This window comes from Apodemus sylvaticus, chromosome 7 (genome assembly GCF_947179515.1).
Source record: "Apodemus sylvaticus chromosome 7, mApoSyl1.1, whole genome shotgun sequence".
NCBI lineage: Eukaryota > Metazoa > Chordata > Mammalia > Rodentia > Muridae > Apodemus > Apodemus sylvaticus.
This window is the reverse complement of record NC_067478.1, coordinates 71919626-72046632: the sequence shown is the minus strand read 5'-3', so window position 1 is coordinate 72046632 and position 127007 is coordinate 71919626. Positions and strand designations below refer to the sequence as shown.

At 44.9% G+C, this 127007-nt stretch overlaps 4 protein-coding genes, 4 long non-coding RNA genes and 1 other non-coding gene across 17 annotated transcripts; 3 read left to right on the top strand and 6 right to left on the bottom strand.

Moving 5' to 3' along the window:
- The first annotated feature begins 7273 nt into the window (after positions 1 to 7273).
- Positions 7274 to 70462, top strand: Sin3a (SIN3 transcription regulator family member A). 4 transcript variants are annotated; one of them, XM_052188260.1, is made up of 22 exons: positions 7274 to 7334; positions 16435 to 16535; positions 22258 to 22478; positions 24491 to 24667; positions 30447 to 30553; positions 31503 to 31785; positions 32960 to 33211; positions 33892 to 34044; positions 34160 to 34318; positions 36542 to 36631; positions 39456 to 39574; positions 40269 to 40479; positions 41472 to 41588; positions 43327 to 43565; positions 45080 to 45263; positions 46947 to 47520; positions 50138 to 50307; positions 54791 to 54964; positions 60427 to 60519; positions 61752 to 61846; positions 67490 to 67697; positions 69589 to 70462. In XM_052188260.1, the coding sequence occupies exons 3-22, from the start codon at positions 22290 to 22292 to the stop codon at positions 69817 to 69819; spliced, it is 3825 nt and encodes a 1274-aa protein (XP_052044220.1). In that variant the 5' UTR covers positions 7274 to 7334; positions 16435 to 16535; positions 22258 to 22289; the 3' UTR covers positions 69820 to 70462. The 4 variants fall into 4 exon arrangements, with proteins under 4 accessions (XP_052044220.1, XP_052044221.1, XP_052044222.1 ...); XM_052188261.1 differs by lacking the exon at positions 7274 to 7334 and adding an exon at positions 7399 to 7487; XM_052188259.1 differs by lacking the exon at positions 7274 to 7334 and adding an exon at positions 11588 to 11681.
- LOC127689023 (uncharacterized) lies at positions 10220 to 11623 on the bottom strand. The gene is made up of 3 exons (XR_007978820.1): positions 11537 to 11623; positions 11009 to 11173; positions 10220 to 10894 (listed from the first exon to the last, which is right to left on the bottom strand). It is a non-coding gene; the product is annotated as an uncharacterized LOC127689023 (long non-coding RNA).
- LOC127690249 (U6 spliceosomal RNA) lies at positions 23570 to 23671 on the bottom strand. The gene has a single exon (XR_007978988.1). It is a non-coding gene; the product is annotated as a U6 spliceosomal RNA (small nuclear RNA).
- On the bottom strand, positions 57359 to 73033 carry LOC127689024 (uncharacterized). The gene is made up of 2 exons (XR_007978821.1): positions 72953 to 73033; positions 57359 to 57731 (listed from the first exon to the last, which is right to left on the bottom strand). It is a non-coding gene; the product is annotated as an uncharacterized LOC127689024 (long non-coding RNA).
- Man2c1 (mannosidase alpha class 2C member 1) lies at positions 73004 to 84681 on the top strand. Of its 5 annotated transcripts, none has more exons than XM_052188264.1 (26): positions 73004 to 73282; positions 73552 to 73651; positions 73968 to 74102; positions 75866 to 75936; positions 77526 to 77703; positions 77956 to 78145; positions 79189 to 79295; positions 79453 to 79563; positions 79759 to 79851; positions 79959 to 80075; positions 80285 to 80380; positions 80458 to 80603; positions 80922 to 81045; positions 81382 to 81503; positions 81599 to 81684; positions 81772 to 81927; positions 82132 to 82229; positions 82346 to 82440; positions 82662 to 82766; positions 82844 to 83000; positions 83090 to 83233; positions 83559 to 83668; positions 83768 to 83847; positions 84026 to 84174; positions 84265 to 84374; positions 84454 to 84681. In XM_052188264.1, the coding sequence occupies exons 1-26, from the start codon at positions 73101 to 73103 to the stop codon at positions 84578 to 84580; spliced, it is 3189 nt and encodes a 1062-aa protein (XP_052044224.1). In that variant the 5' UTR covers positions 73004 to 73100; the 3' UTR covers positions 84581 to 84681. The 5 variants fall into 5 exon arrangements, with proteins under 5 accessions (XP_052044224.1, XP_052044223.1, XP_052044227.1 ...); XM_052188263.1 differs by having other exon boundaries at positions 73552 to 73674; positions 73979 to 74102; XM_052188267.1 differs by having other exon boundaries at positions 73552 to 73674; positions 73979 to 74102; positions 82119 to 82233; positions 82324 to 82440.
- Positions 84682 to 85231: 550 nt separating this feature from the next.
- Neil1 (nei like DNA glycosylase 1) lies at positions 85232 to 91553 on the bottom strand. 2 transcript variants are annotated; one of them, XM_052188257.1, is made up of 10 exons: positions 91258 to 91553; positions 89681 to 90137; positions 87638 to 87757; positions 87485 to 87548; positions 87165 to 87264; positions 86696 to 86823; positions 86489 to 86516; positions 86253 to 86314; positions 85902 to 86064; positions 85232 to 85761 (listed from the first exon to the last, which is right to left on the bottom strand). In XM_052188257.1, the coding sequence occupies exons 2-10, from the start codon at positions 90112 to 90114 to the stop codon at positions 85685 to 85687; spliced, it is 1176 nt and encodes a 391-aa protein (XP_052044217.1). In that variant the 5' UTR covers positions 90115 to 90137; positions 91258 to 91553; the 3' UTR covers positions 85232 to 85684. The 2 variants fall into 2 exon arrangements, with proteins under 2 accessions (XP_052044217.1, XP_052044218.1); XM_052188258.1 differs by lacking the exon at positions 91258 to 91553 and adding an exon at positions 91152 to 91233.
- A 7341-nt stretch (positions 91554 to 98894) lies between these two features.
- LOC127689016 (uncharacterized) lies at positions 98895 to 99254 on the bottom strand. The gene is made up of 3 exons (XR_007978819.1): positions 99161 to 99254; positions 99006 to 99109; positions 98895 to 98954 (listed from the first exon to the last, which is right to left on the bottom strand). It is a non-coding gene; the product is annotated as an uncharacterized LOC127689016 (long non-coding RNA).
- Positions 99255 to 99418: 164 nt separating this feature from the next.
- LOC127689015 (uncharacterized) lies at positions 99419 to 100982 on the top strand. The gene is made up of 3 exons (XR_007978818.1): positions 99419 to 99835; positions 100038 to 100190; positions 100723 to 100982. It is a non-coding gene; the product is annotated as an uncharacterized LOC127689015 (long non-coding RNA).
- Positions 100983 to 101061: 79 nt separating this feature from the next.
- Positions 101062 to 104312, bottom strand: Commd4 (COMM domain containing 4). The gene is made up of 8 exons (XM_052188255.1): positions 104222 to 104312; positions 103030 to 103101; positions 102739 to 102804; positions 102505 to 102544; positions 102154 to 102273; positions 101889 to 101969; positions 101401 to 101577; positions 101062 to 101304 (listed from the first exon to the last, which is right to left on the bottom strand). The coding sequence occupies exons 1-8, from the start codon at positions 104222 to 104224 to the stop codon at positions 101264 to 101266; spliced, it is 600 nt and encodes a 199-aa protein (XP_052044215.1). The 5' UTR covers positions 104225 to 104312; the 3' UTR covers positions 101062 to 101263.
- Positions 104313 to 127007: the final 22695 nt, after the last annotated feature.

Sequence of the window (127007 nt, the reverse complement as noted above, 5' to 3'; positions counted from 1 at the left end):
GTTATTTAACTCCTACAGTTCCGGGTGCAGCCAATGATATTTACTGAACATTCAGTAAAACCCTGAGAAAAAAGGCTTCCAGAGTTTACCATCAACTTCTGTGCTATATTTTATTAGTTTAAAAATGTTTTTACATTTTGGTGGCTTTTAAGTTTTTTATTAAGTTTTTTATTCATTAGGTTTTCTACAGTTTCTCTCCATAGGCCTAGCTGTCTTGGAACTTGCTCTGTGTGCCAGGCTGGCTTTGAACTCATAGAAATCTGCCTGCCTCTGTCTCATAAGTGAATTAAAAGCTGGAATTAAAGGCATGCACTACCACTGCCTGGCTAATTTCTTTAATTTTTAAAAAGCTATTTAGTACATGTACGTACATGGGTACTTGTCTGCTGTTGTGCACATGTGGTGGTCAGAGGATAACTTTTGGGAGTCCATTCTTGCCTTCCACCTTGTTGAGGAAGGGTCGGCCATGCTGCATATTCTAGGCAAATGGACTGGTTGACTTCTAGGCAGTTCTCCTTTTTCTACCTCCCACATCGCCCATAGGAGTGCTGGGGTTTCAGATGCAGCCTGGCATTTTAGGTAGGTTCAGGGGATCAAACTGAGGTGGTCAGATTTGCTAGGCTAGTGTCTTCACACACTGAGCCATTCTCCTTGCCCTAATTTTTTTTTAATTTTATTTTCTATGAAATTATGAAAATCCTCCTGGCTCAGCCTTCTGATTGCTGAGATCACAGATGTGTGCAACTGTGCCCATTACTTTTAGATTGAGTCTCAACGAAGTTACCTACATTGGCCCAAATTTCTGGGCTCAAGTAATCCCATTGTCGGAATTTCCTATGTAGCTGGGACTACAACAGAGACTTGTCAGCACACCTGGCTATTTGTAGCTTTTGCCAGTGTGAGCCTATCTGTGGTAGGGTTTTTGATTTTGAGGTTGTTTGTTTGAGACAGGATTTCTCTATGTAGACCATGCTGGCCTGGAACTCAAATCCATTTTCCTGCCTCCCAAGTGCTGAGATTAAAGGAGCGTGCAACCCTCCTGGCTTGGTAATAGGCATTAAAGAGGTCTAAGGAAGAGAAGCTCAGAAGGTTCCAGATGTGAGGTTGATCAAATGAGAGACAGAGTAACGCTGAGGAAGGAGTGTTCAGTGAGTGAAGAACATTGTGGTGCGATGCGGACTTCTGCTTCAGATTGGGCCCCTCCCTTCTCACCCCCCCATGGTTTCTAATTCTTCAGGAACAAAGGATAATCTTTCTGTTCTCTGTTCCTTCCTGCAGCTAGGACATCCTGTGAAGAGATCCCCCCAGCATCTTCCGTCTAGGAGATCTGCTGTTGCCAGTGTCTGTTATAATGTACTAGTCAGTGGCAAGAATGAGATTGTGGAGATGGAAGAGGCTGGGTGCTTGTGGGCTACGTGGTATCAGGATCCCAGGGAGAGCTGGCTCTTGCTCATGAGAGGATGAGTCTCTGGGGCAGCCCCAGATGCAGGAACCTGCACTTTATTTTGTGACCGAGGGAGGTGAGCTGTGAGGCTAAGGTGGAGACGCTGGCTAGAAAGAAAGATTTTTTTCTAGAATGACTGAGGTCTTTAATGGTTGTGAGGTTTTAACCTAGCCAACCCAACCAAGTTCTAGTTTCCTTCAGTTAAAAGGGCTCCTTTTAAGCAATCATATATTATGGGTCCACTGACTCTAAAGGTCTAGTTTGTTGGAATTATCAGGCCCTTTCTTAGGCTGGATTAGCTTCCACTTTAGCTCCCCAATTTCCTATTTTCAAAGGCTTCCCCCTTTCTTCCAGACTGTTACTATTTCCTTAACCTTCCCTCATTTCTTTCCTACTTGGCCCCCAAATTGGATAGAAAGTAGGTTAAGAGTCAAGTATGGTAGTATAGATCTTTAATCCTAGTACCAGGAAAGCAGAGGCAGGTGGATCTCTGTGAGTTTGAGGTCAGTTTGGTTTACATAGCAAGTTCCAGGACAGGTAGGGTTACACAGAGAGACACTGTCTCAAAAACCCAAATGTAACAAAAGGAAGTGAGGAAGAAAAGGGAAGAGAGCACCTCAGATGTACCCTCCATCGTCTTTTTGTCTTCCCCGTTGCTCCCTATGGCACAAGAGATGTCTGAGAACTAAAGAATTAACTTAGCAAGCATCCCAGGACTCCTAATTTATGTCTTAGATTTGTCTTAGGCCTGGGTATCAATCCACTGGCCACAGGTAGGCAGAAGTAGAAGGTCCACCAGGCAGGAGGTCAGGCTTAACCCTTAAACAGGGTTTTGCATTGTGTTTACCTGATCAGCGGAGACTGGGGTCTTCTCTACAGATAGGAATCTAGCACTTGGGATGTTGTTTAATCTCCCTTTACTTTTACCCACAGCCTTCATAGTGCCTTCCTCCTAGTTCACTTCAACTTGGCATTAGGCTAAGGCCTTGGAGGTCCTAGCTAACTTCAGTAGAATCTCACTAGAGAAGATAGGTACAGGGTACAGCTATAGAGCCTTCCTAACCATTTAAGGTAGTTAAGATGTTTCTGATGGCTTCTGGGACTTGATGACACTAGAGTCACTAAAGGCCCCTCACTTAGACTGACTTCCCTGTACCTGTATACCATACTGAACTCTAGTGGTTTTCTAAGCCACTGCAGAGTTTTGTTTTCAAACCTTCAGGTCCAGCCAGATGCAGCGCAGAGCAAAGGTCAGCAGTTTCACCTCATGGAGTCTCTTCATTGCTTTCCTGACTTAAGTACATACCCTACAGGGGCTGCTGGGAAGAGGCTTGAATGAATGTGGAAGGAGCATGGGCAGTGCTCAGGCCCTGTCACCTCTATCCAAACTATCCCTCTGTCTCTTCCATAGTGGGCTTCTCATTCAGATTTTATTTGAACAGGGGAACCTGTTATTACAATTACCACTGGTCTGTAAAGCAATGCCAGAGACACTGGGGGAATATACTGTTTTTTCATCTGTTTTCCTGACTTAGAATAGTAGGGACCCTGAGGGGTCAACTAGTGCTCAGGGAGGAGAAGACATTTCCAGGTACTGTACCCTCAGTCTTCAAATACACTAAAAAACCCTCCAACTTTCCAGTAAGAGATAATGCAGTATATGCCACTGAGGATAGGCAGTTGCTAGAGATTTGAGTTTTTTCTTTGAGGTCTGCAATACCAGGGACTTTGCGTTTAAGTGGTGAGGAGATGAGTATGGTAGCTCTGTTGAAGAAAAAGTGAAAGTGGAGGATTCTTTTTGTTTGTTTATTTGTTTGTTTGTTTTTTCTGAGACAGGGTTTCTCTGTGTAGCCCTGGCTGTCCTAGAACTCACTCTGTAGACTAGGCTGGCTTGAACTCAGAAATCCACCTGCCTCTGTGTGCACTACCGCTGCCCAGCTGTGAAGGATTCTTAACTATATGCTAGGCATATTTATTTTAAAATTTCCAGCAGTCCAGTGTAGTACAGAGTCTTACTAATCAACAGATAAACAATTTGCTTAAATAATCTAGCTAGAAAGTGGTTAACAGATTCTGATCAATAGTTTTGAGGGTCCCCCTCTTCCTAGCTTGAATCTAGGAGATAGTCAGAAGGATCAAAAGTTCAAGATCATCTTTGTCTAGTTCCAGGCCAGCATGAGGTTTGAGAGAGCATTGACCCTCAAAGCCTAGGAGTGAGGGTGGGAGCTCAGTCTCCTCCTGGAGATGCTGGGCTGGGATGGTAACAGGTCTGTCAGCAGTCGCTGAGTAAAGGCCTAACTGGATCTTGTGCAGGAAGATCACAAGAAGGGGCTCAAAGTCCATAAGGTAACTAGCAAGATCCTGCTTCAAAGTTTTTTAAAAGTTAAAAAGAGCTAAGCATAGTTTCACATTTCCATTACTACTATTGGGGACTCACAAGACTGGGCAAGATCATCATGAACTCCAGGCCAGCCTGGTATATATGAAACCCTGTCTCAAAACAAACCAGTCTTTGCCACACAAAATGAAGACGTGAGTTTGATTTCCAGCACCCAATATGGGTGGCAGATGCTTACCTCCAGCAGTGGGAAAGAGAAGATGGGCCAGAGACACTGATCTGTGAGTTCCTTTTTGTGAATGAGGGTGCGCATATCTCATGTCCATGCAATAGACAGAAGGTTCTGGGGTGACCATTTCAAGTATATACATTGTGAATTAAAGACCGGTGTTTCTGTGTGGCTGGTAGACAAATTGTGTTTCTTTGAGTATACTTTTTTTAGAACTATCTGATGACAAACTGCTGTTAGTATTAGGTAGGTAACGTTTGTGCTTCAGGAGGGAAGGAAGGCACGGTGTTTTCTCCAAAGTCTTCGACTTGGGTCATAGCCCAAGTGTATGCACAAACAGCATCTGGGACAAGGACCAGTTTCAGGATTTGGACTTAGATAAACGTAGCTTGGCTACTTCATGTAGGGAAGCCCCTCTACTGTCTGAGGCCTCAGACTGGCAGGGTATTTCATACACAGCCATGTGGTTTTTCCAAGGAGGACACTCATCCAGACCCATTCAGTTGTACCTTCACTAGTGGGCGAGTAAGAAATGTTCAGTCTCCACATAACATAGAGTCAGAAACAGTTACTGGGCCCTTCCTGGGGCCCCTTGACTGCACTGAATACAGAGACCCCAAAGTTGAATTAGATACAGTGGTTGTCCTTGAGCTCTCAATCTAAAGAGTGTTCAGACAGGTAAGTATCAGTCATATCCTTCTCCATAATGACATAGCTCAGTGGGTGAGAACTCTTGTTGCTCAAGCATGAGGACCCAAATGAAGCTTCCCAGCTCCCATATACAAAGCCCAGTACGGCTTTTTCCATTCATGCCTGTAACCTGTGAGCTGGGGAGGAGCAGGTGGGGAGGCAGGAGAATCATGGGAACTTGCTGACCAACAGCCTCGCTCCAGATTCAGGAAAGACCTTGTCTCAAGGGAACAAGAAAGGGGTTGGGAGCAGGACACTTGACATTCTTCAACTATGCATTGGTGCAAACAATACTCTATGGGTTCGTACACTGGTACACATATGCATGTGTGTGCATTCATGCACATATGTGTACACACAAGTAACTTTATCTACAGCACGCCACTTGTTGTTCAGGATACTAGTCAAACACCTAGGCTTCTGGCCTCCACTAAGATTCAGAGACTTTACTAGGTAATAATTGTACTGGCCTCATAACAGGGAAAGAATTATTATCCTTAGAGAAGGCTGAGCCACAGATGAGCACTAAATGGGAGCCAACCTAACTGGGACTCAGCATCTCTGACTAGTGCTCTCTCTGTAGGACTGCTGTGCTCAACATTAACACAGTATTGATGCCTTCAGCTAAAAGTTGATCCTCATCCTAGGGAGGATGAACGCTGTCAGACCTCATACTGAACCCACTGTCCTCATCTCTTGGCCTTTCCCCACACTACGAAGTTCTTTCCAGCTACAATGGACATGCTAGTTCCTGTTTCCCAGATGGAATGACCATTGCCCTTCCCAAATCTGCATTTCTCCCTCAGTGATAGCTTCCCACATGGACTCCAGTTAGGGAAGGATCCTTACACTATCTTTAAGGACCCCTTTTCTGTATACCCATGCTCTCCCTCATTTTTCTGGGAACTGAATCCCTGAATTAGGAAGAGGTTTACCTCAGCACAACCCTGGCTTTGCCAACCTCTTTCCTCTAGTAACCACAGAAGGCCACTGGTTACCACTTCTGTTACCTACACTGCACCAGCTACCTCCTCTTCCTTGGGACTTTTCTCAAATATAACTCTGTAAACGAGATGAGATCCACTACTTAGCCTAGGCTGACTTTAGACTCAAGGTCCTATTCCCTTTGCCTCCCAGATGAGATGACAGGCATTTATCACCATTAAGCATTGTAAAGTTTTTATAAATGACTAGGTTGTTGGAACAGTTGTGCAACTGCCAGGGGATCCTTTCCTGTTTGTATCCTACCTGATATCCAAACTAACTCCCTTTCTTCAATGACCTCCAAAACAAGTGGTTCTTGGGGGCTGGGCTGTAACTCAATTGGAAGGGTGTTTGCCTAGCATGTACGAAGTACTTGGTTTGATTTCCAGAACCACGTAATACTGATGTGGTCATACTCAGCTATAATCCAAGTACTTGGGGAGGTTAAAGCAGGAAAATATGTAATGTCATCTGCTATGAGTTTGAGATCAGTCTGGGCTACATGACATCCTGTCTCCAAAACAAAACAAGCAAAAGGAGGTGACAACAAAACAGTTTCTTGCTTACACCATGTGCTCTCTGCTTAACTCTTATGAACAAATATGTGATTGATAAATAGCAAATGAGGCAGGTAGGAGCTTCATCTGAGGGCTGCAGAAAGTGAGGAGACTTTTCTGGATTAGGTGATGGGGGGTGGGGGGAATTTGCCATTGCTTTCCCCAATCTATCTCCCAACCCAAAACACAACTTTTGTTGACGGTAAACTCACCAGTACAACAGCCTCTGTGCCTCCCATGTGTGGCATCCTTTGTTCAGACTGCTAGCTAAATGGAATTACCCACGTTGGAATGACTGTGGATCTACGTGTACACACAACCGTGTACACACACACACACACACACACACACACACACGGGGGCGCGCGCGCGCCTGCGCGCGGGGGAGGGGGTAAACTTTACCTTACCTCTAGCAGCAGCAACTATCTGAAGGGTTTGGAGGGTAGCCTGAATAGTCCAGGCAGTTTAAAATTGCACTAGGTAGCAGACAAAGTGAAATATCTGGTTCACACCCGATAGCGGCTCAGACAAGTGCTAGTTTTCCAGGCTTTTGAATTTCATAGCTGAAAGGCACCTAACAATGTAGACACACATTCAAGTCTAACAGCCAGGAAAGTCTAGACGTTGCAGCCAATCGCTACTTACCTCTAATCCAACCAAATGTTAACCAGGCTGGACCGTGTTTAGCTTCTGAGATCTGATGTATCCAAGTGGTAAGGGCCACAGACTGTTACAGGTTTCTCCTGACCTAGCTCCAAATGGGTTGTGTTTGTGTGAAGGAAACGGGCTGGGTAGTTAAGATGCACCTCCTTTAGCTTCCACTCTGCAGAACTCCGAATCCCAAAAGGCCTCGTTCAAAGTCCTCGAAAAACTCCAAGTGGCGGTGTGGGAGATTTAAGAGCCTCTGCTTTGGAGGCGACTCTTACTTGTGGATAGTTTAATTATTTTTGTGGAGGCAAGGGACGATCAATGAAGGGGAAGGGGCGGGGAGAAGAGAGGAGGCGGACCCAGTGGGACTGACGTTGAGCAGGAAAGCCAATGGATAGTGGGGGGCGTTCCCTCTCATTCAGGACTACTCGCCTGGTTCCGGAGGTATGTTAAACAGCTGCTTTTAATTTGGTCTCCCCAATTTCGGTATTTTGGAGGGCTAGTTCTTTGGCCGTTTGCTTTGGCTGCACGAAGTCTGTGTGGGTGCTGCGGTCCCCAAGACAGAGCTACGGGGAGGCTTGGAGTCCCGCGGCCGAGGTAGGCTAGGGGCAGGCCAGGAAGGAGAGCGCTTGGCGCCGCCCGCTCGTAGTGTGTTTCCAAGCCGGGCTGGAGCGGTGGGGAGGGGGCTGGCCCGGCCTGGGTCCCCCTAGCTCCGGCCGCGCCGCCCAATTTATTTTACCAAGCAGTCGGTTTCGGTAGGTCTCGGCAGCTCGTTGGGTACTGGGCCGACAGAAGACCAACTGCTCTTGTAATGCTTTAAAAATATTTTTTAAAAATATAAAGAAAAAGAGGGAAGAGAGCCCTAGTTGGGGCGGGCGGCCTCGGCAGGGGGCGGCGGCCGCAGCCTGGTCAGTCGGGCCCACCGAGCTCACGGTGTCCGGAGTTGGTCGACCTCTGGAGTTTAAGAGCAAGCCGGGCCCCGCGGTCTTTCTCCGCTAACCACGCTGGGCGAGTGCAGCAGCCGCCCTGAGCGTTTGTTTCTGCCAGCAAACTTGGAGGGGTCGTGGGCGCGCTCTTCGGAGGCGCGGGCACGATGGGCCCGCGGTTGTTAAGGACTCTGGGGGCGGGGGCAATGGCTGTATTTGCTGAAGGAGACTGGGGGCGGGAGAGGTTCCAGCCACTAGCCTGGGAACCGCCGGTGTGTCCAAACGCGGCAATTTAGCAAGTATTCGGCACCAGAACCGGCTAGGCTGCGATCCGGCGTGGAGCGCTTGCTGAGTGTAGAAAAGCTCTAGGAACTCGGCGGATTCAATTCGCGGCCCCAGCTGATCCCCTCGCAAACATGGAGATGCCTCCTTCCCCGCCCACCTCGCGGCGGCGGCGACTGCTCCCCCTCCCTGAGTAGTGTGCTGCCGGGGCTCCCTCTTCCGCGAGGTGCCGCTGCGTGCCACAGGGCCGCGTACGAGGTGGGGACAGCCTTGTGCGCGCGCGCGCTCACGAGGGGGTGGCCTGAAAGGGGCAGTGAAGGTCGGAAACTGGGAAAACAGACTCCACGCTTGGAATAGGGAAAAGGAAATGCATCAGCGGGCGGGGAGGGGCGCGCCTGTCAGCCGGATGGCGGCTGCGGGCCGAGAGGCGGGGCGCCGGAGCAAACTGCGGGCAGTGGTGGTGCGGGCGGGGAGGGGAGGCGCAGGGCCTGTCCTCGAAATGCGCGGCCATCTCTGTCTCCATAGTCTGGCCAAGACTGTTTACTATCTCCTGCAGGGAGCTTGTGCAACCGGCCTGGAGGGGACCCCGAGAGGGGCGGGGACATAGTCTCTTCCACCCACTTCGAGCTCTCCAGAGACTCCGCCTTCTCTTGTCTTTCACTGGTTAGATTCGAGTCCCTCTTTCCTTTCTCGTGTATACATTGGATGATATTCTCTAGAGCTCCGCCTATCTGGAGGTTGGACTGGAGTTTAAGTTGCTAAATTTTTTTCTTCGAAGGGCGGAGGGAGGATTCCTGGGGCTTACGTGAGTACAAGCCCCCGCCCCTGCTTCTGATTGGTGAATTGGATAGGCCTTCCCCTTCTGGGACTAGCTAGGAGGGGACGTTCTCCTGCTCCCTGCCCCCCTTTCTCGTGAGCGCGCTCGGCACATGGTTGAGGCCCTTCTAGCTCCCTGCAACTTCCCTCCCGCCCGGAAGTCTCAGGCTCCGCGCCCTTAGTTAGGGGGGCGGGGAAAGCCTTGGAGGCACACAAAGATTCTTCCGAGTTGGGGAACTGCTAGCCCTCGAGGTGAAGCCCAACAATTGCTGTTACTCCAGAAAACATAGCTCAAGGGCTGCTGCACGGAGGGGAGGGAATTAATTCTACCCTCCGGCCGGGTGAACTTGCTGTTTTTCTCTGTGCCCTTTGACTTCCTTAAATTTTAGTTTGAGAAAGCTTGGACATTGGCCGCATCCTTAATTCCTTGTGCAAGGCAATCGTGATCCTTAGTCGGCGGAATGTAAGATTATGACAACCTAGTGATGGAACCTTAGGCAAGGTCTACGATACCTCAGTCTCTGCAGTCAAGGGAAGTCCGGGAGGCCTATTTCTAGCAAGGATTCAGGGGTGTTCGTTGATACCGTGGTGGGAGTGCTGTACATTGTATGGTAGGTACTCATGCTGGTGCGTAAGGCGGTTCAGTTAAGGATAGGCACCTGTCAGTTTTGGAGTGCTGCTTCAGCCTGGGACGGTTTGGCTGCTTTTATTTTAGAGTCTTGTCTTGGAACAGGGCTTGGCTTGGTTACCGGTGTGTCTGCTCCCACCTGTCGGCTACTCTTGGAGTTCACAACTCTTCATTATGGCCTCACGGCGTGAAGCCATCCTAGGAGTTAGACCCACCTGTTGCCAACACTTGTTTCGGGCAGTCTCCGCAGGATTACAGGGGGGCAGCATTGGGTTTACGAAACGGTTCCCGGTGTATCTCTTGGGGACACTCGACTCTAGGGAGTTCCCCCTCCCCTTTGCTCTATAATGCGGTAAGACTAATCCCACCTAACCTTTCATGGCACATTGAAAGCCTCCCCAAAGCAAGGTCTGCATCGGGCCTACGCCTTATTAAATGTAAATAAATAAAAGGAACAAGGTATCTCAAAGCACTTTTTATGTTTATGCAGTTACTTACCCAGAAGGCTTAGAGACCGCCATTATTAACTCACTCTGCCAAGGAGGCTATGGATGCCCCTCTTTTTTTTTTTTGAAGAGGCTGGCCTAGGGATCCTAAATTTAGACAGTATTCCTGTCCCATTCTGAATAGTTGCGATTGCAGGCTCTTCCCTTTGAACAGTCATTCTTAAGACCATATACTTCACACAATCTGGAATTTTTACTCATTTTCTGAATGTAAATGCACATTCAAGGTTTACTTATACAAAGGTCTGTGTGAGCTTTCCTGCATATCTTCCTCCAGTTTAAAATGTCTCTGGATCTACCCGGCCAATAGGGAATACATTTTCCCCTCATGCTCCGCCTTCCGGAGGCTTGCCCAGGCGGTGACATTTAAAGGCCTCCACTGGGTTATCTCCGCCCCCTGAGGGCTGCAAATTCTGGTCGTCCCAGCGTCACAGCATGCAGCCAGCAGTAGTGACTGGCTAGTAATATCTGGGCTTTTGTATCAGATTAGAACTCCAGACCTTAATTTTGGAGTCGGCTTGCTGAAAGTAGCTGCTGAGTTCTCCAGATGGCTGTGTTTAGAAAAAGACCGTGAAAGTGTAAAAATAAGTGGGTAGGCAGGACAAGGCTTTCTGTCATTGTTTTGGTTAATCCTCCACAGTGGTAATACTACTCCCTTTTCCTTTTCAAATCTCAAAACCTCGAGTTTCGACCGCTGAGCTGCACACCATCTCCGGTCCCGGCCTTGGAACGCTGAGCTTTAGTCTCCAGTGTAAACATTCCACAAAAGGACTGCTAAGGTTCAGCATCCTCGCGCAGGGCGGAATGGTCTCCTTCCTGGACCGGCGCCGTGTCCAATGGCGGCTCCTACCGGCGCCAAGATAATCCAATCAGATCACTGGGGGCGGGGCCTGGCCCAGCCGTGTAGTGGGTGGAGTCGGCCTCACTTAAGGACATTTTTACCCCACATTGGTTACTTACCTTCCTGGGGCTATGAGAGAAGCAAAGGTAGTCTTCCAATGCGGGGACCGGCGGAGGCGGGAGCCGATTTGTTAGGCCTGTGGCTGGGGCGGTATGGGGAGGGATATATGAGACTCTCCAATGAGACGTGACGAGGTACTCTTCTTCCTCCAATAGTATTGGAGCCTGGAGGAGGGATTCGGCAATCAGTCTCCAATAGGCGGGGTTGAGTTAGGGACTCTCCCCGCCAATAGGGGCGTGGAGAAGGTGAGCGGCTCGCTCTCCCCTCCCAGCGAGGGAAGAGGGCGGGAGTAGGTTTTTGCGGCACAGTGATTGGCTAAACCATTGACGGATGGGTAATATATCCCGTGGCGGAGCGAGGTTAAGCCTACCCTCGGCGGGGCGGGCCGGGAGAGTGGGCGGGATTTCCCGGGTAACAGAGAAGCGGCCGCGGCGGTAGAGGCGGCAGAGACGGTTTCTCCATCTTCCCCCCTCCCCTTCCCCCCTTAGAGTTTCCCTCCCTCCCTCCCTCCTTCCCAGTCTGGGCACCCAGGCCTGTGACCGCTTCGTGGGCGCAAAGGAGGTTGCCAGTCCGCTCTTGCGGGCCTGTGCCCGCGCCGTTCCGGGGCCTCTGTGCTGGGTGCGAGGCTCACGCCGGGAGCGACGCGCAGGCTGAGTGGCTGGAGCTTTTGCGGTGAGAGCACGCCGCGTCGCGGTCCGCCCAGCAGCTGGGTGGCGGGTAACCCGGGACTGGAGGGCGTGTGTTTTTCAGGGGGGGGCTGACCTCGGCTTCCCGTGCGTGGCTGTGGGGGGCGGAGCAGAGCCGCACTCCGTGCGGGAGGGGGAGGAGAGCGTAGTCCCGGTGCGCACGGAGGGGCGGGTCCTAGTCCCGCCGATCAGAGGCGGGGCCGGCGCGCGTGCGGTGGTGGAGAAAGGGGCGGGGCGGGCTCGCGCTAAAGGCCCTCGGCTGTGGCCCTGCCCCTTCTCCCTGTGGGCGGGGCCACTGGATGTACTGCTTCGGGTCCGCCGGGCGTGCGGGACTACAAGAGGGTCCAGGCTTGTGGCTTTCAGGGCGCGGTGGCGAGGGGGCGTGAAGCCTGTGTTCCCCCGCCTTAGCGGGATCCGGTTGGCCAGAAGGCGCGTCCGGGACTGTGATGCCACGCCTCTCCGGCCCCGCCCCCGCCGGGATTTCCGCCTCCCTAGCAGCGAAGAGGAGCTGGGGAAAGCCCGCTGTGGCTTCTGGCGGGGGGTCAGGACTCCGAGTCTGCCCCGCCCTGCATCCCTGTGGGTGGGAGGGCCCCTTGTAGAATGAGAGCGGCGGAGGTGTCCCGACTTTATGCTGATGCTTCTCTGTCCATTCTGCTTGGGGCATCGTAGCCCGGAACTGTAGTCTCTACTTTGCTTCACGCTTCTTGGATGGCGCCTTAACAGCTAGGGAGAGTAGACGCGTGGTCAGCTGCACCTCTTAGTTGTAATTATTGGGACGAGATACTCAGCGTCCTCTCTGGAGTGTCTGCGGTAGGGTGCGGCTGGTGCTGTGCCCATGCTTCCCCGACTGTGGCCGGTGGGGGAGGGGCAGAGTGATCAGGGACTGGAATTGTGGAGGGCGCCAACCTTCCCTGGAGTTCTCTTGATGTTCAGCTACTGTGCCTTCACAGGGCTGAGCTTCGCACCCATGGAGTAGTGGATAGATAGCTAAAATTTGCTACCATTTTTGGTACCTTAGGATTTTAAACTCAGTTTACCGTTCGAGCTCCTTACAAAGCTGAGATTTTATTTCTAGAGAAAGTATTGAATTTCTTAATCTTAAAACTGGTCTTTGACAAAGATGATATTTAAAGATGATTGTGTGTGATGGAGTTTACTTAAGGCACATAAGCGTTGCTTCACCACTAGGCTATACCTCAGAGCTGATTTTTTTGTTGTTGTTTTTAAAGTCAGGATTTAACTCTGTTTAAGTAAAATATTCTGATTTCTTGACTGATTTCACCTACAGAAGGTTTTGTTATGTAAACTTAGCTTCACAAAGGTAACTTAGAATTTTGTGTTCTCTTTTGGTTTTATGTAATTGTTAGTCCTTAAAGCTTAATGTTGCTCTTTTTAGATACTAAGTAGGTTGAACTGTATGAAACTTAAGTGTAGCTTAGCTTACCAACCTACTTTAGAGAGTTATTTTGGCCATTGCTGACTTACTACACATGTAACCATATTAGATGGGCTGTTGTTAGATGATCTTATGATCTTAAAAGAGAACTTTTCATGAAAAGTAAACATTGAATCCTTAATTTAGGTATTGATGTCTGAATGAGTATGTATAAACCACTTTTTAAAAAGATATTAAAGGGTGTGTGTGTGTGTATAAGGCCAGAATAGTATGTTAGATTCCTTGTAGGTGGACTTAACAGGTGGTTATCAGCCACCTGACATGGGTTCTGGGACCCCAGCTTACTTAGCTCCAGTAGTCTGCAGTCTGCACTGAGCCGTTTCTCTAACCCGTAGTCATGTGTAATTTCTGAAGCTAAATTCTGGATTTGTCCTTTGTTCAGTAGAGGCTGAAAACTGCCCTGTGCTATACTTCATGAAGAGGTTAAATATTCACTTTTCAGCTAAAGAAGTAACAACCGTAATGGTAACAGAATGGAGGTGAAGCCCAAAAGATAAGAATTTTGAGGTATTACAGATGTAGTAGAGAATGCTGTGGCTTTGAGGAAAGTTTGGCCAACCTATAGTTCATTCTACCATTGAAGTACAGTCTGGGAAATACAGATGACCTAATTCATACCTTTTTTTTCTTGTTTTGTTTTTAGAAACGAGTTTAGCCATAACTCTGGGTGTCCTGGAGCTCACCCTATAGACTAGGCTGGACTTAAGAGATCTACCTGCCTCTGTCCCCCAAACACTGGGATTAAAGGCATGTTCCACCACTGTCGGGCATAATTCTTACTCTTGTAGAATGTGTATAATAGATTGTGTGCTGGAGTCGCAAGTCCTAGGCTTGAAAAATTCAAGAACCTAGTTATGTTTGTTCTTTTGATTTGGGTTGATTTTTTTTTTTTCTCCATACATCATGTTTTATTTTTGCTTACTAGCATTTAGGGGGCTAAACAGATTAGCTAAGTGGTGAAGAGTGGGTATTACTCAGAGAACCTGAGTTCGGTTTTCAGTACCTTTGTCGGCCTGTATCTCAAGCTCCAAGTTCTGACACCTCTGGCCTCCAGGCACCCAGATAGAAAGCCGCACTCAGAATAAAAACAGAAATACAGTTTTGAAAAATAAACCGTTAATACTTTTAAATTCAGGCCTTAAAGTAGTTTGCATGAAGTTTTTTTCTTTTTTTAAGACTTGAGATGGGTATTTGACGAGATTCCTGGCAAAGCACAGGCATCTTGACAGTGCAGCCAATATCCTTAAAAGCTGTCCCGGTCAGCTGTGGTCGGGGAACTTTGCTTAGAATCCCGAGGTGGTGTTCAGGATCTTTAGTAATCTAGTATAGTGTTTCCCCCAACTAAAAGTATGTCAAACTCTATCTTTTTAATGTTCTTTTAAAAAGGTAGTGCTTGCTTTTTCAAACAATAGTTCCGTTTTCATAATAAGGACTTATATTTATTGAACTCTAAGTCTGCACCAGGTGCTTGCCAGGCACTGGTCATTTGCTAATGTGTTTAATTGTATGTGCATGATGTGTGGATGTCTGTTGAATGGCATACATACATGGATGGAACTTTTCAGTTTTGTGGCAGCTTTGAGTTGTGGATTGGTGAAATGGGCCACTCATTTATCTGAACTCGCTCTGGAGCCCATCCTGCCTAGAACTCAGTGATTTTTTTCTTGCCTTTGCCTCAGCTAGGGTTAAATCTCTGTTTTGAAATGCATGTTTTACAAGTGAAGGTGGCTCATGAGGTAGCTTCAATGGGTTAAGACACTTCCCATGCAAACTCTTAAGACTAAGTTAGATTCCAGGAACCTACTGTGGAAGGAGACAGCTAACTCCTAAGTGTTGTCCTTTGACTATTATATTTGTGCAACCTTCCTAACAATGTTAACTAAATATTTCAAGGACAACAAGGTGAGGGGCTGGGGAAATATCTGTCAGTAAAAATGCCACTGAAGCAAGACTTGTCCTGTTCCTGGGATATACTTGAAAAACTGACCATGGAGAGCTTAAGTGTGTGGTAGCCTGGGTCTGAGTTCCTAACATTGGGAGCAGTAGAATGTAGGGGGAATCCCTGGTACTAGCCTCCTTGGGCCAGCCCCCAGGCAGTAAAGGGGCTTGTTTGAAAAATGGACTTTAGGAGTGGTGGTTGAGGTTGAGCTGACTTGCATATGCACAAATACAGATTAAGCAGGTACTTCAGAGTGGCTCAGTGAGCACAGCACTTGCTCCTAGAGCTCAAAGAGCTGAGTTTGATCCTTGGTGGGGATCAGAGGTGGACTTTTGTATGAGTGCCCACATAGATATATCATACGCATATACAGTAATATACTATAATCCCAGCGCTTGGGAGCTAGATACAGGAAGATAAATAAATGTTCAGGCAGTCCTTGGCTGCTTAGGGAGTTCGACTCAGTCTGGACTACACAAGATCCTGCCTCAAAAACATGGAGTGAGTGACTAAGGAAAGTAGCACACAGGTTTAGCCTACACAGGTGATCAGATGAGGATCTGAACCCAGTAGTCAGCCTCCAGTCTCCTCTCTGTGAAAAGCTATCTGTGGGTTATGAAGTGGGGGAGGGGGTTGTATGCGCGCGCATATATAATATATATTATGTGTTTATTGTAATCAAAACTAAAGTTTGTACTTATAAAAGTGAGCGAGGGGTGTGAGCTCATGTTGTAGAGTACTTGTCTAGTGTGCTTCCATCCCTGGGCACTTAGCCTCCACAACCTTGTAAGAAAGACCAGGTATGGGGAACAAGCCTGTTGGGAGGTAAGCTGAAGGTCATTTTTAACTACATAGTTTGAGGCCAGCCTAGGCAACATGAGAGAAATCCTAACTTATAAAGAGAAAATTTGTGGGGGCTGGAAAGATAGATCAGCGGTTAAGAGCACCAACTGCTTTTCCAGAGGTTATGAATTCAGTTCCTAGCAACCACATGGTGGCTCAGAGCCATCTGTAATGGGCATCTGATGCTGTCTCCTGCTGTGTCTGAAGACAGTGACTGTGTAGCCACATATATGAAATAAATATGGACGGAGCTAGTGGGGCCGGGGGCAGCGGGGAAGAAACAAACTGTGGACTAGAAAGTTAGCTCAGCAGGTAAAAAACACATGTTGCCAAGCCTTGAGTTTGATCCCTAAGACTCATATGGTAGAAGGAGAAAACTGCTCTAAGTATGCCTCTGTCACATATGCATGGCTCCCCCAATATAAATAGTAAAAACTAAAATAAAATATAAAAAAAAAATAAAGTTTACCATTGTGATTTAAAGTTTTTCATCTTTTTTAGTTGAGTTCAGTGGCATTAAGTCCACCCACGTCCTTGTGTGGCCTTCACCATCCTCCAGAACTCATTTATCTCCCACTGTTGACCTTTACACACATGAAACAGTAAGTCTCTTTTTTAAGATAAATTTCTATTTTGATTATAGATGTGGATGCAGGTACCCTTGGAGACCAGAGACATTGGATTGAACCCTTGGAGTTGTGGTTAAGGTGGTTATGAACACTTGATGTGGTGTAGTCCTGGCTGCCCTGTAACTCGCTCTGTGGACCAGGCTGGCCTGAGCTGTGATGTCTTTATCCTCCTTTTGTCCTCCCAGTTCACTGATAATGAAGTATATTCAGAATCTATCCCTTGTATACATATATACCACAATTATTTATCTTTCAGTTGGCATTTTTTCCTACCTTGTGGATTTGTCTGTTTCCATTTTCTGTGTATGTTTTACCTGTGTGTATGTATTTGTATTTTGTGCATACTCTGTGCCCTAAGAGGCTAGAAGAGGACATCAGGTTCTTTGGGACTAGAGACTGCTGTGAGCCTCCACACGGAGGAGAACTGAGCCTGTTCTTCTGAAAGATGAGTGAGTGTGCTTAGCCACTGAGACATCTCTTCAGCCCTACCTTGTGCTTTTTATGAATAATTCACTGGGAACATGGTATATAAATTTGTTCTCATCCTTGTTTTTAGTTCTTAGATCAGTATGCAGAGGTGGAATTGTAGTAATTGTATTTGTTTATTTTGAGGCGCTATCTATGTCAAAGCTTTTGACTTTGAGAAAAAAGATTGGAGGATAGGGAGATGGCTGGAGAGATGGTTCAGTGGTTAAGAGCATTGGCTGCTCTTCCAGAAGACTTAGGTTCAATTTTTAGCATTAATTTTTAGCATCTGTAATTCCAGTTCCAGATGATCCAGAATCCTGTGCTGGTCTAGAGGCATCCAGGCACAGAAGTGATTCATAGGTAGACATGCACCCAAAATAAATACATCTTTTTTGTTTTGTTTGTTTTTGAGACAGGGTTTCTCGGTGTAGCCTGGCATATCCTGGAACGAAATCTCTCTAAAATAGGCTGGCCTTGAACTCAAGAGATGCATCTGCTTCTGATTTCAGAGTGCTGGGATTAAAGACATGTACCCCTGTCCTGCTAAAATAAATACATCTTTAAAAGGAGAAAAAAGATTCAGACTTGAATTCTGAGAGTGAATTGAGACGACACCCATTTAATTGACCACCTGCTTAAATGAATCTGGGCTGATGCACAACAATCTTTGTCCCTAAGAATTTCACATTCAGGTCAGAAAAGGCAAGGAGATTTTACCACACGCCATCAAGTGTCGAGTGCCTTAAAAATCAACTTTATGTTGTAGGAAGTGGGGGAGGAATATTGCATTTGGAAGGCATTGCTCTAGGAGAGACACTAGAACCCTGCGGACTCTGTGTAAGCTGCTGAATATCTTTAGGTATCTTGCAGTATTTCCAATGGGAGGGTAGTATCATCTGGAATTTTTCTTGTGCTGAGCCCTGCTTGAAATAGCAAATCCTCTGACCTGCTGAACCCTCTTCCAGCTCTTGTGAGACTTTTTTGTTTTATTTTTATTTTTTAAATGTGTGTCTGTGTCCGTGTGTGTGCTTGTGCATACTGTCACATGAGTATAGGTGCTCAAGGGGGCCTGAAGAGTTTGGATTCCCTGGAATTGGAGTTACAGTGGCTTGTGAGTTGCCTGAATGGTTGATAGGAACTGAACTTGGGTCCCTCTGCAAGAACAGTATGCACTTTTAATTACCAAGCCATCTCCAGCCCTGAAAGTCTAATTACTTGATTTATTTCTCAGTAATATTACAGTATACTTAACACAAGTACTTGATACAGATTGCACAAGTACTGAGTAAATGGTATGTGTGTATCATACATGAGGTTACAGTGTACATATTGCATAGCCTATTTTCACTTAGCATGGTTTTCAGTTGACAAAGAGCACTGATTTTTGTAATAGTTGTTCAGTTTCCCACAATATGAATGTAGCTCAGTTAGCCAGTGCCTAGCACTCAGTTTTTCATACTCTGCTGCAGGAGTTAGACTTAGCAGTACAGGTCAGAGACCTAGAAGTGGATTGGGTAAGTTAAAGAATGTGCCCATCTTAAATTTTCATAGAATACTTGACAACAAAATAGACTATACTTTTATTTTGTTTTTGTTCTTTTGAGACAGGGTTTTTTTTTGTATAGCTCAGGCTGGCCTCAAATTTAGAGAGCTCTGCCTCCCAAGTTCTGGGATTAAAGGCCTGAGCCTTCACCAGCAGACTTAAACTATATCTTCTAAGAGCTTCTAAGCCAATGAGGTGGCTCAGCAAGTAAAGCTCTTTGTCACACAGACCTGACAACCTGCATTCAATCTGGAACCCAAGTGAATAGCAAGGTATAGTCGTGTGCGTTTGTGTGTCAGAACTCCTGTAAGACAGGACGTGGAGACAGGATAGTCCCTGGAAGCTCGAACCAACTGTCCTAGAATAAGCTTTGACACAGCAAAACCCTGTCTCAGTCAGGTAGAAGGCAGGAACTTAGTCCCAAAGTTCTTCTGACCCTCATCCTTGAGCCATGATGCCCTTAGGAGCAGAGTGACAGACTGATCGTGAGCTACCATGATGTGTGCATGCTGAGAATTGAGCCCTGATTCTTTAGAAGAGCAGCCAGTGTTCTTCGCCACCAAGCCAAGACATCTCTCCAGGTCCATGGGTTGGATTTAAACTTGAGATGCTTGTGGTAGATGAGGTTCACATTTGAGGTATATTAGAGAATCGAGGAGGAGAAATGCTTGGAAGGTATTGTCAGCTGTCTGAAGAGGAGTACTAAAGTCTGAAAGGACAGGAATGGCTGGATTACTAAAAGGAAACTGACTAGTTGGGGAGAACTTTAATACTTAACCAGTGAAAAACTCACTACAATTGTTAAGAAATTGGCAAAGGAGCATAATTAAGGGAAAAACGTAGGCTCTGGATACTATCTTTCCAGTTTTATATTAATGGTCTGGGAAGGAAATTCTAGAAATGAGTGTAATGTCATAAAATTAATTACTGACTGGGGATGTAACTTAGTTATATACAAGGCCCTGTGTTTGATCCAGCACTGCATCCCATAAATTGTAATTTTACTTTTTTGTTTGTTTGTTTGTTTGTTTGAATCAAGATTTTTCTGTGTAGCCCTGGCTGTCCTGGAACTTGCTTTGTAGACCAGGCAGGCTGGCCTTGAACTCAAATCTGCCTCTGCCATCTGAATACTGGGATTAAAGGAGTAAGTCTCTACTGCCTGTCTTGACCCTTGTCTGTACTACTCAGAAACCAGGCACACATGTGATACACAGACATACAGGCAGATAAATCACCCATACACATAAATTTTAAATGTGAAAATAGAGCAAAACAAATGATAAGAACAAAGTCTCACAGCAATGAATTAAAGAACTTTAATACTTAACCAGTGAAAAACTCGCTATAATTTTTAAGATTTATTTATTTTTATGTATATGAGTTCACTTTCGCTGTCGTCAGACACACCAGAAGAGGGCATCAGATCCCATTATAGATGGTTGTGAAGCCCCCATGGTGTTGCTGGGAATTGAACTCAGAATCTCTGGAAGAGCAGTCAGTGCTCTTAACCACTGAGCCATCTCTCTAAGTCCTTTATCTTTTAAACATTTTCCTATAAACTGGCTCATGGAGTAGCATTTGAGCATCACAAAAATGACATAAAATGGGACCAAAGCTATAAAATTTCAAGTGAGATTTTTGGTTAGAATGCAGTACCTAATGAATATTACAGTCTTTTCATAGTCTTGAGCTGTGTTCTTCATGTATATTTGGTTTGTTTATCATTTATAAAAAACTGGTTTATTAGAAACTATAGAAGATTAACATATGGGTTTCATTTGTTTGGTTGGTTTGTGTTTTTGAGACAGGGTTTCTTTCTCTGTGTGGCCCTGGCTGTCCTGGAACTCTTCTGTAGACCAGGCTGACCTCTCTCAGAACTCTGAGATCTGCCTGCTTCTGCCTCTTGAGTTCTGGGATTAAAGGTGTTGGCTACCATTGACAACATCTAGGTTTTAAACCAATAAAAACTAAAACTGAGAAGTAGCAGCCAAAAGTTCTTAAGGACATTGTAGGCCATTCATTTTATAATACCTGGTTTCTCGTTTCAAAATAGAGATAATATATGTGTATGATGTGTTTGTGTGTGTTGGAGGTATTTGCACATAAGTGTGGTTTCTGTGGAGGCTAGATCTCTTGAGAGGTTTCAGGGAGTTGGGACCTAAGAAGTGTGGATGTTGGGATTGGAACTTTAGTCTTCACGATTGAGCAGTAAGCACTTGTAATAACTGAAGCATCTCTCCAGCCCCTTTGCTATTTATATATTTCTTATGTATACAAGCAAAAGTAATGTATGTGTGCCAGGGCATGTGTGTGAATGTCAGGACAGTTACAGCTGCCTCTTCTTTTTCATGATGTTAATTCTAGGGATTGAACTCAGGCTGTCAGTCTTAGCAGCAAGCACCTTTCCTCACTAAGCCATCTTGTTTCCAAGTATTCTTCTTCACTATAGTGTATTATGTTTGTGCTTACAAAAAATCTCAAGTGGGTTTCTGGATGAAGTGGCTCTAGACTTTGTATATTCTTTGTTTGTTTGTTTGTTTGTTTGTTTGTTGGATTTGGTTTTTTTCGAGACAGGGTTTCTCTGTGTAGCCCTGTTGGCTGTCCTGGAGCTCACTCTAAACCAGGCTGGCCTCAAACTCAGAAATCTGCCTGCCTCTGCCTCACAAGTGCTGGAATTACAGGCGTGCTCCACCACCGCCAGGCTTGTGTATTCTTTCAAGAGAATGTCTTCTATTGTTAAGCTGAAGAGACTTCAGTTTATGTAAAGGATGTGAGACAGGGCCAGGAGGACTCTTGGAAGTCATCTGTTCTCTCATTCTCATTTCTATTTCAAGGTGCTAAAAAGTACACAAAATACGAAACTTTTTAAAATGTATATTATTCTTTGTCTCATGCTCCTGGTATATCATCCCTTTCTATGACAGCTTCAGTTGTAATGACAGTTGGTATTTATGAACTTAAACCTACCTAATAATTAGGCCCACTTTCATCACCTTAGCAAGCATCCTCTGACCCCGTCCTAAGTTTTCAGAGTGTGCTTTTACAGCATGTGAGTATGTAACTATTATTAACTCTAATAGTGTCTCAGGAGCTCCCTTAACTTACTGTTGTGCTGCTGTGAAGAAACACTATAAGCAGGACAAGGTAGAGAGGAAAGACATTTTTTGAGCTGGAGGCTTGCTTTACGGTATGGCAGCAGGCAGACAGTGCTCAATAGGAGCTGATTCCTCAAATGTTGAGACACAACCAAGAGGCTGAGAGAGAAGGGGTTGGGGGAGGTAACTGGGAACGGTGTGGGCTTTTGAAATCCCCAGTGACACATCTCCAACAAGGTCACACCTAATTCTTCCTTAAGTCAACTCAAATATATAATCCAGGGAGCCATTGTCATTGAAACCATCACAGGAGCATAATTAGAAAAGAGTTTAAAGTTCTCTGCAATTTTGTAGGATTTTTTTTCTAGCTTAGTGTTACCAAAATGATTAAAACTCTGTTCCTTAGTCTTCTGCCTTCCAGTTCTAACTTGCTCACTGTAAGGTGTGGGTCATTCATTCAGAGATTGACTCTAAGATGAGGTTGATTAGTTATGAAAATCAGACTTACATTAAATTTGGGTAACTGGTTCTAAGTTATGTGCATCATACTGGAGTGAGATTTTGTGTTGTCACTTTGTGGTCTGTGCAGGTTTGTAGTGCATCCCTGAGCATGAGTGCAGAATGAAGCGACGTTTGGATGACCAGGAATCACCAGTGTATGCAGCCCAGCAGCGAAGGATTCCTGGAAGCACAGAGGCTTTTTCTCACCAGCACCGGGTACTTGCCCCGGCCCCTCCTGTGTATGAAGCAGTGTCTGAGACCATGCAGTCAGCTACAGGCATTCAGTACTCAGTGGCACCCAACTACCAGGTAAGCAGGGGCGGCAGAGAACAGGAGTGACGATGAGGGGGGTTCACTGAAGGTGATTTTTTTTTATTAAGCATTGAGCTACCTAAGAAAGCCGTCATGAAGAGTGTATGGGATATTTTAAAATATATGCAGATAAGCTTGAGAACCATCAGATAAGTTAAAAAAAACGGTAACAGCAAAAGTCATGTCATGACCTGGGAGGTTCTTTTCCTCCCCTTCATAGGTACCACTATTTTCCCTCTGTTTTCTTACTCACTCCTCACAGCCTCTTCTCTCTCTCTCTTCAGTGAAATAGTATTTCATTATATAGCCCAGATTAGCCTTGAACTTTGCTGTCCTGCTTTATCATCCCAGTGGTGTGATATAGGTTATACCATTTGCCTCACTTGTGTGTTAGTCGAGATATACTGCAGGGTCTTGTGTCAGGCAAGAATTCTACCACTGATCCACACTTTATAGCCCTTCTTTGTTACCATTTCTATTTATGTCTCAGATTAACATAATTGTTTAATTTAGGAAGTTTTGTATTTTATGTAAGTAGAAGAACTTTTTTCATTGTTTTATTTTTAGTTTTTGGTTTCCTGAGTGAGGCAGGGTTCTCTGTGTAGTCCTGGCTGTCCTGGAACTAACTCTGTAGACCAGACTGGCCTCGAACTCAGAAATCTGCCTGCCTCTGCCTCCTAAGTGCTGGGATTAAAGGCAAGTGCCATCACACCCAGCTAAAACAGGTATTTTCAAATAGAAAAGCAGAGTGATTGATAGCGTTATATGAAAGATGTATGTATTTGAAAGATGTAGGTACTTGAGTTTGAAGAATTTAATTTTTTTTCTCATTTTTGAGATAAGGTTTTTTTATAGCCCAGATTATCTTTTGAATTTGCTATGTAGCTGAGGTTGACTTTTAAATGTCTGGTCTTCTGCCTCTATCTTCCAGTTGTTGGGGCTATAGGCAAGCACCAACACATCAAATTTGAGTACTGGAAATTGAACCCAAGGTTTCCTGAGTATTAGACAAGTATCCTATCAGCTGAGCCACATTTTCAGCCCTGTAAATATTTTCTTGTCCATTCTCTTAAGTTTTTTTTTTTTTTTTAAATATGTAATGCTTCACGAAGTTGAGTATCATCCTTACACAGGGGCCATGCTAATCTTCTCTGTATTGTTCCAAATTTGTATGTGTGTTGCTCAAGCAAGGGCTCTCAAGTTTTATATCTATAATTTTATCTACGGTCGTTTTATTTCTTTCTCTCCTGCTCAGAGTAACTTATACATTTGTGAAATTTTTTATTGTACTAAGTTGAAGTATTTATACTGCTTAGAGAAAGTAAATTTTTTATTGTACTAAGTTGAAGTATTTATACTGCTTAGAGAAAGTAAATTTTACATTGCTCAATGTAATGATCCAAGTAAGGATACTTGGGGATGAAGCAGTCAGCTATACTGATTTTAAGGCAGCTTCCACCCCTTCCCCTATTGACTTGTTTTGGCTTTAGAAACAGGCTCTTCCTCTGGAGTTGACCTAGAATTCACTGTCTAGTCTGAATAGTCATCAAACTCAGGCCAGTAATGTAGCTCTTAGTCTCTAGCTCTGTAAATGCTGAGAATGCAGCCATGATCTTCCCACTCTTGGCTTTGATTGACAGTTCTGAAATAGAACAGAAGTCCTCTGAGAATTTATTATTAATGTTATCACATTTTGAGACATAGCTCTGGCAGTCATGGAACTTACTTCATAGATCAGACTGGCCCAAAACTCTGAGAGCTGCCTGCCTCTGCCTCCTTAGTGCTGGGATAAAAGACATGTGCCACCATGCTCAGCTTAAATTGAATGATTTTTAATATTTATAAGATATTAAATATAGGTGGGTTATAACATCAGTAATTCCCTTTTTCTTGATATTTTTATGCATGCAGAAACACACCTGCATGCTTTATGTATTTATGTTATTTCACTAGATGCATTTGGGGAAGAATACACAAGCCTTAATTTGTCTGTATTTTGTTCACCCCAGGTTTCAGCAGTCCCACAAAGTTCTGGCAGTCATGGGCCTGCCATAGCAGCAGTTCATAGCAGTCATCATCACCCCACAGCTGTCCAGCCTCATGGAGGCCAGGTGGTCCAGAGCCATGCCCATCCAGCCCCACCAGTTGCACCCGTGCAGGGACAGCAGCAGTTTCAGAGGCTCAAGGTAGTATTCTATTTCTTTCATTGACTTATTTTATCTTCAGCAGGAAATAATGCCTTAACCCAAGAGAGTAAGGTTTGAATTAAAAGAAATGTTCCTTTGTTTTTGTTTTGAAGCTTATGTGTATTTCCCTTTTTGTCACCAGTGCCTGATCCAGAGAAATATACACTCAAAAAGTGTTGGTTGTATGAATGCATAGCACTCACGTATACCAGAAGTGAAGGGTTGTTGCTGTAGAAAAGAAGTGTCAGTGTGACGTCCTTTCTTTTAGACTCAGAGTTCTTAGTATTATAAGATTTTTATTGAGTACACACATCTGGGCACAGAGCAATTTGGGTATAGCAAGTTAGTGCCATAATACATCTCCAATTTTTTCTTATTGGTCCGAACAGCTGCTGGATTTGTGGGCATTTACTTTTTTTTTAAATCCATGCTTAGTAAAGCAGTCTACTTTTGAAGCACCCGTTAGTGAATGAAGTGTCAGCGTTGCTTGTGTTCTGATGAATCCAGTGTAGTGCTTTGACGAGCATGTGACATCTAATTGGAGCTTGTGTTCCCAACTAACCTTTTTTTTTGACTCATAATTATTTTTGAAATAATGTGATTTTTTTTTTTAAAGCTGTTGCTTAGTTCTCAGCTTTTCTGATTGACCCTTAGGTAAATCTTTCTGAAATCAAGTCCAGAAAATGTGATTTAAAACTGAAGTGGTGAGGTGTTTTATCTTCCTTTGGTTGTAATAGCCTAATTTTGTCTAATTCTATGTAGTAATTTCCTTTCTGGGAGTGAACAGTTTACCCCAAAGTGCATATGTGTGTCAAAGTGTCTACTTTGTTTTCCTTAATGTAGCAGTCTTCCTCTTCCTTGAAAACTTGCCTTCTGCTATTTCAGTTACCCACAGTTAGTTGGTTGAAAACTTGAAATAAAAATTTTCCAGAGTAAGTAATATGTAAACTTTAAATACTGTGCCATCATGGATAGTGTTTTAATGAAATCTCACACTGTCCATCCCCAGTGGGATGTAAATCATCCTTTAACTCAGCATACTCCCTACATATCCTGCCTGTTAGTCAGTTAGAAAGTCAGACCATAGATAAGCCCCAGTTCCAGAACAGTGATTCTAATGAAGAGAAGCCACACAGTGCTTCCTTTATTGTAAAAATGAGATAAGGGACAAAAATTACCACCCGGGGTTTGTAAAATAGAAGGTAAGATATCTTTATTAATTTTTACTATGCTTAGTTTCTAAGTCAGATTTTACCATAAATGTGTATGTAGAAGAAAAAGCTGGTGTAGTAGGTAGAAGTCAAGGTTCACCCAAGTTTCAGCATCCACTGAAAGCTTGGAACTGGTTCTGGTCTCCAAGGGTCCCTAAGTGTCTATATTGTTTAGCTGACTTCTCCTTGATTCTGGCCTATTGACGTCCAGTTTTAGGAATTTAATATTGGCCTAAGGACACTAAGTACTACTTAAATAGCATAATGAACACTAGAGTTGAACAAGAGGGAGGAGTTTTTTAAAATTTGCTTTACTGAAGATTGGTCTGTAAAGAAAACATAAGTTTTTTGTGCTCTTTTGGAATATTTGGTGTTCTACTCAATGGTTTTCACATTCTACTTATATAGATTGATGGACGTATTGCAGAAGGAAGCACTACTGTGAGCTTAATGATTACCGAGTCTGGGGAAAAAGACTTTGTTTAATAGGATTTATACTGCATTTTGTAGATGATGTCTTAATATTCTAAAGCCTTTATAGACTGGTCCTTAAACTAAGAAAAGCCCTTTTAGAGCTTTCGGGTTGAGTCTCACTGTGTAGATGGAGGGCCTTGAACTTGAGCCCTCGCCTATTTGCTGAGTGTTGGGATGACAGGTGTAAGTGCCAATGCTGGACTGGTTGTTATAGCCTTTTCCAGTCAGTGCTCCCAAACGATACTGTTTTCCTTCACCTGCCTTGCTCTAGGGTGCTGTGGACACAAGCATTGGATATGTGTGTTTGCTTCTGTGTTTTCTTTTACAAATCAGTAAGGAAGCCTTGGATTAGGATTATAGAGTTAAGTTTTGTGTAGATTCGGGGAATTTTTTTTAGTTAAAAGATCTTGATTGATAGGATTTCTAAATCTAATAATCTGCTGAGTTTTCTTTGGGGAAGTGTCGGTTGAGAAGGCTCTTAACTCAGGTTGGCCTAAAAATTATGCAAGTAAGAATCATGTTGTCTCCCCTGTGTTTTTGCTTCTCAGATGCTGGGGTCACTGCTGTGTATCAATCACCCCTCCCCCCACCCCATCCCTCTGATTTTTAATTTAATTTTTTTTTAATTAAAAAGAATCAAAATTCTCTCTCTCTCTCTCTCTCTCTCTCTCTCTCTCTCTCTCACACACACACACACACACACACACACACACACACAAACACACACATCCACCTAACAACCTTTATTTCCCTCTTGAAGGTCTAAGCAACTTTTGGAAACTGTTTCTCTTTCTGTACCATGTGGATATCTGGGATTGAATTTAGGTTAGATTTAGTGCAAGTATCTGAACCTGCTGAACCATCTCAATTGTGTGTGTGTGTGTGTGTGTGTGCGCGCGTGTGTGTGTCTCCATATAATTTTAACTACCTATTCTCACATTGCTTGGCATTTTTGGTTTTTTGCTTTTTTTCCCTGGTAGTACTGGACAGTGACGATAGAGCCTCAAACATTTGGACAAGTCCTCTACCAATGGACTATAGCCCTAATCCTTGCCTGCTATTTTTGAATCAGTATTTGTATTTGCATGTATGTCTTACTTAGTTAATATTCTGTTGTTATGAGGAATATTATGGTGACCAAGGCAGTTTATAGAGAAAAGGCATTTAATTGGGGTCTTGCCTTTAGCTTCAGAGTTAGTGCATGATCATCATGACGAGGAGCATGTCAGCAGGCAGGACTGGAGCTGGAGCAATAGCTGAGAGTTCACATCTGTTCTACTAATAGGTCTGTTGGAGGAGACAGACTGGGCCTTGCACTGGGCTTCTAAAACCTCAGAGTAAGTAGTGGCACTCTTACTTCAACAAGGCCAAACCTCCTAAATCTTCACAAACAGTTGGTTAACTGGGGACCAAGTATTCAAATATGAGCCTGTGGGAGTCAGTCTCATTCAAACAGATAGAAAGACACACATACTAAAATCGAGAGTGTTTAAAAGCAGGACGTAGTTGTGATGACTTTAATTCCAGCACTTAAAGGCAGAAGCTGGTTGATATCTGTGACTTAAAAGCCAACCTGGTCTACATTGCTAGTTCCCTCCCTGCCAGCCTTGTCTTAAAAAGAAAATCACAGGGCTGGAGAGATGGCTCAGTGGTTAAGAGCACTGGCTGCTCTTCCAAAGGTCCTGAATTCAATTCCCAGCAACCACATGGTGGCTCACAGCTATCTGTAATGGAGTCTGATGCCCTCTTCTGGTGTGTCTGAAGACAGCTACAGTGTACTCGTATACATAAAATAAGTAAATATTTAAAAAACCAATCACAACAACAAAAATACTCATAGCAAAACATTGTCCACAAATGGCAGAAGGTAGAAGTCTCAGAACATCACAGTTTCCTCTACTCTTCTACCGTGGCACTGTCTTCATTCATGGTGTCTGTTTCTTTCTTTTTTTCCTTTTTTTTTAAAGATTTATTTATTTATAAGTACACTGTAGCTATCTTCAGACATACCAGAAGAAGGCATCCGATAATGGTTGTGAGCCCCTATGTGGTTGCTGGGATTTGAACTCAGGACCTTCGGAAGAGCAGTCAGTGCTCTTAACCGCAGAGCCATCTCTCCAGCCCCATGATGTCTGTTTCTATAGACCCCATTTAATACTATCAGAACAGGAGCTGAGAAGAAAACTCAGCTGATGAAGTGAGTTGAATCCCCAGAATTCCCATTTTAAAAACTGTGTGCAGTGGTGTGTGTGCTTATAATTCCTGGAGAGGCAGAGACACATAGGCCAATCCTTGAGGCTCAACTACTTGGGCTGTTCTAGGTAATCTTGTCTCAAGAAGATGGTATCTGAGGACTGACCTAAGGTTAGTTTGACCCTATGCACATGATTACTATCAGAAAAAGAAGAGAACAGTTAGCTTTTGTCATGGACTCTGTGGGTGTAGCTCAGTGGTAGAGGTCTGGTATAGTGTATTCAAATTCCTGTCTTCAATTGCTGGCACAGCAGGGGTTAAAACCCCTGATTTTTCAGTTTGGTGTTAAGGAGTATAGGTAAATAGCATAGTGTTTATGGTAACTTCCCACCACCATCACCACCAAAAGAGGGTATGAATTATCACTTAGTGTAGAGCATATAGAAGCCCATGGATCCAATTCCCAGCTATACAAAATGGAAACCAAAAGCACATTTAAAAAGATTAGACATGAGTTTTAGAGGACATTCATACTATACCATCACTTAGTGCTTTATTTGAGCATAAACATTTTATTTCCTAGTATATCAAAACTTGTAGCTTATACCAAAGTCAGATATTATTTTTTAATCCTAAAATTTAAATTTTCATACAATTTAAAATATTATCTGAGTATAATACTTAGCTATCTCCTAGTGTTGTAGCTCCCTAAATTATATCTGTATTATTTCTGGCCCTTGAGACTCATTCCTGTTAGTGGCAGGTCACTTTGAAGTGAAGTATGTGTAAGTACTGGGAAAAAACAGGATCCAGATCTTGAAGAATGTTTTATCTTCTTAATTTTCCATGTATTCCAGTTAATATAACTACAGGATAGACTAAAAGAAGGTAAGGATGGGGCTATAAAGATGGGGCAGGTCACATGCTTGCTTTCCCTTGTCTCTTACAGTCAGTCCTCAAATCCTGTCACTTCTAGCTAAAAGCTTTTGAATCTGTTGAGTTTTCTGTGCTTTTGACCTGTACTGTAATCAAGCCCTCCTTACATCAGTTACAGTTCTCCCTAGAGCATAACTTGCCTCCCTTGCCATCCATCCCTCTCTCCCTTAGTTGAGAGTAGCTGGCCTGCCAGCCATCCTCTCAGATTTACTCTGAGTACTACCTGTGATGCCTGTATCCAGGTTGCAGTCATGTGCTAATGTGGCCAAATTTATGTTCTAGGGATCCATCTCAGCTCCTCATGCTTGTCCTCACAGAAATGAGCATTTTTCCCATTGTGATATCTTTATAGCCCCATCCTTACCTTCTTTTAGTCTATCCTGTAGTTATATTAACTGGAATACATGAAAAATTAAGAAGATAAAACATTCTTCAAGATCTGGATCCTGTTTTTTCCCAGTACTTACACATACTTCACTTCTAGCTAGACTGAGCTGGATTTGGTTTGGCAAGCAAACTACTACATGAGACTGTACCCTTGCTGCGTCTTCCGACATTCTTCACATTTGCTAACGTGTACTTACCCAGTCAACTCTTGGGTTCCCTCACTTTGGACGAGAACATGTGTTGTTATGGTGATTATTTTAGGATTACCACTAGACACGAATTTCTGTGGAGTTAGGGTTTCCACTTGTTACTGAATAAGAAACGCCTGCATTGGTTCTGCTGAGTTTCTTAGCAAGTACTTAGGAGGTGAGTGAGTGGACACTGTGGTAATATAATCATTAGTTACTGATCATTCCCTACAGAATTGTGTGAGGTAAGACTGCAGATTTTATGAGTTGACCTTTGTTTTAAAATTGAATCATATTTTTACTGTTTGATAATTCCTTTATTGTCTTTTTTGAGCATGGATGATCTATAAAGTTTTGACCTTTATATCTCTGAAATGTATCCCTGCCCAGGTGGAGGACGCCCTGTCCTATCTTGACCAGGTGAAACTGCAGTTTGGTAGTCAGCCTCAGGTCTACAATGATTTCCTTGACATCATGAAGGAATTTAAATCTCAGAGGTAAAGGATGTGTGGCTGCATTTAAATTTGTGCTTAGTATGTTGGTTTTTAGAAGGAATATATATACACAATCATGTTCTTTTTATAGATTATTATTTCTTTGGGGGAATACTTTTGAGTCAGAGACTTAGGGTTTGTAACTCAAGGTGACCTTGAACTTTTGGCAGTCCTGTTGCTGGAGCCTCAAGATCTAGCCTTAAAGGGATGTACAACTGCACATGACTGGTTTCATGGTAATTTTAGTGTGCTAGGCTTTTTTTATTTTTAAATCTATACTAAAATCCTTCTTGGTGCTTATTTCACACTGCTAAGTTTTTAGGAGGCAGGATTATTTTTATTTACATTTTTTTTTTTACATTTTCTTTCATTTACATTTTATTATTTTCTTACATTTTTTTTAATTAATGTAAGATACCCTGATATTCTGGAATGGCTCACTGTTTGAGAGTAACAGATCTGAACAATCTAGAAACATGCCCATTACGATCTATATTGGTTTTTTTTTTTTTTTTTTTTTTTTTTTGGTTTTTTGGATTTAGTTTTTTCCAGACAGGGTTTCTCTGTATAGCCCTGGCTATCCTGGAACTCTGTAGACCAGGCTGGCCTCGAACTCAGAAATCCGCCTGCCTCTGCCTCTGCCTCCCAGAGTGCTGGGATTACAGGCGTGCGCCACCACTGCCCGGCTCGATCTATACTGGTTTAACCAAGGTTGGGTCTGGCTTGGGAATAGTTTTTGATGTACTGTCTGTATATCTGCTGGATAGAATTGTTGCTGAGAATGTATGTGTTCCTCAGAATTGTGGCCAAGTGTATGAATAGCTTTGGAATTTGAGTGTTTCTGTTTTCCTGATTATAGAGAAGACCTAGTGAGAAGTTTCTTCTTTTCCTCTAGGGCTTTTGCTAAGCGTGCTTCTCATGGCTTTTCTTTCCTCCTGTTTGCTTCCCTCAGCATTGATACTCCAGGAGTGATTAGCCGAGTGTCCCAGCTATTTAAAGGCCACCCTGACCTGATCATGGGCTTCAACACCTTCTTGCCTCCTGGATACAAAATTGAGGTGCAGACTAATGACATGGTGAACGTGACAACACCCGGCCAAGTTCATCAGATTCCTACCCATGGGATCCAACCCCAGCCTCAGCCACCACCTCAGCATCCTTCCCAGCCTTCATCCCAGTCAGCTCCCACTCCTGCTCAACCAGCTCCTCAGCCCACACCTGCCAAAGTTAGCAAGGTGAGTTGTGGGGAGACTGCATCTCCTAACTTTCCCCTGTATACACATGTTACAACAATGTCCTCAGAAGATGTTGACATCTCACATGTTCATGTTTATATATACTTCATTATTTTGATACTCACTTAAATCCTCATGCCAGCAGACTCTAGGACTCTCATTTGTCCTCAGCTTCTGTTTATCTTTAGTCTCAGGGCTGGCTTTGTAGTAGTCCTTCGACACCAGGGACAGGGTATGTGTATGGTTTGCTTTGGTTTTTGGCTTGGGTTTTCTGTGTTGCCCAGGCTAGTCTTGAAATCCTGAGCTTTGGTAACTGGGAATCTAGTTGCTGCCATCATATCTAGCTCAGAAATGATTGTTTTTATCATGGTCAAATTAGTCTCTACATAAGTGGTTGTCATTTTATAAACATGGTTGCAGAGCTCGTTATGATGGCGTGTCTGTAAATCTCAGCACTAGCGCTAGAAGTAGAAGAACAAGGAATGTGAAGATATTCTGAGCTTTATTAAATACTGTCTCCAAAAAACACAATCAAGTTACTCTGTTTGCCAGATCAGCTGATAATAACAATTAATAGAAGATATCCTTGATTTAGATATGCTAGGATAGTTGCTAGCCACATAGAATTAAGTTTTAGTTCATGGGTTTAGCTCAGTGTTTTAGTTGCACTAAATTTCATGTTCTCAAGAACCAGCGTGTAGCTGGTGGCTCTTGTATCTCATGGCACAAAGAAAGAGGATCCGTTTATTTCAGAAGGTTCTATTTATTGGACACAGCTGGTGTAGAAACATTTAACTGGATTATAGGAACTGTTGAGTTGTTATCCTTGACATTAAAGGTCTGTGAAGGATGAGGTTTTCTTTTTAATTTGCACCTGTTAAGGTAGTGAGCTTAAAAGTTGCATATGAAAATGTAATGTTGTGTTCCAGTAATTTGAGGCTGAGGTAGTAGTGTCAGAATATGAAAACTTTATAGGTCTCCTACCCTGTCTAGTATGATTTGAACTGAACCAAAATGGCTTGGCTTAAGTAGTACTTCATGGCCCTAAATGAGTAAAAGACGTGGCTTGGTCACATACCTTGGGTTTTCAATTTGTGTTGCTTTTTCGGTTTGAAATTTCTTCCCCAATGTCAAACCTCTTATGTTCTTGAGGAAAATACTTTCTTCTTTTTAGCCTTCCCAACTACAAGCACATACTCCAGCCAGTCAGCAGACTCCCCCACTCCCACCATATGCATCCCCACGTTCTCCACCAGTCCAGCCTCACACACCAGTGACAATCTCCTTGGGAACAGCTCCATCTTTGCAAAACAATCAACCTGTGGAGTTTAATCATGCCATCAACTATGTTAATAAGATCAAGAACAGATTCCAGGGCCAACCAGACATCTACAAAGCATTCTTGGAGATTTTGCACACATACCAGGTAAGAGGGTTTGGTTACTCATTCATCCCTTTTTAAGCAGGCCCTGTAATCCTACACCCTGGTGATCCTTTTGCCTCAGCCTCCCCAGTATCTGGGACTCTGGTTGCTGCCATCACACCCAGCCCAGAAAACTTATTTTTTTTTCATGGTTCGATCAGGCTCTGCTTACAGGATGGTTACCCTCAGAGTATCTGGTCTGAGAACAGCTAGAATACTTATTGTGCCCAGTAATTCTTACTGGGAATAGTAACTGCTTAGAACTAGAATGTGTGTTTAGAAGCCACTTTTGCTACCTGCTTTGCCTACCCTGTAGCATCTTGTTAGGAGTTTTAAGGTCCCTAGCCATGAAGAGAATGCTTGTTTCATATTGTTGCTTCTGAAGGTAATTTGTATAGCATGATCATTTACAAGGGAACATGGAAGAAAGAGATTTTCTAATGTCTTCTGTTTTATCAGTTTAATTAAAGGAACAGATTTGTGTTTGTGTTTAAGATGTGTCACTCAGCTCCTTCTCCTTACTCAAAAGACTACAGTGAAAACAGTAATTAAAAACTTCAATGTAGCTGAAATAGATAACATATTTTAGCCTTATCAAATATTTCAGAAAATAATAATTCTGTGGTTTAGGATTCAAAATGGTAGTCTTCCTAATATCACTTACCCATTTTGTCCTTCTTCAGAAAGAACAGCGGAATGCCAAGGAAGCTGGAGGAAACTACACTCCAGCTTTGACTGAGCAGGAGGTATATGCCCAGGTGGCTCGTCTCTTCAAAAACCAGGAAGATCTGTTGTCAGAGTTTGGACAGTTTCTGCCAGATGCCAACAGCTCGGTGGTAAATCTCATTTAGACAAACTACATTATTTAAGATTGTTACCATAAGTTTGAAAGCTATAGCAAGAGGGGCCTTTTTAGATGATACTTAGATCTGTCTCGTATGTCTTCATCAGCTTTTAAGCAAAACAACTGCTGAGAAGGTGGATTCTGTGAGAAATGACCATGGAGGCACTGTGAAGAAGCCCCAATTGAATAATAAGCCACAGAGGCCCAGTCAGAACGGCTGCCAGATGCGCAGGCACTCCGGAACAGGAGCCACTCCTCCAGTGAAGGTGAGAGTAGGCAGATAGAAGGTCAGGGCTTGGGTCCTGTGTATCTAGATCAGGTTGGTACAGGTCACAGAAATGGCCCACAAAGCTTCTTAGCAGCTTTGTAAAAGTCAGGTCAGAAAAGCACTTGCTCTATGATTATAGTGTGTGTTTTTCAGTTCCTATATTTTTCTTACCTCCTCTTTGCTATGAGCTTCTGGCTCTTTTGTTACCAAGATTTAACTAATGTTTCTCATGATTTGATGTGTTAAATTTGCCTTGGGTTGCAAGAAGATTCTTAAATTGATATTTCATAAGTGAGTGGTCTCTGGGACAATTCAACTCTGTGAGCCTAGTGCCCATTAACAAACAGAGGCTTTGTTTGACTAGAAGTCTGTCCTCCGCCACTTCTTTGCTTGACAGATCTTACCTATATTGTCATCTTCAAGGAAAGATGGAGGCCGTGGCTATGGACTGTACTAGAAGGAAATCTTAAGTTTGTTAGGAAGCCCGTCTTGTTCTCTTTGATTTAGTGTGTCTAGGATAAAAAGGAAGTTGTATGTATTTAACGTTGAATTCCTCAGGAATTCTAAATTATGTAATATTGACTATTCTACAGAATTTGGTTAATTAAAAAAACTCAGTGGAAGGTGGTGGGGTGTCAAGTACGTGGCTGGAAGGACTGACATACTCTGACAGATCCCATTGTTTGAGTGTTTGCAGGGTTTTCTTGGTTTTGGAATCAGGTTGACTATAGTAATGGCTTGTTGTTTTTTTGTTTCTTTAACTTCAGTAAGTATTCTGGGGATTGTAAGAATTAGCTAAATAGTTGAGAGCTTGCTTTCTGATCCCTTTCCATCCCCCTTTCCATTTATACTGATTGATCCACAGGTAGAAACTGTATGATAGTGCTTAGTTCCAAGTCTCATAGGCAGCAGAAGCTGTGGGTGGGACCCGTGAACTCTGAGACAGCACCTGCCCACAAAGCTTGTGCAGCTCCACATAGGTAGTTAAGTGAATTTTTAAAGGTAAATTTTGACTGGGTAGTGGTGGCACATGCCTTTAATCCCAGCACTTAGGAGGCAGAGGCAGGATTTCTGAGTTCGAGGACAGCCTGGTCTAGAGAGTGAGTTCCAGGACATCCAGGGCTACACAGAGAAACCCTGTCTTGAAAAAAAGTACATTTTGGCTAGTAGGGTTATATTATGGCCTATTCATTTGTTTGGTTTGGGGGTTTTTCTCTGTGTGTTTTTTGGAGAAAATATCTCAACAGGTAGCCTTCACTGACCTGGTAGTCAGTAAGTAATCCAGGCTAATTGCTAACTCATTACAGTCCTCCCTACTTGGACTACTGAGTGAAGGGATACAGGTGTTTGTCACAATACCCAGCTTGTTTTCCTTTATAAAATCAATGTTAAATTATTAGTCTTGCCAGGGACTTTAGTGATACCTGTATTGTGAGCACTGTGGTGGACAGGTCAGCAAAGAGATAGCCAAATCTCTGAGTTTGAGGCCAGCTAGAGCTACATAGTGTGACACTATCTCAAAAAATCACATGACAACAATTATTAGTGGATATGCTAATAAGATGGTTATACTGTCTATTGGACAATGAAATAATTAGGCTTTTTTAAAGTTTATAACTTGAAATGTAGGTTAAAGATATATACCTGCTTCTGTCTGTCTGTCTGTCTGGTTTGACACACAAATGCATCAATTAGAACCTTTTATATTTGTCTTCAAAATGGCCTATCATTAGTATCAGAATATAATAAAGCATAAATAACTTTAAAAGTTCTATAGTCTTTGTAAATTCAAATACATTAAAAGTTTAAAATCCAATCTCTCAAAATCCTGAACTCAAAGTTTCTCCTCTATGGGCTCCTGTAAAATCAAAAATGAGCTTATTAAATACTTTCTTTAAGAGGGAAGAACTAGGGCACAGTCATAATGGCTGATAGTTACCTCTAAATTTCACAAGCCATGCTCTGGTTATGGTAGGAAATACTAGTAGGATTTTCTGAAGGGAGCAGAGGTAGAAAAATCATGAGTTTAAAACCAGCACAAAAAGAGCAAGGACATCCATTTTAAGCATTGTTGACAGGAGAGAAGAGTTGTTATTCATTAGTATTAGTAGAGCCATTTTAGCAAAGTCAGACTTGTTTGTGTTAGCTACCTCTGGGTGTTGCAGGAAACAAATTATTTAATGGCTGCATTAGTGATAGCTTTTTCTTTTTTTAATCCCAGAAAAAACCCAAACTGATTAGTCTAAAGGAATCTTCAATGGCAGATGCCAGCAAGCATGGTGTTGGAACTGAATCATTATTTTTCGATAAGGTAAGTGGTAACATTTGATGTTGTTTGTTAAAGAGGGAAGTAATTGATAACATTTGATATTAGTTCTTAAGGTCAAATGACAATTGCATAAACAAAATGGCAGTTGTTTTCTTTCAAAAGTGTCAACTGATTGGGATTTTTTTTGGCTTCTTTACTTAGGTCTTTGACTTGTTTGTTTGGAGATAGACTCTGTGTAATCCAGGTTGCCCTTGAACTCATTTCATACTTATCATCGGCTGGCTTATAGATTCTGGTTCTTCAACTCTTAAGTGGTACCACATGTAACCACATGTAGTTTGTCCATCCACCCATTCTTTTTCTGTGTCTGTCTCTCTTTTTTTAAATTTTTCTTTTTTAATGAAGTATTTCTTTATGTATGTGAGTACACTGTAACTATCTCCACACACACCAGAAAAAGTCATCCAATCCCATCACAGATGGTTGTAAGCCACCATGCGGTTGCTGGGAATTGAACTCAGGACCTGTGGAAGAGCAGTCAGACATCTCTCCAGCCCCGTGTCTCTCTCTCTCTCTTTTTTTCTTTCTCCTTTTATTCTTTTAGATTTAGAATCTCACTATATAACCTTAGCTGGCCTGGGACTTACTGTGTACAACAGGCTGAGCTCAAATTCATAGAATTCCGCCTGCTTTTGTTTGCCTCCATATAGTACTAGGAGTACAGGTGTGTATGTCCCTGTGCCTGTCTTTTACTAGTAGTCCTAGTCATGAAGCCCAGTGTCTTAGACACATGAGGCACGTTCGCTTGCCATGGCACCTCACTGCTTTAGGTGGTCTGTGATCTAGTTGTTCCGACATGTGGTACGTAGTGAGTGGTGACAATTTTCTTTTGGTTTTCTGAGACAAGGTCTTATAACTGCCCGGATTTGCCTCAGATTTGCTCAGAAACCAGGGATGACTTAGCTACTATTGATTTTTCTCTTTCCCTCTCCCAATAGGCTATAGGTTATAGGTTTACACTGTTGTACCCAGCTTGAGGATTCTATTGGAATGTTTTCAAAGGTCTGCAGGTATTTTTCTGCAATAGCTAGAGGTGAATTTTTGATAAGATGCCATAAATGCTACTTCAGTCTCACTTCTGAATCTGGTTTTGTCCTTGGAGTCAAGTTGGTGATTAGCAGGCAGTTTCCACAGTAAGGTAGGCAGCTGCTGGGCTTCTCACAGGACTCAAGTCTAAATTGGTGTGGTCATTGTTACTCTATCTTGTACCTCTGGGTGTTTGCGGGAAACATTAATGATAGCTTTTTCTGTCTCTGCCTTTAGGAGTTGTCTTGATGAAGGATAATGGTAATATAACATACACATATAACTAAAAGTGTATGTAATATCTCCAAGTTTCTTTTAAATTTAGTAGAAATGGTTATGGATGATACAAGAATTTGTATGTGTTTATATCGTTTGGTCGAGTGATTTGATATGGGTCTGTTGGCTACTCTCTACTTTTTCATAGACTTAAAAGCTGATAAATTAAAAACAAATAACTGTTATACAGTACAAAAAGTGTAATCTGTCAAGGATTGTACATCTGTGAATTTCCAGTCTGTTATGTGTCGTGCCTCCTGTACCACCGGAGGAGATAATCTGAACATAGCAAACAGGTGTGTTAAGTCCTGGGCATGAACATGTACAGTGCTAATGATTGTCTTTTAGAACTAAAACTCCAGATTCATTATCCCTTGTTAGGTAGTCTTAGGTTTTCTTTTTTGTTTTGTTTGGCTTTTCGAGACAGGGTTTCTTTGTGTAGCCAAATGCTGGGATTAAAAGCGTGAACCACCACCGCCCAGTCTTAGGTTTTCTGTAAGCTAAACATTTTTAAAAGTTTGAGTCTTTAAGATGTTAGTTTTCAATGCTGTGAGTAGGATAATAGCCTATGTGAATGTTTGTCAGTGTGTGCACATGAAAGGCATGTGTGTCTCTGTTGAGCACTAATGGTTCAAGGCAGCTGACACTGGCACCTCCAGGGAATCTCCTGTTTCGCCTCCTGTCTTACTGTAGGTGTGCTGGAGTACAGAGCAACCCCTTCTGCTTCTGGCTTTCTGTGATCTCTGCAAGTCCCAACTCTGACCTCAAACTTGTGTGGCATGTGCTTCATTCATTGAACCATCTTTTAGTCCCTTGTTTGTTTGGGGTGTGTGCATGAGTGTGTGGGTGTGTGTTTGTCCCTACCTGTTCCTGTATGTCAGCGTGCGTGTATATGTATGTGTGGAGGCCAGAGGTTAGTTGGGTATTGTTTCCTCTTCCTTATTTTTTGAGACAAGGACTCACTGAACCTAGACCTCACTGATTGCCTACTGTCTTAGTTAGGGTTTATTGCTATGAAGAGACGCTGTGACTAAGGCAACTCTTACAAAGACAAACATTTAGTTGGGGCTGGCTTACAGTTTTAGAGGTTCAGTCTGTTATTGTGGGAAGGATGGCATCATCCAGGCAGACATGGTGCTGAAGGAGCCACGAGTTCTACATCTTGATCCTACGGCTTCCAGTAGGAGACTACTCTTTGACACTTGGCAGCGCTTGAATGTGTATTACCTCAAAGCCAACACTAAAGTGAATAGTAAGGCGGCCTGTGTGCGGACTGTCCACAGTCCAGGGCCTCAGCTGTGCACTGCTCCACGTGCATTTCGGTCCAGTTTAGATTGTTTAGACAGGTTACAGTGTCATATTGTCTTCTTTTAAGGTGATTTCTTTGATCATATCTAAACAAAACAATTCCTTAGTAAATGTCTGATCAAATTTACCCTACTACAGAAAAATCATGGACCCTGCTTCTCTTTAAAACCGTTTTTCTTATGGTTGTTTCTACAAGGTTCGAAAGGCTCTTCGGAGTGCAGAGGCCTATGAAAACTTCCTTCGCTGCCTTGTTATCTTTAACCAGGAGGTGATCTCTCGGGCTGAGCTTGTCCAGCTAGTCTCTCCTTTTCTGGGGTAAGTGGAGTGAAGAGTGTGTGTGTGTGTGTGTGTGTGTGTGTGTGTGTGTGTATCCCCTAGTTCTTTTGATATGCTGATGCAGCAACTGTAAGAGTGTGATAGATAGAGGTGTTATCACAAGGGTCGGTGTCAGAAGGGGCTTCTTAAGCCTTGTAGTGCAACTTTTAGGATGGAAAGACAGCTGGGTGTATTGGCCACTCTTTAATCCCAGCTCTAGGGAGATAGAGGCAGGTGAGTTTCAAACAACCTGCACTACATAGACCCTATCTCCAAAGGATCAGTTATGGTGCAGTACTTCGTCCTCTTTATTGTCTCACCAGCACTAGATTCTAGATCAGTGCTTTTAATTGCATTTGACATCCTGAGAATTATGTGAACAGTGAAACAATATTCTTGATCCAAAGAATGGCTTTTACTGTCTTGTTAGAGAGCATTCTATAAGGAAAATGGAACCTAAGTTTTTTCAAATGAGGGTAGTGATAGTACCACGATCAGAGTATTTAAACTTTTTATTCATTTATTTGATTGGTTGATTGTTTAATTGATTAAGGATGCTTCTCAGGTAGAAAAGAATTGTCTTTGGAATTTGTCTTTGGCAATGGAGTTGTGATCTAACCATGAATTACAATGTTTCTCCCGATAACTGTGTCTTGCCTGGAATTGCTTACCAGCTTTTGGTTTGGTTCTTCAGGAAATTCCCTGAATTGTTTAATTGGTTTAAAAACTTTTTGGGCTATAAGGAGTCTGTACATCTGGAAAGCTTTCCAAAGGAACGAGCTACAGAAGGCATTGCCATGGAGATAGACTATGCCTCTTGTAAACGACTGGGCTCCAGCTACCGAGCCCTACCAAAAAGTTACCAGCAGCCCAAGTGTACGGGACGGACTCCTCTGTGTAAAGAGGTAAGTGACAGTCTTGGATCTTCAGCTTCTTTAAATGAGGGTAGCCATAGTACCAGGATCAGTGTCTTTAAACTTTTTATTTATTTGATATGAATGTATGCATGTAAGCCATAGCCTGCTTGTAGAGATCAGAGACAACTTGTCAGAGTACCTTTTCCTCTGCTACATTATGAGTTCCCAGGATCAATCTCAGTTGGCTAGATTTAATGGCAAGTGCCCTTATTTATGTGCTGAACCCTCTTTCAGGAAAGTTCAGAATTTATATGAATTGTGAAATCGTGAACCTTCTCTCTTTTTTTCCCAAAAGAAAACTTGTATTCAGAACTTTCACTGTCATAGTGTTACTGTTGCTGTGATGAAAACACCATAAGCAAAGCAACTTAGGGAGAAAACTATTTGTTTTAAACTTCATCTCTGCTCATCTCTAAAGGACTTCAGGGGAGGAAGTCAGACAGGGCAGGAACTTGGAGGCTGGAACTGAAGCAGAGGCGGTGGAGAAGTGCTGCTCACTGACTTCTTGCTCCTCATGACTTGCTCAGGCGCCCCGGGCCACCCCCATCCCCCACCCCACCCCCAGACAGGGTTTCTTTGTAGCCCTGGCTGTCCTGGAACTCACTCTGTAGACCAGGTTGGCCTCAAACTCAGAAATCCACCCACCTCTGCTTCCCAAAATGCTGGGATTAAAGGCGTGCGCCATATTAGAACCCAGGACACCAGTCCCTGGACAGCACTACCTACAATGGACGAGGCCCTCCCGGATCACTTACTAATACAGTTGGATCTTCTGTACCATTTTGTCTGTTGAGGTTCCATCCTTTTAAATAACTCTAGCTTGTGTCAAGTTGATATAAAAGTAGCCAGGACATTTACCAAATTTAAAGTTTGTGGACTAATGCTAGCTGGTTTTTTCCCTCTTTGGATTTATTTTTTAATGAGAAAGTTTAATTACCAATAAGTTTTTACAGGCTTTTCTGTGTCTTTTTCTCCTAAAGGTTTTAAATGATACCTGGGTTTCCTTCCCATCTTGGTCTGAAGACTCCACTTTTGTTAGTTCCAAGAAGACTCAATATGAAGAACATATTTATCGTTGTGAAGATGAACGATTTGAGGTATCTTTTGTCATTTGAGGGTTGGGAACTAGGAAGATATGAAAGGAAGGGGTATTTAAATACTCTGTGTGAGTGAGCTTTTAAAAAAATAAAATAAGAGGAGACAGCTGACCATGATAGTTTATTCAGGAACACTTAGATTGTAAAGGTGGTAGCTGGGATGGGAAGATGTAGAATGGGAGTCAGCGGGGTAGGGGCCATATTGGACAAAGGCTCTAGTGAATCTCCATTCTCCAGACCATGGTTACTAAGATCACACAAGAAGGGAAAGAATTGTAGTTTGCATATATCTGACTTAGTATAGCAATTATACTGAGTTGACTAGTTCTGTTCCTTCAAATTGTTGGGAGAGCTCTCTTATCAGTTTATCACTGCCAGCAAACCTTCTTCAGAAGACCATACCCTGCCCCCCACTGGCTGGCGGGTATCATCTTCTCCATTTTAGTCATGTGTCTATTACTGACAGATTACCATAGCTAAGACAAGGCATATAAGAGTTTACCTTGGCTTACAGTTTCAGAGGGTGAGAATCCATGATGGTAGAAGGAAGAGCTGATAGTTCCCATTTTGATTTATGATCAGGCAGAGCGAGGCAATGAGACTCATTAATCTTTGAAAACTACCCTAGTGATGCCCCTCCTCCAACAAAACCAAACCTCCTTATCCTTCCCAGACAGTTTCACCGACTAGGGACTAAGTCTTCAAACGTGCTTGGGGCTATTCTCATTCAAACCACCACATACATAGAATTAATTACAGAAAACTAAACTGCAGTAAGCTGTAATTTCTAGAGGTAGATTTATGAAGAAGAGTTTCTCTGTGTGGCTTTGGTTTTTTGGAACTCTTGACCAGACTAACCTTGGACTCAGAGATCCACCTGCCTCTGCCTCCTTAGGGGATGCTGGGATCCACTACACCTGGCTTCTATGGGAAATTTTTAATTGAGCTGAAGAACATATTTTTAGCTGAAGGCAGTGTAGAGTGCCTGTAGTCCCTTGGGAGGGGAAGGCAGAAGGATTTAAGAATTCATAGTCATCCTTATTTGCATAAACAGTTGGACACCAGCCCAGGCTACATGCTGCTCTCTCCGAAACGGAAAAGATAATCACTGAGATTGCTGCATTGGATGTGAAGCAGTAATGCAGTATTTTGTATCTTCTAGGCATGTTTAAGTTAATACCCCAAACCCTGTATGTACTTTCATAGCTGTCTTAGGATTATTTCTCTACTGTTTGTAACAGGTTTATACAATTTCAGAAAAGTTCATAAGCATGATATGGTGCCTCACATTTTGTAATCCCAGCCTTTAGGTGGCAGAGGAAGAACTTGCCACAAATTGAAGGGTAATCTGGTCTACATAGCAAGACCTTGTCTCAGAACGAACAAAGGTGCAAGGAGAAAGGTATTAGAATAATAGATAGTTCTCTCTTTGATCCCACTGGCCTGTGGTCAGCAGTGGTAAACAGTATACAATGTGTTCTGAGAGCATTGGTAACTGCTAATCAGTTTTTGTACTAGTATTAAACTTTATGAATTATGTACATGGCATTTTTGCCAGAAAACAACTTTATGATAATTGTAGGTGTCCTTGTTCATATTTTACTGTTAAGAGAGTCTTACAAACCTTGTATGGAAACAACAACTCTAGTTGGAGGCACTTGACACCCTCCTTATTCTCCCAGCTCGCCTGTGTTCTGGAGACAGGCCTGAGAACCCTCTTTTGTTCTTTTGTTTTAAGCTTGATGTTGTTCTTGAGACCAATCTTGCAACAATTCGGGTCTTAGAAGCAATACAGAAAAAACTTTCTCGATTGTCTGCTGAGGAGCAAGCCAAATTTCGCTTGGATAACACCCTTGGAGGCACGTCCGAAGTCATCCATCGAAAAGCACTCCAGAGGATATATGCTGACAAAGCAGCTGATATCATCGATGGCCTGAGGAAGAACCCTTCCATTGCTGTTCCAATTGTCCTTAAAAGGTATGTATGTATCTTCTGGCTTTTGTATGCTGTAGGACAGGTTCCATGTCTCATTAAATAGGATTCTAGTTTTCTGCCGGATTATCTAATTAAACTTCTAGTTCTTTCCTCAGTAGCTCAACATAAGAGCCAGAGTAGAATGGTGGAACATATTTTAGGGGTTTTGTGGAACAAATGTTGACAGGTGAGGTTGAAGGACTAGAGGTGTAGTTTGGTGGGAGAGTGCTTACCTGTCATGTCCCAGAGTTCACACAGAGAGAACCTGGTGAGTATATGATAGAGTGTTTGCATTCCCATTTCAGGGTTGGGTTTTTGTTTCATTGGTAGAGGGAGTCAAACTTAGAGCTGTTTGTATAACATGCTTGATAGGCAAATGCTTTACCATATCTCAAACCACGGGGGTGCTAGAGACTGTGATATGTATATGTGTTGGGTCATGCATGCGTGTGTGTGTGTGTGTGTGTGTGTGTGTGTGTGTGTGTGTGTGTGTGTACCTGCCTGCCTTTGGAATAAGGACTCACTTTATTGCTCAGAATGACTTCAAGCCTGCAATCTTCTACCTCACCAAATACCCTTTCTAGGATACTTGCATTTCTATGAGCACAGTATCATGTATGTAGTTGAGAAGAACTAGTTTTTTGAGAATACTCACCAAAACCAAATGTGGTTCATGCTTTATAGTCCTCACACTTGGGAGGCAGACTCAGGAAGATAGCTGTAAGTTTGATAGTAGCCTGGTCTTCGGCATGAATTCTACATCATCCAGTTTTTCAAAGTAAGGACTTGTCTCAAAAACAGTTTCACACTCTCTTAAAAACATGGCAGCCAAAATTGACTTCTTTGCCTATAATGTCAGCATTGGGGAAGTAGAAGGCAGAATTACCATAGATTTTAGATTAGTGTGGTCTGTATACATTTTCTAGTAAGACTTGTGTACTGGATGGTTTTGTGTGTCAACTTGACACAGGCTGGAGTTATCACAGAGAAAGGAGCTTCAGTTGGGGAAGTGCCTCCATGAGATTCAACTGTGGGGCATTTTCTCAATTAGTGATCAAGAGGGAGGGCCCCTTGTGGGTGGTACCATCCCTGGACTGGTATTCTTGGGTTCTATAAGAGAGCAAGCTGAGCAAGCCAGGGGAAGCAAGCTAGTAAGAGACATCCCTCCATGACCTCTGTATCAGCTCCTGCTTCCTGACCTGCTTGAGTTCCAGTCCTGACTTCCTTTGGTGATTAACTGCAACGTGGAAGTGTAAGCTCAATAAACCCTTTCCTCCCCAACTTGCTTTGTGGTCATGATGTTTGTGCAGGAATAGAAACCCTGACCAAGACAACTTGTATCACAAAAATAAGCCCCCTTAAGGAGAAAAACCTCACTTAGATAATATCAAGGACATTATTTGAAGCACCAACAGCATAGGTTTGAGTTTTCATCAATAAAGTGATCCTGACACATTCCCACATTTAACCCTCTCGATTCCCACATAACTGTACTTACATTCCTTCTCACCTGCTAGGTTGAAAATGAAAGAGGAAGAGTGGCGAGAAGCTCAGAGAGGCTTCAACAAGGTCTGGCGAGAGCAAAATGAGAAGTACTACTTGAAGTCTTTGGATCACCAAGGCATCAACTTCAAACAGAATGACACTAAGGTCCTGAGGTCTAAGAGCTTACTCAATGAGATCGAGAGCATCTACGATGAGGTGAGCTGGGGTCCTGAGGTCTAAGAGCTTACTTTGTGAGATCGAGAGCATCTACGATGAGGTGAGCTGGCTGACTGCACAGCTCCCTCAGCTCTGCTTCTTTATGGTCAGTCAGCCTTGCTTTGACTCGTACTGTTAACTAGGAGCTGCTAGTGCTTGTGTCATCGTCTACCATCTTAAACCTGATTCTCATTGTTACACTCAGTTCTTCCTCTGATTTCCCAGTTTATTATTCTGCCTTCGATGTACGTTTCTTCTATCAAGACCTTGTATTCCTGGAGAGCATCTCATCTACCTCACTTAAAAAGTGGTAGTAGCAGCCAGGCAGTGGTGGCGGCGCAGGCCTGTAATCCCAGCACTCTGGGAGGCAGAGGCAGGCGGATTTCTGAGTTCGAGGCCAGCCTGGTCTACAGAGTGAGTTCCAGGACAGCCAGGGCTATACAGAGAAACCCTGTCTCAAAAACCAAATCCAAAAAAAGCCAACCAAACAAACGAACAAAAAGTGGTAGTAGCAGCCAGGCGGTGGTGGCGCATGCCTGTAATCCCAGCACTCTGGGAGGCAGAGGCAGGCGGATTTCTGAGTTCGAGGCCAGCTTGGTCTACAAAGTGTGTTCCAGGACAGCCAGGGCTACACAGAGAAACCCTGTCTCGGGGGAAAAAAAAAACAAAATCAAAAAAATAAAATAAGATAAGATAAAATGGTAGTAACCCTGTTACTCTGCTCACTTAGCAGGAGTACAGATAGCACTTGGAGCAAAGACTCAGAGATAAATGTAAAGTTGATCTTGCTTTTTTTGACCTGTCTTAGGAGGTAGGAAGCATAATTGCCATCTATCAGGCTTTCAAAAAGTGACCCTGAGTTTTAAAGAATAAAAATAGTAAGTGAATTTTCACAAACCCTTAATTGTTTATCTTTGGCAATGTTATTAACCTTTCCATTACAAATTCTACCCCAATATTTTAAGTGCTAATCTAGTATTTTTGGTTTTTGGGTTTTTTTTTTTTTTTTTTTTTTTTTTTTTTTTTTTTCCGAGACAAGGTTTCTCTGTATAGCCCTGGCTGTCCTGGAACTCACTCTGTAGACCAGACTGGCCTCGAACTCAGAAATCCGTATGCCTCTCTGCCTCCCAGAGTGCTGGGATTACAGGTGTGCACCACCACCGCCGCCCGGCGCTAATCTAGGATTTCAAAGGCAATTTTCTTATGTCTTCAATATATAGAAGGTATTGATCTTTTTATATCAAGCCACTTTGTCCATATTTGGAAGCGAAACAAGAATTATTAAGGTTGATTCTTACATTTCAGATTAGGTAGCCACTGTCATGTCTCTGTCTAAGCCCAAACTGGCCTAGAATCCTGTACCCTTCCTGACTTAGTCTCCCAAAGGATGGAACTATAGATAGGTGCCATAGTGCCTAAATTGCATTTTGGTTAATAATAAAATGTGTTGCTAGTGTAGTCTTTGTTTTGAGACAGGGTTTCTCTGTATATCCCTGTCTGTCATGGAACTTGCTCTGTAGACCAGGTTAGATTTGAACTCAGATCTGCCGGCCACTGCCTCCTGAGTAACTAGGTTTAAAGGCATTTGCCACCAGCAGTAATGGTCGTCATTACTGCTATAGTATTGTATGTTTGTTGTTGCTCTATACACGTCACACAATGCTTTTATGTCTGTTCCATCAGAGGCAAGAACAGGCTACAGAAGAGAATGCTGGTGTACCTGTTGGCCCACACCTTTCTCTTGCCTATGAAGACAAACAGATACTAGAAGATGCTGCTGCTCTGATTATCCATCATGTGAAGAGGCAAACAGGCATTCAGAAAGAGGACAAATACAAAATCAAGCAAATCATGCACCATTTCATTCCTGATTTGCTATTTGCTCAGAGAGGTGATCTCTCAGATGTGGAAGAAGAAGAAGAGGAAGAAATGGATGTAGATGAAGCCACAGGGGCACCTAAGAAGCACAATGGTGTTGGAGGCAGCCCCCCTAAGTCCAAGTTGTTGTTTAGTAACACAGCAGCTCAAAAGTTAAGAGGGATGGATGAAGTATATAACCTGTTCTATGTCAATAACAATTGGTATATCTTTATGCGACTGCATCAAATTCTCTGCTTGAGGCTGCTACGGATTTGTTCCCAAGCTGAACGACAAATTGAAGAGGAAAACCGAGAGAGAGAATGGGAGCGGGAGGTGCTAGGCATAAAGCGAGACAAGAGTGATAGTCCAGCCATACAGCTGCGCCTCAAAGAACCTAGTGAGTGCTTAGCCTGCCATCTTTCATGATACGGGGTGGGGGTGGGTGGGGAGTGTGTGGGTGGAGGTGGCTTCAAGACCCTTAAATTTGAAGTGCACTTAGGCCTTAGATAGGCACTACGGTTCATATCCTACCTCTGCAACTTAACTGGTTGTGTGACCTTTCTTAAACCCATGAACTCATGAATGAACCAAAAAAAAAAAAAAAAAAAAATTGGAGGCAGTAAGTGTCACGTTATGGGGTTACTTGAGAGCTTAAAGATGCAGGCATGGCACCTTGTACAGGACCCAGTTTATGGTCACATGAGGTACTTAGATAGCATTGTGGACACATGAGGAATGTGGGATTCATTGGCTAGGTTAATGAGCATTGGTTCAGAGAAAGAAATATTATAGTTCATTCTATTCCATAACAACATGGAAATTAATGTTATGATCATGGCAAATAAGGAATCTTCTCAGATATGTATCAGCTTCTCCTTAATGGGCTTCTTTGCTCATTCCTGATATTTCTGAAGAGGAATTGGGACTCAAGATGGTTTGAGACAAGGCAAAGGGATAGACAGAATTCAAGGAATGGAAACACCAGGGGCTGGTTGAAGAAACTATCAAGTAAGCCAGCTGGTGGTGGCACATACCTTTAATCCCAGCACTTGGGAGGCAGAGGCAGGCGGATTTCTGAGTTCAAGGCCAGCCTGGTCTACAGAGTGAGTTCTAGGACAGCCAGGGCTACACAGAGAAACCCTGTCTCGAAAAACCAAAAAAAAGGGGGGGGGGAGGGGAGATATCATGCTTTATGCCATGATGGGCTGTCTCTTCCCAGATGATGGTTTCATTCTAAAGTTAGGTACTGAACGTGCGAGCCAGACACTTTTTCACAGGCTTCCCTTCTTTGCTCTTCACGAAACAGTAAATAGCTGTTGTGGGAGTCCTGTGTGTAACTCTAGTTTCTTATCTATTGAGCTAATGGCATCAGGAATCTGTTTGAAAAGCCTTTATCTGTTTTAATCCCATCTTAAAAGAAACAAGTAGAAATTACAGAGACGGATCTGGGCTTAATCATGATATTAACCTGGACTTACCTGTTAGTGATTACGTGTCCTTGAGTGATAGTACCGGCTTCATGCCAGTCATAGTTTGTGGCTATGAGTCTGTGGTTTGGACTCTTATCCTAGCATATCTCAAAAGCTAGCTCCCTGCTTTGTGGGCCTAGACAAAGTGATATACTGTGGCACAACTCAAACCAGTAACTTGTTTTAAGCAGTGATTGCTCCTTTTTGCCTGTTTGTAAGGTCCACCCCATTTACTTATGGCCATGCTCCCCTTTCTAATTTCTCCTTACAATCAGTAAGTGTACCTTTTGTAATTAACATTTTTGATCACATTTTTATTGAAGTGCAACCTCTGCAAAAAGGGACAGTAATGAGAATTTGTTTTTGAGTGGAGTACATGTGCCTTACATGCAAGGAGGCTAGAAGAGGGCATGGAACTGGTGCCTTGCTCCTTGAGACAGGGCCTTCCTGGAACCAGAGCTAGGTTGTTGTCGGCAGACACTAGTGCTCCTCCTCTCTGCTGACCTCCCCAGTGCCAGGGTTACAGCTAGGCCTTCTCATGAGTGCAGAGGCAAGTGCTTCTACCCACCTGCTGAACCATCCCCTCCAGCCCCACAAGAAGAATTTTATGGCTCTAAATTTTTCTATAATGAGCATAATTTACTCAAAAAAGAGATCAAGAAAATAAAGGCAAGTCCCAGTAACTTCTTTGTTCTACTATTTTGGTTTCCAGACTTAGAAATGAAATTTTTTGGTATTTGAGAGTGGGTCTCCTGCTATAAAATGCTCACTGTCCAAGAACTTGTTTTATGGTCTAGCCTGGCTCAACAGTCCCCTTGCCTTAACCTCCCTGGGTTGACATACATACATAACATGAACTCTGCATCAATGGGTGGGTGCTATTTCATTGAGCTCAGAAGACACTTCCTGGTGCCCTTCCTAGTTGCTATGTCCTTTTACTAGTAAGATTCGGTCCAGCTACTGTTTGGAGTCCTTCATATGCAATAAATACAATTCATGTAATTAGTAGAGTTCAATGTTGCAAATATATTTTAAGGGCCTGAGATAAATTCATTTCAGTTCATTTTCATAGAGGGGTTAATTTGAATAACTTCTGTAACCAATAGTTCCACGTGTAGAGTGCATCTACTTATATGCCTGTCTTCTCTTGTCTATTCTTCACTGAAGTAAATTCCTGAGCAAGGGTCCCCTTTGTGAAATTGTTTGTGTAGGTGAAGGAGCTAGCAGCTTGAAAGACTTTCTTGGGATATTTTGTTTTCAGGTGACATAGAACTCAGCAGTGCTCAAAGTGTCTTTTTAGCATAGTCAGTCTGTGCTGGAAGCCACTGTTAGAAGTTGCAGAGTCACTGTTGGTTCTTTGATGGACAGTGCTGGTGATTAGCCACCTATCAGATGTCCTCTCTGCAGTGGGTTGAGTTGGACATGTTTTGCATATGTGGTGTTTTGTCCTTTGAGATGGTATAGGCTAGCCGTGGGATTCTGTATTCTCTGTCCTTGAGCTTGTCTTAGCAGAGAAAGGTCTTACCTGTCTAATCTTTCCTGTAGTGGATGTTGATGTAGAAGATTATTACCCAGCTTTCCTGGACATGGTGCGGAGCCTACTTGATGGCAACATAGACTCATCACAATATGAAGATTCACTGAGAGAGATGTTCACCATTCATGCCTACATTGCCTTTACTATGGACAAATTAATCCAGAGCATCGTCAGACAGGTGAGAGGGTGTGTTGGAGGCTAGGGCTGCCAAGGGAAGGTGTTGTGAGCTAAAAGTGTCAAAGAAAAAGCAAGATTTCTATGGGAACAGGAAAAGCAGCTTAACCATATAGTAGTGTTTATAAATGTATTTCTTTGAAGTGGAAAGGACCAAGTTAATGTGAAGTCTGTTGGGTGGCTTCTCTTTCAGAGAAAATGACAAACATCTCTTTACCCCTTTGTGCACTGATAGCAGACCAAAGAAATGATGCTAGCCACGTCTTAGTGAACCATTGTGTGTATTGGGGGTCATTTAAGGAACATGAGCAACCCAAAGGCAGTGAGTGCATCAGAGAGAAACCTACCACACATGAAATCTGAATCCCTGAAGCTCCTGCATAACCAAAGGGCAACTTGACCTATGGGAGAGTATACTTTCCTCAAAAATTGTTTCTACTTTTCTAAGAGGATCAGAAATCGAAGTTCATCCTCAGTTGGGGTGGAGGTGGGGTAGATTCTAAGTTACATTTCAGGGGCTTTCTGAATTTTCTGTTTCCTTATTTCCTGAACCTTATACATTTTATTTACTTTATGAGTCTAGTGTTCCTGTTCATGGGGAATAGCTAGACGAATCTGCCTCTCCAGTTCAGAGCTTGACTCTTCAGTCCTGGAATTGGCTCTTAGGTTCAAAATGTGCCTTTGCAGTGTGACCCTCCTCAGAGCCTGTCCTAATAGCCACTTGTCTGGAACACAGCTTCCACCTCTTCATTTTTTCCGAGAAGGAAGCATAGGTGTAGCTTAGCCTTTTCCAGAGATGATGGCAATTCTGTTTATTTGCCTCATCAGTATTAGAAGTCCTTGACAATGCTCTGCCCACCTCATTTATCTGAGACTGACAGGGTTAGATTTGGGTTGCTTTTATGTTTTGTTCTTGGAAATTTTATAACAAATATGTTGTTTATAATAGGACTCACTATGTAGCACTGGCTGACGGAACTAGTCTAGTGTGTTGCTTCTCTTGTGTGTTCTTTCCTGAGTACTGAGATGAGAGTGTGAACTACAATGTCCAGCTCATGTGATGCTTTCTAGCTGTTGGCCTTCTGACAGGGAGCTTGTCCCAGGGCTTCTGCTGTGTTGTTAGGCTCCCTACTGCTCAAGCTCCATCATACCGATCTCCCCAAAGGGGATCAGTCTTAGGTACATGACTTCTGTGAGCTAAAAAGATAGAAAAAGTCATTTTTACTCCAGAGTCCACACTGCTACTATAGAAGGAAAGAGTTCCTCATTGTTCTCTTGAGGAAAACGTTGCATCTTGCAAAGAACCCTTGCTTTTTCCTTGGCTTTGGAAGAATGCATGCCCACAGAGTCTAGTCAGGATTGGTGAAGAAAGCAACCTATAACTGACTCTTAGTTCTTACTCAAGTTGTTGGTGAGACAACTCTGAAAGTTGAAAAGCTCCTGGGCCTTCCCATAGAGCTGTGTGGTGACTGGTGAACCATTCTTGGACATAGGTAGCTACTCATGATTTGAGAGACAGATCCCTATTGAGTACCTAAATGGCTACATTTAGGAACAAAGTCTTGCATAGTACCAACCCAGCATTTTAAGAAGAAAGCCAATAAAATACATTATTTTCATAAGCCCTATGTTAATTTTTAACTAGATAATTCATTTATTTAGAAGAATCTGGTTATAAATTTATGTTGGTAACAGTGTCAACATATTTTTAAAAACTGGAAAATGGGAGTTGCCTCCAGAACCCACAGCCACGAGTTTTTAAGATATGTTCAAGCTTTTCATTTTAACTCTTCAATGAGCTTTGTCTGATTATGTTTTCTTTTTATTTGGTGGTCCCCTGGTATTCGGTTCTGGTTGAACAAGTATCAAGGTCAAGCCATACATTTGTCTTAATTTTTTCAGGCTGGGGCTTTATTTAGCTCAATTGGTGGAGTTAATTGCCAAGCATGACAAAGCCCTGGGTTGGATTTTCAGCACCCCATAAAATGGGTGTAGCAGCATTCACCTCTGCTTTTGGAGGACGAGGAAGAGGCCAGAGGAACAGAATTTGAAGCTCATCCTCAGCTACTCAGGGAGGTCAAGGGCAGTTCCTGATATATAAGACCTTTTCTCAAGAAGCCCAATATATTTTCTTGTTTGTTTGTGTGTGTGTATGTTTGTTTGTTTGTTTCAGACAGGGTTTCTCTGTATAGCCCTGGCTGTCTTGGAACTCACTCTGTAGACCAGGCTGGCCTCAAACTCAGAAATCCTCCTGCCTCTGCCTCCCAAGTGCTGGGATTAAAAGGCGTGCGCCACCATTGCCCGGCTGTCTCTGGATTTGTAATGCTACCATTTCAAAAAGTTTGGAGAGAGGCAGATAACTAAAAGAGGATGTGAATAGAGGGTTAGTGGTACATAGTGTACTTTAATCTGTGCTCTACAAGGAGAGAACTCATGTCTTGGCTAGACTGTTTGATTTTGCTCCCTTTTTTCCCCCTCTTAAAACTTTGTAATGCTTTCACTGTGTTATCAAGTAATAGTATGCCATATTTTTAAAGGTGTTGTCTTAAGTCTTTCATACTTCATAAAGACTGTGTCTTCCTAAAGAATAGAATGGCTTAGTGACAGATCATGAGATTGGCTAAGTAAAATTCATGCGTCAGTATTGAAATTGAAATTTTTGCTTCTCTTTTAGGGACCGGTTGGTTTGGTGTTAGACACTGAATTTAAGACTTTTTGCTTGCCTCATTACCCAACTTTTAAGTTTTTATGTGCCGTGCCGTATGTGTATGTGGAAATCAGAGAACAATTTATGAGAATGGGTTCTCCTTGCATAGTGTGGATTTCAGGGATTCAACTGAACTTGTCAGGCTTGAGGTCAATCAGCTTTACCCTCTGAGCCTTTTCTTGGGAGGCTTTTAATCTCATAGTAAGAATAGTGAAGAAAATCAAAGCAACTAGTGGAGTAGGAATAGGGGTGTTTCCCACTGTGGCCTATGTTGTGGCCTAAGTGTGCCCCAGCAACTTTCTAGAGTTAACATAAGGCACTAAGTCTCTAGTAAGCCTTGTTTCCTTCCCTCAACAACAAAAAAGGTTAACAGTTTCAAACACATTTACCTTCTACTGAAAATAAATGGTTGAGGCCAAGAATAGAACTTTACATGGTCCTGAGTTTCATATAACTCAGCCTTGGAAAAAAATAAAAGAATTGACATGTACAATTTGAAGATTATGTTTATGCAGGTAGACTAATTAGTGGCCTGCTTCTGAGGATGCTACCTTGGTTCAGGAGCTTGACCTTAAGGCCTGTTGTGTTCTTTAGTTAAACTCACGGGGCAGGTGATGCAGCACCGGTTGATTTTTTTTGATTTTGAGACAGCGTCTATTCATAGCCCTGGGTATCCTGGAACTCACTATGTAGACCAGACCAGTCTTGAGCTCAGTGATTGACTGCCTGTGCCGGGATTAAGGTCTGGGCCTTCATACCTGGTGTATGCAGCAACTTTAAGTTCAGGAATCCTACATGTGCGCCTAGAAAGTAGCTCAGCAGCTTAGAGCACGTGATTCTCGTCAGCACCCACTCGGAGGTTCGTACTCTCCTGTAACTCCAGTGCTAGGGAAACCAGGGTTCTCTTCCAGCCTCTCTGGGCACCAGACATAATATAGCTGACACACAAAGTATATAAAGAGAAATAACAAATATTCATTTAAAAATAAAATCACAGCCAGGCGGTGGTGGCACATGCCTATAGTCCCAGCACTCTGAGAGGAAGAGGCAGGTGGATTTCTGAGTTCAAGGTCAGCCTGGTCTACAGAGTGAGTTCCAGGACGGCCAGAGCTATACAGAGAAACCCTGTGTGTGTGTGGGGGGGGGGGGAATTCAAAAACAAACAAATAAACAAACAAATAAAATTACATGAATCTTGTGTTCAGAGTTCTCTGAGGTACCAGTCTTTACTCCAAGTCTTCCAAGGTTTAATGTCTTAACATACAAAAAAGTCTCACCCCTCCATTCTAGCATGTTTTCCAGAGTTATTATAGATTGGAGAAGAAAGAAGTGTGAAAACAAAATTGTAAACAGTCTAAAAATACATGAAGGGGGGACACAAACCATGGCGCCTGGCGTTGGGGACCTGTAGCCCCAGTATTTGGGAGGTGGAGGCAGGAAGATTAACAGTTCAAGATAAACCTCAGCTACGCACCAAGTTTGAGGCCAGCCTAGTCTACCTTAGATCTTATCACAAAACAAACTGCAAAATATTTTAAGATACTTAGAATGGCATTTTATTTGTTTTGCTAAAATGTAGGAGCAGGAAACATCACTGAGACTTGGTTTTGCTTTTAAGTGTGAGTTTTATGAGATGTTAATAACGGCAAGAGATCTGACTCAGCTCATGAAAATGATAGTGCTTAACTTGTTAAATTTCAAAAAAAAATGTTTTTAAGCTGTCTGACTAAGGACAGGAGAATTGCTTTCCTGGCTCACTGGCTGGCCTGTGTCGTTCCAGCTGCAGCATATTGTCAGCGATGAGGTCTGTGTGCAGGTTACTGATCTTTACTTGGCAGAAAACAATAACGGAGCCACAGGAGGCCAGCTGAACAGTCAGACATCCAGGAGCCTTCTAGAGTCAACGTACCAGCGGAAAGCAGAGCAACTTATGTCAGATGAGAATTGCTTTAAGGTAAGAGTTGCTCACTGAACGGTGGACCTCAGTGCTGCTGCCACTGCTCAAGTCATCTCCAAAGCCAGGTCTCCTGTGGACAGTCTACCTTTGATTCTGTCCTGCTGTCTATTCATTCATTTTCTTGCTTACTTGTTTCTATTTATGTATGTGTTTTCAGGACAGGGTTGAGTGTGTGTGCATGTGTGTATGCATGTATGTGCATGTGGAGATCAGAGGACAAGTCATGATGGTCTGTTTCTGGGGTGTACACCATGTGGGTCTGTTTTCCCATTCCCCTCACTTTTGGGAGAGGGGGGCTTTAATGGGCTGGCTGCCTTTCTAGCTCTGTGATTGTGAGCCAAAGTTTTACATGACGACTAGGAATCAAATCTGGTCCCAGGCTTCTTTGGCAGCAAGCACTTTACCTACCAAGTTGTCCGCCCAGTTACCTTTATTACACTTTAATAAACAAACAAACACTTTATTATATTCTTAGAGCTCTTAAAAATGCTTTGTAAATATTTTCTTGAAAAATGTTTATGTATAAAATTGTGATCATTGTTAAAAACATAGTGTAGGCATGTAGTGGCTATTCCTGGTTGTCAACTTGACTATATCTGGAATGAACTACAATCCAGAATTGGAAGGCTCACCCGTGATCCTAAGTTGGAGGCTCAGAGATACAAGTTTCTGACCTGGATCTTGGCATGGAGATCTTGAAGCATAGTGGCTATGAATTCCAGAAGATTGAGACAAGGAGATCTCCTACGGAGTTCAAGGCCATCTGGGATTAAAGGCACAGTGACCCACTCCTTTAATCTGGGCCACACCCTCTGCTGGAGACCTATATAAGTACATTGGAAGAAGGAAGACTCTCTCTTCCTTGCCTGCTTGTCTCGTGGAACTGAGCAACTGCTAGATCCTTGGACTTCCATCCACAGCTGCTGCTGACCATTGTTGGGGAGTTGGACTACAGACTGTAAGTCATGAACAAATTCCCTAACTATATAGAGACTGCTCATACATTCTGTGACTCTAGAGAACACTGACAATACAGCAATTGGTACCAGGAATCATTCTAGAGGAATATAAAGAGAACATAAACAGAAATATAAGAATGAGTATTTTAAAAATATGGAGTTGGTTTGATAATTCATTAGCACCTTCAACTACTGAAACCTCTCTAGATTCTCTCCCTCCTGGGAGTTTGAGGAATATTGAAGACCTGTGGTTGAAACTGTATTTCAAGCTTAAAGGTAACAAGGGCCAGGTGGCAGCATTGAATCACCAGAGACAAGGTGATCGTAGTTTTGTTTTTTTGGTTTTTTTGGTTTTTTTTCGAGACAGGGTTTCTCTGTGTAGCCCTGGCTGTCCTGGAACTCACTCTGTAGACCAGGCTGGCCTCAAACTCAGAAATCCGCCTGCCTCTGCTTCCCAAGTGCTGGGATTAAAGGCGTGCGCCACCACCGCCTGGCTGATCTGATAGTAGTTCTTATAATGGACAGCATAGACAAAACAATGTTTATAATGACATACCACCATAATGGTCAGCACAGGAGAGGTGAAATTTACAATGACCTAACTCGTTTGGACCTTTGGTACTGGCTAATAAATCATGGTATTTCTAGGCATGAAATAGATAGGAAGTCTACTGCATATCTGATCTGTATAAGCAGAAAATTTCTCAAACAAATGAAAGTCTATATTGATTGGATCATGGCAAAAGGCAATTTCCAGACTTGAGCTAGTTTGCAGATCCAGAATCCCTTCCCACCACATCTCCCTTTAACTCTCCTATCTGGCCAGTGCAGAAGACAGATGGATCATGGAGAATGACAGTTGACTATCGAAAACTAAATCAGGTAGTAACTCTGATTGCAGCTGCTGTACCAGATGTAGTGTCCTTACTTAACTAAATGAATACATTTCCTGGTACATGGTATGCAGCAGCTATTGGTCTCTTAAATGCCGCCTTCTTAGTACCTGTCCATAAGGACCACCAGAAGCAATTTGCTTTCATTTGGCAAGGTCAGCAGTATACCTTTATAGTCTTACCTCAAGGATCTATTAACTCTGCCGGGCGGTGGTGGCGCACGCCTTTAGTCCCAGCAGAGGCAGGAGGATTTCTGAGTTTGAGGCCAGGCTGGTCTACAGAGTGAGTTCCAGGATAGCCAGGGTTACACAGAGAAACCCTGTCTCCAAAAAAGAAAAAAAAAAAAGGATCTATTAACTCTCCTGCCCTTTGTAATAACTTAGTTATAAGGGATATTGATCATTTGTCTCTTCCGCAAAATATCACATTGGTGTACTGTATTGATGACATTATGCTGATTGGACCAAGTGAGCAGGCAGTAGCAACCACTTTGGACCCATTGGTAACACATATGTGTATCAGAGGATGGGAAATAAATCCAACCAAAATTCAAGGACCATTTATCTCAGTGAAATTCTTAGGAGTACAGTGGTATGGGGCATACAGAGATATTTCTTCTAAGGTGAAAGATAAGTTATTGCACCTGGCCCCTCCCACCACCAAGAAAGAAGCACAACTTTTAGTGGGATCTATTTGGATTCTGGAGACAGCATGTTCCTCACTTAGGTGTGTTAATCAGGCCTGTTTACCAAGTGACTCAGAAAGCTGCTAGCTTTGTGTGGGTCCTGGAACAGGAGAAGGCTCTTCAACAGGTCCAGGCTGCTCTACCACTTGGACCATATGATCCAGCAGAACCGATGGTAATTGAGGTGTCAGCAGGTAGAGATGCTGTTTGGAGCCTCTGGCAAGCCCCTGTAGGAGAATCACAGAAGAGACCTTTGGGACTTTGGATTAAAGTTCTACCATCATCTCCAGACAACTACTCTCCCTTTGAAAAACAGCTCTTGACCTGTTATTGGGCCCTAGTGGAAACTGAACGTTTGACAATAGGACACCAAGGTACCATGGGACCTGAACTGCCCATCATGAGCTGGGTGCTGTCAAGTCATAAAGTAGGAGGTGCACAGCCGCAGTCTATTATCAAATGGAAGTGGTATATACGTGATCGGGCCAGAGCAGTTCCTGAAGGCACAAGCAAGTTACATGAAGAATTTGCTCAGATGCCTATGGTTTGTACTCCTGTTACAATGCCATCTGCTGCCAAGCATGCACCTATAGCCTCATGGGGTGTTCCCCATGACAGGCTGACTGAAGAAGAGAAGACTAGGACCTGGTTTACTGATGGCTCTGCATGTTACGCAGACACCACCCAGAAGTGGACAGCTGCAGCATTACAGTCCCTTTTTGGGACAACAATGAAAGGATACAGGTGAAGGAAAAACTTCACAGTGGGCAGAACTTCGGGCAGTACACATGGTATTAGAGTTTCTTTGGAAGAAGAAATGCCAGATGTACGATTGTTCACTGACTCATGAGCTGTATCCAATGGATTGACTGGCTGGATGGTCACAGTTGGAAATTTGGTGAGAAAGACATCTGGGGAAGAAATATGTGAATATATCTCTCCAAATGGGCAAAGGATATGAGGATATTTGAGTCCCATGTAAATGCTCTAAAGGTGATTTCAGTAGAGGAGTTTAGTGATTACATGAATAGGATGACCGGTTCTGTGGACAGTCAGCCTCTTTCCCCAACCATCCCTGTCATTGCCCAGTGGGCACATGAACAAAGTGGCCATGCTGGCTGAGACGGAGGTTATGCTTGAGCTCAACAACACAGACTTCCACTCACCAAGGCTGACCTGGCTACAGCTGCTGCTGAATGCCAGATCTGCCAACAGCAGAGACCAACACTGAGCCCCAGATATGGCACCATTCCTTGAGGTGACTAGCCAACAACCTGGTGGCAGATTGACTACATTGGACCACTTCCGCCATGGAAAGGACAACGTTTTGTTCTTTGTGGAGTAGATAACTTGTTATGGATTTGCATTTCCTGCATGTAATGCTTCTGCCAAAACCACCATCCGTGAACTCACAGAATACCTTATCTCTTATCATGGTATTCCACACAGTATTGCTTCTGACCAAGGGGCTCATTTCACAGCCAGAGAAGTGTGCCAGTGGGTCAACGATCATGGAATTCACTGGTCTTACCATGTTCCCCATAATCCTGAAGCAGCTGGTCTGATAGAAAGATGGGAGTGTGGCCTTTTGAAGACACAATATATTAGAACCCAGAATTTCAATTCAAACATGATTGGTGCTGTGTAACAGTATTTGGTTTGTCTATGGCTCTACTCACAGCCCAGGTTTGTCTGGAAGTACCTAGGCCAGGCTATTTGAAGTGGTCCCCCTGCCTTAGCCTCCTTTGTTCTGGAGTTGTAGGTGTGCACCTCACACCCAGCTCAGCAGAACCCTCTAAAGACTGTGTGTGCACATGTGTTGTGCGTGTGTGATGTCTGTACTTTGGCTTATGGAGGTCAGGGCAACTATGGAAGCCAGGTTCTTCTCCCAATGTGGCTTTCTGGAGTTAAGCTCAGGCTATCTACCTGCTTATCCACTGAGCATCCTGTGAGCCCAGCAAAACATTAATTAACATGCTTTTTATTTTTTTTTTATTTTTAATATTTGAGAATTTTATACATCAATACTATGTTTACATTATTCCCATTCTTTCCATTTTCTCCAGTGTTCTCTTCCTATTCACGTTTAGATCCATGGCCTCTATTTAATTTTCACTGTCACATATGTATACAACCCACTGAGTCCATTTGATATTGCCACTTATATTTAGAACTTATCACCTGGGACAACCTATGGAGTGCTTGTCCCTAGAGTAAATAGATTTGTCCCCCTCTCAACAGCTACTGATTTAGGTAGCCCTGTTGTTGAGACTTCATGGATGTGACATCTCTGTAAATGTCCAGAAGACATTGGTTTTTTTGCTCTAATAATCTTTGGGACTCTTCTTCTTTAATCCTTCATGAGCCTTAAGCTTAGGGGTCGCGTTACAGATGCATCAGTTGGGACGAGGCACCCCCATGCTCAGTTATTTCTCTGCATTTTGACTGGTTGTTATTTTTTTAGTACTCCTTCCTACTTCAGAAAGAAGCTTCTTTGATAAAGGGTGGCTGGACTACGGTGTGAGCCACGTAACCTGAGCAACCATTTACAAGCAAACTAGGACTAGCAAACATTTACTAGCTTGTTGTTTGTTTTGTTTTGTTTTTTGTAGGATTTATTTTTATGTGTAGGGATGCTTTGTCTTCAATGTCCTCAGGCCAGAAGCCTCTGTCTTGTCCTCTGGAATTGAGTTAGACCATGTGGGTTCTGGGAGTCAAACCCAGGTTCTCAAGAAGAGCAGAGCACCCATCGCTCAGAGCCATCTCTGCTGTCCCCTGCTACCTTTATAATCACTAGCCTTTCATTGCCTTCCATATCTCTTCCTTTGCAGCAATATTGTATAATTTACCTTTCTATTTACTAGGTTTATAGCTTTGAACAATTAGGGGTTTTGTTTTAATTTACACTCTGCTTTTTTGCAGCTAATGTTCATTCAAAGTCAAGGTCAAGTTCAACTGACCATTGAGCTACTAGACACAGAAGAGGAGAACTCAGATGATCCCGTGGAAGCAGAGGTGTGGACAGTGTATATCAGCTTGCCTTCTCACCCTGAATTCTGATGGGCTGTAACTCTTCAGGATTTTTGTGATTTTATTTTTAGGAATTATTTGTGTGTGTGTGTGTGTGTGTGTGTGTGTGTGTGTGTGTGTGTGTGTGTGTGTGTATGTGTGTGTGTACATTGTAGATGCTGGGAATAGAACTAGAGTCCTCTAAAGAGCAGCTAGTGCGCTTAACCTCTGAGCCATCTCTCTAGCCCCTCAATAGGCTGTTCTTAATGTTGGGATATTTAGAGTGCAGACTATGCCCCTCCCTTGGAGGCTCCTGTGGTAGTAACCATTTGGAGTCACTGCCCCTCCTTTCATCCTTAATAATATGGTAGCAACTTCACTGGCCTATGCTTTTTTTTTTCTTCCTAAATGATTAACAGTAAACGTGGTTCTTTTGTCTGTTTTGTGGTATTCTTTGATACAGCTTCATGCTTACTTTGTTGTTGTTGTTTTTGTTTTGTTTTTTCGAGACAGGGTTTCTCTCTATATTCCTGGCTGTCCTGGAACTCACTCTGTAGATCAGGCTGGCCTCAACTCAGAAATCTGCCTGCCTCTGCCTCCCAAGTGCTGGGATTAAAGGCGTGCACCACCACCCCACCCCCCACCCCCCAGCTCATGCTTTCTTTTTAATTGGCCTAAATGAACCTGGGAATTTTGAACTCAGAAAATATATTATTGTTGCAAGGATAATATAAATTTGAACTCGGGGAATATATTCTCTCTGTAAAGGTAATATAAATAATAGTCATGCTGCATAGATGACAGAATAAGAAAAAGACAGTTTGGCTTATGTTTGCAAAAACATTACTTTTCTTCAAGAGGTGCCAGAATTCTATAGTAATGTGGGAGATTTTCAGTGATAACAATCTTAAATGTACTATCTTGCTGACTAGCAAATTTTAAAATATGTAGTTCCAAAACAAACATCTTTCCAGTAAGGAGCATTACTTTTAGTTTTACACTGTTAGTGTTAAAATAGGCAAGCAATTAACCACTGAGCTATATCCTAAGCAACACCCCCTCCCCTATTTTTGGATAGTTTTAGTCTTACAGCTGCTAGAATTACTTTTGTATGCTACCACAGTAAACTATTTGTTCTTGAAGTCTGTTGTCTTTGGATATTTTGGTGACAGATTAGATTTGTGATATATATATAAGTGTGGATATCTGTTTTCATGATGATTTGTTTTTATTCCTAGCGTTGGTCAGACTATGTGGAGCGATATATGAGTTCTGATACTACTTCTCCTGAACTTCGAGAACATCTGGCACAGAAACCAGTATTTCTCCCAAGGTGAGTCTACAGAGTCAGCTCTTTTGGCAGTACATGCTGCGCACAGCCAGGGGTGTGCCGTTTGAGGTTCTTGGTCTCCTATACTGTTCATCTGTTGTCTTTTGAGGCGAGTATTAGAGTGTTTGCTGGCTTACCTGTAAAATCCAAACCATTCAGAGGTGAGAGCATTAGAGAACATGCAGTCCTCACGCCATCAACAGTGGTCTTAGTGTGATCATAGCTCAGTGATTTACTTGCAGGACTAAGCATACAGCAACACTCAGAACTACAGTTACCACAAGAAAATACAGAGCAAAATCAGCAAATGAAGAATGTGGGAGAGCTAGGCACAAGCATCCAAGAGTCCGTTCTTAACTCCTCTAAACAAGTATTGTGTTTGGCATGCTGCCTCCCAGGAAAGCTCGTTAGAGACCAGATGCCAGACTTTTTGTTGAGGTTGGCATGTAGACAGCTTTACCAGCTGGATGTGGTGGCCTTCTTCCTAGGACTTGGAAGGCAGAGACAGGTGGCTCTCTGTGAGTTGGATGCCAGACTGGTGTACAAAAAGCAAGTTACATGACAGCCAGGAGAAAACCCATTGGGGAGTAGAGGGAGGAACGAGACCCTATAGACAGACAGACCCCTTGCATGTACAAAATTTCAGACAGAAGAATAAATATTCTAGGTTCGGTGAACCGCTTTAGTTGTTTGGGGGATGATAGAAAGGACCCCTACATCTTTTCAAACTGCTTTGTAGTTCTTTTCTATATGGAAATTTAAAAAATTTACCTGTATCCAGACAAATATAATGTTAACATTCTGATTTTTGAAGTAAAAACTGTGTAGATGAGCCGTGTGTATGCTTGTACGTTGATCTTGGTACTGGGGAGATTGTGGCACAAGGATTGCTAGGGGTTCAAGACTAGCCTAGGCTACACTATACCGCCTGTTTGTATTAGACAGGGTTCTCTAAAGTAACAGAACTTAGAAAGTGCATCTCTATTTATCTAGAAAGGGTATTTATGAGAATACCATCCAGGCTGTGGTCCTGCTAACATAACAGTGGCTGCCTATGAATGGGAAGGCCCAAGAATCCAGTATTTGTTTGTTCCACAAGACTGTCTCAATTTGTCTTCAGTACATGCCAGAATTCCAAACAAGTGCTTAATGCCAGGGATGGAGTGGGTCTGCTAGCCAGGGCAGAGCTTTTATCAGCATCCAGCAGAAGGCGTGGCCCAGATTGCTGGCACATCTTTAAAATCTGGATTAAACTTGTTCTTCCTACCTGAAAGATCAGAATTAGAAGTAGGTCTTTCTACTTATATTAAGCAACAATCCCTCATAGGTGCTTCTCCATTTTGGGGGTGGGGTGGGGTTAGTTAATTCCAGATGTAGTTATGTTGACAACCACATCACATCCTCTAATAAATGGATTGGGTGTGAATTTTTCCTTTAAATTTTGAGATTAAAATCTCTATCTTAAATTCCTAAAAACTATATTCAAGTGCCACTAGGTTTAGTCCCAAGGAGAACATGGAAAGAGAGCACCCAAAGAAAATGTTTGTCCAGGCTCCCTACTCAGTGATCCACGTACCAGACCTGAACAGTGGCCAAGCTCCTCCTAGGAGATGGCCATGGACTCTGTATCTGTCACAGTTTGAGATTTGTTTGGTTGGGTGGTTTTTGTAGGCTCCCTGGGTCCCATTACCAGTTCCCACAGGGTAGTTCACAACCATCTAGTTCCAGGGAATGTGAGGCCCTCTTTTGACCTCAGGCACCAGGTATTTCATGGTACATATATGGGATCAAAACACTTAGACATAGAAAGTAAATCTTTTTTAAAAGCCCATTTTCTTTTATTCTGGTTAGTAAATGTCAACAGTAGAAATTAATTTTTACTTAATTGAAGTTCTGACAGTTTAGGGCAAAATTTATTTTTAATTCACAAGTATAACTGTGTAACAACTCACAAACTTGAGGCCATACTCATCTAAAAGTGGAAATGGGCATGTATAATGGTAATTTTACAGATTTTTTACTTTTCATTATATTTATATATAGAGAGATATTTGTACATAAATGCAGTTCTTCACAGAGGCCAGATATTTGGGATTCCCCTGGAACTAGAGTTACAGGAGGTTGTGAGCCCTGCCTGCCACAGATGCTGGGAATTGAACTGGGCTCCTTTAGAGCAGCAGCAAGTGCTCCAGCCCTGTAACACGATTTTATTTTTGTTGTTACCATTTTTTTCCTGTCCATTTTTGAGGCAATGTCTCACTATATAGCCCTAATTGGCCCTGAACTGGAGAAATCTGCCTCCTGAGTGCTGGAATTAAAAGTGTGAGCCACCATACTGGACCATAACAGTAAAACTTGTTTGTTTGTGTTTGAGACAGGGTTTCTTTGTATAGCTCTGGCTGTCCTGGAACTCACTCTGTAGACCAGGCTGGCCTCGAACTCTGAAATCCGCCTGCCTCTGCCACCCAAGTGCTGGGCTTAAAGGCATGCGCCACCACTGCCCAGCCCATAACAGTAATTTTAAAAGCTGATTTTTTTTCCAGCTTTATTTAAGCTAGGCCTAGTAGCATATACATGCAGTACTCTAGACACAGAGGCAGAAAGATCTGAGACCAACCTGAACAGTATAGTGAGGTCCTAGATCAGGATTTTTTTTAAGAAAAAATACATAATTAAAACATTAACAAAAACTTATTAGTCATAAAATAGCAAATATAACCAGTTACCAAAGGGTCATACTTCGTTTTTCATGTTACTTGGCTTTTTTCCCAAAAGCACACAATTTACACTTGTTTTTATTTAATTATATCTACTGGTTTATATTTCTATCTGAAATTAACATTTGAATTGAACACAGTAGTTCATTTTCTCATGCGGTTTAGAACTCAACAAACGAATCTCATATTGAGGCAATCATAATAGAGAGCAATGTCCTACGAACTATGAACTTCCTGAAAGTACTTGGTAGCTTTTCTAAGTACTCAAGAGGCAAAAATACAAAAGAATAAATATTTTTCTAGTTTAAAATACAAAGCAAATATTGATGAGTTTAGTTTTCATAATATACTTTTACAAAGAAATTCAGATTAAGCATGACTTTGGATGTTTCTGTTTTGTTTTTTTGTTGTTTTGTTTTGGATTTTGTTTTTTTCCGAGACAGGGTTTCGCTGTGTAGCCCTGGCTGTCTTGGAACTCACTCTGTAGGCCAGGCTGCCCTCAAACTCAGAAATCCACCTGCCTCTGCCTCCCAAGTGCTGGGATTACAGGTGAGCGGTGAGCACCACCACTGCCTGACTGACTTTGGGTTTTTAAGACAGGGTTTCACTATATAGCTCTAGTTGTCCTGGAACTTAGTAGACCAGGCTTGTCCCTAACTCAGATCTACCTGCCTCTGCCTTCAGATGTCAGGAGTAAAGGTGCATGCCACCTCACCCAGCAAAGCATGACTTTTTAAAGGCCAGATTGTGGTTTTCAGTGATTTGTCTGTCAGCTAGGGAGGTGGGTCCGTATGTACAAGTATGCATGTGCCATAGAGCAAGGTGGGAACCAGAAGACGGCTCACCTGTGGAGACGGCTCTCTGCTTCTGCTCCGCTGAGTCCCACAATTTAGATCCTTGATGATGGGCCTGTCAGCAAGTTATAGTCCGCTAAGCCATCTCACTGGCCCCGATCACAGTCCTTTGGGCCTTGATGCATTGTTAGGGCTTGAATTCCCAAAATAATCTTTTACTCATTGTGGTCATGCTAGTAACATTTGCCATATTACAGATTAAAAACCAAAAATCGGTGGAGTTGTGGCTCAATCAGTGTAAAGCTTATTTAGTATGCACAAAGCTCTGGATTTGACCCCTAGGCTATATAAAGCAGGTGTGGTGGTGTATGGCTGTAATTCCAGCACTCATGTGGGAAGGTGAGTGCTATCCTTCAGAGGCCAGACTCTGTCTCAAAACAAAAAACACCCATATACTAAGCCTGGTATGTTTTCATAAATCTTACTGAAAAGCTAGTTTTTAAAAATTTGTTTTGCATTTCTTTTTAATATAAATTAAGAAATTTTAGCCTCATGTGGGTATACAGCCATAGAGAGTATTTTCAGATTGTGGTTTCTATTCTCCAGCATGGTAAGTATTCTGTAAGTGGGTGGCCCAGATGTTAGAAAATGCTAATTGTGCATGCCTGATAGACCTGGATTCCATACCCAGAATGGAATATGGAGCGCCAACTCTCTGTGACTTGACACTTACATGCACATACCCATGTGTCGTAGTCAGGATTTCTATTCCTGCACAAACATCATGACCAAGAAGCAAGTTGGCTAGGAAAGGTTTATTGAACTTATACTTCAATGTTGCAGTTCATCACTAAAGGAAGTCAGGACTGGAACTCAAGCAGGTCAGGAAGCAGGAGCTGATACAGAGGCCATGGAGGGATGTCTCTTACTGGCTTGCTTCCCCTGGCTTGCTCAGCTTGCTCTCTTAACCCAAGAGCACCAGCCCAGAGGTGGTACCACCCACAAGGGGCCCTCCCCACTTGATCACTAATTGAGAAAATGCCCCACAGCTGGATCTCATGAAGGCACTTCCCCAACTAAAGCTCCTTTCTCTGTGTCAAGCCTGTGTCAAGTTGACACACAAAACTAGCCAGTACACCATGCTATTAGATTTTTAAATAAATGACTTTACAAATAATAATATACAATGGCTGTGAGCTTTGTATACCTTAGCAAACTCTGGTCTGTCTGTGCCTTGAGTAAATTGCTTTTATGGATGATGTAATTTCTTCATATGATTAATTACTTGGGATATGTTCCCTTTATTAAGTATACTAAATAAGTATCAATAGGTTCTGCATTCTTCCAAAATTAACATTTGTTTTTGCTGGTACCATTGGTTGAGTTCCAGACAACTGTCAAGTACTGGGAAGCCACGGAGCTTATGGTAGTTACTGTCAGTTTACCAAAAGCTCAGATTTACTCAAATGTTCCAGTTTTATCATTGGCAACAAATGCGTCATTTTCCTTGAAGTAATGTGTAGTTTAAGAAAATATCTTGCAAGTTTTCCAGGTTAAGTGTTTGCTCTGTTATGTTTCATTCTTAAGTCAGGCAGTTGCTCACGTCCCTTTCAAGAGCCCTTTTTTTATTCAATACACAAAGGGGCTTTGTGGGTTCCCATTTTATTACAGGATACACTGAAAAGATTAAGATAGGGGCTGAATAAATGGCTCAGTGGTTAAGACCACAGGCTGTTCTTTCACAGGACTCAGGTTCAATTCACAACATCCACAAATAGGACATCTCTGGGAAAGACACAAAGTAGACCAAGTAATTCTTTGTTAACCTAGTTTAGATGAGGGGCTCCAATTTAGAGGCAGTAAAAGAATAATTAGGGATGCTTTGCTCTGTAGAGAACAAGACAAATTTGTGTACTGAATGAAGTTTTTTAAAAAGGTTGAAAATAACATATTGCAATCAAGGTTGAAGCCTCAAGTAATTACGTATATAAATTCAGTGAAACCATTACATTTGTATATACATATAACTAAAATTGTAAGTGTCCTTGTGGCACATAAGGATAGCACATTTGGTAGGTGTTGTGGGGATCTGTATATAGATGGTCTCTCATCCTAAACGGATTTCTGCTTTGTAGGAATTTGCGGCGTATCCGGAAGTGTCAGCGTGGTCGAGAGCAACAGGAAAAAGAAGGGAAAGAAGGAAACAGCAAGAAGACCATGGAGAATGTAGAGAGCCTGGACAAGCTGGAGTGTAGGTTCAAGCTGAACTCCTACAAGATGGTGTATGTGATCAAGTCGGAGGACTACATGTACCGGAGAACTGCTCTACTCAGAGCTCATCAGGTAATAAATGGTGACTGGATGTCTCTGCATTTCCCCTAGTCCTACAGAACTGGTATGGGTTTTTTTTTCTCTATAAATACCTGTTTCTGGAACAAGTATTTGTTTTGTAGGGAAATGTATTCGTACGCTAAGGATCTTGTAACAGGGTACCACTGACTTCATAGCTTAAAAAAATAGAAATTGTTGGGATCTATATAGTTCAGTGGTAGAACATTTCCCAGCATACCCAGGGTCATCTTGGCATGTTTCTCAAATACCTGCTATACACACACACACACACACACACACACACACACACACACACACATATATATATATATATTGAGGTTCTAAGACCTAAAGCCCCAAGATTTATATGTCAAGAACTGTTGTGTTGTTGTGTTTTGAAGCCTCTGAGGGGAGACTAGTCTTGGTGCTGTGCTGCTTTTTTGTTTGTGTGAACCCTGTTTTCAGGGGCCATCTTACTAATTATGTAGCTTGTGTTACAGCAGACTCTGAATACCACCACAAACTAGGGCAAGTGAGTAGAGTCTTTCTGTGCATTAACAAGGAAAAGAAAAGATTAGGGAATAGACAGGTGAGATTTCATTGGTTGGTGGCTTCTCGAGTACAGGATACTTGAAACCAAATTAACAAGGTAAAGAGTTAAGGAAGAAGTGTTTAGGTGTTTTGTTTTCTGAGACAAAGTTTCTCTCTATAGCCCAGGCTGGCCTCTGCCTCCCAAGTGCTGGGATTAAAGGCATGCATGCACCACCACTCCTTTCTTTTTCTTTCTTTTTTTATCTGTAGAAATACACTACAGTTGTCTTCCAACACACCAGAAAGGGGGCATTGGATCTCATTACAGATGGTTGTGAGCCATCATTTGATTCTTGGGAATTGAAATCAGGACCTCTGGAAGAGCAGTCAGTGCTCTTAACCACTTGAGCCATCTTTCTAGCCCAGGAGAAGTGTTTTTCTATGCAACAAAACATGTAAAATGCAAGGCTGGAAAGAAGGCAAGGCACTGGCTTATTAGTAAAACATAAAATAAAACTAGTGGCCATAGACTCGGCCAGAATCCAAGTGCCATGCAGAAAGGAGACTGCAGTTGTGAGGGTAGACAGGTGACATAGTTCAGTTCAGTGAGTCTATACTTGGGGGTTTAAAAGCTTTAGGTATGCTGAGGCCCATTGATTTATTGCATGTGTGTGTAGAAATCTGTTCTCTTGTGGGTTCAGGGGATGGAACACAGGTCATTAGACTTAGTGTCAGATACCTTTACTCACTGAATTCTTAGGCCAACCTCCTTCTCCCATTTTTTTTTTTTCTCGAGACAGGGTTTCTCTGTATAGCTCTGGCTGTCCTGAAACTCACTTTGTAGACCAGGCTGGCCTCCCACCTGCCTCTGCCTCCCAAGTGCTGGGATTAAAGGCGTGTGCCACCACCATCCGGCTCCTTCTCCTATTTTTTAAAGATAACATTCTATAGGACTAGATAGATCACTCAGTGGTTAAGAACACTGCCTACTCTTTCACAGGACTCAGTTCAATTCCCAGCACCCACAAGGTAGCTTACAGCTATCTGCAACTCCAGGTCCAGTGGATCCAGTGCCCTCTATTGCTTCTGCAAACATTAGGCGGCACATACATGCTATAAATATAGGTTCAGGCAAAATGCCCACTGTACAAATAAATCAATAAAATTCAGGCCAGGTGGCATGTCTAATTCCAGCACTCATGAGGCAGGGCAGGTAGGCTCTTGAGTTTTAGCCCAGCCTGGTCTACATAGTGTGAGTTCTGGGCCAGCCAGAGCAACATAGTGAGACTGTCTCAAATAAATATATAAGTAAATATTGTTTTGTATTTGATGGACTTATTTGCCTATTTTATCTGTTTTTTCTTTTACTTAGTCCCATGAGCGTGTAAGCAAGCGTCTGCATCAGCGGTTCCAGGCCTGGGTAGATAAATGGACCAAGGAGCATGTGCCCCGGGAAATGGCAGCAGAGACCAGCAAGTGGCTCATGGGCGAGGGGCTAGAGGGCCTGGTACCCTGCACTACCACCTGTGATACAGAGACTCTGCACTTTGTGAGCATTAACAAGTATCGTGTCAAATACGGCACAGTATTCAAAGCCCCTTAACTGCAGAGCCAGGGCAAGTAGCTCAGAGGTGTGTGTGTGTGTGTGTGAGAGTGTGTGTGTGTGTGTATGTGTGTGTGTGGGCATGTGTACTCGTGTACACTGAAGAATCAAGGAAGATGCCTTTCAAGCTACCAGTGCAACCAGGCACCAAGCAAGATGCACGAAAGGAATATGGATACCTTAGGAAGCTGGACCTGGCACTTTTCCCAAGGGTACCATCCAGACCCATCGGAATGAAGTCCATGAAAGCACAGAGACGGGCAGCTTGCTTGCACACCAGCAGAGTTCAACTACAACTTCCTGTGACCTGAGCAACCCAATGCTATCCCCATCTGGACGGATGGAGGTGCAGCTTGTCATTGATCCTCTGCTGACCTCCAGGGAAGGAGGTGGGGAGCCTGGACTTGATGACTCAGCCTCCACTGAGCACATCTAAGATTTCTGTTAGATTTTATCTGAGACCTGTTTGGCTTTGGAATTGGTAACTTATGGATTTGGTTTCTGAGTCCTTGAAGCTCTTCTGGTTCTCAGCCTCAACAAGTTCCAGTCAGTCCTGTCCTCCTTTCTAGCTCCCATGGGACTGTTTTGTACCTGCTTCTTTACTAGTCTGCCCTAGTGCCATCCACCAGCTTCCTTCTCTCCCTCCCTCCCTCCCTCCCTCTCTCTCTCTCTCTCTCTCTCTCTCTCTCTCTCCCTCCCTCTCTCTCTCTCTCACACACACACACACACTCACACACAATTTTAACTTGGTTTTTGTTTTTTGTAAATAATGTACATACTGTCAATTTTTTATTAAAGAACTATGCTTTGATGTGCTAGCATAAGTGCTCTAGCTTCCTGTGTACCATAGTACTATGTGGCTTCAGATTTAGTACCTATAAACAGATGGACAAGACATTTATTACACTTTTTACCAAAGGGAGATACCATTGTAGTACTTTTGTGTAAAACTTGTCTTTCCCCAACAACTTATTTTCTTTTTCCCTTTTTTTTTTTTAAATGTAAATAAAGCTTGGTTCTTAAGGAAATAAGAAACCTAAGTCCCTTGTCCTCCCCAAAGAGCTGTTGTAAGGTTGGGACTGGCTTTAATTTCTTCTCCAGGTTACAAATAGAATTTCACTTTAGACAAATAAGTACTTGTAATTGTCAAATTAACAAATCAAAATTGAGGCCAGCAAGATGGCTCTATAGGTAACAGTGCTTGCCACATAAGCCCGGCAAGTTTGCTCTCTGGATCCAGTAGTGGAAGGCAAGATCTTACTACCCAAAGTCGTGCACCCTGGGCCCTGTGGCTCTTGAGGGCCCTCACTCTTGTGCTTATGATCAGGCACACCTGGGGATTTATTTCCCTCAAAAGTTTCTTTACTGGGAATAAGGCAACAATTCAAGATACCAAGCCAAAGTGTCAAGTTTATTTGTAGAAGTTGGAAGGGAATGAATTTTACATTGCTTAGCAAAAGAAAAGCAAATGGTTTTAATTTGTGTTGGTGTGGGCCTTTAATCACTCAGAAGAAACATCTCTTCGAGTTCAGACCTTCCCTGGTCTACATAACTAACCCCAGGAGGGCTCCAGAGAGACCTTGTCTCAAGTAAAATTAAGAAATTATTTTTACGTTTATTTGTATGTATGTACATATGCACTATAGTGCAAGTGTGGAGTTAGAACAGTTTGGAGTCGGTTCTGGGAATTGAACCTAGGTTGTCAGTCTTGGCTGCAAGGGCATTATTTGCACTATTATTACCCTGGCCCATCTCACTAGACTTCGTAAAAGTTACACACATTGAAAAGTGAACCATAACATTGGGGGGGGCCTTCAAATGTGGTTGGCCTGGACTTTATGAATAACAGACTAGCCATCATGGAACTTGGCAACGATCACCTAGGCAGTTATAACCAGGTATGTTATCTTCCACTTAAGAATCCTCAGTCCTGGGGTCAGTGAAATGGCTCACCTGGGTAAGGTTCTTACCACTAACCTGAAGACCTGAGTTAGAGCCCCAGGCCCCACATGCCCCACCTCCAACCAAATAAATAGTAACAATGTTTGTTTAAACTATGTTTATCCCCAAAACCACCATAAAGAAAAATAGTTTGACTTCTAGGTTTTCAAAATACAAAGTGAACCTCTTAATTGACAGGGTCACACTGTAGCCCACACTGCTTCAAAACTTAGTAATCTTGCTTCGAACTCCCAAATTCTGGGAATACAGGTGTGTGTCACCAAGTCCTGCTTTTAAGGTGTTTTGTCATAGGACAAGAAAACTCTTGAAGGTAATCAAAAGCCTAGTGGCAAAGCACTGTAGGACGGTGCCTGAGGCAGCAGGCCAGGAAGAGTCTGGCTTCCTCATTTGTGGTTCACCTCTTCCCCTCTGTTTCCTCAAGACTGCGGCCTAGATGGATGGGGAACATGGGTCTGACCAGCAGCAGCCTGGGAAGTTGCTACTTATGTACTATGTGCAACACCTCCAGGCAGATCAGGATAGGATTTCAGGGTCCTTTTAGGAGAAAAAGTCCTTGTGACCAATAAAACAAGGGACTTAGCTCAAGTTTTCACAAGTTATTTTAATTGACATTGTATATTTCTTACTTGATCGTTTTTTCTGGGTAACCAGCATTTAGAATGTAAGCCTGGTTATTTCCATTAAAGCAGGCTAGTTAGATTCCTCTTTTTTTTTCTACCAGAGTCCTTCAAATGTTAAAGCTGGAGGGTTGGCTCTTGGCATTTGAACTTCCTTGCATTTGTTGACCTGCTGTGTCAGGTCAAAATTCCGGATATTTGGGTAATGGGCAACGGTGATGCATGTAATGTGTATAATGGAGGTCACTGGGGTGCAAAGCCCCTTTTCTATATTTCTGAAAATACCCGAGGTCGCCTTACGCTTTTCATACTATACAGTTACCAATGCTTGCGTAAGTGAAGAGAATGGAAAACTAAACCTTTTCATCCCCTTCTAGGGGCTCTCTCCATATCCCTAGCCCTTCCTTCAGAATGCCAAGTAGCCTAGGCTGTACTCAAAGTCGCTATGGTGCCGCAGATTACTTCAATTTACACTTCCTCTTCTGCGAGCTAGGGCTTTGTGCATCCTAGGCAAGCACTCTCCTTACTGAACCACATTACCAGCTCAAACTTACCATTGTATTTAAAAACAATTTACCCAGCTAGGATGAGCTGGGAACCGCGAAGGCGCAGCTTCCGGGTTTCACTGGGAAGGCACCCCAAAGCCAGCTTCTTGCAAAAGCCGTGGTGTCCCAAGAAAAGCTGCTCGGGTCGGTAAGCTGGATGGCTGCGGAACCTTTGGTTCCAAGCGGTGCAACGAGCCGGCAGCACCAAGGATCTTCCGGGGAGGGAAGGGGCATCGCCATGGCGGCAGCGCCGTTCTTGAAGCACTGGCGCACCACTTTCGAGCGGGTGGAGAAGTTCGTGTCCCCGATCTACTTCACTGACTGTAACCTTCGCGGCAGGTGTGGCCCTTGGCCTGCGAAGCTTGCAGACCACATCCGCGCGCTCTTCTCTTCCCTTCCGGAGGGAAACCCAGTCTGTGACCACCCGGGCCGCGGAACAAAGTTCCCGCCACAGACTGGACAGGGGCTGGGGAGCAAACGGTAGAGGTTGGTCTGTGCTGCTGAGCTGTCAGGCAGTCCTCACGGCGTTAGGCCAAGAGAGAGCGTTCTTATGGGTGGAACAGGGGCGGGCGGCCTCGAACATTCGCCCATCAGCTGCTCCCGCCCAGGCTCTTCGGGGACAGCTGCCCGGTGACACTCTCCAGCTTCCTGACGCCGGAGAGGCTTCCCTATGAGAAGGCGGTGCAGCAGAACTTCAGCCCTGCGCAGGTCGGCGACAGCTTCGGACCCACGTGGGTAACGCCCAGTTTGGCGAAGCTCCGCCCCACGACCAAAGGCCATTCATTATTTCTGTCCCTAGTCTGCTATAAAGCAGAGAGTGGTTCTCTGCGGAGAGAATCTTCTTTATCTTTTGGTGTCTTCACCTGAGTATTTTCAAACCTGCTCCCTCTCCCCCTTTCCCTTTATTCTTCACCCATTTCTCTGATGCTGCATATGCATGGAGAAAATCTTAAGGCCCTGTTGACATTTAATTCAAGGAACTATTGTCAGTAGAGGGTTTCCACTCCTAGTCCCATCCAAACAGCTCTCTTACAGATGGTGGACCTGCTGGTTTCGGGTAGAACTGATCATCCCTGAAGTTTGGGTAGGCCAGGAAGTTCATCTTTGCTGGGAAAGCGATGGAGAAAGCCTTGTCTGGCGTGATGGGGAACCTGTCCAGGTGAGGTGTCCTCCTTTAGAGCCGGATACAACCACAGATTAACCTGGTTTTTAGAGAAGCCACAGCTGAATGACTGGGTTTCCAGAATGGTTTCATGATTTCAGAACTGAGAGAATTGCCATTTGGACACCAGTGTTATAAATCCCCAGTTTTCATAAACTAGTTTTATTGTGTATAGTACATATGTATTGGGGAAAACTTCAAATAATTCTAGAATAATTTAAAGAAAGATGTTATCTTCCCATGAATAATGAATTTTTTAACTGCGCATCACATTCCCCAGATATTAAATGTTAAATGTCATACCAGGTTTAATCTTTGTAATCCTATATGATAGGACTTTGTCTATTTATAGAATAAGAAAAACTAAGGTGGAAATTTTTTCGATGGTCCATACTGCTTCTATTTCAAAGTCCAGTATCTGGGGTGAGAATTGTTTTAAAAGAAGTCGGAGCCCATTCAATCTTCCTCTCTTCGCTGGCTAAATATACATGCGCCTTCGTGCCCGCCTAACAACACCGAGGATGAGCCCATCTATCTCAAGTTCCTTGAACTTCTTTTTTAATTAATATAACCCAGAACCTCCAGACAAATTCTAGACAAATGTTCTCACCACTGAGCTAATCCATCCCACACTTCCTGTTTAATTTGAGAAAGAGTCTTGCTGAGTTTTCCCTGCTAGCAAGCAGCCTTGATCTTGTTATCCCCCATCATGGACCTCCCAAGTAGCTAGAATTATAGACCTGTATCAATATATCTGACTCATTCCATGGGGTTTCCTTTTATATAGTCCATGGGTGGAAAGGCCACCAGAGGGTACTGGATAGAGGGCTTGGTAGTGAAGAGCACTAGCTGCTCTTCCAGAGGTCCTGAGTTCAATTCCCATCATCCATATGGTGGCTTACAACCATCTGTAATGGGATCTGATGCTCTCTTCTGGTGTGTCTAAAGACAGCATATAGTGTACTCATGTATACATTAAATAAATAAATCTGAAAGAAAGAAAGAAAGAAAGAAAAGAAAAGAAAAAAGAAAGAGAAAAGGAAGGAAAGAAAGAAAGAAAGAAGGAAGAAAGAAAGAAAGAAAGAAAGAAAGAAAGGAAGGAAGAAAGAAGAAAGAAAGAAAGAGAAAAAGGCTACCTGGCTTCCTAATCCCTGCCCAGGGTCCTTCCCATAAGACCATCTGTAGGGATCTTGAAGTTAGCCCAAGTTCTCAGCACAAATGAAATTGATTTGTTTCCGGGGACAAAGGGCAGGGAATAAGAGACAAAGACGGGAGACAAAGGACAGGGGAGAAGGGGAAGGGAACGAGGGAAAAGGGAAAGAGGTATTTGTCCCAGAGGACAAAGGATTAAGAAAATGGCAGTTTCTAAAACTACAAGGAGAAAGCCTGTGTTGGGATGAGGTGGTCAACCTCAGTGGCCAGATAAGGGAATAGACCTTGGTGGCTAGCTTTAGGGATGTAATCTAACAGTTTTACCAGGCAGAGGGAAGTGGGGAGAAGGGCGGGGCTGCCAAACTCTGCTTGCCAAGCTCTGCCTAGACAGAGTCCCTCGGCCACTGCTAGCAAACATAAGCTGTGTGCTGGTCACCAGTGGGTGGAGCACTTGCTACCAAGGTTCCCTGATTATGTTATCCTAGCCTTTCCTGGTATAGAGGACTCAGGGCTGGGCCACTGGGTGGCAGAGCCTGGTCCCCACTGGCTTTACTCGTCCTTTGAACGTTCTAAAGGCCTCAAGCCCTGTCTTCTCTTTTCTCTACCAGGGTTTGACCAAAGAGGGGGAAAAGACCAGTTATGTCCTAAGTGAGAGGCTGCGAGCAACAGACCCTCGGAGGTGAGCATCCACTCACACGGACATGTACACATAAATTAATTCTTAATATTTCCTTTCTCATGGTAAATATAAAAGAAAATGGAGATATGAATTCCTCCTATTATCCTTCCACCAGGGATGACCATTCTTGTCATCTCCGACTTCATAGTCTCACGTTTTCTTTCAGCAGAAATTCCTTTTACTAAATAAAATCCCAGGCCTGATATTTTACATTCCATTATTTCATATTGAGGGAGCATCTATGCTATACCATGAAAAGCTAAGATACTAGGTTTGGCCGGGCAGTGGTGGCGCATGCCTTTAATCCCAGCACTTGGGAGGCAGAGGCAGGTGGATTTCTGAGTTCGAGACCAGCCTGGTCTACAGAGTGAGTTCCAGGACATCCAGGGCTACACAGAGAAACCCTGTCTCGGGGAACCCCCCCCCCCAAAAAAAACAAAGATACTGGGTTTGGCTGTTTGTTGTTGTTATTTGTTGTTTTTTGTTGTATTTGAAACAGGGTCCCATTCTATAGCCCTGGCTGTCCTAGAACTCACTATGTAGACCAGGCTGGCCTTGAACTCACATAGATCTACTTGGTTTCTTCCTCCCAAGTACTGGGATTAAAGTTGGGTGCCACCATGCACGGTTATTGCATTTTATATTTAACTACATTTGTGTGTGTGTGTGTGTGTGTGTTTTCTTTGTTTTGTTTTGGTTTTGGTTTTTTTTTTTTTTGTTTTTTTTGTTTTGTTTTCGAGACAGGGTTTCTCTTTATAGCTCTGACTGTCCTAGAACTCACTTTGTAGACCAGGCTGGCCTCGAACTCAGAAATCCGCCTGCCTCTGCCTCCCAGAGTGTGTTTTGGTTTTTTTGAGACAAGGTTTCTCTGTGTAGCCCTGGATGTCCTGGAACCTGCTCTGTAGTCCCGAGCTTCAAACTCATAGATCCATCTGCCTCTGTCCTGCCTCCCAAGTGTTAGGATTAAAAAGGCCTCTGCCACCACTGCCCAGTATTAACTGTACATTGTTTCAGACTCCTCCACACACTGGGAATATGGTAAGCAGCCTTGAGGGACAGACGGAAATATTCATAAAATTATGAAACTGCTGAAGATTCTGGAAGAACATACTGAGGACTCTATTGCCAGACTAGGAGGGCTAGAGTCAGAAAGGCTTCCCTAGCCATGCTGAGTTTAGCTCCGGCAGAGGAACCTGCTGCCTTCAGGAACTGGTGTGCTATGCTGGCTCGTGGAGCTTGGGACTGAAAGTCAGCCTTGGAAGAGGCAAACATGTTTGCTATGCAGCAAGGTGCTTTAAGACCAAGAGCACTTTGTACAGACAGCTTTGAAAATATGAAGCTAAACAGCAGTATAGCTCATAGGAATCCAGACTTAGCCGTAGCAGAACACTCCTCAGCAGGACACGGGTTTGAACTACCGTGATCCTCCCACACATACACCTGACATCCCATGGGTTCCTCTGGGAAGTGGATCCTGGGAGTAAATGGGGGTGGGGATGTCAGCTGAATGCCTCCTACTCGTACTCTTGTCAAGCTCCCAGTATCTTTTGCCAGTCCACTGGCCTGAGACTACCTCTCTGTATTCATAGCTTGACTCTCTATGTGGAAGTAGCCTGCAATGGGCTTCTGGGGGCCGGGAAGGGAAGCATGATCGCAGCCCCCGACCCGGAGAAGATGTTCCAGCTAAGCCAGGCGAAGCTGGCTGTGTTCCACCGGGACGTCCACAATCTCCTGGTGGACCTGGAGCTGTTGCTGGGTGTGGCCAAGGTACTGGAGCTTCACCCCCATCCAGATCCCTGCTCCAGGCACATTGTTTCTTAGGTCAGATCCCTGGAACTCTGGGAATCTAGAGTTGGAGTAGAGTTTTCCTTTGTAAATGGGATGGAATTGAGTTGGGACACCAGCAGGAGTAAAGGGTTAGAAGTGGGGAACTTTGCTGAGAGCCCTTGAGAGGCCAGCTGGAGCCTTGTTCTACGGTAGTGCTTGAGGAGTCTTTTAAAGTACAGAACCCTGATGCAGGGCCTTGGGGAGGACAACCAGCGCAGCTTCCAGGCCCTGTACACGGCCAACCAGATGGTGAACATATGTGACCCTGCTCAGCCTGAAACTTACCCAGCAGCCAAAGCCCTGGCCTCCAAGTTCTTTGGCCAACATGGAGGTGAAAGCCAGCATACCATCCATGCCATAGGGCACTGTCACATTGATACAGGTAAGGCACCACGGTTAGGGGGCCAGGTGCCCTTTAAGCCTTGGTTGTGGCTGAAAACTGCAAAATGACTCTTGGTAATCTTTGGTCTTCTTGGACCTTATTTTTCCTCTTGTGTAAAATGAATCAGGGATATTGGATCATGGGTTCCGTTGGCTGTGACTTGCTTATTCTTCCAACAAAAACTGATAGTTCATGAGGCCCCGTAGCAGACACTGGATAGGTAGCATTGTGGAGACTGATGACCACAGAGTGGCCAGGTGTAGTGATGCTGTGTATGAGCCCTGGGGCCAGAAGAGGTGTTTCACCCAGCTAGGTTAGGGAGTTTGAGATTTCCTAGCAAAGTAACGTTTGATTTAATGACAATGAATAGCTGAGTGAGTCGACACAGGGACCCCCAAGCCCAGGGGCCAGGTCAGGTGTTCAGCTTTGAACCTGAGTTTGTAGTATCCTTGAGAGTTTTGGGCTTCTTTGTTTGCTCATTGTTTCTGTGTTTAAGTCCAGGTCTTTGCTATGCAGCACTAGTAGGTTTTGAACTGATAGCAGTCCTCTAGTTCAGCTTCCTGAACGCTGGCTTATAGATGTGAGCACCTACACCCCGAAAGGCGTGTTTTTAACAAGCTCCTGCTGTACTGATTCAGATACAGCTAAGGTTTCTGAACATGGAACAAGGGCTGATAACGTTGAGGTCAGGAGCAGCTGGAGGCCACACAGCTTGCCCAGATAAACCGTGCTATGCCTCATCCTAGCACCTCTGCCTCTGGGGAATCCCAGCCTTAACGTAAGACCCATCTCGGACCTGGTCCCTGGATCCTGGCAGTTGCTCTCAGTCCTTGCTGCCCAGCTCGCTCCTACCATGCAGGGGGAACAGGAAGTAACAGCGCAAGAGGGTAGCACATAGGTCTGCAGGGTAGAGCTAGACAGGAAGAGAGCTGGGCTGATCCTCTGGCACCTTAGGCTGGGTTTGTCAGGGTTTGGGTGCAGGAGAGGGCTGGCGATCTATAAAGAGCAGGAACCTTGTCTCTCCACTCTGCCCCGACCCCCAGCCTGGCTTTGGCCCTTCAAGGAGACCATAAGGAAATGTGCGCGGAGCTGGTCGACAGCAATGAAGCTCATGGAGCAGAACACCGAGTTCATCTTTGCCTGCTCTCAGGTCAGAGGGCAGCTGTGTGGAGCAGGCGGGCCCGAAATGGGGACCTCAAAGACCAAGAGTGTTCCTTACCCTCAGCCTCCTCAGGGCCACCGAGTGCTTGACCGTGAGTACTGTCCTTTTTACTCCTGGTCCAGCTCCCGCCCCATGTTCCCCGCAGGCACAACAGCTCGAGTGGGTCAAGAACCAGTACCCTGGTCTGCATGCCCGGCTCCAGGAGTTTGCCTGCCGAGGACAATTTGTGCCTGTGGGGGGCACCTGGGTAGAAATGGTAAGTGCCTGTTCCTAGTACTGTCCTCTAGCAGCTAGTCAATTGGGCCTGAAATGAGTGAGATGGACTCTTCCTGGGGTTATAACTCTGTTAGAGCACCCATCGCACCTTCACAGCAGAGTGACGAGGGCCCAGGGTCCTACCTGTGTCTACTCTGGTGCTGACTCCAACTGTCTTGCTGTCCTACCCCAACAGGATGGGAACCTTCCCAGTGGAGAGGCCATGGTGAGGCAGTTCCTACAGGGCCAGAACTTCTTTCTGCAAGAGTTTGGGAAGATGTGCTCTGAGGTAGTCTGGGAGCTGGCACACCAGGCTACACACGGGGGACTTGGCTCACATACAGAGGGCCGAGGCAGAGGCCGCTCTGCTGAGAGCTGAGAGCCTTATCCCTGCAGTTCTGGCTGCCAGACACGTTTGGCTACTCAGCACAGCTCCCCCAGATCATGCAAGGCTGTGGCATCAAACGCTTCCTGACACAGAAGCTGAGCTGGAACTTGGTCAACTCATTCCCAGTAAGCACGCCCCAGGGTCAGGGTGGCAGGGTCTGGAGCACGCTTGGCCCACTCACCCTTCCCAGGCTCTTAGGGGCGCCTGGGCAGACCCCCAGAACCCTATCCAGAGTGTGGCAGGCTTCTGCCTGGGTCACAGCTAACATGGATGCAGATGGTCAACACTGCTTCAGGCCTGACTTAGCCTCTGCCCTGCCTGTCTCTGCTGGCAGCACCATACCTTCTTCTGGGAGGGGCTGGACGGCTCCCGAGTGCTGGTGCACTTCCCACCTGGAGATTCATATGGAATGCAGGGCAGCGTGGAAGAGGTGAGGGGACACAGGATGCCGGGGGTTCCAGAGGGCTGGGTGTCTTGTCCTAGGCTGACCTGTTCCTACCCATCTAGGTGCTGAAGACTGTGACCAATAACCGGGACAAGGGGCGGACCAACCACAGTGGCTTCCTCTTCGGCTTCGGGGATGGGGGAGGTGGCCCCACACAGACCATGTTGGACCGATTGAAGCGGCTAGGCAACACTGATGGGCTGCCCAGGTCAGGGCCAAGCCAGCATCAGCCCCTGGCTCTCAAGCCACTGTGATGTAGCTGCACCCTCAAGCCCTTGCCTTGAGCCTGCCCTTTGTTTATATATGATGGACGCTTGACTCCTCAAATCCTGACCCGTCAGTCTTGCAAACTTCTATAACTTCAGGGATATGGTGCAAGGAAATTCTGAGGTAGAAAGGGGCTTGAGGCCAACAGAGTGCAGCTCTATATTGACAGAACTGCTTAGGAAGTGGCTTCCTGGTATGCATTGTAGACAAAGGGCTACAGGACCCCCAACTGGGAGCCCAGGCTTGTGGTCTTCCTCAGGGTACAGATGTCATCTCCTGGACAACTCTTCACAGCACTGGAGAGAGACTCGGGACAGCTGTGCACGTGGGTTGGGGAACTCTTCCTGGAACTGCACAATGGCACCTACACTACTCATGCCCAGGTCAGGAGCTACCAGCCTGGCAAATATGGGGCCTTGATATGCACAGGGCTGTGGGGGAAGGGTGGGAGGGGCTAGAGCTCAGTGGGCTCCTTCCCCAAGTAGAGGCTTGGAGAAGAGGCACCAGAGCTGGGTTAATCCCAAACACAGGCAGCAGGCAGGACAGAGCTTTTCCAGAGGAGGAGGGTTTGGGTGGGAGGTCACTTGAAGTAAGTTTCCTGTGAGAGACCATGTCCAAGAGGCCTTGGAAGGCTGTCAAGGGCTCTGAGTGAGAGAGAGCTTTGGAAGGTGTCCTGGGTCACCCCAGAGTTTAAGTCGGTCCTCCCTCCCTGGGCACAGCTCAAGAAGGGGAACCGAGAATGTGAGCAGATCCTTCATGACGTGGAGCTGCTCAGCAGCCTGGCCCTGGCCCGAAGCGCCCAGTTCCTATACCCGGCAGCTCAGCTGCAGCACCTCTGGAGGTCAGGCAGGCATCCTTCCCGCGTTCACCCGGCTCCTCGCCCTGCCATAGCCCGCCTGCCCCAGCCTTCCCTGTCTCTGCCTTTGGTCCTCGTAGGCTCCTCCTCCTCAACCAGTTCCATGATGTGGTGACTGGAAGCTGCATCCAGCTGGTGGCAGAAGAGGCCATGAACCACTACGAAGGTGAGGCCAACCTTTGCTCCAGCGCCTCTGCCCTCAGGGCCAAGCGGGACCCACTGCTCACCCACAGCCAAACCCATCTCTCTTCAGACATCCGTTCTCACAGCAACACATTGCTCAGTGCTGCAGCCGCAGCCTTGTGTGCGGGGGAGCCAGGTCCTGAGAGCCTCCTCATTATCAACACGCTGCCCTGGAAGCGCACTGAAGTGTTGGCGCTGCCCAAGCCTTGTGGGGCTCACAGCCTAGGTATGAGCTGAAGGAGAAAGCCAGTCCTGCAGCAGGAGCTAGACAGCATGGCAAGGATATCCCCCCTCCCCAGGGATCTTTATCTTGGGGTACCCCAATCTGGAGAGAAGTAGCTATATACTATCCCATTCGACCTATCCCTAACCTGAGCAAGGTTTCTAGACCGTCAGAGAGGCTACACTGATGCTCAGGCCTTGTTCCCAGCCCTGGTGACAGTGCCCAGTATTGGCTACGCTCCTGCTCCCTCCCCTACTTCACTGCAGCCCCTTCTACCCCAGCAGCCTGTGTTTGTGATACAGGAGGTAAGTCCTAGCAGCTCCCAATGGGTCTGGAGCAAGGGGCTAGGGCAGTGTGATACTTTAGGAGGGTTGGGCTGGGGTAGGGAATACTACTCAGCTCAAGTACCCTCCCCTCCAAGACTGACGGTTCTGTGATTCTGGACAACGGCATCATCCGGGTGAGACTGGATCCAACTGGCTGTCTTACTTCCCTGGTCCTGGTGGCTTCTGGCAGGTGCTGACCCTTCACTCTCCTTAATACCATGCCTGGCGAGTTCATCCCAAACTGTACCATCTTCCCTCTGTTCCCTGGCCACTAGTCTACAAGCACCTCTAGGCTGGAACCCACACGTGGGGCAGGGTAGGCTGGGCTAGCAGTACCCTGCCCCCTGCCCCTGTTTAACCTGTCCCCACCAAGCATAGCTGGAGATACCACTAACCCCTGCATCCTTCCAGGGAAGCCATTGCTGAGGGAGCCCTGGGGAACCAGTTTGTGCTGTTTGATGACGTGCCGCTGTACTGGGACGCATGGGACGTCATGGACTACCACCTAGAGACACGGTACTTCCTGGGCAGGTCCTGGGGTGGCTGTGCACACACGCTTCTCTGGCTTAGTGCCTCCCGCCCTCATCCCACAGGAAGCCCGTGCTGGGCCAGGCAGGGACCCTGGCAGTAGGCACTGAAGGCGGCCTTCGGGGCAGTGCCTGGTTCCTGCTACAGATCAGCCCCAACAGTCGGCTCAGCCAGGAGGTCGTGCTGGATGTTGGTTGCCCCTATGTCCGCTTCCATACTGAGGTAGAAATGGCAGGGTAGTGGCCATCTTTCCCAGGCCTGGCTGGTGAGAAGGCTTAAGGCCCTTCTCTTGTCCCCACCCTCCACTTCAGGTGCACTGGCACGAGGCCCACAAGTTCCTGAAGGTGGAGTTCCCTGCTCGGATTCGGAGCCCCCAGGCTACCTATGAGATCCAGTTTGGGCACCTTCAGAGGCCGACCCACAACAACACCTCTTGGGACTGGGCTCGCTATGAGGTCTGACATGGGGGCTGGGTGGGCCTTGGATTCACCCCTGTTTGAGGAGAGACTGTTTGTGGGTTGAGGACAAGAGAAAAACAATGACTGACACCTGTGCTTTCTGACACGGGCCAGGCATTTGCTACCTGCTTTCCTTTGGTTTGGTACTGTAGCTACTGCTGCTGTTTCACAGATGAGGAACAGGCAGACAGGTGGGATGGCATGTCCCAGTCTTCCTAGGGGTAGCAGCTAGGATGCAACCACAGGCTCCAGAACTAACTGGTGCTCAACTGAAAAGGGCTCTGAGATGGAGCCACCCATAGGCCTTGGCTCTGCCCTTCAGGTGTGGGCTCACCGATGGACAGATCTGTCCGAGTGTGACTTTGGGCTGGCCCTGCTCAACAACTGCAAGTATGGAGCATCAGTACGAGGCAATGTCCTCAGCCTCTCACTGTGAGTGCAGTGCCCGCTAGGCTCAGGGCTGCCATGGGTCTGGGGGAGCTTCCTGTGCTGGGACCCCGGCCCTCTCATCTCTCCCCCCGCCCACTCCAGGTTGCGTGCACCCAAGGCTCCAGATGTTACTGCTGACATGGGGCGCCATGAATTCACTTATGCTTTGATGCCGCACAAGGGTATGTACCAGGGTAGCAGGGCCCTTCTGTGGTTCTTGACACCTCTGTGCCCTTTCCTGAGGTAAGGGGTAAACCAAAGCTTCGGGGTAAATGGAGGCAGCCCAGCCCCATATCTCCTCCAGAGGCACTGAGGGGAGCTCCCACTGTCCACATGTGTTTCTTTCTGGTCACACCCCAGGTTCCTTCCAAGAAGCTGGTGTTATCCAGGCTGCCTACAACCTCAACTTTCCCCTGCTGGCACTGCCAGCTCCAGGCCCGGCCCCTGACACCACCTGGAGTGCCTTTTCTGTATCTTCACCAGCAGTGGTCTTGGAGACCATCAAGCAGGCAAGGGCAGACTAGACTGGGGAGGTTCCTGGGAGGTTCCTGGGAGGCACAAGTTGTTGGCCTGCCCACCGTCCTGCCTTCCTCTGCTAGGCGGAGAAGAGCCGTGAGCACCGCACACTGGTTCTTAGACTGTACGAGGCTCACGGCAGCCATGTGGACTGCTGGCTGCACACTTCACTGCCTGTTCAGGAGGCTGCCCTGTGAGTGGAGACACGGTAGAGGTAGAGGTGGGAGTCCCGCCCTTGCCGGTCCTTATGGCTTCTCCTGTTCTCCATCTAGCTGTGACCTCCTGGAGCAGCGAGACCCCACTGGTCACCTGTCCCTGCAGGACAACCGTCTGAAGCTCACCTTTTCCCCCTTTCAAGTGAGATCCCTGCTGCTTGTGCTTCAGCCTCCACCAAACTGAACCAAACTCTACCACAGTCTTGGCTGTGGAAAGCTTTGGAAGCTCCTCATTTCCACCTCCCCAGCCCGAAGCATCTTGTGCAATAAATGCTTAGATTAGCAGCCCTGCGGTTGTGCCTTGCTATTTCTCATAAAGCTGCTCTGCGTGGGCTGTAAGGAGGGAGTTTCCAGGAGTAAGACCTGAGGTTACCCATGTGCACAGGGTCTAGCCTGTGGCCTCCATCTTAGATACTGGAGACCTCAGGTGACCATAAGCCAAGGGACTTTGAGATAAGAAGTTGCTTCTGTCAGCAGAGGGATTACAGCTGGACAGGAGGCCTGGAGCCTGCCACCGCTAAGCCCCATATCTTCTCATCACTCCACCCTGAATTGGGAGGGAAGCTGTGGGCAAGTGCTAAACTGGGAGAACAGCAAACCCTGGGCCCTGATGAATCCTGGACGGAAAGAGCTATGGATGGCACCCCGGGCTGCCGGGGCCCAGGTCTGCAGAAGGCTGGCCCTCCAGAGGCGCATGTCCTCTGATCGTCATGGCCTTGAGTGTCTGTGGAGGAGAGAGGAGAGGCAAGGAATTAAATATATAGATAGGGGAGCCATGCAGCCTGCTTTTCCAACCTGGCTTTCTCAAACCTTATATGTGTAGCCAGCCCAAGAATTACCAAGAAGTTCAAATTTATTAGTTTGATAATGGTCTTCACTTGGGATTTAAAAAGAATTGTTGAAGATGGCATACATTTCAACACTCTGAGAGGCAGAAGCAGACAGATCTCTGAGTTTGAGGCCAGCCTGGTCTATAGCATGAATTCCAGGACAGCCAGGGCTACCCAGAAAAACCCTTGTCTTGAAAAAATAAACAACAAATCAGCAGAGTGTGGTGGTTTGGCTCACACCTGTGATCCCAGCAGCCATGGAAATGAAGCAGGAAGATGAACCGTGAGTTCAGTGTCACCTTCAGCAAGGATTGGACATATGGAGCCCTGCTTCAAAAAAAAACCAGTTGTGCAGGAAAAGTCACAGGGCCCAGGGCATGCAGCCCTACAAATACTGCTTTTAGGGATTCAGACACGCCTTAGATTCCTAGCAAGGCATCAGGGCAGGAAACCTCCATCTATGAGACTGAACTTTCTCCAGCCTCCTTGGGTTGGGCGTCAGACTTGCTCTTTGGGGGTCTGCGGCGACAGCGGCCTGTGTAGAGAGCAGGTGAGGCAGTGACTGTGTGCCCTCCCCCTGTTGACCCTGCCTTACCTCCATCCTCCCTGGAGAGCACTCCCGGGGGTGGGGGGATCCCTCTTCCCAGCTCAAGGAAGATGCTGAAAACAGCTCACCTGTGCTTGCCTGTCGCCCCCTTCTCTTTCCTTTCTCAGGGGCTGTAGGGATTTCCTGGTTTTGTTGGAGGCTGGCCCCTTCAGACTGTTGGGCTATACTCTTAGGGGAGTGCTTCCTGGCCCTCCGTGTCCTGGAAATGGACTTGCTTGAAAGTGGAAGGTCCTGGAGAGAGAAAGATGGCCCTCACTGTGTTTTCTTCCTAGCAGTTCACATGTTCGTTAGGACTGACCCTGACATCCCCGACTAGGCCCCAACCCTCCCATGACCGAAGGAGACAGCTGGGCAGGAGCCTGGCCTCAGAAGGGAGCTGAGCTGAGCAGGGCAGGGCAGGGCGGAGCAGGCAATTATACCTCTTTTCTGTCCTCAGTCCCCAGATGCGTTTCCTGTGTCTTCTTTTTTCGGGATCTGCCCCCTGCAGAATGTTCTACTGGAGCCAGAGAGCTCTAGGGCTTCAGCCCTCTCTAGACCCTTACTGCTGGATGATCTCAAGGTTGGAGAGGGATGGGAGGAAGGGTATCCAAGACCATGGTTTTGTTTTTGTTTTTTTCTTTTTGGCTCTTTATCTCTTACATTATGAGCTACTTACCTTTGGGTGCCAAGGGTCCGGGATCACCCTAAAATGGAATGGAGACAACTCTGGAGTCAACCTGGTCTGGTGAAGGGGAAGTTTTCATTGGAGTGGCAAGGCTGTATCCTTACTCATCTCTACGTGACTCGACCTCTAGCTTCTACCTTGTTATCCCGCCTGCTTCCCTGGGGTCTCCATTTGCCAATATGTGTATAGGGCTCGAACCTGGAACCAGATGGTCCGACCATGCCGGTCTCGCAGGGAACTCATGCCTGGCACACCATAGCACCGAAGCCAGGCTCGAAAGGCAGCGAAATCCTCCTCTCCACGCTCTGGCCCGTAGCCTTTTCCCCCTGAGGGACAGAGGAACTGGTCAGAAGTGAGCAGGTCTTGTGGGATGGGGAGAACAGAGAGCACCTGATTCAGGCCTCAGCTAAAGATAGACTACGTCAGCACACACTTCTCTTCTCACTGTGCCTAGGCCTGTGCCCTCCCCCTCTGGGTCCTGACCTCTCCATCAGCAAGGGTGAATCTTTGCCCCACCTGCTGTATGGGAGGCTGGTAGAAAGTGGAAACTTGCCAAGAGACCTGGTCTGTTGAACAAACTCCCATCCCTTGAGCCAGGACAGCTGTCCAGCATCTTACAGAGGCTAAAGTAGAGGCCATCAGCCATCTTGACCTCCCCAGGCCTCACCCAGCTGAACCACTTCCTTGGGCACCAAGTGACACAGTTCCAGCAGATCTGGGTTCTGAAGTTTGGCCTTGATCTTCTGGCTCAGGGTCAGCTCTGGGCTCTGAAGGGGATATGGGCAGAAACAAAGTGTCGACACAGGGTACTTACCCTGCCTCACACGCTGAAGGCAATGGACTTCTCTAAGCTTGGCAAGACCTTTAATGTGGTTTTCACCCACTCCACACACATGGCAAGCTAAGGTAGACACAGCTGACTCTACCCACACCCTCACCGCCCATTCTAGCAGGGGGCCAGCACACAAGAGCTTGCACTGTCCTCACCAGCCGGCACTGTTGCAGGGCCTCTAGAACTGTACGGGCCTTCTCAAAAGGGGGGATCTTCAGCCTGGAATGGTGGGGAGGGCCCATGCTAAGTAGCAGATGTGGTCACCCATGTCCCACCCCAGCCATTGTACCCATAGCCTGCCTGCTGACCGGTACAAGATCTCTGCCCGCAGATAGTTGCCAATGCCATTGAAGAACCTCTGGTCCAACAAGGCCTCGCAGATGGGCCGATCAAAGGCTTTGTCCGATAGGTTTCGAAGGACGTTCTCTCTGGAGGGACATAGGCCAGATGCATGAGACCCATCCCACATCCCAGGACAGGGAAGGAGGGCTGGGGAGTCTGTTCCTGGACGCAAGGGGAAACCACCCCAGCTCCTTCTGGTCTCAGGAATATTTGGGCAGCTGGAGCCTCAGTTTTTCTATTTGTTAAATGGGGAAAAACCTAGGATTAACCTTATTTTTAAAGAATCAAAAACTTGGGGGGCTGAAGAGATGGCTCAGCGGTTAAGAGCACTGACTGCTCTTCCAGAGGTCCTGAGTTCAAATCCCAGCAACCACATGGTGGCTCACAACCACCCTCTGACGCCTTCTTCCCGTGTATCTGAAGACAAGCTACAGTGTACTCACATGTACAAATAAAATAAAAAAATAAAAAAAAGAATCAAAAAATTGTTCAGCCAGGCATGGTGATTCTCACCTGTAAATCCTAACACTTGGGAGGCTGAGACAAGAATAGAGGCGAGTTTGGGGCCAGGCAGGGCTACATTAAAAGACTCTGCATACACGCACGCACACATGCATGAACACACATGTATACACATGTGCACATGAACATACGCATACACACACACACACACACACACACACACACACACGCACACATAGCCCTGGTGTGATGTGCCAAGGCATGGCAGCACACTTGTAAGCCTAACACTGGGACAGTAACCACTAACACTGTAAGCCTAACAAACACTGGGACAGTAACAGCTGAGACAGTAACCCCTGCTATGAGGATGTAGCAAATGCCAAGCCATCCTGTAACAGAGTGAAGTTCAGTCTCAGCCCCCTCAACTCCCTCAAAGTATGAAGGACGAGTGTGATGAATTCTAGTATTTAAAAAAAAAAAAAAGTAGTAGAAGTTTCGGTGTGGTTCTGACTTCCACCCCCAAGGCACCCAGTGGTGGGCTATGCAAACAGCTTTGAGGCCTATCAAGAGACTCAACAGAACCAGCAGCCAAGCAGCCCATGGTCCCCCAACTTCTCAAAAAAGACCAAGCAACAATAACCCGGGGCTATAGGCAAGCCAGGAGTCAAATGCTTCACAGTGTCTTTTCCCAGGGAAGGAAATGAGGGTGGGCCAGGTTCACTCCAGGCCTGCACCCCTCAAGTTCTCGCCAGCAAGACTTTCCTCCAAGATTTCTTTTTTAAAGATTTATTGTTCTAAGTACACTGTAGCTGTCTTCAGGCGCCCCAGAAGAGGGCGTCAGATCTCATTACAGATGGTTGTGAGCCACCATGTGGTTGCTGGGATTTAAACTCGGGACCTCCGAAAGAGGAGTCAGAGCTCTTAACCGCTGAGCGGCCTCAGCAGCCCCTTCCTCCAAGATTTAAACAGCTGGCTCAGTCTCCATCAGCCAAACCCCAGGTGGAAGGTCACTTGCCCAGAGTGGCCATGCCTCCTGTGGTCCCCACCGTTGGCCAGAGTCTCCTGGCACACTGTCTTACCTGCACGTCATCAGCTCGTGAACGAAAGGACCACGTTTGCTTTGCCCACAGCTGTCCCCTACAGGGCCTGTCTGTCTCACTGCAGAGACCCTTATCTTTAGAAGCAGGTTCTGATGACAGGGCCAGTCACAGAGGAAACCCAGGACATAGACAGGTAAGCAACCTGTGATTTAGTGATTTAGAAACTCAGTCACTAGGTCCTCCTCTCCCCACTGTGCAGGCTTAAGTTCTATGGAAGCCCTCCGCCTTCCTTGATGGCCTGGGGGGCCCAGGAAGCAAAGTGGACTGCTGGGCTGCGGCGCAGCTCTAACGCTGCTTCTGCGTCCTCAGACCTTCGGCTGCTCTCCCTCCTTTGGACTGCCCTCTCATAGCTTTGCCTGACACCATCTCAGCAGATGAGGGACTGAGGCTTAGCAGGGGTTGGGATTTGTTTCATATTGGTTTGGTGCTCCACATATCCAGTCCTACCTGAACCGTTCATACTCCAGCAAGACACAAGGTCCACGGCCTGGTTGCCATTCACCCCCGGGGTCCCAGTGGCCAAAGCGACGGATGTCTACGAAGCAAAGGGCAAGCCGGGGGGCGGGCGGGGCCGTGTAAAAACGTAGGTGGGCATGGCGCGGCAGTGCCTCTGCGGGTACCAGCTGGAAGGATCCTGACATACCGAAGCGGAAGACAAGAGACAGTGGCTTCTGAGGGGGCTGGGACCCAGGCAGGGGGCTCAGCGTCAAGCGCAGCTCCTTGCCTCGGGCTAAAGCTGAAATGTGGTAGGCACTGCTCTCAAATGGCACCTCCGGGTTTCGGCTGACAGAGGACTTCTCCACACACCCACCAAATACCAGCCCCTTACACGTCTCATTCACAAAGTGGCTGGCCAGGTGCAGCTCTGGGCCCTCTGGCATTCTGAAGGAGGAACGGCTGGGCCCTGTAGTAGAAGAGGACAACATGTCGTGCCAGAAGATGTCTTGTTTAGTAGGAATTATTGCCAAGTTTTTACAGGGGAAAAAGTCAGAGATGCAGAGAGGCAGAGGGCCATATAGGATAGGCAAAGAAATGGTGGCCTGGTCACCCCTCCTAGGCACTGGGTACCAGGCAGCTGAAGCCGGGAGGCAGCGTGACTCTCCTGCTCGCTAATGCTTCCCTCCCATGGCCTCCACACTTTGCTTTAGAATACAGTTCAGATCCTTGCTGAGGCTATTACCTTGTGTCCTCCAAGCTCTCCTACCCACCCACAAACCTGCCTGTTCCTCCCCATCTCCTGGCCTTTGCCCCTACTGTTTCCACCCCACACACAGTAGGAAGTTTGAAGGAGGCCTTCTTTCTCCCCAATCCACATCTTGCCTTAGGAGCTCCCAAAGTTCAAAGTTTCTCAGCACCTGTTGTGGCCTCTACCTGATGGCATCCCAGAGGCAAAGCTCAGACCACTCATCGACCACAGCTTAGTCTGACCCGGCCCTGAATCTCTCTAGCATCCATGGAGGTAGAAACTCAAATGTGTGTTGGGCCAGTGGGATTAACCTAGCCTGCCATGGCGACACAGCCAGAACACAGAGGCTCTCTCCCAGCTGCCTTCTAGTCAGGACAGAAAGAACCAGGAGAAGTGCACAGCCCTGTTCTCAGAGACCCCAGGGGTGCCAGAAGGACCGGACTCTAGTTCTTTGTTCTCACCCCGACTCTACCCCCTAGACCCCGCTTTGCTACTTGCAGGATCTGAGGCGAAGGTAGGGAAGACGTGCGGTTTATCTAAACTAGACGCTTTTAGGCTGGGCACCAAAAAGGGTTCGGTTTGCGGAAAACCTTTAGAGTCCTAGTTTTGCGAGGTGTGCGATAGTACACACCACCAACAAAATTTTGGGTTCTCTGTCTTTCCCGGGCTTCCGGATCCTTTAGATCTTCAGCTTTACGGAGGACCCGAACCGCCCCCATCAAAGCTGGATACCTGCTCTGGTTGCGGCTCAACCTGAGGCCCCAGCTAGTAAGGGGTTAATCCCAGCCGTCTGCGGAACTTCAGAGCACACTGGGAAAAGATATAAACGCCCTGGTACCTGCTGGGAAATGTAGTTCCTCAGGCAGGCGGTGCAGCGTGGAATGGAGTTCCTTGGTTATGAGAATCCCGGTTATTGGGCAAGCTTTGGAGCAGTCGCGTGACCCGGAGGTGACACCTGTCTTACGGTGAACAGAGCCTCGGTCAGAACTGGTGCCCGGAGTCGCAGCTGTGTCTGCAGTTGAAGTCACCAGTTAGCCTGGCCAGGACTGACACCAGCTGCCGGAAACTGCACTGACTGTGTGGAGCCACATGCAGCTGTCTGCAAGACTTACACAGGTGCACGATAAACAATCCCTGGGGACCCAAGATGGCCGTGTCAATGAACAGTCAGATGTAACATATAAACAACTTTATCACGGTCTGCGGGGTGGGGTGGGAAGTGCATCCGGCAATAACACGGGGGACTTGTCTGTGGTGCAGTATTAGGTAAAGTCTGGAGTTAGGCACAAAAGTTTGGTCTGTCACAACCTCAGGCCAAATAAATAAATAAATAAATAAATAAATAAATAAATAAATAAATAGTGTTGACAAGAGACCTTTTGAGTTTGGTCTGACTGTCACAACCTCAGGCCAAATAAATAAATAAATAAATAAATAAATAAATAAATAAATAAATAGTGTTGACAAGAGACCTTTTGCCAGGCACAAGGGATCAATTCAAAGTTTACGAACAGAAGCTGAGGAAGGCCTGTGTGGCTGCAGCAAGGGTAGGTGGTGGTGGGTAGGATAGGTGAAGACAAGAGGAGAGAGAAATATTGGTGGGGCTGAGCCTCAAAAGTCCCTGGGTGGTGAACGCAGCATTATTAAAAAGTATAAGAGAGGAGAAAGCTTCTTCAGCCGATATCAGCCATGCCTCGCCTTTTTATAGACTATATTTCTTACTCCTCCAGCCACCCATTTATCCACTTCTTATATTTTTTTAGAAGAGGAAGGTTAAAGAGAGGGTCTTGCTATGTATTCCTATTGGCCTGTGTGATGGTTTGTATATGCTTGGCCCAGGGAGTGGCACTATTAGGAGGAGTAGCCTTGTTGGAGTAAGTGTGTCACTGTGGGTGTGGGCTTAAGACCCTCACCCTAGCTGCCTGGAAGTCTCCTCATAGCAGCCTTCAATGAAGCTGTAGAACTCTCAACTCAGCCTGCATCATGCCTGCCTGGACGCTGCCATGCTCCCACCTTGATGATAATGGACCGAACCTTTGAACCTGTAAGCCAGTCCAATTAAATGCCCTTTATAAGGTTTGTCTTGGTCACGGTGTCTGTTCACAGCAGTAAGACCCTAACTAAGAGAGCCTGGACCTCAGACGGGACCCAGCTTACTCTGATCCTCTCTGGGTTGTAGGTTTGGGCCATCGTCCATGGGTCTGAATGAGAATGGCCTCTGTAGGCTTGGATTCTTGAATACTTGGTCCCTACTTGGAGGAACAATGGGGGGCGGATAGGAGGTGTGGCCGTGTTGTAAAAGGTGTGTCACCAGGGGTGGGTTTTTGAAGTTTCAAAAGCCTAAACCATTCCCAGTTAGCCCCACCACCTACCTCCTTCTTGTGTTTCTACTTGTAAGCTCTCAGCTGCTGCCAGCATCATGTTTTCCAGATGCCGTGCTCCTGGCCACGATGGTCACATACTCACCCTCTGAAACTGTAAGTCCCAACAAATTCTTCCATAACTCTCCTTGGTCACAGTGTTTTGTCAAAGAAATAGAAAAGTAACTGAAGACAGCCAGTATGTCTGGCTTGAGTATGACTTCTTTTTAAAGGTTTATGTATTTTATGTATCTGAGAACACCATCACTCTCTTCAGACACACCAGAAGAGGGTGTCAGATCTCATTACAGATGGTGTGAGCCACCATGTGGTTGCTGGGAATCGAACTCAGGACCTCTGGAAATGCAGTCAGTGCTCTTAGCCGATGAGCCATCTCTCCAGTCTGAGTATGATTTTTTAAAAATATTTCTTTTTATTTTATGTATGTAAGTGTTAGGCTACATGTATGTATTGCTCCATGTGCCTGTCTGGTGCACTCTGAGTCTAGAAAAAGGAATCAGATCCCTGGAACTAGAATTAATAGATTGTTGTGCTCCACCATAGGGTGCTAGGAACCAAAATCAACCAGGTCCTCTGAAAGAACAGGAAGTACTCTTGTCTGCTGAGCTATCTCGCCACCCCGTATGAGGAGTTTTTTTGTTCTGTCCTTTGAGACAGGGTCTCACTATATAAACCTAGCTGACCTGAAACTTGCTCTGTAGATCAGGCTGGACTCAAACTCAGGGATCCACTTGCCTGTGTTGGGATTAAAGGTGTGTGCTGTCACCACTGACAAAACCTGGTAATTACACAGCTGCTCCCCACACTCAGGAGATGACACCCAAGAAAACACACTCACAGCAGCCATAAAGAAGAGACCATCTCAATGTGGATACATAGTTTTAAAACATGGCATATCTCCTGGGGCTGGTGTGATAGCACCGTGGTTAAGGCACTCACTGCTCTTCTCCTACTGTGACAAGCAGAGTGGGCTTAATGCTTTTCTCTTCTTGGCATGGAAAAGTACCTTTTCTTCTTCTGAAGGACTTGTCATCTCTGATGCTTACTGCCTCTGCCTGCCAACCTAGCCCTAATCCTGGAAGCTTCTAGTTGTCATACAATCTAATCTAGGCCTAGAATGTTTTCAGCCTCTGTGACTGACTGCTGAATGAACTCACCCTTTCTAGTTCTTTCTGATCTCTGGTTAGCTGGTTCAACTCACCTGTTCTGGCTCAAAGTCCTCTCCAAGCTGACTGATTCAATCTGGCTTCTCTCAGTTTCTCACTGAACTGCTCTGCTTGGCCTCAAAGTAACTAGGGCAGTCTGTTCTAATCTTCTGACTCCTTCTCATTCTCTGGCTCATTCTGTCTTCATATATATCTAGTTTGTTTTCTCTCTGCAACCTGACTCTCTCTGTACAACTGTTTCATGAAACTAACTGCCTCTTAAGTAGCTTCCCTTCTCCTCTTCTTCCTCTTTCTTCTCATGAGAGTTGGACATGTCCTTTCCTGTCAAATCTTCCTCTGATTCGTCACTTTGTCTGCCACTCAATTAGACATCTTTTCAAACATGAGTGCTTCCTTTTACAAACTAATTTTGCTTTTATTGTTTGGGATTAAAGATGTGTACTAAGGGTGAGTCTGTATTCCAGCAATTAAAGGTTTGTACTAAGGACTGAGCCACACTACAATTAGACACAGGTTTTTTTCAGTAAATAACACAATCTCCGGGTTCACAGTGTGGTCAGATATCCTGCAGCAATGGCATAAGACCCTGACAAGCTGGTTTCCAGCACACACACACACACACACACACACACACACACACACACACACACACGTGGCAGCTCACAACCGTAGCTCCAAGGGGATCTGAGACTTCTGGTCTGATCAGGTGGCTGTGCTCACATGTTCAAGCATGAACTAGCAAGTTCACACACACATGGGGTAGGGAGGGAGATGATAAAAATAAGTCACACAGCACGTGGGATATCGGCAGAGTGGATATTATACCCTGTCTGCCACAGGTAGCAGCATAGGAAATTTCGAGGACATTATGCTAGGTGATAGATCAGCCATAGCAGGAAAGACACTGAGATTCCAGTTATGTGAGAGGTCCACATTAATCAATCACACAGAGTGAGGAGAATGATTGTTGAAGATGGAGGTGGGGGTTGATAGTAGGAATAAAGTTTCGGTTGCCCAAGATGAGTAAGTGTGGCAGGCGACCTGTAGCTAACACCGCTGTACAACGAAGCTTTAATGGGGCGGCTCTCGTGTTGGATTCTTTTTATTATTGTCATGCTGTGTATATGAAAGGGGGAGGGGTATTCGTGTGCCACAGTGCACACATGGAAGGCAGGAGTCAGGTCTCTCCTGCCAGTTGAGGCAGGCCGCTCTTGTTTATGCTGCTGAACTGTACTCCAGGCTAGCGGGCTCCAGAGCTTCTGGACAATTCTCCTGCCCGCACCTGCCATCTCCATCTTCATCTCGATTTAAGAGTGAGTGCTGAGGTTACAGATGCTTGCTTCTGCATTCTGCCTTTTTTGTTTGCTTTGTTTTTTGTTTTTTTGTTTTTTTGTTTTTTTTTTTAACGTGGGATTCCAGGATCAGAAAGCAAGTGCCTTTCCCCCTGAGTCATCTTGCTGGCCCATGCTCACTGTTCTTGTCACAAGTCAGGGAATATATTTTATCTTCTTCTCCCAAATTTGCCCATGCAGTTATTCTTAGTAGCCCATTCTTCTTCCTTTTTTTAAAAAAAGATTTATTTATTATATGTAAGTGTAGCTATCTTCACTTGAAATTCAAATATTCCCTCGTGTAGACGAGCCACTTTGTTTATGCAGTTTCCGCTTGGAGGACATCTGGGTATACGTGGGATTGTTTCTCCACCACCATGCAAATATCCACTTTCATATCAACATTTAAAATCTTTTTTTTTTTTCTCGAGACAGGGTTTCTCTGTGTAGCCCTGGCTATCCTGGAACTCACTCTGGAGACCAGGCTGGCCTTGAACTCAGAAATCCACCCAGAGTGCCTCCCAGAGTGCTGGGATTACAGGTGTGCGCCACCACCGCCCAACTAAAATCTTTTTTTAAATCACAGGGTCTCACTATGTAGCCCTGGCTTTCCTGTGAACTGGCTCTGTAGATTAGGCTGGCTTCGAACTCACAGAGAGCCACCTGTCTCTGCCTCAGCAGTGCTGGGCTTGATGGACTGGACCACCACACCCAGCTTAGCTTCTTCTTCCTTTTCTTTGGGTTCTCCAGACAGGGTTTCTCTGCCTTATCCCTGGCTGTTCTGGAACTCGCTCTGTAGACCAGGCTGGCCTCAATTCATAGAGATCCGCCTGCCTCTGCCTCCCGAGTGCTAAGAGTAAAGGTGTGTGCCTCTGCTGCCTGGCTTCCCAGCTTAACATTTTAAAGTTGCTCTTTACCGTGTGGGGGTGGGGCTCACCTGTGCCCTGGAGCGTGTATCTGTGAGGGTTAGATGACAACTGACCTGACTTTCTGAAGTTCATGCTTCCTTTTACTGTGTAGACCTCAGAGATTAAACCCGGGTCACAAGGCTTGGGGGCAATGATCCTCTGAGCCATCTCATAGGAACCCCTAATTAACATTTCATCCAAAAGTTCTAACCTTTGATGATTTGCCACAATCAACAGTTTTTTGTTTTTTTGTTTTTTAAATTTGTGTCAAGGATTGAACCCAGGGCATTGTGAACTCTGGGCAAACTCTCTACCTCTGAGCTAAATCACCAACCTTTAAAAACAAGATTTAAGACAATAGTTTTAGTAAGTTGTGAAAACTTCTGCCATCCTCCTGTCTCAGTCTCCCAAGTACTGAGATTAGGGAATGTGAACCACTTGCCTGACTAAAAGGCTACAGAGAGGTTTATTGAGAAATCAGAGCCCCGTAGCCTTCTCTTCTTTGTTCTGGAGGCTGTAGCCATTTTGGGCAAATTCTGCTTAGTGAGTTCATTAAGTAGCCTCCCCAGGAAGACCCTATGACCATGCCCAAAATCCTGTTTCAGCGTCTGGGGCAGCTGGGATGATCGGTTTGTACAGTGGGCCTAGCTCCCCCTTCGGATCTGGTTAGCAGTTATGGAATGCTGACCCCCCCCCCTCCTCCTACTCCTTTTTTGATGTCTCCTGTATCTTATTTGCTTGTATAGCAAAGCAGGACTGGGACCCTAATCCTCTGCCTTCATTTCCCAAGTGCTGGGATTACACAGGTGTACACCACTGTGTCTGGCTGTATTCTATCAATACTTATATAGCAACTATTCGCAATTTCTGTAAAAATGAGTTTCACCGTACTGCCTACGATTTTGTTTTTGTTTTGGTGGAGGGTGGGGTGAATGGTGATGTCCCTCTTTATGTAGTCCTGGCTGTCCTGGGACTTATTGTGTAAATCAGGATGACCTTCCTGCCTCTGCTTCCGGAGTGCTGAGATTAAAGTTGTGATCCACCAATACTAAGATTGCTTTTTTTTTTTTTAAAAAAAAAAAAGGGAGTTCATGGCCAGGTCTATATTATGTTTGCTTGCTTTTTTTAAAAAAAAAGATTTATTATTATTTTATGTATATGAGCACACTCATGTATATGAGCTACTTTTATGTAGCTGTCTTCAGACACACCAGAAGAGGACATCAGATCCCATTCCACATAGTTGTGAGCCACCATGTGGTTGCTGGGCTCAAGACCTCTGAAAGAGCAGTCAGTGTTTTTAACTGCTGAGCCATCCTTCCAGCCCCCCCCCCCCTTTTTTAAAGATTTTATTTATTTTATATATATGATGAGTACACTGTATCTTCCGACACACCAGATGGCCGTGAGCCACCACGTGGCTGCGGGGAACTGAACTCAGGACCTGTGGAGGAGCATTCAGTGCTCTTAACCATCTTTCCGTCCCCATGTTTGCTTTCATGATTTGTAGAATCTTTGATAGAAATGCTATATGTTATGTTACTTTGTGGTTAGAAAAATCTGTCTGCAGAGATACCATCTCTACTTGTACAAAAAAAAGTATATTAAAAAACAAGTGCTGCGTTTAAAGGCCTGGACCACCACTTTGTACTTGGGAGTATTAAAGTGTAGAGGGCTCGCTGCTGCGTCTCGACGAATCCAACACCTTTAGAAGCATCGCAACTGGGAGTGCTGAGAAGCAGAAGCAACTGAGGCCAGCATGGCCCTTATGGCCAGGTCCAGGCGATGGGGTTACACAGTGAGCCCTAGTTCCAAAGAAACCAAAGCAAACACCACTGCAGTCCTTACCCCACAGGCAGCTATCGGAAGAGCATTCAGCACCAGGGCTTCAGAAACCTAGGAATGCAATTCCTATCCTCACAAAGCTCAGGGTGGCACCAGGCATGCTGGTTATGCTTGCCTAAGTTAATCCCAATCTGCATCCCAAGACAAAGGACCAAATGAAGTAAGCATGGGCTATCATGAGTTCCTGGCCAGCCTGGGCTGCGTAGACCCTGACGCAAATGAAAGCAAAGTCAGCCCAACAGCTTAGGCTGGTCAAAAGGACAGATGAATAACAAAACTCCAATGTACTGTCCCAAGAGCAAAAGCAGTGGCACCCAGGACCCTGTGAGGACACAGGAGATGCTGCCTGGGGGAAGCTGTGTGGACATTTCTGGTTTTTTTTTTTTTTCATGGCATTTTTTCCCTTAACTTAAAAAAAAAAGAAAGAAAAAAAGAAAAAGAAAAAGACAATGTCTCACTCTATAGCCTGGCTGGGAATACACAAGTCAGGCTCCTGAATATTGTTAGGGTTACAGGTGTGAGGTGCAACCTCCTGCCTCAGTCCTTCGCTTATTCTGATGCTCAAATTATCTCCTCTTGGATAGTGAGACTGGTTGGGTTCTTCTGACAGCTTCCTCACACTGCGAGATGCTCCAGACTCTCCCTGCCCTGACTCAACAGTGAGCCTTTTTGCAAGGAGCCACTGGCTAGTCTGCTCCCATCTTGGGAGAAGACAGGCTTAGTTCAGGCTGCTGCAACAAAACACCCGACGCAATAGACACATTTCTCAATTCTGGAGTTCAGGAGGTCAAACATGCAGGTGCAGGCACGTTCTGTTCCCTGGGAGGGGGTTTCCTGGTTTGGAAGCACCACCTATTCTCTGTACATAGTCCTCCTACATGCATGTACAGAGGGGCAGCACCACCTATTCTCTGTACATAGTCCTCCTACATGCATGTACAGAGGGCAGCACCACCTATTCTCTGTACATAGTCCTCCTACATGCATGTACAGAGGGGCAGCACCACCTATTCTCTGTACATAGTCCTCCTACATGCATGTACAGAGGGGCAGCACCACCTATTCTCTGTACATAGTCCTCCTACATGCATGTACAGAGGGCAGCACCACCTATTCTCTGTACATAGTCCTCCTACATGCATGTACAGAGGGGCAGCACCACCTATTCTCTGTACATAGTCCTCCTACATGCATGTACAGAGGGCAGCACCACCTATTCTCTGTACATAGTCCTCCTACATGCATGTACAGAGGGCAGCACCACCTATTCTCTGTACATAGTCCTCCTACATGCATGTATAGAGGGCAGCACCACCTATTCTCTGTACATAGTCCTCCTACATGCATGTACAGAGGGCAGTACCACCTATTCTCTGTACATAGTCCTCCTACATGCATGTACAGAGGGCAGCACCACCTATTCTCTGTACATAGTCCTCCTACATGCATGTACAGAGGGCAGCACCACCTATTCTCTGTACATAGTCCTCCTACATGCATGTACAGAGGGCAGCTTCAGAACGTGTTGCTGTTATGGTTTGTATGTGCTTGGCCCAGGGAGTGGCACTATTAGCTGTGGCCCTGTTGGAGTAGGTGTGGCCCTGTTGGAATAGGTGTGCCACTGTGAGTGTGGGCTATAAGACCCTCATCCTAGCTGCCTGGAAGCAAGTATTCTGCTAACAGCCTTCAGATGAAGATGTAGAACTCTCAGCTCCTTCTGCACCATGCCTACCTGGATGCTGCCATGTTCCCGAATTGATGATAATGGACCGAACCTCTGAACCTGTAAGCCAACCCAATTAAATGTTATCTTTATAAAACTTGCCTTGTTCATGGTGTCTGTGCACCGCAATAAAACCCTAAGACAGTTGGGGAATGTGACTATTCAGTTTGAAGCACCAAACCTGTTGCTAACAAAGAGTTCAGGCCTGGACTCTTCTCTTCTTAGCAAGGATAGCAAGGAAATGCTTTCTTTTCTCTGCCTTAGGCACAGGCATCAGTGTCACTAGCTTGCTGCAAGCCTACAGACAGGACTGCACAGAAAGGGCAGAGCCAAGAGGATCACGAGGCAGAGCCAGCACCCCAGCTCGCCTATCTAGAGACACACTGCTCCTTCTGGTCCTGTCTCAGTGTTGAGCAAGTAAGTGATGGGCAGCTGGTCAGAATGGCACCTGCTCTCTCTTTCCTGGGCTGGGGCTGTAGCTCAGGTTGGTAAAGTGCTTGCCTGACATGCATGGAGTCCTGGGTTTGTTCCAGCACCATATAAATCAGGCATGGTGTTTGTGGTAGTTTGAATAGGTATGCCCCTCCCACACCCATAGACTCATTTGTTTGAATGCTTGGCCCGTATGGAGTGGCACTATTAGGAGGTGTGGCCTTGTTGGAGGAAGTGTGTCACTGCAAAGTGTGCTTTAAGATCTGATATGTTCAAGTTGTGTCTAGTGTGACACATGGTCTCTTTCTGCTGCCCACACAAGCCATGGCCTGAGCTTTCTTTTCTCTGAGGTTCATAGTAGATAGTCTCATACCTGTCCTACAACAGGCCTGGCTTGGAAGGAAAGAGCTTTGTAGGTCACACAACCTTGAAGGTTATGAGCTGAGCCCCATTGTGGATTGAGATGGAGAACTTCGTGGCCTGCCTGGTGGTTAACTGCCTAACTTCTTGCCCACAGTGAACAGGCTGGTCAGCGTAGAACTCTTGGCTTCTTCAGCACCGCGTCTGCCTGCACACTGCCATGCTTCCTGCCATGATGATAATGGACTAGGCCTCTGAAACTGTGAGCCAGCCCCAGTTAAATGTTCTCCTTTATAAGCTGCCATGGTCATGGTGTCTCTTCACAGCAATGGAAACCCTAACCAAGTCAGTGGTGCATGATTATAATCTCAGGACTCAAGATGTAAAGGCTGGAGGATTAAAATTTCAACTAGACACCAAGTCGGAGTCCATCTTGGCATCTGGACTCCTGTCTCAAGCAACAACATCCTCAACAAAAGCACTCAAGACCCATACACACTGCTGTACACTTGTTTATTCTTTTTGCCTGTAAAAATGGTTGACAAGTACTTTCTTTTAAAAGAAAGAAGGCAATTCTGGGGAAGATCCCCAGTAGCCCTACCCAGGACTCAAGAGGCCAGGGCCACCCCTGCAGGAGGAGTGCGGAGGGAGCCACTCAGTGCAGGCAGGGCAGCTCCACAGAGGCGGGAACACCCTTCTCAGCCCAAAGCAGTCATCATGGTCTGGGCTTGCTTCAGTTCTGCAGGGGACAGGAGGGTGCGTGAGCAGTGGTCGGGAGCAGAGGCCAGTCAGCCAGACCCAGGAGGGGCCCCAACCTCTGCAGGCCCAACCTTACCTGCCAGGAGAACCTGGAACTTATCTGCTGAGAGTGACATGGAAATGGGCTGGGCCAGGGTCCCTGGAGCAGACACAACCTGTAGCTGCAGGTGCACCATGGGCTCCTCCACAGAATGAAGCAGGCTGGAGCTCAGGGTGTAGTCCACCCGCCAGCCCACGTTGGCCAGCCTATTCACTGCGGGCAAGAAGAGAGGCAGTTAGCCACCAGGCAAGCCACCTCAGTCCACAATGGGGCTCAGCTCATAACCCTTTAAGGCTGTGTGACTTACAAAGCTCTTGCCTTCCAAGCCAGGCCTGTTGTAGAACAGGTACAAGAATATCTACCATGATCCTCAGAGAAAAGAAAGCTCAGGCCATAGTCATGAGATCCTTGGCCAGATCTAAACTCCTCATCTGCTCTGTGTGTAATTGTGGTTAGGGCTTCCCCAGGAGCCATGGCGTCTGGCTTGCGCGTGCCCAGGCCCTCCAGGCTGTTTTCACACTCACCCCGTAGGCTGCAGACCCGAAGGTGCTCCTGCAGGGGGCTCTGCTTCTCTTCATAACAGCGGCACAGGCTGGTGGCATGCTCTGCAGGCAGATGGAGCTCTGAGAGGACTCTGCTGAGTGGAGGCTGGCACAGGGCTTAAGGGGTGGGTCTCAGGCTCTAGGGCCCACTGAGGACTGGGACCATTTCAGAACCCACAGGTCTCAGTGTATGTTCCAGGAACCCCTCCCTACCCACTGGTCTCCCTCCTGCCTGTTTGCACTGTACCTTTGGGCAGCCCCAGCTGCTGCAGCTCACTGGACAAGGAATCGCTGTCCACACTGTGCTTGGCTGCGCTGGACAGGATGAAACTGAGCACTGCAACCGTAGCCTTCACGTCTCCAGACTCTAGAGACCCACAGGGGACACAGGGGATGCCACCGTGGCCCCAGCCACCTCCCTGCCCTCATCTCCAGCTTTGGGTCCCAAATCTCCTGAACCCCATCCATGTATTGCTATGGGGCCAGCAGATAGCGGCAGAGGGTGTGGGCAGGGCTGTCCATATGGTTCTTCCCATGCTGTTCGCCACTGAAGCAGGAGGATCACGGAAGACTGTGCTTCCCGGTTCAGGGTACTCACCAAACTTGGCATCAGCAGTAAGCTTCAGGATCTTCTCATACTATGGGGAAAGGAGGTGCTAAGGGGGTACCAGAGCCCTGCCACCAGCCCCTTGCCCCTGGCCCAGATCCTGGGTAAGATGGGCTGGGGCTAGAAAGAAGGAAGGGGCTATCCAAGGGGTTGGGAGGCTGAAGAACAGACTGCTCTGGGCCCCCTAAGGTTATTGGACAGTGGAGTGTTGGCTCCTGTACTCACATCAATCCCCTGCCCCAGAAGCTCCTTTAGCACCTGGCTACACAGCAGCCGCAGCTTCACAGAGGACTGAAAAGGATGTCCCTGTTTCAGCCAGACTGACCTACCTTACCCTTCATTGCTGGGGGACTGGCTGAAGGAGGGCCAGTCACATGACCAAGGCCACAGAGCATGAAGGCCCCTTCCTCAGGGAGACTCCTTCACCACCCCAGCCAACCCCCGGCTCCCAGGCCCAGTCTCCTCCTATCCTCAGGCCTCTCTCCTCCCAACCCTAAGTAAACCGGTACACTTAACAATTTTGGCCAGTGTGCTGATCTCTGCCAGGACCCAGTCGGGACAGTCCAGATCGCCACAGAACCGGAACCTCTGCAAGACAGTAAGGGAGGAAGTCAGGCTGCTGGTAGGGCTGAGGTGTGACCAAGAACAAGTACTCTCTGGTCCCCTGTTCTCCCCTATGTCCAGACTGTTGTGAGTACTCTCTGCCTACACTGCCACCTGACCTCGTTCTGGCTTTTACTCAGCTCAACAGACATCAATCTGTGGCAGTTCGTCCTAAGTGTCTGCCATGCTCCGGCCACAACTACCTGCCTGATGTCACTAGTTACCCCAGCCCCACTCCTGCCCTCACCTTTGCTGGGCCCTTCCTGATCCTAGGTTTTTGCGGGCTTGTTGTTGGCAGTGCTGAGGCTCAGGGTCAGAGCCTCGGGCACATCCATCACTGAGCTGCGGCACCAGTTCTACTTCCCATAATCTCCTCGTTAACAAAGCACTTTGGGCAGCCAGAGGGAATGCTCGCTATTTTGATAATGGCTATCCAAGTCCCAGCAAGACTTAATCTTTGCCTGTCTCGCCTGATCTTCACCAAGCTCTAGCGAGACAGGATGTGCACTCTCAGGATGCCTGGCTCTTTCAGAGGCTGCACGGCTGTTTCTCGTCTGAGGACACTTCCGCTGCCTCTGCTTCTCACACAAACTACCCTTCACGGAGCTGCATCTTCAAGAGTCCTAACACCGCGCTCACGGTTCAGGAGAGCCTCTGCGGTTGGAGAAAGACCTATGGCTGCCAACTCTTGTTTCTAACTTGCCCTCCCCTTTTGCAGCTCAAATCCCGATGCCTGTTTGGGCTGGACACTCAACACGCATCTCCTGAATGAATGGCCGTAGGAATCAGAAAGCTCAACCCAATCCGAAAACCACTTCCTGGCTCTGGAAAGTAAGGAGAGGCTTCCTAGCCAGTCCTAAGCATGTACTCGTCTTGCCACCCAACAGCTGGGAAGTGGGCGACCCTGGGAGGTCCTCCGGGGGGATCCGGGAGGTGGGACCCTCCGGCCCAGGGATGGACGCGGGGAAGCGCGGCTGCGCCTGCGGACTCCGCCGTTCCGCCGCACCCAGGCAGGCGCCAGTGAAGATTGTCTCCTTACGCTCCTAGAGCCACCAAACCCCTTTCTCGTCCGATACCCATCTTCCCATCTTCCCCAATCCCTCACCATGATGTCAGGGGACCTAATCCAGAACTTCTTCCGGCTTGACCCAGGTCAGCTGACTCCACGATCACATGACACCTACTGGTACTGGGAGGGCGGACCGTTATGGAAATCAATTAAGAGTGCGGATTCCTCTACTTCCTGACTCGTTTCTAGGAACAACAGGCTTCTAGCGTTTTACCGGGATTATATAAGCAGAAGGGAAGGAGTGGAAATAATTCCATTAATTACTTGGGCTCCTAATAAGGTAGGAGACCCGACTTGGAAGGCAGGGATTGGGGGAGTGGAGCTTGAAGACACTTAGCAAATGATGTTGACCTCTGACGCCATGTGCACCCAGGGGCATTCACACACACACACACACACACACACACACGCACGCACGCACACGCACACCTATATGCTAAAACAAAAATATATTAATGAAAATAAATAAGACCTTATTAAAAATATGATGCACATGCAAGAAATTATACATAAGGGTGAAGCCAAACGAGTCTCCATGAACTGTACTCCCCCCATGTAACCATATAACCAGATTTAAAAAAAAAAAAACCAGACTGTTACTAGTACCCTCCCTCATATCTCTTTCATGTGTGGCTGTGTTCATTGTGAGTTTCATATCTTGTGACCTAGTCTCTCATATCTACACTTTACACTTCTCCCCAAAATAAAACACAAGCACAAGCACATAACAACAACAACAAAGCATAGAAAACATCTCCTCATGGAAGCTGTAGGGTGTCACAGTGTGTCCCACAGTCTATCCCTCTGGCCACACATTTCCACTTGCAAATGTTCATTGCAATGAGTCACTTGGTCTGGCTTGAGATCTCTGGCTTCTGCGACACTATCAATATTGAGTCCTCATCGGAACTCCTCGCAGGATCCCTGTTGTTGCTCTGTGTCATGGAGATCCTGCAGCTTTGAATCAGTAGGACTGGCCCTTTCGTACATCTCAATCCTTCACAGATGGTGCAGATTCTGGGGTGGGTCAATTCACAGAGCAGGATCTAGGCCTGGGTGGTAGCTGAGCTGGTCAGCATCACCAGATCTGACCCATCAGCATCACCAGATCGAGTTCTCCAGCACTGTTCCAGCTAGGCCACCCAATGCCTCCATCAAAGGAGGCAGGGTCAGCTCTCCTACTCCTATGGAGCCAGCTCATGCACCCATGGTTCTAGAGCCAGCTCCACTGTGCTGCCCAGCTGAGGTGCCTCCTGAGCCAGTGAGGGGCGGGGTCAGCTTACCCACTCTCATGACCTCAGGGTCAGCTCTCCCAACTGCCTCAGGTGATGAGGGTGAGGGCAGAGGGGATGTCCTCTTGTCCCTCACCATGCTCCCCCATCCCAGGCTACTTCACAGAAGATGATTGGCAGGGCCAACTCAATGGTGCCCCTGCCACCATTGTGCTTTGGCTGTGTATTTGATTCACTTTTGTGATAGGACTTTTGGGTGTTTAGCACAAATGGCCATAGCATTTTATGTAACCAGGAAAAATTCCTTGCAGGTTTGCTAACACCAGACATTATTTTTAATTTAAAATAATAATTATCTTATTTACATAGGCATGCATTTCCTGTGTGAGCTTATGTGCCCCATGTGCATGCAGTAGCCCTCGGAGTCCTGAACTGGAATTAGAGGTGTGTGTGAGCCACCTGACGGGGTAGCTGAGAAGGACTTGGATCCTTTGAAAAACTAAGAGGTGTTTTAACCTTGAGCCATCTCTCCAACTCCTATATGGCAATTCTGATGAATAGCAGAGCTGCGGCTTACCTTTCTAGTGTTATTAGGGAAACAGGAGGTAGGGTCCAAAGCCACCCCATAAGTGAGTCCTCATGGCCTGAACCCCCTGAAACATCCTCAAGAACTACAGATTTGTCATTTCATCAGTAGGTTCTTACCTTTTCATCAACTGGGCGTGGCAGGGCCTTTTAATAGGTGTTCTGGTCTCTAGATAAAGATTCTCCTCAGTCTAAGCCTTTGTTTAAGATGCTGGGGCCCACTCAGCATTAGGCTGGAATTACTTGGGCATGGGAGGGCTGTTCGCAGTGGGGGGAGGGAGTGACCTGAACTTTGGGGTCCTGGGCTCTTGACAGCTCCCTTGCCCGCTCTTGTTCCTACTTAGCACCCCTCTAAGGGAGCCTGGGAGCCTGAGGATGGAGCATTGGGTAGAAAGAAACTGATCAAAGCGAGGAGTGTGTTCCTCTGACCCCACTAGTGCCGTGTCCAGGCAGGCAAGATAGTACAGCTCTGGCTCTATTACCACCTTTGCTTCATCCTAAGGTGCAGGGGGTGGGCTGAGTCCCCCCAAACACTGCTATGATGTTTGCTCAGGTAAGAATATTTAACAAGGTTTAGGAAAATGCTTTGGTAGTGCACACCTGTAGTCCCAGCTCTTGCTTGCAGGAAGGAGGAGGAGGATGGGCAGAGTGTCTGAGAGTTGGAGGCCAGTCTGGACTATACGAGACCCTGTCTGAGAAAAGTGAAACTTTTTTGTCCATGACCATAGAGCAGGCACTGAGAAACTTCTCTTACATGGGCTTACTGGCCCCACAAGATAACTAAGGGGGAGATGTCATCCTGGTATCTCTGCCTTCACTTTGGGTCAGTCTTCCTTAGGCATCTTACTGTCTTGTCAGTTTTTATGCATCTTGTTCCAGACCTCTAAAAGGCATCTGCTATTATCAGAATTTTTAGAGTAATTGACTGGGTTTTGGAAGCTCCAACAAGACAGGCTTGGCTACTGGTGTCCAATACACCAACTACAGATATGGTTAATAATGAAAAGCAGAGAAAAGGGAATTGTTCAGTGTGATCACATTGAGAAAGGAACAAACGAAAGGGCTCAGTGGTTCCTCCAGGCCCATCTTCAGGCTTCCTGCTTGGCACCAGGCTCCAGCCTTTACCTTTCTCCCGCATGTTCTTTGGGGGAGATTTTAATTCTTTGTGTTCCTCTGTAGACTAAAGGTTGGAAGGAGAGTCTCAGCTGCCCCTTCCTCTGGATTCTTCTACCCATGCCTACTTACCCCAAAGTTCAGCTCCCTTCCCCTCTCTGCTCACCTGTGTGGGTCAGGGTTGCTGCATCATGGAGAGTGGGCCTTTATACTATGATGGTGTCCCTTGGGACTGTGGGCCTTACACAGTCCTTCTATTTCTGCAGCTTGGTGACTTAGGGGTCCAGCTTGTAGAAGGTGGTTGAAACCTTGCCCAGGCAGAGGTGGCAGAGGCAGGACCAAGAGCCTTGGGGTGGGTACAATGGATGACTCCCTCAGACTGATGTGGGATAGGGTCATTTGGTGGCCAAACTGGACTCATACATGATGATAGCAATGGCTACCTTCCCCACCCCCCCAACCCCCCACCCCCGTCCCCAATTGTCACATGCTCATGTCTTTCTGCCTTATCACCACCAGATGGCAGAAAGAGGCTGAGGTACTGTTTCTTCCCTGTCACTTGGTTGCAGGTAGTATAGGTGGGAAGACAGAATCTCCCTAGATATCTCTCCCTCTCCCTTACCCAGCTTGCTGTGGGATCCCTGTGGGTGCTGAGATGTCCTCCTCTGAGTACCCGCTTCCTACAGAGGGTCAAGATGTTGCCCATTTGGTGCAGTGCCACCTCAGTCAGGTATGGGGGTCCCTGGGATGTGGATCCTCAAAGGCTGGGTGGGTGAGGATTTGGCAGTGACAAACAGAAACAAACACAGAGGTGGGTTGAATCTGAGTGCATTTTGCAGCTCTCAAGTAAGGGTTTTTATACATTAAAAGAAAACAAATATTACAACTCTTAGAAAATGTGAAGCAATCACGAATACCATCATTATCACTTGGCACAGTAAAGCACAAAAATCAAGCAAACATTACAACTCTGAAAGGATGTATTCAGTGGATCACAAACAGAACAGCTAACATCATTCATTATTAATAGAACTCATCCAAGTATTACAACTCTGAAAGGATGTGTTCAGTGGGGCAGTCATCCAAGGCTAGTGGCATATTTCCAAGAGCAGGTTAATAAATGTTTATGGTCAATTATTGTTTAACATCTAATGCCTGACTTTTTATAAATCTTCAATGCATAAATTTAAACTAATTTAATTCTTTCTATTTAAGGCTTTCTTTATGACCACCTCTGATGAGACATGTGTAGTCATATAAAATTTTATTGTTGAGAAAGTTTTTATCTATAATAATTCTTTATATAATTTTGTAAATGATTTATAAAGTAAATCATTGGTTTCCCCGGAGATAAGGTCATGTTAGTGACCCCATCTCAAGGGATGGTTTCTTACCCATTGTTCTCGCTTAAGATCTTGGCCTAAGCTACCAGGAACATGTCACAAATAAGAAAAGGAATAAAAGAAACAAAACAGATAAGTTACCATGAGAACCATGGCTCAATATGTTGCTCTGGGCAAGAGTTTCACAACCTGTTCCAGGAGGCCTCCTTCTTTTGAAGTTTTCACCTCAGTTCGTGGAACTTGTCACACAGATTCTACTGGGGTTGGTGTGGCAGTGTAGCCCTCCCTGGCTGGCCATGCTCTGCTTCTCGAGGCCAAAGGTTTCCTTTTCCTAGGCTGGGCAAGTTTGATCCTGAAGATTACAAACTAAGAATTGAAGACCTCGGGGATTGCTTTCACAGGCTGCTGGAGGCACCTGCTAGAGGACAGAGCGACATCTATGCACGGGACTGTCTGCCTCACCCTGACATGTCTTTCCTGTGCAGAAGCCCAGTTGTTATTAGGCCCAGGGAACTCTGGCAAATCCTGGGGATCTTGTACAAAGTTCCATATCCACTCTTACATCCCTTGGCCCCCCTCCTCACTGACTTCAGTTAGGGAGACTGGGGACAACACCCTTTATACCTTTCATCCTTAGATTCAAGTTGCCCTGGGCCACGCCAAGGCTGGGATAGGCAGATTCATGAGCACTAGGATCTCTGCCTGACCATGCCAAGAACCTGGCTGGACAGGTTGCACTATGAGCCTGATGTGCTCAGAGACACTGAAGCCTGTACTGTCCTGTGGCCTGGAGTCCCTGCCCATCAGCCACATAGATTCCTCTGCCCAGGGTGGACCATGGACTGAGTTCAGGCCTAAGGGTGCTGCTTGAACAAGAGAAGGCAGATGCTTTGAGTAGGGTGCTATATAGGCTTGGGAGGGGCCGCAGGCCTGGCAGAGCTCATGCCAGCTGGGCAGAAAGGAATGGTGCAGGAAGATGTGGCTCAGAGAGGGGTGACCACACCTGGGTCTTGGGTGCCTTATAAGGCAAATAGATGAAGGCTTTGGTGGCATTATGTGAGCCCTGGCAATAAGGAGACTGGGGCAGGAGAGTTGCAGGGAATAACAGACTCTGGTACATAGGGAGACCCTCCCTCAGAAGAACAAACAAACCAGAACCATTTCCCTTTAGTATCCCTCCCCCATCCAGGAAAACAATTGAAAAATAAACAGTATAAATGGGAAGAAAGGAAAAGGGAATGGATTGGGAAGGACAAAGACTAGAGAGAGGTCAGGCAGGAAAGGTTAATTTCCCCTCAGATTGGGACAGGCAGAGTGTCAAAGTGGTGACCCCAATTTTATTACCAAATAATGGCTAGACTAATAATACAGCACAAAAGTTTTGATAAAACCTTTTCAGTAGTACATGTATCTGTTCTGAATAGCATCTTAAAAGACTTAGAGACCAGCAGCATGGCTATGGAGGACAGAGGACAAGGTTTATTGACCTTGTTGATACATGAGAAAGCATGCTTCAAGGAACAACAAACAAAAGAGGATGCATTTTATTCCATGTCAGTAAATTATCTGCAGCAGCCTTTATTTCCCAGTAGGAGACCCATACAGGCTCCTGGATTGTTGGTTCAGTCTCTGTGAGCCCCTATGAGCCCTGCTCAGTTGATATTGTGAGCTGTGTTCTTGTCATGTCCTTGATCCCTCTGCCACCAACAATCTTTTCTTAAGTCATTAGCTTTTTTTTTTCTTTCTTTTTCTTTTTTTTTTTTTTTTAAGATTTCTTTATTATATGTGAGTACACTGTAGCTGTCTTCAGACACACCAGAAGAGGGCATCAGATCTCATTACAGATGGTTGGGAGCCACCATGTGGTTGCTGGGATTTGAACTCAGGACCTTTGGAAGAGCAGTCAGCGCTCTTAACCACTGAGCCATCTCTCCAGCCCTCTTTTTTTTTTTTTTTTTTTGCCAGTCATGTTTGCATCTCTGGACCATCCTCCCTCTGGTTCCTGCCCCTCCAGGATGTGTCAAGTGTGGGCTCCCTCTCCTGCCTGGGGTCTCAAGTTGGACCAGTCATTGGCTGGTTACTCTCACAAGCTCTGCACCACTATTACCCCAGCACATCTTGCAGGCAGGGCAAATTATAGATCAAAGGTTTTGTGTGGGGTCAGTGTCCTAATACCTCCACTAGAATTCTTGTCTGGCTACAGAAGATGGCCGGTTCAGGCTCCATGTCCGGCATCACTAGGAGATCCCCTCCTTGAGCCCTCCTTCTAACTTAGCCTCTCTGGATCTGTGGATTGTAGCATGATTATCCTCGACAACTAATATCCACTTATAAGTGAGTATACACCATGCTTGTCTTTCTGGGTCTGGGTTACCTAACTCAGAATGATTTTTGTTTGTTTGTTTGTTTTAGTTTTATTTATTTGACTGCAGATTTCAAGTTGTCATTTTTTAAATAGCTGATCAATTCCATTGCATAAATATGCCACATTTTCTCTATCCATTCTTCAGTTGAGGGACATCCATGTTGTTTCTAGTCTCTGGCTATTATGAATAAAGCTGCTGCTATCAACATAGTTGAGCAAGAGTTCTTATGGTAGGATGGAGTGTCCTTTGAGTATATGCCCAGGAATGATGTAGCTGGGTGTTGCAGGATATTTGATCACACTGTGAAGCCCGATATTGTATTATTTACTAGAAAAACTTGTTTCTAGTTCTGGAGTGGCTCAGCCCTAGAACACACCTTTAATCCAGGAGCTTTCTGTTTATTGTACACAGGATTAAATAAAGTCAACCATGAGCCAAGAGGCAGAGCAAGCAACCAGTTGACAGGGAGTAAAAATCATAGAGAGTAAGAGGAAGTCATAAAATCGGATAGAGAGATCCACAGGAAGTGGGGAGGGGGGAATTCAGTTTGAAGGTTTTTGAGATGGCGTGGAGAAAGAGAACTTTTCTTTTTTCCTTTTGGGGCTATTATTTGTGGAAGAAGGTCAGCTGGGAACTCTCTCTGCCTCCTTGAGCTAGTAGGCTTTCACCCCAGCAATGGACTTCCAGATCTTTATTGACAAAATCAAACATTTGAGATTTTTTTGTGTGTGTGTGTGTTCAATTCTTTTTTTCTTTTTTTTATTGATATATTTTTATTTACATTTCAAATGATTTCCCCTTTTCTGGGTCCCCACTCCCCACAAGTCCCATAAGCCCTCTTCCCTCCTCCTGTTCCTCCATCTACCCCGTCCCACTTCCCTGTTCTGGAATTCCCCTATACTCTTGCACTGAGTCTTTCCAGAACCAGGGGCCACTCCTCCATTCTTTTTGGACATCATTTAATTTGTGGATTATGTCTTGGGTATTCAAAGTTTCTAGGCTAATATCCACTTATCAGTGAGTGCATACCATGATTGATCTTTTGAGACTGGGTTACCTCACTTAGTATGATGTTCTCCAGCTCCATCCATTTGTCTAAGAATTTCATGAATTAATTGTTTCTAATGGCTGAATAGTACTCCATTGTGTAAATATACTACATTTTTTTGTATCCATTCCTCCGTTGAAGGACACCTAGGTTCTTTCCAGCTTCTGGCTACTACAAATAGGGCTACTGTGAACATAGTGGAGCATGTGTCCTTATTGCATGCTGAAGAATCCTCTGGATATATGCCCAGGAGTGGTATAACAGGGTCCTCAGGAAGTGTCAGGCTCAGTTTTCTGAGGAACTGCCAGACTGATTTCCAAAGTGGTTGCACCATCTTGCAATCCCACCAGCAGTGGAGGACTGTTCCTCTTTCTCCACATCCTCACCAACACCTGCTGTCTCCTGAGTTTAAAAACAACAGCTGAGTCTTGAGGTCGAGGAGGAAATCCTAACCAAAGATGTGGGAGGGTTCCCAGGCAGGTGGTACTTTAATCTGTTCTTTTGACTGGGGTAAGCTGCCTACACTGCAGCCCAGTCAGAATTTTGTGGTTTAAAATGTTCTCTCCAGAGTCATATTTCTTTTGGAAAAATTTAAGAACTTTTGGCTAAGTATATATAAAATGTTGATTGCCTTTTGCTACATATGAATTGAGAATATCCCCAAAGTTATGTTGGATATTTGATCCCTAAACTTATTAGGAGTATAGTATTAAAAGATAGGGTCTGTGGCTGGAGAAATGTCTCAGTGGTTAAGAGCACTGACTGCTCTTCCAAAGATCCTGAGTTCAAATTCCAGCAACCACATGGTGGCTTACAACCAGCTGTAAGGAGATTGGATGTCCCCTTATGTGTTGGAAGATAGCTACAGTGTACTTACATATAAGAAATAAATAAATTTTTTAAAAAAAGATAGGGCCTTAGGAATGTCAATAGGGTTAGATGTGGTCATAAGAGGGCCCCAAGATAGGACTAGTCACTTTGTAGGAAGAGGAAGAAAGAACCAAGCTTGCCTGCTTTCTTAATCTTTCCACGTATGACCTTCTTTCCTGTTATACAACAATGAGAAGGCCCAACCAGATGCCAGATCCTGTACCTGGGACATATAGCCTCTAGGACTGTGTGCCAAAAAGTTTCTGTTTAGCACATCTTAACCATTTTATAATATTTTATCACTGCAAGACAACATTGACTATGATACTGTAGTGGGACTAGGTGTGGGGGAGTGATGGGATAGGTCCAACCATGCTGCTTATTGTTGGGATGTAGACTTTGGGAGTTTGGATAAGAAAGCAGATAAATTTTGTTTTAAAAGATTGATTTATTTATTGTATATATGTGAGTACAGTGTTGCTGTCAGACACACCAGAAGAAGGCTTTGGATCCCATTACAGATGGTCGTGAACCACCATGTGGTTACTGGGAATTGAACTCAGGACCTCTGGAAGAGCAGTCAGTGCTCTTAATTGCTGAGGCATCTCTCCAGCCCCAGCAAATGAATGGGCCATTTAGTAGGAGCATGGAAGACAGTGGGTGCTGAGGGCCATGGGGACTATAGGAGCCCAACTCAGGAGGTTTGAGAGGGTAAGTAGGCTAGTATTTAAATGTATATTGACCATTGTAGTATTTTAGCAAAGATGTGGCCATTTTTTTGGCCATTGTCCTAAGAATATGCCTGAGGCTAAATGAAAGAGTTCTGTTAATTATGTTGGCAGAGGAGATTTCAAGACAGTCCAGTAATGACTGTATTGTATAGCTATTAGTGGCTGCTCTTAGTCAGGTCTGTAATGATCAAGCTGATGAAGGAAAATACAAAATGTAGAATTTGAGGAGAATAAGAGCAACAGGAAGTGTAACGAAGCTAAGTTTAGCTCTCAAGGAGACAAAAAGCTTAAAGAAAAGCCTGATGCTAAGTGGAATAAAGGGCATGGTCACCTCAGAGCAAGACCCCACCCAACCTGTGAAAAGAAGTTTAAGACAAGGAAAAGAAAGCAGGCTTGGAACAAATTTATAATCATGGAAAAATATTCCCTCTGGGTTAGGAATGAAGCCACTATCTGGTAACTAAAGGTCATAAACTGAGACATAAATTTATTGTAGCTGTTAGAACAGCAAATAAATGATAGACTAGTCTATCTGTACATGACTTCAAAATAATAAGAGACATGGCAGGTGATTTATCTCTTGGCAAAACCATGCTAACTTATGACAAAAAATTATTACTGTAAACTTGAACTTGTGGAGCTACTAACAGATAATGAATGTCTAGTTGGTGTCTTCGTCAGGGTTTCTATTCCTGCACAAACATGACCAAGAAGCAAGTTGGGGAGGAAAGGTTTTATTCAGCTTACACTTCCACATTGCTGTTGATCACCAAAGGAAGCCAGGATTGGAACTCAAGCAGGTCAGGAAGCAGGAGCTAATGCTGAGGCCATGGAGGGATGTTAGTTACTGGCTTGCTTCCCCTGGCTTGCCAAGCTTGCTTTCTTATAGAACCCAAGACTACCAGCCCAGAGATGGTACCACCCACAAGGGGCCCTCCCCACTTTATCATTAATTGAGAAAATGCCCCACAGCTGGATCTCATGGAGGCACTTCACTGACTGAAACTCCTTTCTTTGTGATAACTCCAGCCTGTGTCAAGTTGACACACAAAACCAGTCAGTACAGAGAAATGAGTTAAAACTAAATCAAGGGGTGGACAGCCAGCAGATAAAGTTTTAACCATTTTTTCTTTTGAACATAAAACACAGAGCAGCTGGGCAGTGGTGGCGCACACCTGTAATCCCAGCACTTGGGAGGCAGAGGCAGGCAGATTTCTGAGTTCGAGGCCAGCCTGGTCTACAGAGTGAGTTCCAGGACAGCCAGAGCTACACAGAGAAACCCTGTCTTGAAAAACCAAACCAAACCAAAAACAACAGCAACAACAACAAAAACAGAGCAACAGCCACACAACAAAACAAAAACACAGACATAAACTGATAGACATGGACAGATTGGTGCACCAAGGACAGACAATAGACAGAGAGGGAAAAGAACTAGATGTGCCAAAGGGACCCAGATGTCCTAAGTAACCCAGAACCAGAACTAAGCATTCCTCCAATGGGAGCCAGAGAGGAAGCAGAATGTCTCCTGACCTCCTCCTGTCCCTTGGAGAGTTCTGGAACAGCCTATGTTCATGTTCCTTCTGTTTCACCAAAGTGTCCCAGACAGAGGGGACAACTGCTTTTCTGAAACCCATTCTCTCTCTCATGTAGACTACGTCTAATCAAGATCCAAAGACTAAAAGCATCTATGAAAATTATCTTCACTCCTTTATATTTTAACATAACTCTAAACACATACACAAAATGCATTCTACTATTACCTTGGCCCATTCTTACAATGTTTATTCCAAATCTCCTTTATTTTCCTTTATCTTTCATTTACATTCTACAATTATCTTGTCTTTTTTTTTTTACAAGGCCCGAATCTTTCCTTTTCCTTTTCCAGTACTCCTCTCTCAGCAGTGTCCTTCACTGTATCCCCCTTACATGAGCTCCAACGTTGAGGTGCCAACTGACCAAGCCATCTCAGTCAGTCAACAGGGTCTCAAGTGAGGGAATGAGGAATGAAAAAGAAAAAAAAAACAGGGCTAGAGAGATGGCTCAGTGTTTAAGAGCACTGATTGATTTTCCAGAGGTCCTGAGTTCAAATCCCAGCAACCACATGGTAGCTCACACCTATCTGTAATGGGATCCAATGCCCTCTTCTGGTGTGTCTGAAGACAGCTACAGTGTACTCATATACATAAAATAAATAAAAATCTTTAAAAAAAGAGAGAAAGAAAATAAAACAGACAAAATTATAACATGACTCCAGTCTGTACTAAGGTTGACACAGCTTTATTTCTCTCCAGCCTGCTTTTATATCATTCTAGGTATATAAAAAAATGGTCAGTCGCTAGATCAAAGACATAGTAATCAAGTGAAGTATTAAACAAGATCATCACACAAGAGAGTTATTAAGCAAAGTAGTAAGCAAAAGTTTCATGCAAGGTAATAATTAGAGTAGTAAGCAAAGATATCACATAAGGTAGTAATTCAGCAAAGTAGTAAACAAAGCCATATGGTCACAGTTTCTGATATTCTTATCTGAGCTTACTTCCTTGTTTGAGCCCAGTGACAAATGCCAAATTCCTAGAAGGGGCACCCAAAGCTCTCAACAGCATCTCACATAGGAAAACTCATTTTGGAGGAACTTGTAGACTTACATTTTTTTCAAAACCTACTTTTAATAACAGTTCTTAATTTCTTTAACCACCGTTTTAGCCCACCATCTACCAGAGGTAGTGGAAAGGAAAGGTTAATAGGGCAAAGGATGATATGGGCCTGTTTAGAAATAGTTATTTGGAGTGAATCCAGTCTGCACTGTTAGGATATCAGCTGTTCAGTTCATACAAATCAGCAGCAGAGCTTGATCCACTCACAAACACCATTCACGAATCAGCAATGGCAGTTCAATCCAGTGGAAACCACAAGGCTCTGCCAGTACACCAAAGTCCATAGACTACCACCAGAAATTCTTTAGTTACATTTCTCTCTATGAAGTTACAACAAAGGATGACCAGCAGAGTGGTAAGGTAAACCAACGCTACACAGTGTCGTCCACTGTTGGATTAACATCACGTGTTCTCTCAAGTGTCCGCTCTAATACAATATCACATGCCATTTTTTCTAGGCAGCTTCCAGAAAAGCATCACGTGTCTCTTCTCAGTAAAACATCCTCCCACATGTCTGTTTCAGCACAAAAATCCTCTCATAAGACTATTTCCAGAAAAGAAAAATCACATGATACAACTTGTCTCCAAAGAAATCAAAAATTTCTACTTCAGGAGCTGCTTTTTACTTTTTACTTTTGGCCTCCACATATTTTCTTTACAGGGAAGTTTCTCTCAGTGCATCTGTGGGCAATGTTGTATGAACAGTAGGGATCTTTCTCGGCTATTTTCCATGAGTGAGCGTCCACATAGCTTCCTGTGAAGCAGAGGTCCCACATGTAGCCCTAAGAACCACAGTGTGACCAGGCGCAGAGCATTTCCACAGGAATGAGGTCTGTCCCTGTTATTAGGCTAGATCTAGGGAGGGTAGAGTGTCTGTACTGGTTGGGGAATAGCTGAATGGTACCATCATTTTGTAAACTCACTGTATAGTTTGCAGTATAGCAGTGACAGTAGTTTCATGAAGTAAATTAGGGTGTCTTTTTTCTTCTTTGCTTTCTGAAATTGAGTATTTTTTTAAATTTTGAGATTATAATTTCACCATTTCTCCTTCCAAACCCTTCCACAATCCCCACCTTGTTCTTTTTCAAATTCACAGCTTCTTTTTAAAATTAATTTCTGTTATATGTATACAAGTACATGTATATAATATATTCCTAAATACAACCTGTATATTAGTCTGTATAATTTTTCTTGTATGTATATGTTTTCAGGGCTGACCACTTGGTATTGGATACCTAATGGGTATACTCTTCCCTGCAGTAGACTATTTCTCTTGTTGTCAGCTTTCCTTAGTTGCCTGTCATTCTTTATGTAGGGTTGAGGGCATGTTGACTTTCCCCCATCCATACTGGCATGTCGTTAGTGTTGTTCTTGTTGAGCTCATATCCAGGCAGTCATGTTGATGAGACTTTATAGGTGTAGCTTCATATTGATGGTTACCTCAAATTTTATATTTAATAAAATTATGTTTAGGTCTAAGGAGAATGGTCTCAGAAAACCACCTTTCCTGTTACTTTCTGGTGAAAATAGCTCATTGTTTAAATATAGTGACAGAAAAATTTTCAGTGAAGTTAGGAACATAGTCGAGGAGCTTCGTAACAACAGATGGGACAAAGTGTGTACTCTGATAGGTATATTCTCAGGGAAATACGATATTACTTATAATAACCTATTCTTTTACAAATAACTATTGTGTGCATGCTTAGTGTGTATATTAGTGTGCCCCATGTATGCCATGGACGTGGATGGAGGTTAGCGGACAATTGGGGAACCAGTCCTCTTCTTCCACCATAGGTTCAATAGACCAGACTTGACTCACAGGCTTATAAGGCAAAGTGCTCTTAGCAGCTGAGCCCACGTCTGGCTCAGTGACCTAGCAGATGCTGGGTGTTATGGTGTAGATTGTGAATTCATTCTGAAAGTTCTGTGACATAGTGTTGCTATGGTTATGTGATCATATTATGATGCTTCAGTTCTGAATTTCAGTGTGTTGTTAGACTTCTCAACATAACACTTGGGATAGTGCAGAACTGTGTATTTTGGTTCGATAGAGATTTCACAATGGGAAGCAGATGCTCCTGTGAAGGTAATCCTAACCTTTGAATGCCCTCCCTCAACTGGACTGGTCATTTCTCAACATATTTTGTTCAAATAATTTTCCCTTTAATATATACAATTTTGACTATGCTTTACAGTCTTATCCTATAACTTATTTACTCGATTCATCAAGGTTTCCTATAGATATTCCTTGGTGTATTTACAGCAATTTTATGGCTTACATATATTTGAGACAATATGTATTGTGAGTAGCCCTGGGTATCCTGGAAGTCACTATGTAGACCAGGCTGACCTCAGCCTCACAAAGAGATGACTATATCTGCCTCCTGAGTGCTGGGAATAAAGGCATGTGCCACAATATCCAGCTACTGTATGCTATATTTTAGGTTATAAGTATTGAAATATATCTCATAAAGCTGGAGGGAATCCAAAATGTAAATGTTTTGAGATCTTTTTCATAGTTATCTATATCTTTATTTTTAACATAGTCTCTCTTTTTCCATATAAGATGTATAAATTCAGGGAGTTATGGGCATGTGTTTTTCATTTTTGTCAACGTTCACAGGGATTTCTACTTTCTGTATCTAATTAAACTGAAACATATTTAATGTTTTATGTGAATCACTAGAAAGCTCAATTGTAGTTAATTTTTCATCTCACTGCCCTCCAGAGGTAAGCATTCTCAAGAATGGAAACTGCTTTTTCCAATGAGAAGTCACTGTTTCAGTGGATAAAAAATGAGAACAGGATCAATCATCAAGACTGATGAATAAGAACATATGTATTTAATACTGATTTATATCCAGCAGTGAATAAATAATGTCCATGTGACCCGTAATGACCAATCCAAACTGTAGAGCAAACAAGTCTTTATATAGACTTGTAATATTGAAAAGATGTTAATAGCTAAACATGTTGTCATGTGTTATGTGCCTTAGGCCTCTGATCCTTTTTGAGCTCTTTCAAGAAGTTGAGCTATAGGCTTTCCATTTTTATGCAAACAGCTAAATGTAGAGGCCCTCATAGCTATGAAGCATTAATAATATAAGGTAGGGGCTTTCCGGTGCTTACAATACTAGATATCTTATTATAGAATGTTCATCCACCTGATATTCTGGGCTTTATGTCATTGAAACAAGTCCACTGATTACAGTCAGAGATTTGGAAGAGTGATGAGAACAACACTGACCTTTCTTTAGGAGTGGACACTGAATACATACTCAGGCATTCCTGTTAGATGTTTGACTAACTCTGTCTATCCTAAGTCTGGATAAAATGAAAATGGTGCTTTCATTCCAAGAGAGCCTATGTCATAGAAGAACAATGGTTTGGAAATTTGGAATCCAAAGTCTGACTTAGACTAAGCTGGGAGGACTTCAGTAGTACATTTCTCCCACAAATAACCCTCCATGAGGTTATTATATGAACCTCATGCCCTGTGCTCATTAACTCACACACCAACAGCACAGACACACATGTCCAATCACACACCAACAGCACAGACACACATGACCTTATCCCTGTGCTCATTAACTCGCACACAAACAGCACAGACACACACGTCCCTGAGTTCATCAACTCACACACTAACAGTGCGGACACACATGTCCAATCACACACCAACAGCACAGACACACACATCCGTGTCTACTCTTTGTGCATATCCCAGGGGTGGAATCAAAGACAGTGATGAAAGCACCCAGACTCCTCTGTTCTTTGGTGGGAGAGCTGAGATGGGAGCCCAGAATGTGGTCCTGATGCTGCTGACACTCTGAACTGTTGACCTGCTCATCATTCAGCTGTTAGTTATTATAAAAGAGGGTCTGTCATTTGTGAAAATGTCTTGATTTCTAACAGCCTTGAGAAATCCTTTATAATATCCACTTCATGAGGTGGATCTCATGCTCACAAAACCCAGGGGCAGGTATTGTAGCAGGAATGTTAAAAGTTAATCATGGTCATTATGTGTGAAACATATTGAACCCAAGGTTTTGGTTAGTTCACAAACACTGGGAATTGGGGCATACACATTTTGGGAGTCCTGGATCAGCCCACACATCTGTCCTAAAGTCAGGATTGGAATGTCCTTTAGTCATAACAGAGGCTGAGACAGTATGAGTACACAGCTCATTACAGTGACACATAAGAACACACTACCACTCCAGTGCTAACACAATGCATCAACCTCTGGCATTTCTGATGTAGAGTTGGATTAAGTAATTCTGGTGGTCAGTAAGGTCCAGATCTCCATCCTAAATCATCTCAGTGAGTTTCTTGGTCAGAAACTCAACATCTACTCATACGATGTACACAAATAGTGGCATAGCAAAAGAAGATCAGAGGAGAGTAAAATGATGTATCATGGATCCTGTTTATGAATTCCAGTCCCTTCTGCTATTCAATAATCTTTTATTATGCATAAAAGGATAAGTGTATGAATACAGTATCTTGTGCCTGCTAGTAAATCAACTGGCCTATGACAACGTGTACACTATCAAATTTAAATTCCCATATGCTGTGATAAATACAGACTCTGAGTGTGTGTGTGTGTGTGTGTGTGTGTGTGTGTGAGAGAGAGAGAGAGAGAGAGAGAGAGTGAGTGTGAGTTTGTGGGCATTGAAATGGGTTGAAAGATAAATAGAAAGCAGTAACAGTTCTCTTGGTCTTTAGGATGGTCTGACAATGGTGGAGCTCTCGTTTAAGCATACAACTTACTTTAGTGTTTTTACCTAGTTGAAGGTGGATTGATTGCTTTATACTGCTTTAGCTTCCCATTACTTAGAAGATCAAAAACACTGTCTCTCACTTTTCTTCTAGTCTACTCCCAGTCATTTTCCCATCAAGTACAATGGACCAGTACTAGCCTGGTCATATTTACTAATCAGCTTCATCCATTCTGAAGCAAAGAGCTCTGGGTAATTCAAACATTACCATGTTCTGTCTGTTATTTTGTGTCTTCCTAGTTCTTCCCATTGGCCTCCAGAAGAAGGCCTCAGAAGATGAGGAGGCAAAGTTACCTAAGGTAAGATGATCATCCAATTTCTTAAGATAGAAAGGCTATGTTCATAAATCTGTTATTTCTAATTGATACCATATTTGAACAATAAAAATCGTGGACACTATAGATATTAGGGTGTTCACTTAGGAAGAGGCAGGAAGCCGGGCGGTGGTAGCGCACGGCTGTAATCCCAGGACTCTGGGAGGCAGAGGCAGGCGGATTTCTGAGTTTGAGGCCAGCCTGGTCTCTCCAGAGTGAGTTCCAGGACAGCCAGGGCTACGCAGAGAAACCCTGTCTCAAAAAATACCAAAAAAACCACACACACACACACACACACACACAAAAGGAAGAGGCAGGAATGAAATTGTACCAAGTCATCCCTGACTCACAAAGGTGTACCAAATGTCAGTTTCACGGTGGTGGTGCACGCCTGTAATCCCAGGACTCTGGGAGGCAGAGGCAGGCAGATTTCTGAATTCGAGGCCAGCCTGGTTTCCAGAGTGAGTTCCAGGACAGCCAGGGCTACACAGAGAAACCCTGTCTCGAAAAATACCAAAAAAACCACACACACACACACACACACACACACAAGGAAGAGGCAGGAATGAAATTGTACCAAGTTATCCCTGACTCACAAAGGTGTACGAAATGTCAGTTTCAGACATATTTTAGGAGGCCATTTCCTCTTGAGTAAATGTTCCTCTCTAGATGTGGTGTATAAAGTTCAATCAAAAAGTAACAGACATATTATTCATGAAGAACTTGTGTTTTGCATCCCCTGGGGACTCTAGTTCTTGGTGCAGACCCAGGGTCCCCTTAGCTCTTTCCCACCAACTGTCTCAGTTTCCTTTCTAGTCCATCACTGCTCCACTGTGTCAGCTGCCTGCTTGCAGAAACACTTTATACCAAGGGACCCCAGTGGGCACACTGGGCTGAGACTCAGGTGATTATCACTATTCCACATGTCCTGTGTTCTGATCTCTTCAGGATCAATGTGGCTGCAGCCTGATAACAGAAGCCCCTCCTCCCACCCCACCTCAACTCCCTGGGCACTCTGCTTCTTGGTGCAGCTCTTTCCTGCTGCCCCTCTCAGCCTCTCCTCCTAGCCCATCGCTATCTGTCTGTGTCCCCTGATGACTTGCAGAATGATGCTCTCCCAGGATCATATAGCCTTGTCTAGTGTCCAGAGTGGATATCAGCAGCAAAGAATAGAACACCCACCCAACAAAGACCAGGCCGGTACTTACCACAGTCTGGGCCTAAGAGTGTTTCTTTTCTCTAAATTGCAGGAGGCACCAAGGAAGAAAAGAACTTGTACGTATCATGGGGTGGGTTTCCTAAGATATTTTTGGGATAAGAATTGTATAACTCCTGCTTGTCTCTTCTTAGATACACCACTGTGATCTCAGCCACCTACTGATGATTGGGACACTATTTTAAAAACAAAAACAAAAACAAAAACAGAATCTCAAGTAACAAATGTTACTTTGTGTAGCATGCAAACATTTAGTTGGGATCATCTTCGTTGGTTGTGAGAATTTGTACATCAGGAAGTGTCTATATCTATTTCTCTTAAACAGATATGTCAAACACTCACTCCTGTTTCCAGTGTTCATTTGGTAAAATATCAGAGTACATTCTTTCCCTACATTAATTAGTTCAGACCTCATCACAGTTATGTTTGGGGTTTTTCTATCTCTGTAAACTCCTCCATAGAATAGTCAACCAAGACAAAGAGGTAAGTGTCCCACATTCAGGCCAAGATCCACATTATATATGGAGACATGATCCACTATAGATGCTGTAAGGTAAAATGTCCATATATCACTTCTTCAAAACACCATTAGCCACTGTAGAAGGGTTCCAGTTTCCCAGGTATACCTGGATAAAGTCAATCCTGCAGAGATCCCCAAAACTACCATGACTACTGCATTGGTTACAAGCCCAATGTATCATCTAAGCACCACAGTGCAGATGTTTTCAAGTGTGAATGATAGAAAAGGGCGGTGCGTGCTGGGGGGTAGCCCTAGTGGTGGAGTGCCTGCCTGTCATAGCAGGCCCTACCTTTGATCATCAGCGCTGTATAAACAGGGTTGCTGGCACACAGCCTGCAATCCTAGCACTCCAAAAGTGCAAATGGGGGTTAGGAGTTCAAGGTTATTGGTAACCTCTGGATCTTCCTGGCCAGCCTAAGCTGGTACAGAGTCCCCGTCTGACAACAGCATAACAAAATGGGGAGACAGGCATGGAAGGTAAAATACGAAATAGGAAAATATGTTAACCTGCCTTTAATCAGATCCTTGATCTGCAGATGGGAGAGACCATGTTTGTCATAATTGGGCTTCTTCTCCATGCCGGTTCTAGTGGGAAGTTGTGATAGGCTTTACTAGGGTAGAGGCTGACCATCTGGTGTTACCTCACACTTGTTACCTCTGCTGTTATATCAGTACTGTGCTACCGTCTCATCCATTTAGACTGGCATCTACCTACACTGACCATATAATACATATTTTAAGTGTGCTCTCACCCATGCATTAACTTCCGGAAGTCCTGTTCTGAATCAAGTGAGTGTTCTTGATGAGATCAAATATTCAAAGACAGAACAATGAACTTATTCTCCTCTTTTAAAATACCATTCTGCTAGCCTAACTCTTTTTGCTGTGAATACAATCTCTTCAGCTCTGATGAGAAGACTAAATTTTAAGAAAAAATGGCTGCGACACAGTGCTGTAGTTTCAGTAGAACATCAAAACGAAGAAATCTGCAGCACTTCTTTGAAGGTATTGTGGAAATTTAAAAATTAGTTTGTTGTTCACTATATAGATTATACTGTTCCCATATGTAAAGGGAATGAAGTTGTCATGTACCACTTTTGAATATGTGAATATTAAATTACCTAGCTCAAGAGAGCTATGCCATAGTATTTAAAGAGATATTTAAGAATTAATTTAAAGGGTCTGACCAGATAGCTCAGTGGTTTAGAGCACTGGCTGCTCTTGTAGAGAATGTGGATTTGCTCCAAAGCACCCACATCTTGTCTCATGACCATCTCTAACTGCAGTTCCAAGATCTGACACCCCTTTCTGGTCTCCACAGGTACCTGGAATGCATGTGCCACAGACATAGATGCAGGCAGCACACATATACACAGAAAATGCATCCATTTTTTCCTCTTTGAATGATAAGGAACATAGGAAATCTGAGGCTGTTCTTGTGCCAGATATTGTGGCTTCCCTCGCTGTCAGCAGCAGTGTGTGTGTGAGCCGCCCTCTTCTCACTCTCTTCCAGACAACAATAGCTGAACAGACTAAACAGAGTGACAAGAAGGTGCAGGGTAACTGTGAGGGACCTGCTAAGTGAGGAGGGGTGAACAGGTAGATAGTGATGCATTTCTAGTCTGATCCATGGAAGAGTCTAGGATCACCAGGTCGTAGTAGCTGCTTGAACAGCAGTGGGAAGGTGTGAGTCAGCTTAGTGTACCTCCAAACAGGGTGAAGCCCAGATGGGACTCTCCACCCGAATCACTGCGTGCGCCTTACATTCCTCATGGCTGTAACCAAGCCTGATGAGAAGATAGAGGAGGAAGGGCTTATTCTGGATCATAGCTCAAGGGCATAATTCCATCAGGATAAGGAAGCCATTGCAGGACTCAAGGAAGTGGTTGAGCAAGAACAGAAGTCGGCCATTTCCATTGTATCCGTAGGAATACATTTAGGAAGCAGACAGGGAACAAGCAGGGCTTGGCTCTCCAGCCTCAAGTTCTGGCCCTGCAGCTCATTTCCTTCAGGAATGGTCCACCTGCAAACAGTTCCAAACCCTTCCCAAACAACACCATGAGCTGTGAGCAAGAGTTCAAACACAGACTATGGGGACACTTCACATTCAAACCAGAGCCTCTGAGATAGAGAATCACAGCAAGCCACCCCAAAAGACAATTTTAATTATATAGACAGAGTCTTTCTGTATTAAAAATGAGAAACTCCATTTCAAATCCCTTGGCAGCAAAGATGGTTATGTAAGTTTGGAGCTATTTGCTGATTGATCATCATGTGTCACATGAGCTGGACTCTAGTAGCAGCACAATGAATCAGTTTCTCCATTATTACCTCTTTCTGATCCCTCTTCTAAAAAGGAAGCAAGTATGCTCCAAGCAGAAATTGCTTCATTCGCCTCTTGGTGCCTTCTTTAACATGTATTTTACTTATTTCATGTGCTTCCTTTTGTTGAAACCACACACGTCACAGATGGAACTGTTGACAGTAGGAATGTCATACAGGATGAACATATGTAATACAAACATAAATCCGTAGAGACTTAAAATCTACTTTGTTTTTTAATGGCATAAATAGAACAGAAAATTTTCATGCATTATATGGAGAGATGAAGCTCTCACCAAAACACCTGTTTTTATTCCTCTTGATGTCCTTTTTTGAGGGCAGGGAGGACAGCTCATTGCTAAAGTTCTTGCCTTGCAAGCATAAGGACTATCCTGTGACTTGGCCAGTGCCTAAATGTGAGGCCTTAATATAAGAAGATGTGTTTTCCAGGTCTTATAGTCATAGATGTCTTAATGTAAAATATTAACCATCCAGTGTTCTGGGGTTCATCTGACCCTATGGATCTATTGAGGCTGCAACTGGAGCACCCTGGAAAACAATGCCATCTTTGCTTTTGTAGCGGACACTTAGTATGAACTCAGGCTAACATAAGCAGCATTTTTATGCTTAAAGGGTTTTTAGTATTCTTACTAATTTATTTTTATTTCATCCACATGAATATTTTGTCTGTATGGTAGTTATGTATACCACACGCATGTTTTGTGCCTATGGAGGCCAGAAAATGGAACCAAAGCCCCTGGAACTGGAATTTCAAATATCTGTGAACCTCTATGTGGGTGCTACAAACTGAGGCTTGGTCCTCTGCAAGACTTGGTGCTTTTAAGCACTGAGCCACCTCTTCAGGCCCATTTAAAACATTTTGAGCTGACTTTATCTAACCTGAGTCTATGTGAAATTAAATCGGGGCATTTTGGATAAGTAAGCATTCATCCTAGCACAGTGCCTTGTGAATTTGTAATTGAGGGCTCTGGCTGAATATGGGAAGAATTCTAGGCTGTGAGGTCTAGAGAGCACAGTCTGCCAATAACTAACTTTCCTGAGCATTAGCACAAGGTTATGTTCATTATGTCACCCAGGACAGCATTGCCACCTGTCCTTCTCTACGTCTGATGCACACCTCCTGGGTGTGACCAGAGAGACAGCGATGAATGTGTCCAAGCCCATGGTCTCCTAGGTGAGAAGACCAAGGAGAGCTCTGGATGTGTATTCTCTGGTTCCGAGCACCAGACTGTTGCCTCCACCATTCAAGGAGATCCATTTTCTGTTTAATCTTGATCTCTGACACTTAAGGAAATGCAGGTGACTAGGTAGAGTCTACACTTACATAGCTTGGGACAGATGTTGGTGCAGAAATGTCAAATTTCATCATTTTTACAATGTGGAGAGTACATTGAAAGGTTCTGTGTTGATAGGGAGTGTTAGTGCTCACCGCTTGGGACATCCATGCTCTGTGAGTAGAGGTCACTCCTCACACTTGGCTTTAAACCCCATTTCAAAATATGAGACCCTCTACTGATATTTAAAGAAAATTTAAGTTTCGTCCAGAAGTTGTGAATATGTGTGAGCTACGTACCTTCATACAGTTACACATATGTACCCAGGGTAGCATTCTGGTATTCTCATGATGCTTCACCCTTGTGGGAACTCTGATGTGGGACTATGCTATCTATCCTCAGCGGTCCATGGGTGCTAGATCATCATCC

Bases quoted from the DNA above. Each gene is read 5' to 3' on its own strand.
- Sin3a (XM_052188260.1), top strand. From the start codon at position 22,290: ATGAAGCGACGTTTGGATGACCAGGAATCACCAGTGTATGCAGCCCAG. The intron at 34,045-34,159 runs GTAAATCTCATT...TGTCTTCATCAG, and splicing joins CAGATGCCAACAGCTCGGTG to CTTTTAAGCAAAACAACTGC. The intron at 36,632-39,455 runs GTAAGTGGTAAC...TGTTTCTACAAG, and splicing joins AATCATTATTTTTCGATAAG to GTTCGAAAGGCTCTTCGGAG.
- Man2c1 (XM_052188267.1), top strand. From the start codon at position 73,101: ATGGCTGCGGAACCTTTGGTTCCAAGCGGTGCAACGAGCCGGCAGCAC. The intron at 81,504-81,598 runs GTCAGGCAGGCA...TGGTCCTCGTAG, and splicing joins CAGCTGCAGCACCTCTGGAG to GCTCCTCCTCCTCAACCAGT. The intron at 81,685-81,771 runs GTGAGGCCAACC...ATCTCTCTTCAG, and splicing joins GGCCATGAACCACTACGAAG to ACATCCGTTCTCACAGCAAC.
- Neil1 (XM_052188257.1), bottom strand. From the start codon at position 90,114: ATGCCAGAGGGCCCAGAGCTGCACCTGGCCAGCCACTTTGTGAATGAG. The intron at 86,824-87,164 runs GTGAGGCCTGGG...TCTGTCCCTCAG, and splicing joins CAAGGAAGTGGTTCAGCTGG to GGGGAAAAGGCTACGGGCCA. The intron at 86,065-86,252 runs GTATAATTGCCT...TTCTCTCTCCAG, and splicing joins GGACTGAGGACAGAAAAGAG to GACCTTCCACTTTCAAGCAA.
- Commd4 (XM_052188255.1), bottom strand. The intron at 102,545-102,738 runs GTGAGTACAGGA...CTTTCCCCATAG, and splicing joins TTCTGGGGCAGGGGATTGAT to TATGAGAAGATCCTGAAGCT. The intron at 102,274-102,504 runs GTGAGTACCCTG...GTGGGTCTCTAG, and splicing joins TACTGCTGATGCCAAGTTTG to AGTCTGGAGACGTGAAGGCT.